At 44.5% G+C, this 144,179-nt stretch overlaps 1 protein-coding gene across 1 annotated transcript; it reads right to left on the reverse strand.

The window, feature by feature from the left end:
• Positions 1-14,300: 14,300 nt before the first annotated feature.
• On the reverse strand, positions 14,301-102,116 carry LOC122928840 (nicotinamide N-methyltransferase-like). The gene is made up of 3 exons (XM_044282107.1): positions 101,960-102,116; positions 24,612-24,819; positions 14,301-14,778 (listed from the first exon to the last, which is right to left on the reverse strand). Exons 1-3 carry the CDS (start codon positions 102,108-102,110, stop codon positions 14,355-14,357), a joined length of 783 nt encoding a protein of 260 aa, XP_044138042.1. The 5' UTR covers positions 102,111-102,116; the 3' UTR covers positions 14,301-14,354.
• Between the last annotated feature and the right edge of the window lie 42,063 nt (positions 102,117-144,179).

Raw genomic sequence — 144,179 nt, forward strand, 5'->3', positions numbered from 1 at the left:
GTTCCAGGGTGTACTGACAATCCGTTATAAATCATGATATAAGTTATACAGATTTTCATATTATACTGGTCAGATGCTAGTCAAGGAACATGCACACACCAAATTTAGGCATTCCTATTAGAAAAAATATCGTAATGTGGCGCAAGAGCAATGTGTCCACCTTCCCAATCAGGGGTATGAGAATTATATCCAACTCCCAGCGGACAGACGATTTGCTGTAAGCCAATAGCCGCATATCCTATCAAAATGGCCATAGTTGACGAGGTAAGTAACTTACTTTGAAAAAGTCGGTTACACTAAAAACCAACAATGAGTATGCATCATTTTACAAATCCACAACAAAAAGGGAGATTTCTCTCACATTTAGTGGATACATTGGTGGCTCAGGCGATCCTGTCGAAAGGCAACCCCCTTATGTGTGAAGAAAACCTGCAACTTCCAAAATTGCATCACACACTTGGAGTAAGGCAAGGTCTACACGACGACATTTGTGGCAAGCCATTTTGTAGCACCAATGTTGCGCATCAATTTTTAGAATGGCAGTCAAGGGTGTCGCACTGCAACATGCGACATGCTGCGATTGCAACGCCACAGTCGCCTAAAATCCATTGTCGATGGATTTTTCAGCAACAGACACATCGCAGTCGTCAAATGTCGCATGCTAGAGTGCGACAACAAAAACTGCCTTTTTAAAAGTTGTCGCACAAGATTAGGGCATCAAAATGTTGCCCCACAACTGTTGCATCCTATCTGTTGCTCGACTTTTTGATGCGCACCAAATGTCGTCGTGTTGACCTAGCCTAAAGGTATAACACATATACAGACGTGGACAAAATTGTTGGTACCCTTTGGTCAATGAAAGAAAAAGTCACAATGGTCACAGAAATAACTTTAATCTGACAAAAGTAATAATAAATTAAAATTCTATAAATGTTAACCAATGAAAGTCAGACATTGTTTTTCAACCATGCTTCAACAGAATTATGTAAAAAAATAAACTCATGAAACAGGCATGGACAAAAATGATGGTACCCCTAACTTAATATTTTGTTGCGCAACCTTTTGAGGCAATCACTGCAATCAAACGCTTCCTGTAACTGTCAATGAGACATCTGCACCTCTCAGCAGGTATTTTGGCCCACTCCTCATGAGCAAACTGCTCCAGTTGTGTCCGGTTTGAAGGGTGCCTTTTCCAGACTGCATGTTTCAGCTCCTTCCAAAGATGCTCAATAGGATTGAGGTCAGGGCTCATAGAAGGCCACTTTAGAATAGTCCAATTTTTTCCTCTTAGCCATTCTTGGGTGTTTTTAGCGGTGTGTTTTGGGTCATTGTCCTGTTGCAAGACCCATGACCTGCGACTGAGACCAAGCTTTCTGACACTGGCTAGTACATTTCTCTCTAGAATTCCTTGATAGTCTTGAGATTTCATTGTACCCTGCACAGATTCAAGACACCCTGTGCCAGACGCAGCAAAGCAGCCCCAGAACATAACAGAGCCTCCTCCATGTTTCACAGTAGGGACAGTGTTCTTTTCTTGATATGCTTCATTTTTTCGTCTGTGAACATACAGCTGATGTGCCTTGGCAAAAACTTCGATTTTTGTCTCATCTGTCCACAGGACATTCTCCCAGAAGCTTTGTGGCTTGTCAACATGTAGTTTGGCATATTCCAGTCTTGCTTTTTTATGATTCGTTTTCAACAATGGTGTCCTCCTTGGTCGTCTCCCATGTAGTCCACTTTGGCTCAAACAACGACGGATGGTGCGATCTGACACTGATGTTCCTTGAGCATGAAGTTCACCTTGAATCTCTTTAGAAGTCTTTCTAGGCTCTTTTGTTACCATTCGGATTATCCGTCTCTTAGATTTGTCATCAATTTTCCTCCTGCGGCCACGTCCAGGGAGGTTGGCTACAGTCCCATGGATCTTAAACTTATGAATAATATGTGCAACTGTACTCACAGGAACATCTAGTTGCTTGGAGATGGTCTTATAGCCTTTACCTTTAACATGCTTGTCTATAATTTTCTTTCTGATCTCTTGAGACAGCTCTTTCCTTTGCTTCCTCTGGTCCATGTCGAGTGTGGTACACACCATATCACCAAACAACACAGTGATTACCTGGAGCCATATATATAGGCCCAATGGCTGATTACAAGGTTGTAGACACCTGTGATGCTAATTAGTGGACACACCTTGAATTAACATGTCCCTTTGGTCACATTATGTTCTGTGTTTTCTAGGGGTACCATCATTTTTGTCCATGCCTGTTTCATGAGTTTATTTTTTTACATAATTCTGTTGAAGCATGGTTGAAAAACAATGTCTGACTTTCATTGGTTAACATTTATAGAATTTTAATTTATTATTACTTTTGTCAGATTAAAGTTATTTCTGTGACCATTGTGACTTTTTCTTTCATTGACCAAAGGGTACCAACAATTTTGTCCACGTCTGTATGTTTGCATGGTGTGTTCGGACATGAATTGAATAAAAATGTTTTTTTGACGGTAACCAAAAAAACTTACGGCCTCAACTCCATCACCGGACGAAGGAAGCTAAGCTGCTGTGTATAGATGTAGGGCCTTTTTCTGGATGTCCCTTCTCCGCTGCGGCCCTTTTCATTGAGCTCCCTCCGGAACTGGTCCCTGCAGCTGTTCCAGCGGACCTTGACATTTTTCACTGTCAAAACAAACATCCAAGGTTGATTAAACTGAGAATTCCTCAAATTTGGAATTCAAAAAAGAAAAGCGCGTTGAATTTTTGGAATGAATACAATTAAATAAATGCACTTCTCCACTTGTGGGTGAAAGAGAATGGTAGACAATTTCATGAATGGCGAAAATATGGGGAGATTGGCTTTTCTAAAGACTATTTCATGTAACTGCCAATAGAGAGAAGATTAAAGATACTGTTCAACATGGCACATGTGTTCAAACTTGCCCAAAAAAGCCACAGAATACATTACAACGGTGGGCAGAAGGTAAGGTGGGAACAGACATTAAAACAGGAAGGGGGGCGTAAAATAATACTGGAAAAGTAGTACAAACATACACAGTGGCGTAAAGATGAATGACCGGCCACAATGACAAATGTTAAAGATGGCCCCCCTACCACAGTAATTTGTTTGCAACACCTTCCTTACAAGCCGCCTCAAGTCCAGTGGCTAGTAATGAACACTCTCTTTTCTCAGGACGCAGTTTCTAGCTTTTTTACATTACCTATACTGTTCCTGTATATCTAACTGTGCAGACACTGTGGAGGGGTCCATGACAAAGTATTTTAATCTACTACCCCCTCTTCCCGGATAGGGCATTTCAAACTCATGGACACAATGTAGCTGCTTCACCTGCTTCGCCTCCAGCTGGGCCCCTACATGTACAGGGTGTCCCTTCCGCTGTTGCAAAATGACAACTCCCAGCAGGCCTTTAGGTACAGCAGGGCCTAGTGGGAGGTGTTGTTTAACAACAGCTGGAGGGCCACATGTTGAGCATCCCTGCAATACACAATTAAGCCAGGCCTCCAAAGGGACATGATTGTGAATTCTCTGAAGTAATTTACTTTTTCTTAAGGGACTACACAAATACCAAACCTCATTGCGACATTGCTTGCACGTACCTAGTTCTGCACGACCACGGTTATCCTCTTTATCCCACTCGCGTGGCTTGAGGCGACGGGCCACTTTCTCCCATGATATCTCCTTCCGTACACGGTCCTGATACGCGGAGGAGCGAGTGTCCCATAGCTCGGGCCTTTCTTGAACTAATGTGATCAACTTGTCCAAATTCCATTTTGGCATTTTGTCAATTGGACAGTGAACTTGCCCCAAACTTCCTGCTGACAATTATTGTCTGAGGTAAATTTCCTCAGAAACAAGGCTTGCCAATCGTCTACTTTCAACTTCCTGTGTCCCTTTTTTTTTTTTTGGGCAAAATGACTTGGAGACAGGTTTCCAGGCAACCAATCCGCAGAAAAAACGGACGCGGATGACACACGGAAGGCTTATAAGGTGCATCCGCGTTTTTTCACGGACCCATTGACTTGAATGGGTCCGCAAACCGTGATCAGTGAAAAAAATAGGACAGGTCATATTTTTTTGACGGACACGATACACGGATCACGGTCACGGCTGAAAAACGGTGCATTTTCCGTTTTTTCAACGGACCCATTGAAAGTCAATGGGTCCGCGAAAAAAAACGGAAAACGGCACAACGGCCACGGATGCACACAACGGTCGTGTGCATGAGGCCTTACACTGAGAACAGTGTTATCGGCACTGGCCATGTTGTTGGAGTACTTGAAACAGCGCAACAAGGAACACAGGTCTCACATGGAGGCCCAGTCAGTGGTGGTGAAGTGGTGCTGTTCCTCAGAGCGACTCACCCGTGCATGCTGGAGCTGAAACTCCACTATCGCCTGCTGCTGCTCGCACAATCTGGCCAGCATGTGCAAGGTGGAGTTCCACCTTGTGGGCACGTCGCATATGAGGCGGTGAGCGGGACGGCTGAAGTTATGCTGCAGCTCTGACAGATGAGCAGCAGCAGGGTGAGAACGCAGAAAGCAAGCACAGATGGCCTGCACTTTATGCAGAAGCTCTGAAATATCGCTGTAATTTTTAGGGAACCTCTGCACCACAAAATTCAGCACATGTGCCAGGCAAGGGATGTGCATCAAACCGGCTAGTCCCAGAGCTTCTACGAGATTTCGCCCATTGTCGCACACCACCAGGCCGGGCTTGAGGCAACCACTCACTGGTCTGTTGTTCCATGCCCATCCACAGCTCCTGCGTGGTGTGGGGTTCGTCCCCCAAACAGATACATTTTAAAACTGCCTGCTGAAGTTGGTGGTGAAGGTGTTACGCTGAACGGATGAGGAGCCAGTAGAGGATGAGGAAGCGGAGTAGGAGGAGGAAGCAACAGGAGGCAAACTGAAGCGCCCTGCAATCCTCGGTGGTGGAAGGACATGCGCCAAACTACTCTCCTCCTCTGGCCCTGCCGCCACTGCATTTACACAGTGTGCTGTTATGGAGATATAACGTCCCTGACCGTGCTTACTGGTCCACGTATCCGTAGATAGGTGGACTTTGCCACAGATGGCGTTGCGCAGTGCACATCTGATTTTGTCCCCCACTTGGTTGTGCAGGGAAGGGATGGCTTGCCTGGAAAAGTAGTGGCGGCTGGGTACGACGTACTGTGGGACAGCCACCACCATAAGACTTTTAAAACTCTCTGTCTCCACCAGACGGAATGACAGCTTTTTAAAGGCCAGTAATTTTGAAATGCTGGCATTCAGGTCAAGGGATCGTGGGTGGGTAGGGGGGTACTTCCTCTTCCACTCCAGTGTTTGGTAGATGGAGAGCTGAACGCTTCCGTTGGACATTGTGAAGATGCTTGGTGACCCAGGTGGTGGCGTTGCTGGCAGATTCTCTTTGCGGGGTGGCAGGTGCCACTGTCACCAGAAGAGGAAGTAGGAGGAGCCAGAGACCTTTCTTGGTTTATGATGTGTCTACTCCACTGCAGGTTGTTCTCAGGTTGAGAACGTTTATGCCTCGCTTCAGGCTTTGATTGCACGGCATGTGCAAACCACTCATGTCTTGTCGTCAGCCTCTGATTGCACGGCATGTGTAAAAAACTTGTGTCTTGTCGTCAGCATATTGTCTGAAGAACTGCCACGCCAGAAGCAGTTCTTCAGACCAGCCTATGAACTCCTTGGAGCTACCTTTGGTGTGCTCGGTCCCTTGTTGCATTGGGCAGTAGCACGCGTACTGTCTAGGGGATGGCCGCTCCGCTTTTCTACCCTGCTCCCTCTTTTGCTGTGCTGGTGTCTCTGTGCGACCACCGCCTCTTCCTCTGAACTACACAGTTTACTCGCATGACCTTGATTCTATGTGGGGTCAAGGACCTCATCGTCCTCCTCATCATCTTCCACCCAGTCTTCAGCCCTGCCCTCCCTGCTTGTCTGCACACTTTCGAAAGCCACAGCAATTGGCATCTGTGTTTCGTCATCATCCGAGAAGTGCTGCTGTGGTCCTCCCATCTTGAAACATAAGTGGTTGGGTATCAGTGCACTCAATCTCTTCCACTTCTGGGGCAGGGCTATGTGGATGGCCCTGGGAAACCCTGCTAGCAGAGTCATCAATAAGCAGACATGCAACAGAGACTGCTGCATGTCTTGGGGCTCAGACTGCTTGGACTATTTGCAAGGGGGTGAGGTGAAAGACTGATGGACGTCGGCTGCAGGTGTTAACTCTGATCTTTCAGCAGGAGACTGGGTGGGAGACAATGTGAAGGAACTGTAGGCACTGTCAGCCACCCAATCTACTATCGCCTGTACTTGTTCTGGCCTCACCATTCATAGAGCCGCATTAGGCCCGACCAAATAACGCTGAAGGCACCAGCAGCACGACCTGGGCCACATCCCTTATTCGACACTCTCCTCATTCTCCGCAAATTTAGTATCTAACGCGTGTATTTCACACTGACAGATGCAGCAAAGGCTGTAAAATTTGCCCAAAAAGTATTTTGCCCAAAAAGGGTGTTTTTTAAAACCCAGAAAATTATTGCAGTATTTCAAGCTTGTTTTTCACAATGACAAATGCTGCAAAGGCCCCAGATGTAGAGTCTTGCAAAAAATGGTTGATTTTTTTAAACCCGGAAAATTATTGAAGTATTGCAAGCTTGTATTTCACACTGACAAATGCTGCAAAGGCCCCAGATGTAGGATATTGCCAAAAATGTATATTTTTTTAAACCCAGATTTTTATTGCAGTATTTCAAGCTTGTATTTGAATGTCACAAAAGCACATATGCTGTGCTGGTGCACTGAGCTTGCATAAAATGGCCGCTGCCACCTAACTAACAGACGGATAAAAGTTATTTTTCTGTGTCACTGGGCTTTAAGGCAGGGTAAAAAGATTGTGCACTGCACCCACGAAACTAAATCTAGGTAGATCGCTGAGTTAACAAGCACTTCTGATTAAAGACTCTTTCCTATTCTCTCACTCACAGCAGCAGCATCCTTTCCGTACACTAATCAGAGCAGAGTGACGTGCAGCGCTACGTTACTCCCGCGTATATAGAGGCTGGGTCACATTCTGCACTGGCCAATGACATTAGTAGGTATGACTGTGAAGGCTTTTAAGGGCACAGAAGTAAAACGCTTGTTGATTGGCTGCTCTGCAGCCTTTCAAAAAGCGCCATTAAATCACTGAACACCGAACTCGAACCCAAACTTTTACTGAAAAGTTCGGGTTCGAGTCCGGGGTCCAAAAATCCTAAAGTTTGGTAGGAAATTTACAGTTCGTGTTCACTCAACCCTATCCGTCACTGGTCTAGAAGAAGCTGAAAGAAGGCTGCAGCACTAGTGAGAGCGCCAATGTCTTTTTAAACAGCTAATCGGTAGGGGTCCCGGGTGTTGGACCCCCACCAAACAGATAATGATGACCTATCCAGATGATAGTGTTGTTTAATATAATTGCTACAAAACTGTTAGTTACACTGTTACAAAACTGTTAGTTACACTGTGTGCAATTAAGTGCTATTTTGCCTCCCAGCTCTGTTTTCAGCCATTCGCATGGATCTAAGGCCGGAGGCGCAGACAGGCGAGCACCGCTGAGTCCTCCAGGACAGTGTAAATTCGTGCTGGGGCTGCCGACCGACCGGCCGTTCAGTGAAAGGACTAAACCTTGCAGGGGGATTCTGGCATACACCGAGGTGGCTGTGGGGGGGCAGGGGTTTCGTGGGGTTTTGGCGCACGAGCGGAGACCGGCCGCAGGACCAAAGCTTGGGGAACCATTTTCGGCTGAAAAGTCTGTGCGGTCGGTCAGGACTTCAGGGACCCGTAACTCCCGAACCTTTGGACCGACGGAGCCGGATTTTGGATATGTTGTTCCCCTACACCAGGACTGTCTGAGGATACCGAATGTAAATATGTACCCCCTGGTTTTGGGGTACATCCAGAACTTGGGTAACACTGTGTGTGGGTTAATTATGTTAAAGGATTATCTGAGGGGAGGAGACGTGGGGGTTGTACCAGACATGTAATTGTGTATTGTGGTAATCATGTAAATGTAGCCCTTTCCAGGGCAGAATTGCATAAAAGGAGACCCCGGTCAATAAACATCTCTCTTGCTTAACCTTCAAAGCGCAACCTCGACTCGTTTGTGGAGGGGGGAAGGATTATCCTAGCTGAAAGATCGTTACCAGGATTGTTCTACATTTACAGGATCCTTCTGGATATCGCGACGAAGCGGCTCCTCTCTCTCTCCCTAAACCGAGATCCAGACTATCCAAGCGGTCCAGCTTCCAGCTAGCCGGGGTGTAACCGTAACAATAATACATATATATATATATATATATATATATACTGTATTTACACACAGTTTACATACAGATATTTACTTACAGGATGCAGGTTCTCCGTTCTCCTTCTCCTCTGATCTCTCTTGGAGGCTAAAGTACCCTTGGAATGCAGAAATAGCAGGCTAATGGCCCTACGATCATGTGACATGATGACATTGTCAAAGATCCTTTAGCCTACCATTAGGCCCATTTCACACGAGTGTGACGGATTAGGTCCAGATGCGTTCAGTGAAACTTGCACCATTTTGCAAGCAATTTCAGTCAGTTATGTCTGTAATTGCGTTCAGTTGTTCAGTTTTTTCCATATGAGTGCAATGCGTTTTGATGCGTTATAAAATGCGCGTTATAAAAAACTGAAGGTTTACAAACATCTCCTAGCAACCATCAGTGAAAAACACATTGCATCCGCTCTTGTTTCTGGATGCAATGCGTTTTTCACTGAAGCGCCATTCACTTCTATGGGGCGAGGGCGTTTTTCACGCATAATATAGAACATGCTGCGTTTTTCACACAACACAGAACTGATGCGTGAAAAAAATCGCTCATGTACACAGACATATTGAAATGAATGGGTCAGGATTCATTGCGGGTGCTATGCGTTCACTTCACGCATTGCACCCGCTCGGAAAACTCGCTTGTGTTCAAGGGGCCTTACTGGATTTTAAAGGTCCTGCATACTGGTGTGTATACCTTTTCTAGTACATTTCAGGCCCGGCTAGGCCCCTTAAGATACAGTCACACTGGGGGCCTGCCTGCCCTAAATAGTACTAGAAAAGATACTGCTCCCAGCCCCCTTCTCCACTCGGGATCCAAAGCAGCTTCTTTCCCTGTAGTTCCGCCACTGAGTACTGTGAAAATGCAAATGACGCATACTATTTCATATATAAACCCAGAATGTTGCAAAGGCTCATGAAATTTCATGCTTAGGGCTCATGCACACAGCCATAGCCGTTTTTGTGGTGAGCAAATTGCAGATCTACAAAACATGCATACCGCCCATGTTCATTCTGCATTTTGCAGAACAGAACATCCAACCCTCTATAGAACTTTCTTATCCTTGTCCCTAATATGACATTGAAGTAAATGCTTAAGAGTCAGATCCGCAAAAAAAAAAACCACGGTTGTGTGTATGAGCCCCAAAAAGTAAGAAAGGAACAAGAAAAGCACACAGTTTAATGCTACATAATTCCCTTTATTGCAATATTTATATAATGCAAGTGGCCTTATAATATCCCATAATGCACCATGTGATCAAACCAGGTCGTGAAACTATTAACAGTGCAAAGAAAACCTTAAAACTAAAATGAGTGAAAAAGCAATTAATCTAATTAATCTTAACCAATTAATTGAATATGTCATAGTAAACATATATGCTTCAGTGACCAAAGTCATTCTGTGCACATTAAGAACTGTAAGGAGCAGGAAATTTCCAATCTTGCACCATTCTGTTTTCTATATTCTTATCAGGTCCATAATTCTATACTGATTGCATTTTTAGCTATGGATTTTAGTGGCACAATTTGTACAACTATCATAGAATTCAATAACATAATCTGAGCTCTTAAGCTCCCTCTAGTGGTGGCTGCAGAGGGTTGAAGCTCTGAATGAGAAAATGAAGAATCCACTTTTCTTATAAATGTAATTATAAACTATTAGGCCTCTTTCACACGGGTGTCATATTTTTGGCCCGGATAAGAGGCGGGTGCGTTGCGGGAACACGCACGATTTTTCCGCGCGAGTGTACCCAAACCCGAACTTCTTCACAGAAGTTCGGGCTTGGGATTGATGTTCTGTAGATTGTATTATTTTCCCTTATAACATGGTTATAAGGGAAAATAATAGCATTCTGAATACAGAATGCATAGTATAAGAGTGCTGGAGGGGTAAAAAAAAAAAGACCTGTGGTGACGTCAGATCACATGATCCAATCACATGGTCCATCACCGCCACCGCGGTGATGGAGCATGTGATCTGACATCACCACAGGTCCTTTAGCCCACAGCTCATCATTAAAGAAGTAAAAAAGAGACCGTGAACTACGCAATCAAGAGAAGAAGGTGATTATTATTTTTTTAACCCCTCCAGCAGTATTATACCATGTTATAAGGAAAAATAATACAGTGAATAGACTGTCACCTAGAAACCATGCGTGAAAATCGCACTGCATCCGCACTTGCTTGCGGATGCTTGCGATTTTCATGCAACCTCATTCATTTCTATGGGGCCTGCGTTACGTGAAAAACGCAGAATATAGAACATGCTGCGATTTTCACGCAATGCATAAGTGATGCGTGAAAATCACCGCTCATGTGAACAGCCCCATAGAAATGAATGGGTCGGGATTCAGTGCGGGTGCAATGCATTCAACTCACGCATCGCACCTGCGCGGAATACTCGCCCGTGTAAAAAGGGGCCCTAGGCCTCTTTCACACGGCCATTGCGGAAACATGTGCGGGTGCGTTGCGGGAACATCCGCGATTTTTCTGCGCGAGTGCAAAACATTGTCATGCGTTTTGCACTCGCGTGAGAAAAATCGTGCATGTTTGGTACCCAAACCTGAACTTCTTCACAGAAGTTCAAGCTTGGGATCTGTATTTTGTAGATTGTATTATTTTCCCTTATAACATGGTTATAAGGGGAAATAATAGCATTCTGAATACAGAATGCATAGTAAAATAGCGCTGGAGGGGTTAAAAAAATTAAATAAATTAATTTGCCTTAGTCCACTTGCTCGCGTAGCCCGGCATCTCATTCTGTCGTCATCTTAGCTTTGTGTAGCAACAAGGACCTTTGGTGACGTCACAGTCGTCACATGATCCATCACCATGGTAAAAGATCATGTGATGGATCATGTGATGACTGTGACGTCACCAAAGGTCCTTGTTGCTACACAAAGCTAAGATGAAGACAGAAGGAGATGCCGGCTGTGCGAGTAAAATTATTTTTATTTATTTTTAACCCCTCCAGCGCTATTGTACTATGCATTCTGTATTCAGAATGCTATTATTTTCCCTTATAACCATGTTATAAGGGAAAATAATAAGGATCGGGTCTCCATCCCGATCGTCTCCTAGCAACCATGCGTGAAAATCGCACCGCATCCGCACTTGCTTGCGGATGCTTGCGATTTTCACGCAACCCCATTCATTTCTATGGGGCCTGCGTTACGTCAAAAACGCAGAATATAGAGCATGCTGCGATTTTCACGCAACGCACAAGTGATGCGTGAAAATCACCGCTCATGTGAACAGCCCCATAGAAATGAATGGGTCGGTATTCAGTGCGGGTGCAATGCGTTCAACTCGCGCATAGCATCCGCGTGTAATACTCGCCCGTGTGAAAGGGGCCTCAGGGTGCCTTCACACATGGCAAAGAATTCTACAAATGAAAATCAGTCCGATTCACCTTAATGGGGCTTTCAGAAATCTATGCCATTGCTGCCCCATTCAAATGCATGGAACTAATTTTCAATTGCAGAATTTTTTGCCACAAAATCTGCAGAGCACCTTTATGACTTAGGGCTCATGCACATCACCGTGTGCCGGCCAGGCCCATATTGTGGCCAGCATACAGCAGGTCAGCAATATACGGGCCCCAGCCATTTTTAAACCGCATCATGGATGCAAACCCATTCACTTGAATAGGTCCGCAATTTGGAAGGTCCAGTGCGGAATGGAGGCATGGAACCCCACAGAAGCACTATGGAGTGCTATCGAGTGGTTTCTCTCTGTGCTTCCACACCACAAAAAGTAGGGCATGCGCTACATTTTTGCGGTACAAATGGACCACAGACCCTTTCGAGTTGAATGAGTCTGGATCCACCTGCAGATGTTGGCTGTGCATTGGAGACTACAAATTGCGGTCCCCAATGCATGGAATGGCTGAGCAACGGCCATGTGCATGAGGCCTTATTCACACAGCGTTCAGTTAGTGATTTACATCAGTGATTTTAGACCCAAAACTAAGTGCGGCTCTGAACACAGAACAGGTGCAGATCTTTCCCTTGTAGCTTATGTCTGTGGAGGCTCCAATCCTGGTTTTAGGTCACATCTTCTTTTGTAAATCACTGACCAAAACACTGATGTGTGAATGAGGCCTTACTCGTAGCTGCTGTTGAGGAATTCAAAGCCAACTGAATTTACTTTAAATCTAATTTCCGGACAAATTCAATTTGCTGCGAAGCTGAATTTCCTCGCACTTTATGGTAAAGAATCTATTTCTCCAGAAATGGTGGTAAAAAAAAAACATGCTCACCTCACCTCATCCAATCCATTTGTCTGCATAGAGGCTGCGGCAATATTGATTGAGGATATAGCTCAAATCTTGTGCGAGGTGACATTACCACACCAGCGTGCTGGCCAGGTGCGGCGGCGTCATCACGGTGTCTCCAATCAAGATGGCTGCGACGGCCTCTCTGCAAGCAAATGGATGAGGTCTCAATTGTGGCATAAGATGCCACAATCAATGATGAATGCGACATCTGAGGGGTTCACTGACAGAGGGGTGGGGTGATTGCCGTTCCTCATTATTGTGCCCGTAGTAGAATATGCTTAGTGGCAAATCAAATTTATTTGTGAAATTCAGCAAAGCAGCCGAATCAATCTCTCATCAGTAATCATAACTCCCAGTAGCACCATCTGAGGATTTTAAAGGCAAAGTTCCAATGAAATACAACTTCTGGGATCTATAGTAACTAGACTGTGAGTGCAACAATGTTAAAAGTGCCTTATATTATATGTTGTTTCAGTATTAACTTCCTTTTAAAATTATATTCATCTGTCATCTTTAGCCTTGAGATAGTCTGCAGACTATCTAGTCATGATTCTGGGAAGCATGCCAGCTCTGGACCTGCAGCCAAAGAGTGAACAAGGAGACAACATAGTTTAGGATGAGGGGAGTACAAGGGATTGCCCCCCTTCTTTACCAATCAGTGTAAACGTTGAATGTCATGATTATGGTTTATGAAGGTTGGCATGTATCTGCCAACGTTATCTGTAAGTATTATGTCATTTTACACCCTGCTTCATTAAGGTGGAATCATCTTGTTGGACACATACTGATTATGCCTCAAGTGATTCTCCGAGCTCGTAACTCTACTAATTTGGATTTCACATAATAATCAGTGGAACCTGATTATGGTTCGATAACATAGACTCTGCTCAAGCAAAAGGTTTCTCTATAAATTATTTTGGTAAATAAGATTATAGAAGAAATCCTGGTTCTTTATTAAAGGGAATCTGTCACCTTGTTGCTATTTGGGAACAGCAAAAGCTGGTAAAATGTTTGGTCATTTAATTTGTTTAACCAAATCATTTTCTAAAAATTAAAAGAACCTCCATATGTGACAAATGCTGGAAACTGGATATTCTTCTGCTCTGTCCGGCCTCTCCCCTGCACACAATTGATTATTTTCAGCTTATCCACCGCCTGATTCTAAAGGTAAGGCAGTTTCCTTGAAGTCTTACATTTAAACAATTTTCTATGCCTAAACCAGGCGTAGAAAATGATAAATGAGACAGGCCGGCCTTCCTACCCACACCATGCCCACTTTTTAAGACCTGGCGTGAATGGGGAAGAAGTTGCAGATTCTGTCGCAGCAAGGCATGCAACAGAATCTGCACAAGATATACGCCACAAAAGTCGTTTATTTCAGTTCCTTATGGCTACGTCTACACGACGACATTTGTCGCGCGACATTATGTTGCACTAATGTTGCGCTCCAATTTTTATAATGGCAGTCTATGCTGTCGCACTGCAACATGCAACATTCGAGATGGATTCCTCAGCGACTGTTGCGTCGCAGACGCAGCATGTTGCATGTTGCAGTGCAACACTATAGCCTACCATTATAAAAATTGTCACGCAACATTGGTGCAACAAAATGTTGCGCTGCAAATGTTGCAGTGTAGTTACGCCCCTATCTGTCGCGTGACTTATTGTCGCGCGACAAATGTCGTTGTGTAGACGTAGCCTAAATTGTAAGTTTCTATTTAGCTCTACTGCTTCTTGTGAGCTACAATGAATATTATGCCCATATAGTTAGTAAGGCCACTAACAGCTGTTCTTTCCTTAACCTGACAACAATCAATAACAAAGCCTGCTCCCTCTACAGCCTCCCTGGCAAACCTCTCATTATAGTTGAATAAATGAAACCTGTCTTTCTTATTTGTGAAAAATGTTGCATCTACAACCCCAATTAATATGAGGTGTCCTTCAGGTTTTAGTAAACCTGAGAACTTCGAGAGATATCTGATGTAATCTTCTTTCTCTTTGCAGACAGCATCCAGGAGCCAAGCGCTGATGACACAATCTGCTGGTGGTAAGACTATCAGACCTGTGATATTTGGCTTCTCAAGGTCACATTTTACTATTTGATGAATTGCTGATTTCAATTTTTCATTCTTCTCTTGTAATTCATCACTGCAAAAAATGTGAGAAAGTAAGACATTTAATAGCCCAGGGCCTAAATTAATAGGACATAACTTAAGTAGTTAAATGGTTATTCCAATCTGTACATTTAGGGCATATGCACATGATATGCCATAAATGTCCAATATGTGCGGGTTCTTCCTTTTAAAACCACACCTATCACTAGAAAAGGACCTCGTGTACATTGCCCCAAATGGAGTCATAGCCGCTCTTGTATGTTTCTTTCTAACTGCTATGGAACTTCTCAAAATAGCTGGGTATGCTTACTCGGTTATATTTGGAAGTACTATAGTACTGAATGGAGAGCGCAATGTATGTGGTAGGGTCCTATTCTTGAGTAGTGATGAGCGGCAGGGGCACTATTCGAATTTGCGATATTTCGCAAATATTTGGTAGAATATTCGTCATATATTTGCAAATTTGAGATTATTTTCTTGATCGTGAAAATCGGTAATGCAATATTTGCGTAATGCATGCGAAATAAAGGCGTGGGTCACTATAGCTACATTTTTCAACCTGCTAGAAGTTTCCTGAAACTGGAGAAAATGGTTGGCACGGCTGAACATTACAACAGCTTGATATGCAGATAGAGTGTTCCAATATATTTGCAATTGCAAAATCGGCACTAATGATGCAAATATTTTGGTGCAATATGTGCAACTTCACATTTTAAAAGGTCTGACTACTTATTAGTGATTGGTGCACTAAGTATTGTTGTGAACTTGTGACATCACAGCACTATGTTAGCATGTATGTATGGACAGCAGAACCTATCAGCTACACTATATCACTATCTAACCTACACTGACTATCTCCTACTAACTATCTGTATCTCTGATATATATATATATATATATATATATATAAATGAGTTTCTGTCTGTCTGTCTATCTTCACCAAATTTGGCACACAGGTACATCAGGTGTCCGGGAAGGTTTTAGATCGGGTCTCAGCTCTCTAGGATGTACCGTTCCTATTCCCAAAAAATGAGCCCCCCCAATACAAGCCTGCAAGTCTTTCTCTTCAAATCCCGACTTAAAGGGGCGGGCACTGTGGAGGTCACTGTTATTAAATGGGCGGGCACTGTGGAGGTCACTGTCAAAGGGTCGGGCACTGTGGTGTTCCCTGTTAAAGGGGTGGGCACTGTGGAAGTCACTGTTAAAGGGGCAGCCACTATGAAGGTCACTGTTAAAGGGGTGGTCAATGTTAAAGGGGTGGGCACTGTGTTGGTCACTGTTAAAAAGGCAGGCACTATGGAGCTCACTGTTAAAGGGGCAGGCACTCTGTAGATCACTGTTAAAGATGCGGTCACTGTTAAAGAGGCATGCACTGTGGAGGTCACTGTTAAAGGAGCGGGCACTGTGAAGGTCACTGTTAAAAAGGCAGACACTGTGAAGGTCATTGTTAAAGGGGTGGTCACTGTGGATGTCACTGTTAAAGGGGCATGCACTCTGTAGGTCACTGTTAATGGAGCAGGCACTGTGGAGGTCACTGCTAAAAAGGCAGACACTGTGGAAGTCACTGTTTAAGGGGCGGGCACTCTGGAAGTCACTGTTAAAGGGGCTTGTACTGTGGAGGTCATTGTTAAAGAGTAAGCCACTATTAGGGTCACTGTAAAGGGGTGGTGAATGTTAAAGGGGCATGAACTGTGGAGGCCCCAGTTAAAGGGGAAGGTACTGTGGAGGTCACTGTTAAAGGGGAGGGCATTGTGGAGATCAATGTTAGAGGGGCAGCCACTGTGGCGGTCACTATTAAAGGGGTGGGCACTATTAAAGGGACGTGCAATCACTGTTAAAGGGGCTAGCACTGTGGAGGTCACTGTTAAAGGGGAGGTGACTGTTAAAGGGGCGGGCACTGGGGAGGTAACTGTTAAAAGGGCAGGCACTGTGAAAGTCACTGCAAAAGGGCGGGCACTGTGAACGTCACTGTAAATGGGTGGGCACTGTGGAGGTCACTGTTAAAGGGGTGGGCATTGTGGAGGTCACTGTTAGAGGGGCAGGCACTGTGTAGGTCACTATTAAAAGTGCGGGCAGTGTGGAGGTCACTGTTAAAGGAATGGGCATTATTAAAGGGACGTGCAATGAAGAGGTCACTGTTAAAGGGGCGGGCACTGTGGAGGTCACTGTAAAAGGGGCAGGCATTGTGGAGGTCACTGTAAAAAGGGCAGGCACTGTGGAGGTCACTGTTAAAGTGGCGGCCACTATGAATGTCACTGTTAAAGGGGCGGTCAAGGTTAAAGGGGTCGGCACTGTGCAGGTCATAGTTAAATGGTCGAGCATTATGGAGGTCATTGTTAAAGGGGCAGACACTGTGGAGGTCACTGTTAAAAGGGGCAGGCATTGTGGAGGTCACTGTTAAAGGGGCGGGTATTGTGGAGGTCATTTTTAAAGGGGCAGGCACTCTGTTGGTCACTGTTAAAGATGCGTTCACTCTTAAAGAGGCAGGCACTGTGGAGGTCACTGTTAAAGGAGCGAGCACTGTGAAGGTCACTGTTAAAGGGGCGGTCACTGTTAAAGGGGCAGGTACTGTTGAAGTCACTATTAAAGATGCGGTCATCGTTAAAAGGGGGTTTACTGTGGTCACTGTTAAAGGGGCGGGTACTGTAGAGGTAACTATTATTGGGTAAACAGTTGATATCTTTTTACGACACGGAATGCTCTTCATTCAGAATGCATTAGGATAAATGCCCAATACCGGAAAAGAAAAACGCTAGTGTGAACGTACTCTTAGGCCTCTTTCAGACGGGCGTCACGTTTTGGCTCCAGATGCGTCCCGGGTGCATTACGGCAAACCCGCAGGAGTAGGTACGTGTGGCGAAACCAACCTCACCACTGGGTTTTGGAGGGGCCTGGCTACTAGCCTCTTGCCCCAGGATTATGGGCCCTCTCATCAGCCAGGCCTCTTTTGTTCACAAAGGACTTGAACTAACTTAAACCCCTGGTCTAATTCGTGCCATTTTGGGATGTTAAATGTCTATGTGTATTGAAAAGGGTGGGACATTGTATACGTTGAGTAGGGAGGTCTGTTCCATTGTCTCTCTGTGTGTATTGGCGGTGTCCTTTGTCCTGAGAGATAATTGAATTACTTCTCCGTGGTCTCCAGGACAGAGGATATTGTGCATTCGCCTGCCTGTGATGATTGCATCAAGCCAGTTTGAAGTAATTCTATCACGGGCAGAGGGGAGGATTTTGTGTGGGAGTGTCTGAGTGTATTGTACGTGGTTATTGGCTGTTTTTACAAAACTCTGTGGGTGGTAACCTTGTTGGAAGATGTGTATAAAATGCTTGTGTGTTAAAATAAAGAGGCTGCTTTATACCTTCATGAAGTTTTGGCTCATGTTTGGGGATTGGGATAACTACACTCTTGGGGATTGCTATATCACAATACTCCCCTGAGTATAAGCTCTTGTAAGAGCTTGTTCATGGTTTCTGATCTCTGGATGTAGGAGAGGTTCATCCACTGGAAGCTGAAGCCCGGACTTGGGTCCAGCGTGGGTGGAGGACGGTGAGACCCCAACCAAGCTACGGCGGTTCGTGGTGTCTGCAGTGCGTACGGTGTCAAGTGGAGTGCTTGGAGTCCTCGGAAAGCACTAGGAGTATCTATCAACGGAGGTAACTGGTCGGGGTGCCTAGGAGATCCGTTACAGTACGCAATTGCAGTCAGTTTTTATTGCGCGGATGCAATGTGTTTTGCACGCGTGTGGTAAAAAACTGACTGTGTTACCCAGACCCGAACTTCTTCACTGAAGTTAAGGTTTGGGTTCATGGTTATAAGGGAAAATAATAGCATTCTTAATACAGAATGCTTAGTAAATTAGGGCTGGAGGGGTTAAAAAAAATACATTTTTTTTTTTAACTCAACCTTAATCCACTTGTTCGCGCAGCTCGGCTTCATCTGTGAGAAAATGGACCTGTGGTGACGTCACAGCGCTCATCACATGGTCCATCACATGGTCCATCACCGTGATTATTATTATTCATTCTGAATGCATTAGGATAAAACGGATCAGTTTTTTCCGGTATTGAGCCCCTGTGATGGAACCCAATACCGGAAAAGAAAACGCTTGTGTCAACGTACGCTTAGGCCTCTTTCAGACGGGCGTCACATTTTGGCTCCGGATGTGTCCCGGGTGAATTGCGGCAAACCGGCACGAGTAGGTACGTAAATGTAGTCAGTTTTTATCGCACGGATGCAATGTGTTCACAGTCCCATAGAAATTAATGGGTCCGGATTCAGTGCGGGTGCAATGCGTTCACCTCACGCATTGCACCCATGCGGAAATCTCGACCGTCTGAAAGACGCCTTAGAGATGAGAAAAGTTTTGAAAATTTTGATTCAGCTGATTCAATGAACTTCGACAAATTAATTTGGCACAAATCGCTTTTATCGATAAATCAGGTATAACCATGCCTAATCATATTCATCCCACTTAGTGGACCAATCTCAGTGTGAAGACTTGGAACTTAAATTGCAGAGACAGTGCAGGGATAATATATCGCCATCTGCATCAAGTTCTGGTGTACCCACATTCATAGTTAATTTGTTCTGTAGGTACTTTGCCATCAGTATCACTGGCAGGTGTTATTTATTGCTATCTACATCACTGTGCAGTGCACCAAAATTTATAGCTAATCCTTTATGTTTAACAAAAATAAAAAGCATGCCCCCTTCAGTAGAGCCAAAAACCCATGTGCGCCCCTGCAGGAGCTGTGTCCATGTTGTGGCAGTCCAAACACATGCTTTTAATCCCTTCGGTTAGCTGTAGATTTACTGTGCATCAGTATTACAGGTCAATGTTTGTGTCAGGTCTAATTTATTCCCCTGGACAAAGAGGGCAGGGTGACAGCAGCAGCAGTGTCAGTGACAATTGTGGCCCTATAAGAGAGTGGGGAGAGTGGAAGCAGCAGCAATGGCAGTAACAATGACAATAGTGGCCCCATAAAAGTGTGTGTGTGTGTGTGGGGGGGGGGGGGGGGGGGGCAATGGCAGTGAGGCTGTGTTCACATCACTGTTTATTTTTCAGTTCTTCAGATCTGTCAGGAGAACAGAAAATTGAAAAAAAGAATCCTATATTTTGAGCATCCATAAAGCCTCTTTCAGAAATTCACTATTTGAGAAGTAATTGTAGGCCAAGTGGGTCCAAAACAGAGATAAAATGTAATAGAAATGTTTGCATCTTGTGGCGAAACCAATCTCGCCACTGGCTTTTCGAGGGACCTGGCTATCAGCCTCTTGCCTCAGGATTATGGCCCATTAAAGGAGAAGACAGACCGGCTGCACAGCTTAAATCTGTCTTTGGAATTGTATTTTATGTTATGTGAGGGTACCCAGATAGCTAATTTTAGTGTATTCGTGTAGTCTGAGTGCCATTCACCTAATAATATGCACTCAGACTTGAGCTATCTGGGGATATGTTAAATGTCTGAGTTTACTGTAAGGGTTGTGACATTGTATGTTTAAATGGTGATTTCTGTCCTGTTGTCCCCACATGTGTATTGGCGATTTCCCTTTGTCCTGAGAGATAATTGAATTACTCCTCGGGTGTCTCCAGGGCAGAAAGGAGGAAACCATGATGCATTGTGGGGATGTATTGTGTCTGTGTGTCCTGAATTGCTGCATATCTGTCCTGTGTCACAGTCTTACATCTGGTCCCCTAGGGGCGTGTCCACCAGATGGGGGCCTGCATAAATACGGGCGGGTAGCCCTCAATAAAGGGTTTTATCCTTCATCATGTTGAGACTGGTGTTTGGGTAACTGATCAACACTGGGGGATTGCTATACGCTGAAGATTTGCTATACTCCCCTGGCATAACTACTAGCTCTTGTAAGAGCTGTTCCTGCTCTCTGGATGTAGGAGAGGTTCACCCACTGAAAGCTGGGTGGAGGACGGTGAGACCCCAACCAAGCTGCGGCGGTTCGTGGGGTCTGCAGTGCGTACGGTGTCAAGTGGAGTGCTTGGAGTCCTCGGAAAGCACTAGGAGCATCTATCGACGGAGGTACCCGGTCGGGCTGCCAGGAGATCTGTTACACATCTCTTCTGTGTTTTGGACCCACTCCTGCTTTTGGTTAGCAAATACTGATCAAATAGTGTTGTAAAATATTGATCATGTGAAAGAGGCCTTATGCTGAATTTGTATCAGCTTTGACCATTTATGTCTGAAATGCATGCAGGACTTTAATGGCCTCTTTCAAATGGTTGCTATTTAGTCAGTATTTTGCATCAGTATTTTTAAGCCAAAAACAAATGTAATGGAAATATTTGCATCTCATCTGTGTCTTGAACCCACTCCTGCTTTTGGCCTGTAAAATTCTGATCAAATACTGATACAAAATACTGACTGTGTGAAAGAGGAAGTACAGATGCTCAAAATGCAGGATCCTTTCATTAATTATTTTTTTTCTGCTCTTCTGACAGATAAGGCTACTTTCACAGTAGCATTTTAGTTTTCCGGTATTGAGATCCATCATAGGGGGTCGATACCGGAAAAAAAGTGCTTCAGTTTTGTCTCCATCTATTGTAAATGGGGACAAAACTGAACCGAACAGAATGAAATGCACCAAAATGCATTCCGTTCCGTTTAGTTGCTTTCCCATAACGGATAGCAAACCGCAACATGTTGTAGTTCCTGGGATGTGGAGCAAGACGAATCCGGCATGACCCCCAATGCAAGTCAATCGGGACAGATCCGTTTTCTCTGCCACAATCTCCCACAATAGAAAACGGATCTGTCCTCCATTGACTTTTAATTAGGTTCATTAAAATGTTAAAGATAATACAACTGGATCTATTCATAACAGATGCAGATGGTTGTATTATCAGTAACGGAAGTGTTTTTGCAGAACACTGCCAGATCCAGTAAAGCAGTGGCAGTAACCGGGACAAAAGTGGCCCCATAACAGAGTGGGGATGAGGGCCAAAAGTAGTGGCAGTAACCTGGACAATAGTGGCCCCATAACAGAGTGGGGATAAGGGCCAACAGCAGTGGCAGGTACAGGGACAATAGTGGCCCCATAACAGAGTGGGGATAAGGGCCAACAGCAGTGGCAGTAACTGGGACAATAGTGCCCCCATAACAGAGTGGGGATAGGGGATGAGGGCCAACAGCAGTGGCAGGTACAGGGGCAATAGCGGCCACATAACAGAGTGGGGATAGGGATCAACAGCAGTGGCAGTAACAGGGACAATAGCGGCCCCATAACCGATTAGGGTTGGGGGCCAACAGCAGTGGCGGTAACAGGAACAATAGTGGCCCCATAACAGATTGGGGAGGAGGGGCAGCAGCAGTAGCATACAGCACAAGATGGTGGCAGATCACTGTAGTAGCAAAACCCCCAAAAAAGTTGTGAGATAACAAGGCCCATTGGCATGCTTATCCTTTTAAAAAAAGTAACGTACATATTAGGAGGCCAAGAAGCCCAATTGTAAGAGTGGCAGTAGAGGTATCAGGTGGGTAGTATCAGGCGGGTGGAAGCTTCAGAATAGTGGCTGCAGGATGTGGTCAGTAGCGATGGCCCATTTTGCAGACTATAACAGTGTGGCAGCACACTACAGTATGATCATTAGTCATCAAAGAATGATTTATGCTGTTGCATCAGGCACCGGCGTCTGGAAATCCTGGTGGATCCACGCCTGATTCATCCCCCTGCAGCACTGAACACCTGCTCTGATGCCACGCTACTGGCCAGGCAGGAAAGCATGCCCATAGCAATCTTGGCCACCTGCTGGCTGAGGATCTGCCGCATCTCCTGTTGCTGCTGGGAGGTTTCTTCAGTAGGTGGATGAAGAAAATGTCAGACTGAAGTCGCTGCGTATGGAGCTGGTACGGCTCCTGCCCCCCCACCCCCAGTCATGACATTGGAGTATGAGCGCAGAGGGTCCCTCCAGTTAGACCTTCATGAGGACAGGTTATGGTGCTTGTAGGCATTAGTAATGAGCGGCATAGGCAATATTATAAATTCGCAAATTCTAGAATTCCAGTCATTATTTTCGCCATTGCGCAAATCGGCACTATTGATGCGCAATACATGCAACTTCACATTTTATCAGGTCTAAGTAGATATTACTGATTGGTACACTAAGTATTGTTGAGACATCACAGCACTATGTCTGTAGCATGTATATATGGACAGCAGAGAAACAGTAATTCCTATCACATTACCTAACACCCTGCACTATCAGCTACACTATATCACTATCTAACCTGCACTGACTATCTCCCACTAACTATCTGCATTATATGTATGAGCTAACTAACTAACTATCTAATGTAATTAGATAAGGAATATGAGCCAGATGAAAGCACAGAGCACAGTAAAGACACTGCTGTCTCTCTCAGAACTGCAAAAAAACAGCAAAAAATCGCTGCTGGGGAGTTTCTTATAAAGTAAAGGGGCAGGCAACTTTCTTATTGGTTGCTAGGGATGTTGCTAAGTTCTGACAAAGATATTGCAGCCTTCTCATTGGCCCACAAGCAAGAAGGGAGGTTACTAATGGAAAAAAAAAATCTAGAATATTCGCGATTACAAAGATATGGCACTATATTCTACATTTTCGCCAATTCTCAAAGTGCTGATATTCGCAATAAAAATTCACGATTAGAATATTCGCGATCAAAATTAGTAGGCATCAACTAACTGACTATATAGCATTTCTATATAGTAGTCCATTTTTGCATCCCTCTTAGAAGGTCTAAATGCCCCCATTTTTTACCAGTAGCGAGGGTCTAGCAATGTGGACAGCCAGTAGTCCTCCCTCAGCCGAGTCCTGACAATGTGGATGTCACTACATAAACATGAAAGCATCCATCTGGCCAGGGGCTTAAATACTATAGTGACAGACCAGGAGACTGCTATGGGGCCCGGGGCAAGAGTCGTAGTTGGGATTATCTCCTCTTCTACTGGAGGTGAAAACTTGGTCAGGGCTCTACCCTCTAGAGGAACAACTTTTAGCAAATGATGGAAAAATGGCTCAAGGGTCATTGAAAACAGTTTAGGCAGAAACCCTTCGGTCCAGTGTGGGGGCCTGGTTTAATCCTTGCTATGGGGCCCTTACTTCTCTATGTACGCCATTGCATCTGGCCATTTGTGAGAGAGATTCGCAGGGCCTCCCTGCCTCCATCTTTACTGCATACTGCCAAGGTCTCTTAAGGTCATCTGTGTCATTTTCATTATCACCCTTCAGCTCCTCATGCTCCTCCTGCTCCCCTCCTGTTGTTTGGGCAGATAAACCACCTAGTTGTGTGTAAAATTCCTACATGTGTTGACGCAGGACCGTAAGGCCAACAGTAGCATCCTGGCCGCAGCCACCATTTTAGAAAAAAAAAATATTTATTACCACGAAGCAAGAGGAAATATGGATTCATGGCAAATCAAATTTTTCCTAAACTTCGGATAGAATTCCACTTCAGATGCTTTGATTCACTCAACACTAGTTATATTGCTTACCTTCAGCAGAACCCATTGTTATGTTGGTACCTATGGGTGAGAATACTGGGGGATATTTATCAAAGTGGTGTAAAGCAGAACAGGCTTAGTAGCCAATAGCAACCAATTAGATTCCACCTTTCATTTTCCAAAGGAGCTATGAAAAATGAAAGGAAGAATCTGATTGGTTGCTATGGGCAACTAAGCCAAGTCTACTTTACACCACTTTGATAAATCTTCCCCACTGACTAAATTTGAACTGAAACAGAGTAGCAGTGCAAGAATAAAGTAGATAAAGATATACTGCCTAAACATTTTCTAAATCTGCTTCATATCTTTTGTACACTAGAAATTACGAGAATGACAGTAGGTTTCCCCCAATATGTGGACACATCCTTTACCTGTTTCCTTCTGTGTCTACATGAAGTTTTGCTGCATGGCTCCAATCAAATGCTCCTGTATGTGCGTTCACCCATCTTTTCAGCTCCATGATGCATCGGTCACTGGCCTTGAGCACTATGATGTCTTTGAAAAACTCACAGCATGAATACAGATGATGAGGTATAGAACCAATGCTGAGGTCAATCAAGATCTCTCCGTTAATATGACCTGCAAACAAAAATAAAAAATCTAAATATTGACATATCTGGAAAAACCTGAAACATATTGTGGATAAAGAGTGACTTACTGTCTATGTGTCTACATTACATCTATATTCCAGAAAAATATACAAACATGAATTTCCAAATGTCCCAAAATAAGGACAGCAGCAAAATGTTCTTGTAGATTTGGTGGTATTATTATTATTATTTTATTTTAAATTATATTTATTTATCATTTTCTTCTTCTCATTAAACATGACATAAATGGGGATTAGCCATTACAGAAATACATATATATACCGTCATAAGTTACAGAAATGTATCATAACAGTACAGATATACACCATTATAAACTACCAAGTCATGTCATAACAGTTTGTCCCCTTCATTTTACTTTTACAAAAACCCTCATAAAAAAAAGAACTCCCCCCCCCCCTCCCGTCCCCGACCCTACCCTCACCTCCTCCCTCCCCTCCACCCTTTTTGGTTGTCTTGGGAGTATCCTATTTGCCTTTCCTTTCAGTGACCTCTTTTCAAAACCTTGTAATTCCCCCTTTTTACTCTTTATATGCTCATTGGCTTCACCTGTCTAGCTTTCTCGTAACTTGTCACCCTTTTGCATAAAATTTTCCAGTCTACCACGTTTGGCGGGCTATCCGCTCCCCATCCTCTAGCCAAGACTACACGTGCCAGCATCAAACCTTTTTCCCATTTTCTTTCACTTTCTCTGTCTATCCCAATTCTTCTAGTGTCTCCCAGGACTGCAATACTAATCTCAAAAGGAGCAGATTTCCTTGTCTCTCTCTCTCGAGGTTCTGGAAAACTTGAGACCAGTACCCCTGTACAGTCGGGCAAGACCAAATCAAATGGACAAAACCGGCCCTCTCCTCTCGACACTTCCAGCATTTTGCATCACCTGTTTTATACATCTTACTCATGACCCTTGGGGTAACATAGGTCTGGTGAAGGATAAAGAACTGCGTCAATCGGAAGCCACTGGAGATTGTACTCCTTTTAACATTTTTGTATATATTTCTCCAGTCCAAGGTTAAGGGTGCCACCTCTTGTGCCCATTTCTTTTCACTGTTAAATCTAATCACCCCTCCCAAACCCTTCTTTATCCTTTTATAAATCTGTGAGATTGAAACTTTACTCCCTATTCCCTGATTGCAAAAGTCAGCAAATTCTGAGTGCTTTGTATTAAAATATTCTTTATTCTTCGTTTTATCAAAAGCGTGTTTCAGTCTACTATATCTAAACCATGTGAGATAGTCTTTATCTATACTTAAACCCATTTCCTCTGGTGTCTTCAACTTTCCTTCCGCAACTATCTGGGGCACAAATCTAATGCCCTTTTTATCCCAAAACAAATAATCCTCAAACTTCAAAAATTCTTTTAAGTTAATATTTCCCTAAATGGGTGAAAACTTTAGTGAGTGATTTATTCCCAATAATTTTTTGATATTAACCCAAACTAAGTGTACCATCTTACTGATTGGGCACTGCCTCCCTTTTATTTTTAACATTCCTGCTTCCAATGTACTAATAATGTTATATTGGAGAGCTCCCAACTCCCCTTCCAGGAATCGACGCAGTCTGTCATCCTCCATCATTAACCACTGAAGCTGGGATGCAAAATAGTAGCCTCTAAAGCATGGGATGGACAGGCTGCCATCTTCCTCGCCTAACCATAGATATTTTTGTTTCAGCCTGACCCTTTTTCTCCCCCAGATAAGATCGTTTATCACTCCTTCCAATGCATTGAAAAAGTGGTCCCCTATCCAAATTGGGCACGAGGAGATAACATACAAGATCTGTGGTAGTAGAACCATCTTTATTATTGCCATTCGGTCCACTTGTCGGATCGATAGCTTTTGCCAAACACTTGTTTTTTCCCTAACCCTTTTTAACAGAGGGTCAATATTGAGTTCTAAATACTCCTGAATCCTCGAACTAACTTTTATTCCCAGATATTCAAACGATTCCGTAGGTTTCAAGATTTTGATGTTAATTTCCTCCGGCCCAATTTCCTGACCAATTGGGAGCAGTACCGACTTTGTCCAGTTCACCTTAAAGCCAGAGACAAGGCCAAACTGTTTAACTACCTCCATCAGATGCTGTACCATTGGTACTCCTCCGTCCACAAAAAACAGAATATCATCAGCGTACAGGCATATCTTGTCCGATGCACCGTTTCCCCCAAATCCCCTTATTTTTCCGTCTGCTCGGACCTTACAAGCTAATGGCTCAACAAATATAGCGAACAGTAGTGGGGAGAGTGGGCACCCCTGACGGGTTCCCCTCTGCAGAGGTATTGACTCTGATATTACTCCATTAATCCTAACCCTAACGTTCGAGTTATTGTATAAAAGCTGTACCCATTTAATAAATTTCTCCCCCAAATTAAATTTGTGCATAGTCTTCCAGAGGTATGCCCACTCCACCCTGTCAAACGCCTTCTCAGCGTCCAAAGACAGGATGGAATGGGCACCCTCACCAACCATCTGCATATTCAACAATGTCCGTCTAATATTCGTCTGCGCCTGTCGTTTGGGTACAAACCCAGTTTGGTCCGGATGTATTAATATCTCAATAACTTTTCTCAGGCGGTTTGCAAGCAACTTAGCGCATATTTTAAAGTCGGTGTTGAGAAGAGAGATGGGGCGATACGACTCCACCTTACTCTCGTCCTTCCCCTTTTTGCCTATCAAACTTATTACCGCCTCGGAGAGGGAGGACGGGAGTTCGCCACTATCCATTGATTCGTTTAAGACCTGTACTAACACTGGGAGAATGACATCTCCATACCTTCTATATATCTCAAAGGGTAGGCCATCCAGCCCAGGACTGGTGTTACCCTGAATAGTTTTCAGTGTCTCTCGTAGTTCTTCAACTTCAATAGGGCCATTCAACCAGTCCCTCTCCTCATCCGAGAGTCTGGGAATCGAAGCTCCCTCCATGAAAATTCTAATTTCTTCAGGCCCCCCCCCCCCCCTCCGAGGAGTAGAGGCCCCCATAATATTCCATAAATTCACGCTCTATCTCTCCTTGGCTGGATACCATCCCCCCAGCTCTCCCCTCAACACCATCAATCCTATTACCCCCCCTTTGATTCCGTATAAGTGTGGACAGCAGTTTTCCCGACTTCCCAGATTCTCTAAAGTATCTTTCCCCCTCAAAAAACACTTTTTTGTTGTGCCTTATCACTCAGATAATTCCTCAGTGTACTTTTGGCCTGCTCCAGCTGGCTTATCAATTCAGGGATTTTTTTAGTCATGAATTCTGCTTCTATTTTTTTTATCCTATCTGTCAGCTTTCTCTCCTGTTCTACAAATCCCCTTTTCAGACCCTTAATTTTACTTATCAAGATGCCGCGTAGAAATGCCTTAAAGGCATCCCAAACATACCCTGGGCCTGCTGAACCTAAATTATATTTCCAGAACTCCTCTATATTCACCCTGATATCATCTTCCTCCTTAATTAAATTCAGCCAATGAGGATTCAGGCGAAACTCACGAGTTGTTCGTCTTAGGTTTGTTTTAAACCGCAGACAAACAGGGGAATGATCCGAGATACTATTCACTTCGTACTTCATACTGGAAATTTTATGTACTAATTCTGAGCTAACCAGTGCCAAGTCTATCCTGGACATTATTTTATTTCCCCGACTGAAACAGGAGAACCCTGGCTTGTCATCGTAGAGGTATCTCCACACATCTATTAAGGATAATTCCTGCGATATTTTCCACAGCACTGATTGTCGCCCTGTCCTCTGTTTATCCTTTGGGATCACCGAGTATCTGTCTAACTCGTCATTCATAACGTTATTTAGATCTCCCATAATTACTATGGGGTATTTACCTCTTGAATCTGCATACTCCACTAATCTATGGATAACCATTAGGGAAAATGGGGGAGGTATATACACAAAGGCCAAAATACATACAATACCGTTCCATTGACAATGAAGAAATACATATCTACCCCTATCATCTATTTTCTCGTCAATTGGACGGAAATCTACTTTATAATGAACATATACACTAACTCCAGATGAGTATGTGAAGAAACATGAATGGTATTGATACCGGGCCCATTTCTTCTTTAACAGGTTTATTTTATCCTTTGCACTATGTGTCTCCATTAATCCTACTATAGCCGGAAGATGTTTAGAAACAGTGTCAAAAACCATTACCCTTTTGACCCTGTCTCCTAGGCCCCGTACATTCCATGTCATAATACTACTCATACTACTCATTCAAATCGGTCACTTACTTTTTCTTAACCTTAGACCCTATTAGACCTCCCAAGACAACCATTCCCACCCCACTCCTTCCCACCCTACTCCCTCTCCCCCCCACATCCCTCCCTCTCCCCCCCCCCCCACTATCTGGTCGGCAGAAATCAAAAATTTCCCCCACCTCTTACACACGACCCCTTCCTACCCCCTACCCACCCCCCCCATGAGTCAGTCTGGCGCCTTTCATGTTCCTATTCCTTTAGCGTCCAGCCACTCCGCCACCTCCTCCGGAGAACCAAAAAACCTAACCTGTTCACGATATATTATACGTAACTTAGTGGGATACAGCAGGGAATATTGTATCTGGGCATCGGCTAGTCTCTTCTTCACTTCTTTAAACTCACGCCTCTTAATCTGAGTGGCTCTTGAGTAATCAGGGTAAATCGCTATATTATTTCCATTAAACTCTAATATCTGCAACATTCTTTTCGTTCTCATTATTGTATCCCTGTCTTTAACATTTTGTATTTTTGCTAGGATTGCCCTCGGGGGAGCCCCTTTTATAGGGGTTCTCCCTGGTATTCTATGGGCTCTTTCCACTGAGAAAAGACTAGTTAGACCCTTATCTTTAAAGCTGTCCTGCAGCCACTGTTGTATAAACCCTGCTGTATCCTCACCTTCCGCCCCCTCAGGGAATCCGACTATTCTAATATTTGATCTCCTGGACATATCTTCCAAAAGAGTTTTCTTTTCCTCTTCCATTCCTTCCACTCTTTTCTTTAAACCCTCTATATCAGTTTTCATACTTCCAGATGTTATCTGTAACTCCTTTACCTTCTCCCTGACTTTATTCATATCCTCCTTTATGAAGGAAAGATCAACCTGTACCGAGGCTATCTTAGTTGTCAAATCCTCCAAGCTATGGTTAGTTTTTTGCACTGCGCCCAGGATTTCCAACAACTTATTGTCTACCAGGTTGATTCTTTCCTCCATCCCTTCTCCGTAACCCTTCCCCATCCTCACGTGTTCCTCCAGGGCAGCCGCTTCACTACTATCCTTTTGTATTTCCTTATTCCCTCGCAAAGAGCTCTTAATTTTGGGGGGGGGGGGGATCTAAGATATTTCTCCAGGCTAGTTGTGGTAGTGCTGCCCTTCCCTCCCCCTGGCGAAGAGGAGCCAGCCGTGCCAACGGATCGTCGATTTACACCCTTTGGAGGCATAAGTGTAGGCCCCACAACCACAACCACCAAAGACCAAAAAGTAAATAAACAATTACAGGGGGGAGGATAAGACAAGTAAGAAAAAAAAAGGATGAGGATATATCAATAAACAACAATTGGCTAGTAATTAGATATCCATTACTAAAGGGGGGAGCCGTTACTTGATCTCTCCCAGGTATAATCTGCCAATATATATACCAGGTCCAGGATTCCTCCACAGAGGGAGATAAATAACTTATATGTCCAGAAAAACAGGCCCCTCATTCCTTCCTTCATCCGATTACATGTATATCTCTAACATGTACAAGAGCATATGTTCAACAGTTCGTCCACTCAGATAACACCGGGAAGAGCGATTTGGAAGCGGGAACAACTCCTCTGATTACAAACATATATGTCCAGTGAAAAAAAATAGGAAAGGAGAAAAAAAGGAATATTTGCTGTAGTTCAGCTAGTAGGCTGTACCAAAGGAGTAATGCTTTCAACCACAGGAGAAATATCAACCAAGTTTTTTTTTTTTTTTTCTTTCCTCCCCTCTCTCCTTCTCCCCTTCCTTCCTTCTTCACCCCTTCACTCTTTCCCCTTGGCACTCAGCTCCCAGATCTTACAGATGGAATCCACGGTTGCCAGGTCTCAGGCATCCTTTATACCCCGAAAATCCACTTTTCCTCTCTCTGACCGGTTTGACCTGATTTACAAGTAGTCAGCGCACCAGCGCACCAGCTCACACAGAGAAAAAAAAACCCGGTACCTTCTTTCTTCTCGTCACCAGGAAATTCGGATCTGGAGTAGAGAGGACCACACCAAGCTACTCCTAGGTAAGGTAAAAGGGAGCTTGCCTCTTCCTGCGTCCGACTCCATTTTCCTCTGCGATAATCCACTGCTATACCCGGGGGACCCCTGCTGGAACGATGCCTAGGCACCCAATCAGTCTCACAGGAGCCGTGGAAGAGGAGGCGGTCTCGTTCCCCTGCTGCAGCGGCAACTCCGAAGCGCTCAGGCGACCATCAGAGACGCACCGCAGGTCATCCGGTAGCAGGCAGCGGGTGTTCAGGCACTCAGCGTTCACACACGCATTCAGGCGCCGCCGCGACCCATGAGACGGGGGGAGGGAGCAGGAGCACGGCACGTCCTACGTCATGCCGTTGCGTCCTCAGTCTCAGATATTTTATTATTATTATTATTATCATTACTACTAACGTTGTTTTTCCACATTTGGCCCCCTTGAAAAATACACAGATCATAAAGTTACCTTTTGCGGGGACACTTAACTATCATCTATAATCTCTTTGGAACTCGAAAAGCACATCCACACTTTAAGGTTTCCTAAAGCAGTTTAGGAAGCCATATTAAAGAGTGGACAAGTGGACCATCACAGAAGAGAAAGAAAGATACTAAGCTGTATAATACACCTAGCAAGCGATGCTGTACTCCTTGCTCTTAAGCCTGTACTGTATCATCCCTGCACCGTACTGTTACTGCGCTGAGTGTTAACCCTTTCCGGACCTTTGCTGTAGATATATGGCAGAAGTCCTGTCTTTATAGGCATTGATTCACTATTTATTTGTCACTTCACCTCTCAAAAAAATGTCATACACACTCCAAAATTAAAAGAAAATGACAGATCATCCTGCAAACAAAAAGTCCTCACACAACTCCACAGAATTAACCATAAAACATTTTGGGAGTCAGAATATGGCGGTGAAAATAAAAATAAATTCCAAAAGCTTTTTTTTTTTCTATATTAAAACACAAGAAAAAACTAGTTAAATGTGGTATTGCTGTAATTTTACTGACCCAAAGATTGAAGAGAACTGGTCAGTTTTACCCCATAGGGATCGCCACAAAAACCAAACCCATGAAACTGTAGCATTTTTATTTTTTTTCCTAATTTCACCCCATTTGAAATTTTAGTAACAGAAAAGTTATGGCTTTGTGAATGCAGGGAAAGAGAAACAAAAACATAAAAACATAAAATCGCAAAAATCGCAGGGTCCTGAAGGGGTTAACTACCTACTCTCCAAAGTCACTTACTTGATAACTTCGGATTAATACTGTACTGAGATCTGTCGGAACTGAAGCTAAGTTCAGTTTCAAGTTTCAAAGTGGTTTTCCACATTAAAATCAATTACCGAAGTTATTCAACAAAGTCAAGCGCAACTTCACAAATAACTAACTTCAGCTCATCGGAGTCCAAATATTCTAATACTGTACAGAGATGGATCTATGTGCAGTATTAATCTGAAGTAGAGTTGAGCAAACACCTGGATGTTCGGGTTCGAGAAGTTCGGCCGAACTTCCCGGAAATGTTTGGGTTCGGGATCCGAACCCGATCCGAACTTCGTCCCGAACCCAAACCCCATTAAAGTCAATGGGGACCCAAACTTTTCGGCACTAAAAAGGCTGTAAAACAGCCCAGGAAAGGGTTAGAGGGCTGCAAAAGGCAGCAACATGTAGGTAAATCCCATGCAAACAAATGTGGATAGGGAAATGAATTAAAATAAAAATAAAATAAATAAAAATTAACCAATATCAATTAGAGAGAGGTCCCATAGCAGAGAATCTGGCTTCACGTCACCCACCACTGGAACAGTCCATTCTCAGATATTTAGGCCCCGGCACCCAGGCAGAGGAGAGAGGTCCCGTAACAGAGAATCTGGCTTCATGTCAGCAGAGAATCAGTCTGCATGTCATAGCAGAGAATCAGGCTTCACGTCAGCCACCACTGGAACAGTCCATTGGCATATATTTAGGCCCAGCACCCAGGCAGAGGAGAGAGGTCCCGTAACAGAGGATCTGGCTTCATGTCCGCAAAGAATCAGTCTGCATGTCATAGCAGAGAATCAGGCTTCATGTCAGCCACCACTGCAACAGTCCATTGGCATATATTTAGGCCCAGCACCTAGGCAGAGAAGAGAGGTCCCGTAACAGAGGATCTGGCTTTATGTCAGCAGAGAATCAGTCTGCATGTCATAGCAGAGAATCAGGCTTCACGTCAGCCACCACTGCAACAGTCCATTGTCAGATATTTAGGCCCAGCACCCAGGCAGAGGAGAGAGGTCCCGTAACAGAGAATCTGTCTTCATGTCAGCAGAGAATCAGTCTGCATGTCATAGCAGAGAATCAGGCTTCACGTCACCCAACATTGGAACAGTCCATTGGCATATATTTAGGCCCAGGCACCCAGGCAGAGGAGAGAGGTCCCGTAACAGAGGATCTGGCTTCATGTCAGCAGAGAATCAGTCTGCATGTCATAGCAGAGAATCAGGCTTCACGTCAGCCACCACTGCAACAGTCCATTGTCAGATATTTAGGCCCAGCAACCAGGCAGAGGAGACAGGTCCCGTAACAGAGAATCTGTCTTCATGTCAGCAGAGAATCAGTCTGCATATCATAGCAGAGAATCAGGCTTCAAGTCACCCAACATTGGAACAGTCCATTGGCATATATTTAGGCCCAGGCACCCAGGCAGAGGAGAGAGGTCCCGTAACAGAGGATCTGGCTTCATGTCAGCAGAGAATCAGTCTGCATGTCATAGCAGAGAATCAGGCTTCACGTCAGCCACCACTGCAACAGTCCATTGTCAGATATTTAGGCCCAGCAACCAGGCAGAGGAGACAGGTCCCGTAACAGAGAATCTGTCTTCATGTCAGCAGAGAATCAGTCTGCATATCATAGCAGAGAATCAGGCTTCACGTCAGCCACCACTGCAACAGTCCATTGTCAGATATTTAGGCCCAGCACCCAGGCAGAGGAGAGAGGTCCCGTAACAGAGGATCTGGCTTCATGTCAGCAGAGAATTAGTCTGCATGTCATAGCAGAGAATCAGGCTTCACGTCACCCAACATTGGAACAGTCCATTGGCATATATTTAGGCCCCGGCACCCAGACAGAGGAGAGGTTCATTCAACTTTGGGTAGCCTCGCAATATAATGGTAAAATGAAAATAAAAATAGGATTGAATGAGGAAGTGCCCTGGAGTACAATAATATATGGTTAAGGGGAGGTAGTTAATGTCTAATCTGCACAAGGGATGGACAGGTCCTGTGGGATCCATGCCTGGTTCATTTTTATGAACGTCAGCTTGTCCACATTGGCTGTAGACAGGCGGCTGCGTTTGTCTGTAATGACGCCGCCTGCCGTGCTGAATACAGGTTCAGACAAAACGCTGGCCGCCGGGCAGGCCAGCACCTCCAAGGCATAAAAGGCTAGCTCTGGCCACGTGGACAATTTAGAGACCCAGAAGTTGAATGGGGCCGAACCATCAGTCAGTACGTGGAGGGGTGTGCACACGTACTGTTCCACCATGTTAGTGAAATGTTGCCTCCTGCTAACACGTTGCGTATCAGGTGGTGGTGCAGTTAGCTGTGGCGTGTTGACAAAACTTTTCCACATCTCTGCCATGCTAACCCTGCCCTCAGAGGAGCTGGCCGTGACACAGCTGCCTTGGCGACCTCTTGCTCCTCCTCTGCCTTGGCCTTGGGCTTCCACTTGTTCCCCTGTGACATTTGGGAATGCTCTCAGTAGCGCGTCTACCAACGTGCGCTTGTACTCGCGCATCTTCCTATCACGCTCCAGTGCAGGAAGTAAGGTGGGCACATTGTCTTTTTAGCGTGGATCCAGCAGGGTGTCAACCCAGTAGTCCGCACACGTTAAAATGTGGGCAACTCTGCTGTCGTTGCGCAGGCACTGCAGCATGTAGTCGCTCATGTGTGCCAGGCTGCCCAGGGGTAAGGACAAGCTGTCCTCTGTGGGAGGCGTATCGTCATCGTCCTGCCTTTCCCCCCAGCCACGCACCAGTGATGGACCCGAGCTGCGTTGGGTGCCACCCCGCTGTGACCATGCTTCATCCTCATCCTCCTCCACCTCCTCCTCATCCTCGTCCTCCTCGTCCTCCTCGTCCTCCAGTAGTGGGCCCTGGCTGGCCACATTTGTACCTGGCCTCTACTGTTGCCAAAAACCTCCCTCTGAGTCACTTCGAAGAGACTGGCCTGAAAGTGCTAAAAATGACCCCTCTTCCTCCTCCTCCTCCTCCTCCTCCTCCTGGGCCACCTCCTCTTCCATCATCGCCCTAAGTGTTTTATATTGTAACGCTGATAACGGCGTCATCGCCACTGGCCATGTTGGTGGAGTACTCGAAACAGCGCAACAGGGCACACAGGTCTCGCATGGAGGCCCAGTCATTGGTGGTGAAGTGGTGCTGTTCCGCAGTGCGACTAACCCGTGCGTGCTGCAGCTGAAACTCCACTATGGCCTGCTGCTGCTCGCACAGTCTGTCCAGCATGTGCAAGGTGGAGTTCCACCTGGTGGGCACGTCGCATATGAGGCGGTGAGCGGGAAGGCCGAAGTTACGCTGTAGCGCAGACAGGCGAGCAGCGGCAGGATGTGAACGCCGGAAGCGCGAACAGACGGCCCGCACTTTATGCAGCAGCTCTGACATGTCGGGGTAGTTGTGAATGAACTTCTGCACCACCAAATTCAGCACATGCGCCAGGCAAGGGATGTGCGTCAAACCGGCTAGTCCCAGAGCTGCAACGAGATTTCGCCCATTATCGCACACCACCAGGCCGGGCTTGAGGCTCACCGGCAGCAACCACTCGTCGGTCTGTTGTTCTATACCACGCCACAACTCCTGTGCGGTGTGGGGCCTGTCCCCCAAACATATGAGTTTTCAGAATGGCCTGCTGACGTTTACCCCGGGCTGTGCTAAAGTTGGTGGTGAAGGTGTGTGGCTGACTGGATGAGCAGGTGGAAGAAGAGGAGGAGGAAGCCGAGAAGGAGGAGGTGGCAACAGGAGGCAAAGAATGTTGCCCTGCGATCCTTGGCGGCGGAATGACGTGCGAAAAAAAGCTCTCCGCCAGGTGCCTGGTCATGCAGGTTGTGCTAAGGTTCAGAACGTTAATGCCTCGCTTCAGGCTCTGATGGCACAGCGTGCAAACCACTCGGGTCTTGTCGTCAGCACATTGTTTGAAGAAGTACCATGCCAGGGAACTCCTTGAAGCTGCCTTTGGGGTGCTCGGTCCCAGCGGCGGTCAGTAGAAGGCGGAGTTTCTTGGCGGCGGGTGTTCTGCTTTTGCCCACTGCTCCCTCTTTTGCTACGCTGTTGGCTCGGTCTCACCACTGCCTCTTCCTCCGAACTGTGAAAGTCAGTGGCACGACCTTCATTCCATGTGGGGTCTAGGACCTTATCGTCCCCTGCATCGTCTTCCAACCAGTCTTGATCCCTGACCTCCTGTTCAGTCTGCACACTGCAGAAAGACGCAGCAGTTGGCACCTGTGTTTCGTCATCATCAGAGACTTGCTGAGGTGGTATTCCCATGTCCTCATCATCAGGAAACATAAGTGGTTGTGCGTCAGTGCATTCTATGTCTTCCACCGCTGGGGAAGGGCTAGGTGGATGCCCTTGGGAAACCCTGCCAGCAGAGTCTTCAAACAGCATAAGAGACTGCTGCATAACTTGAGGCTCAGACAGTTTCCCTGATATGCATGGGGGTGATGTGACAGACTGATGGGGTTGGTTTTCAGGCGCCATCTGTGCGCTTTCTGCAGAAGACTGGGTGGGAGATAATGTGAACGTGCTGGATCCACTGTCGGCCACCCAATTGACTAATGCCTGTACCTGCTCAGGCCTTACTATCCTTAGAACGGCATTCGGCCCCACCATATATCGCTGTAAATTCTGGCGGCTACTGGGACCTGAGGTAGTTGGTACACTAGGACGTGTGGATGTGGCAGAACGGCCACGTCCTCTCCCAGCACCAGAGGGTCCACTAACACCACCACGACCATGTCCACGTCCGCGTCCCTTACTAGATGTTTTCCTCATTGTTATCGTTCACCACAACAACAAAAATATTATTTGGCCCAATGTATTGAATTCAAATTCAGGCCTTTTTTTACAGACACCTAGCACTATCTGGCTATCTATTTAGGTACCGTATTACACTAATACAGGCACAGCAGTAACCACAGATTTAGCTGACTATGAATTTGAGGCCTAGTATTTAGGCGCTGGGTGACAGGTATACGTTTTACGGACAGAATTAGACTGGGATATGCACAGTAGCGTGTGTGTGAAGTTATTGAGAATGACCCTATCAGCACCTTGATTCTGATATACTGTCATGGTCTTACCTTCTTACTGTTCTCCTTCGTTTGACATGTGCTGGCGGCCATCTTGGTTTCTGGGTTTCTTGTAGCCTCCCACACTGCGGCTTCTCCTTCCCACTGGGAGGAGCTGGATGCCCAGCTCATATATATAGGAGGTCTGTGGCTTCAGTTCCTTGCTTGGTCCTCCTGTGTTCACATGCTTCTAAGACTGCTGCTGCTTCTGGTTCCTGATCCTGGCCTCGTCTGACTACCCCGTTGGTTCCTGATCCTGGCTTCGTCTGACTACCCTGCTGGTTCCTGATCCAGGCTTCGTCTGACTACCCTTCTGGTTCCTGACCTCTGTCTACGCAAGACCCTGCTTCGGTTTAGCCATCCGTTTGGACTTTTGCTTACAGCTTGATTTTCAATAAAGCCCTCTTATTTCCACTTATCTCTTGTTGTACGTCTGGTTCATGGTTCCATGACATATACCCTTTTAGGGATGTATTTAAAGTAGGCCTGATACAGCAGAAACCACTAAATTAGGAAATTGCTAAATTGGGAATTGTATTTCAACCCAGAACAAAAAATGTGCTTTGACGGACACTAAACAACTTGCCCAGCCACAACAGTACAGCAGTAACGACAGATTTAGCTGGATATAAATTTGAGGCCTAGTATTTAGGCGCTGGGTGACAGGTATAGATTTACTGACAGAATTAGACTTGGAAATGCACAGTAGCGTGTGTGAAGTTATTCAGAATGACCCTATGTGCACCTTGAATCTGATATACCCTTTTAGGGATAAATTTAAAGTAGGCCTGATACAGCAGAAACCACTAAATTAGGAAATTGCTAAATTGGGAATTGTATTTCAACCCAGAACAAAAAATGTGCTTTGACGGACACTAAATAACTTGACCAGCCACAACAATACAGCAGTAACGACAGATTTAGCGGGATATAAATTTGAGGCCTAGTATTTAGGCGCTGGGTGACAGGTATAGGTTTACTGACAGAATTAGACTTGGAAATGCACAGTAGCGTGTGTGTAAAGTTATTCAGAATGACCCTATGTGCACCTTGAATATTATATACCCTTTTAGGGATAGATTTAAAATAGCTCTGATACAGCAGAAACCACTAAATTAGGAAATTGCTAAATTGGGAATTGTATTTCAACCCAGAACAAAAAATGTGCTTTGACGGACACTAAATAACTTGCCTAGCCACAACAGTACAGCAGTAACGACAGATTTAGCTGAATATAAATTTGAGGCCTAGTATTTAGGCGCTGGGTGACAGGTATAGGTTTACTGACAGAATTAGACTTGGAAATGCACAGTAGCGTGTGTGTGAAGTTATTCAGAATGACCCTATGTGCACCTTGAATATTATATACCCTTTTAGGGATATATTTCAAATAGCTCTGATACAGCAGAAACCACTAAATTAGGAAATTGCTAAATTGGGAATTGTATTTCAACCCACAACAAAAAATGTGCTTTGACGGACACTAAATAACTTGACCAGCCACAAAAGTACAGCAGTAACGACAGATTTAGCTGGATATAAATTTGAGGCCTAGTATTTAGGCGCTGGGTGACAGGTATAGGTTTACTGACAGAATTAGACTTGGAAATGCACAGTAGCGTGTGTGAAGTTATTCAGAATGACCCTATGTGCACCTTGAATCTGATATACCCTTTTAGGGATAGATTTAAAGTAGGCCTGATACAGCAGAAACCACTAAATTAGGAAATTGCTAAATTGGGAATTGTATTTCAACCCAGAACAAAAAATGTGCTTTGACGGACACTAAATAACTTGACCAGCCACAACAGTACAGCAGTAACGACAGATTTAGCTGGATATAAATTTGAGGCCTAGTATTTAGGCGCTGGGTGACAGGTATAGATTTACTGACAGAATTAGACTTGGAAATGCACAGTAGCGTGTGTGTGAAGTTATTCAGAATGACCCTATGTGCACCTTGAATCTGATATACCCTTTTAGGGATAGATTTAAAATAGCTCTGATACAGCAGAAACCACTAAATTAGGAAATTGCTAAATTCGGAATTGTATTTCAACCCAGAACAAAAACTGTGCTTTGACGGACACTAAATAACTTGGCCAGCCACACCAGTAACGACAGATTTAGCTGGATATAAACTTGAGGCCTAGTATTTAGGCGCTGGGTGACAGGTATACGTTTACTGACAGAATTAGACTGGGATATCGCCAAAAAATAACCACACTATTGATGGTTAAATGCACTTGGTGTGACAGCTTGACCAACCACACTACTGAGGGTTAAATGCACTTGGTGACAGGCGCAGCTTGCCCCTGATGTAGTATATGGCCAAAAAATAAACAGACTATTGCTGGTTAAATGCACTTGGTGTGACAGCTTGACCAACCACACTACTGAGGGTTAAATGCACTTGGTGACAGGCGCAGCTTGCCCCTGACCTAGTATGTGGCCAAAAAATAAACAGACTATTGCTGGTTAAATGCACTTGGTGTGACAGCTTGACCAACCACACTACTGAGGGTTAAATGCACTTGGTGACAGGCGCAGCTTGCCCCTGATGTAGTATATGGCCAAAAAATAAACAGACTATTGCTGGTTAAATGCACTTGGTGTGACAGCTTCGCCCTGATTTAGGATTTAGCCAAAAAAACAACCACACCATTGAGGGTTAAATGCACTTGGTGACAGCTTGCCCCTGATGTAGTATATGGCCAAAAAATAAACAGACTATTGCTGGTTAAATGCACTTGGTGTGACAGCTTGACCCTGATGTAGGCTTTAGCCAAAAAACAACCACACCATTGAGGGTTAAATGCACTTGGTGGCAGCTTGTGCTGGCGCAACACAAGACACAAAATGGCCGCCGATCACCCCAGAAAAAAGTGACTGAAAAACGCTCTGGGCAGCCTAAAAACTGTGAGCAATTCAATAGCAGCAGTTCAATCATCCACAGCTGCAGATCGATCAATGGATGGAGTCTTTTGGAGGAATTAATCAGCCTAATCTCGCCCTACTGTCGCAGCTGCAACCTCTTCCTACGCTAATCAGAGCAGAGTGACGGGCGGCGCTATGTGACTCCTGCTTAAATAGAGGCTGGGTCACATGGTGCTCTGGCCAATCACAGCCGTGCCAATAGAAGGCATGGCTGTGACGGCCTCTTGGGGCAAGTAGTATGACGCTTGTTGATTGGCTGCTTTGCAGCCTTTCAAAAAGCGCCAAGAAAGTGACGAACACCGAACCCGGACTTTTACGAAAATGTCCGGGTTTGGGTCCGTGTCACGGACACCCCAAAATTCGGTACGAACCCGAACTATACAGTTCGGGTTCGCTCATCCCTAATCTGAAGTTATGAACTAAGTGACTCCTGATGTAGCATCCGCTCATCACTAGTGTAAACTTTTAAAGTGCATCTGTCAGCAGATTTGGACCTATGACACTGACTGACCTGTTACATGTGCGCTTGGCAGCTGAAGGTCTCTGTGTTGGTCCCATGCTCATATTTGTCCGCATTGTTGAAAAAAAGTTATGTTTTAATACATGCAAATGAGACATTAGTTGCTATTACACCTAGAGGCTCTGCTCTCTCTGCAACTGCTGTGCCCTCTTCGCTTTAATTGATAGGGCCAGGCAGTGGAAATATCATCATGTCCGGCCCTAACTTCCCCTGAAGTCTCACACTGTGCTATGTACTTCAGTATCCAGCGCAGGTGTAGTATAGAAAAAAGGACCCTGGGCAAGAGGGAGAACACAATTGCCTCAGCCGCATTCATGGGTCCATACTTTATTAACTAAGTAGCAGGACATGTAGGGCATACATGGGGGTATCTCCTTGGACTTAATATTATTTCTGGGCACCGCTCTGTTGCGCCGCTGTGGCCACCTTTACATTATCCCATGCTGTATGCTAAGTAACAGCATCAGAACACCAGGGAGAAGACATCAGCTTTTCTCTGATGGCGTTCCTTCTCCCAGGGAGAAAAAAAAAACCTCACCTTCTCTCTGTGACGTTCTGCACTGCGATTGGACAGCGCTACAGCCAGAGAGAAGGAACACCCAGGGATGTCTCCTCCCTGGTTTTCCGATGCTGTTACTTAGCATACAGCACAGCAGAATGTAACGGGGGCCACAGCGGCGCAGCAACAAAGAGGTACCCAGAAATAATATTAAGTGCAGGGACATCCTCCAAGTATGCCCTACATGTTCTGCTACTTAGTTAATAAAGTATGGAATAGAGTTGAGCGGACACCTGGATGTTCGGGTTCGACGGGTTCAGCCAAACTTCACAAAAAAGTTTGAGTTCAGGACCCGAACTTGACCCTGAACCAGAACCCAATTGAAGTCAACGGGGACCCAAACTTTGGAGCACTAAAATGGCTCTAAAAAAGCAATGGAAAGGGCTAGCGGGCTGCAAATGGCAGCAAAATGTGGTTAAGAACATGGCAAGTGGATATGGAAATCACTTAAAAAAACATAAAATACATACAAATAAAAAAAATAATCTAGATCTTGGAGGACGAGGTCCATATGGAGTAGGAGGTTGAGGAGGCGGTGGATGTGGTTTTTGGTTTTATTTTTTTTGTTTAAATTAGGGTACACCCCAAAACATTACAAATATAACCTGTGATAACCACCTCCAGCCATACTATACATATGTTCAGACAATACACTGACTGCAGGGCAGGCCAGCATCTCCATGGTGTAAAGGGCAAGCTCAGGCCATGTGCCCAAATTGGAGACCCAGAAGTTGAAGGGGGCAGACCCATCAGTCAGTATGTGTAGGCGTGTGCACACATACTGCTTCACCGTGTTGACCCCGTGATGACCACGATCCAATTGGATATCTTCTCTATCAACTTTCGATGTTCTTTTCTGCGCCTACCATGTTGATCACGGTTAGCGGCGATTCAGGGCTCCACGCTGGACAGGGAGCGTGAGAAAGGGATACCACATCCAAGGGAGGTCAATGTATGAAATTAATTGTGATCGATCGGAAATTTGGGACAAATTATTGACGCTAAAGCTTCCAAGTAAAGGAGGGGGCACACGGCATTTACCCACTCCCGACTCAGGGAGGTAGTGACGATAAATAACAATACAGGACTCTTAAGATGCCCTGTTATTGGAATGATTAATTAAAAATTATAGAGAATGTCACTGGGGTATTTTGGATTTGGAAATGTTAGCCAGGAGAGGCACTACTGCCGCTTTGTTGACTCTAGATAACTTCTGCCTGATCGCACGTCCCTGTGATGTCCACGATACATTTGGATATCGTCTCTATCAACTTTTAATGTTCTTTTCTGCGCCTACCGCTTTGACCACGGTTATCAGGTTTCCATGCCGGAGAGGGAGCGTGAGAAAGAGTTACCACATCCAAAGGAGGTCAATGGCTGAAATGTGATCGAGCGGAAATGTGGGACAAGTTGTTAAAGTTGAAACTTTAAATGAAAGGATGGGGCACACGTCAATTAAAGACACATTTTTGAAAATTTATTCCCTGTCACCTATGCAGAGCAAGGGTTTTACATTGCCAAAAATGGGTTAATGTCACCTACCAATGGAACAGACAATTTTAAAAAATTTCGGTCCCTGTCAACTATGCAAAGCAGGGGTTTATTCATGGCAAAACTGGGTTCATGTCAACCACCAATTGAACAGACGATTTAAAAAAAAATTATGTCCCTGTCACCTATGCAGAGCAGGGGTTTATTCACGGCAAAAATAGTAAAATGTCACCCAAGAATGTAACAGACGTTTTTGCACCCTGCTCCTTCTTTTGCTGTGCTGGTGCCTCTGTGCAACCACCGCCTCTTCCTCCGAACTAGACAGGTTACTCGTCAAATATCTCATCATCCTTCATATCATCTTCCACCCACTCTTTACCCCTGCCCTCCTTGTCGGTCTGCATACTGCAGAAAGCTGCAGCAGTTGGCATCTGTGTTTTGTCATCATCAGACGTGCTGCAGTGGTCTTCCCATGTCCTCATCTTGAAACACAAGTGGTTGGGCATCAGTGCACTCAATCTCTTCCACTTCTGGTGCAGGGCTATGTGGATGGCCCTAGGAAACCCTGCTAGCAGAGTCATCAAAAAGCAGAAGAGACTGCTGCATGACTTGGAAATCAGACTGCTTGGCTGATTTGCAAGGGGGTGAGGTGAAAGACTGATGGACATCAGCTGCAGGTGCCAACTCTGATCTTTCAGCAGAGGACTGGGTCGGAGACAATGTGAAGGAACTGGAGGCACTGTCATATTCTGGAGATAATCCTATCACATGTGTCTCCTGTCTCTCTATTCATTCATTATGGAGGGGGTGAAGATGTCTGTTTGCATGTTGTTCATGGTTGACTGATTTTTATAACAGAATATATCAGCAGTATCTAACGCTTGTATTTCACACTGACAAATGCAGCAATGGCCGGTAATTTAGTATTTTGCCCCAAATGGGTGTTTTTTAAATAACTGAATATAACAGCAGTATCTAAAGCTTGTATTTCACACTGACGGATGCAGCAAAGGACACAGAAGTAGGGTATTGGCAAAAATTGGTGGTTTTTTAAACACAGAATATTATGGCAGTATTTCAAGCTTGTATTTCACACTGACAGATGCAGCAAAGGCAGCCAATTTAGTATTTTGCCCAAAATGGGTGCTTTTTTAAACTCAGAATATTATTGCAGTATTTCAAGCTTGCATTTAATGCTGACAAAGGCAGCAAAGGCCCCAGATGTAGGTTATTGCTATAAACGAGTGGTTTTTTAAACCCAAAATATTATTGCAGTATTTCAAGCTTGTATTTCACACTGACAGATGCAGCAAAGGCTGCAAATTTTGTATTTTGCCCAAAATGGGTGTTTTTTTAATAACAGAATATTATGGCAGTATTTAAAGCTTGTATTTCACATATACAAATGCAGCAAAGGCCCCAGATGTAGGGTATTGCCAGAAATGAGTGTTTTTTTAAACCCAGATATTATTGCAGTATTTCAAGTCTGTATTTCACACTGAAAAATGCAGTAAAGGCCCCAGATGTAGGGTATTGCCCAAAAATTTGTGTTTTCTTAAACCCAGAATATTATGGCAGTATTTCAAGCTTCTATTTCACACTGACAAATGCAGCAATGGCCCAAGTTGTAGGGTATTGCCAAAAATGGGTGACTTTTTAAACCCAGAATATAATTGCAGTACAAATTGGATTCCCAAAAAGTTGGGACACTATACAAATCGTGAATAAATACTGAATGCAATGATGTGGAGGTGCCAACTTCTAATATTTTATTCAGAATAGAACATAAATCACGGAACAAAAGTTTAAACTGAAAAAATGTACCATTTTAAGGGAAAAATATGTTGAATCAGAATTTCATGGTGTCAACAAATCCCCAAAAAGTTGGGACAAGGCCACTTTCACCACTGTGTGGCATCTCCCCTTCTTCTTACAACACTCAACAGACGTCTGGGGACCGAGGAGACCAGTTTCTCAAGTTTAGAAATAGGAATGCTCTCCCATTCTTGTCTAATACAGGCCTCTAACTGTTCAATCGTCTTGGGCCTTCTTTGTTGCACCTTCCTCTTTATGATGCGCCAAATGTTCTCTATAAGTGAAAGATCTGGACTGCAGACTGGCCATTTCAGTACCCGGATCCTTCTCCTACGCAGCCATGATGTTGTGATTGATGCAGAATGTGGTCTGGCATTATCTTGTTGAAAAATGCAGGGTTTTCCCTGAAAGAGATGACGTCTGGATGGGAGCATATGTTGTTCTAGAACCTGAATATATTTTTCTGCATTGATGGTGCCTTTCCAGACATGCAAGCTGCCCATGCCACACGCACTCATGCAACCCCATACCATCAGAGATGCAGGCTTCTGAACTGAGCGTTGATAACAACTTGGGTTGTCCTTGTCCTCTTTGGTCCGGATGACATGGCGTCCCAGATTTCCAAAAAGAACTTCAAATCATGACTCGTCTGACCACAGAACAGTCTTCCATTTTGCCACACTCCACTTTAAATGATCCCTGGCCCAGTGAAAACGCCTGAGCTTGTGGATCTTGCTTAGAAATGGCTTCTTCTTTGCACTGTAGAGTTTCAGCTGGCAACGGCAGATGGCATGGTGGATTGTGTTAACTGACAATGGTTTCTGGAAGTATTCCTGAGCCCATTCTGTGATTTCCTTTACAGTAGCATTCCTGTTTGTGGTGCAGTGTCGTTTAAGGTTCCGGAGATCACGGGCATCCAGTATGGTTTTACGGCCTTGACCCTTACGCACAGAGATTGTTCCAGATTCTCTGAATCTTCAGATGATGTTATGCACAGTTGATGATGATAGATGCAACGTCTTTGCAATTTTTCGCTGGGTAACACCTTTCCGATATTGCTCCACTATCTTTCTGCGCAACATTGTGGGAATTGGTGATCCTCTACCCATCTTGGCTTCTGAGAGACACTGCCACTCTGAGAAGCTCTTTTTATACCCAATCATGTTGCCAATTGACCTAATTAGTGTTAATTGGTCTTCCAGCTCTTCGTTATGCTCAAATTTACTTTTTCCAGCCTCTTATTGCTACTTGTCCCAACTTTTGGGGGATTTGTTGACACCGTGAAATTTGAATCAACATATTGATATTGGATTAAACGTTTGATCTGTCATCTACGTTCTATTACAAATAAAATATTGACATTTGCCATCTCCACATCATTGCATTCAGTTTTTATTCACGATTTGTATAGTGTCCCAACTTTTTTGGAATCCGGTTTGTATTTCAAGCTTGTATTTGACTGTCAGAAAAGCACATATGCTGTGCTGGTGCACTGAACTTGCATAAAATGGCCCCCAACGCCCACCTAACTTACCAACGGATAAATGTTTTTTCAGTATCACTGGGTTTAGGGCAGGGTAAAAATATTGTGCACTGCACCCACAAAACAAAATCGCTTTAGATCGATGAGTTAAACAAGCACTTCTGATAAAAGATTATTTTCTATTCTCTCCCTCACAGCAGCAGCATCCTAGCCCTACACTAATCAGAGAAGAGTAACGTGCAGCGCTACTTGACTCCAGCTTATACAGAGGCTGGGACACATGCTGCACTGGCCAATTACAGCCATGCCATTAGTAGGCATGGCTGTGATGGCTTCTAAGGGCACACAAGTTAAACGCTTGTTGATTGGCTGCTCTGCAGCCTATTAAAAAGTGCCATTAACTCACCGAACATCAAACCCGAACCCAAACTTTTATTGAAAAGTTTAGGTCCTGTGGTCCAAAAATCCTAACGTTTGGTACAAACACAAACTTTACAGTTCAGGTTCGCTCAACCCTACTATGGACCCATGAAAGGTCCTCCAGTGGCCAGCGGGTCTCAAGAGGCAACTGCCTTGGGCCCCCCAGAACATCTGGGCCCAGGGTAGCTGTCACTTTTGCCCCGCTTTAAAGACGGCCCTGGCTGAAGTGCAGATGCCATGGAAACTGCAGAGTGAGCAGAGCCTCTAAATGTAACAGCAATGTCCCCATTGCTCCTAGTTCCTAGGCGAATTTCATAGGTACAAATCTACTGACAGACGCCCTTTAATAGCAAGTACACCAAAACTGTAACATATGTAGTAAGGCAAAGTTTTCTCCGAAAGTGAAAGGCATTGTCTCACTACAGCAAATGGCATTTATTATGTAGACAAAGTTAATACAAGGCACTCACTAATGTATTGTGATTGTTCATATTGCCTCCATTGCTGACTTTCGATTTCCATCACATAATGCACTGCTCGTGAGCAGATCATGCATGCCTATGCACTGCCATGGTCTCAGCCACTAGAGAGGCCAGCACTTTTTCTATAGTATGACAGCATGGCCTCAACTGCTGGATTGCAGCAGTAGCCGTGATACCTGGAAACGAGCGGTGTATAATGTGACAGAAAAAACAATCGAGCCAGTAAAGGAGGCAATATGGAAAATCCAAATACCGTACATTAGTAACTGCTTAGTATTTACTTTGTCTACATGATAAAATCAAGAGTGATGATGTTTCCACTGCCTGGCCTTGTCAACCAAAGTGGTCAGGGCATGGCAGTTGCAGACAAAGCAGAGCCTCTAGGTGCGTCAATGCCCCCCGTTGCTCCTAGAGGATCATTTGCATATATTAAAACTAGAGATGAGAAAACCACTCACTCATCACCTGGCCTAGTTGGACTCGGTCGAGTGACAACCATCAGGATGTTTGCTGTTTGATGTACTTTATTAACTGCTATCCTGTGTGGTTATTCTCGCTCAGGCCAATCAGCTCTAACACCGTATGGCTTGCCACATATCGAGAATCGCAAGGAGTGGCCCGCATTCTTCATCACAAGGTACTTCTACAGGGAGTGCAGAATTATTAGGCAAGTTGTATTTTTGAGGATTAATTTTATTATTGAACAACAACCATGTTCTCAATGAACCCAAAAGACTCATTAATATCAAAGCTGAATATTTTTGGAAGTAGTTTTTAGTTTGTTTTTAGTTTTAGCTATTTTAGGGGGATATCTGTGTGTGCAGGTGACTATTACTGTACATAATTATTAGGCAACTTAACAAAAAACAAATATATACCCATTTCAATTATTTATTTTTACCAGTGAAACCAATATAACATCTCAACATTCACAAATATACATTTCTGACATTCAAAAACAAAACAAAAACAAATCAGTGACCAATATAGCCACCTTTCTTTGCAAGGACACTCAAAAGCCTGCCATCCATGGATTCTGTCAGTGTTTTGATCTGTTCACCATCAACATTGCGTGCAGCAGCAACCACAGCCTCCCAGACACTGTTCAGAGAGGTGTCCTGTTTTCCCTCCTTGTAAATCTCACATTTGATGATGGACCACAGGTTCTCAATGGGGTTCAGATCAGGTGAACAAGGAGGCCATGTCATTAGATTTTCTTCTTTTATACCCTTTCTTGCCAGCCACGTTGTGGAGTACTTGGACGCGTGTGATGGAGCATTGTCCTGCATGAAAATCATGTTTTTCTTACCTTGCAGACTTCTTCCTGTACCACTGCTTGAAGAAGGTGTCTTCCAGAAACTGGCAGTAGGACTGGGAGTTGAGCTTGACTCCATCCTCAACCCAAAAAGGCCCCACAAGCTCATCTTTGATGATACCAGCCCAAACCAGTACTCCACCTCCACCTTGCTGGCGTCTGAGTCGGACTGGAGCTCTCTGCCCTTTACCAATCCAGCCATCTGGCCCATCAAGACTCACTCTTATTTCATCAGTCCATAAAACCTTAGAAAAATCAGTCTTGAGATATTTCTTGGCCCAGTCTTGACTTTTTAGCTTGTGTGTCTTGTTCAGTGTTGGTCGTCTTTCAGCCTTTCTTACCTTGGCCATGTCTCTGAGTATTGCACACCTTGTGCTTTTGGGCACTCCAGTGATGTTGCAGCTCTGAAATATGGCCAAACTGGTGGCAAGTGGCATCTTGGCAGCTGCACGCTTGACTTTTCTCAGTTCATGGGCAGTTATTTTGCGCATTGGTTTTTCCACACTCTTCTTGCGACCCTGTTGACTATTTTGAATGAAACGCTTGATTGTTCGATGATCACGCTTCAGAAGCTTTGCAATTTTAAGAGTGCTGCATCCCTCTGCAAGATATCTCACTATTTTTGACTTTTCTGAGCCTGTCAAGTCCTTCTTTTGACCCATTTTGCCAAAGGAAAGGAAGTTGCCTAATAATTATGCACACCTGATATAGGGTGTTGATGTCATTAGACCACACCCCTTCTCATTACAGAGATGCACATCACCTAATATGCTTAATTGGTAGTAGGCTTTCGAGCCTATACAGCTTGGAGTAAGACAACATGCATAAAGAGGATGATGTGGTCAAAATACTCATTTGCCTAATAATTCTGCACGTAGTGTAAATGGTACAGCAACTACTGCACTGCCAAAAACATGACCAGGTGGGGATTCAGCTTGTAGACATTGCTGGTGGAGAAAAGTTATTTCATGGCCAAACATTCTGTTATACTGTAGATGTCTCATGATGGATCAGAGAACAAGAAGGAGCCTTAGCAGGAAAAGAATAAAGTGATGATGACACACAATTGTCATCCAAGTCCTCACCCTCCTTGCCACTTTTATCATAATGTAAAATATCATGGTGGGCTCCTGGGTTCCCTTCCTTGCTCTGCATTTGCCCCGACTGCCACTGTCAATGCCTCCACTGCTAATGCTGTATATACCTACAGGTTCCATTATTACCACCACCATCAGCAGAGCTATGCATGTGGTCCCCAGCCTTCTCCTGAACCTCCTTCTCAGGGCAGCTCAAATGGTGACTGCTCTCACACAAGTCATTAATAGTTAGACTCGCTTTAGGGCCTGCTGTAGGATGTAGTGGGGTTTTCTTTCCACCTTTTAGTAAAAAGGAAGGCACCAAAATAAGAATGGGAAGTAAATAATGAGAGAACTTCATTAAAAGCCTCTGGGGCTTCAAGGAGGAGAAGGAGGAGAAGCAGGAGGAACACTGCAACCCTTGGCTTCAACACATGGTGTCACCTCCATATCATCCTGCTGTGACTGAAAGGGTGGACTGGCAATCCAATCCACAATCTCATCCTCTTTCTCCTCAGAAATAATATTGCGCCTTTCCTAAGCTTGAGACAACTGCATCCTACTACTACTTCTTCTGGCCGGATAGCTGGTGCTGAAACTACCCACATCCTGGCTCTGAATCTTTCGTTTTGAACCCTTCCAAAGCCCTGACATACCAATACATGGAGATGCAATATAATGTCCTTCCCTTTCCACAAACACACTAAAGACACTACTACCGTTTAGAGTTGAGCGGACACCTGGGTGTTCGGGTTCGAGAAGTTCGGCCGAACTTCCCGAAAATGTTCGGGTTCGGGATCCGAACCCGATCCGAACTTCGTCCCGAACCCGAACCCCATTGAAGTCAATGGGGACCCGAACTTTTCGGCACTAAAAAGGCTGTAAAACAGCCCAGGAAAGGGCTAGAGGGCTGCAAAAGGCAGCAACATGTAGGTAAATCCCATGCAAACAAATTTGGATAGGGAAATAAATTTAAAAAAAAATTAAATAAATAAAAATTAACCAAAATCAATTGGACAGAGGTCCCATAGCAGAGAATCTGGCTTCACGTCACCCACCACTGGAACAGTCCATTCTCAGATATTTAGGCCCCGGCACCCAGGCAGAGGAGAGAGGTCCCGTAACAGAGAATCTGTCTTCATGTCAGCAGAGAATCAGTCTGCATGTCATAGCAGAGAATCAGGCTTCACGTCAGCCACCACTGCAACAGTCCATTGTCATAAATTTAGGCCCAGCACCCAGGCAGAGGAGAGAGGTCCCGTAACAGACAATCTGGCTTCATGTCAGCAGAGAATTAGTCTGCATGTCATAGCAGAGAATCAGGCTTCACGTCAGCCACCAATGCAACAGTCCATTGTCAGATATTTAGGCCCAGCACCCAGGCAAAGGAGAGAGGTCCCGTAACAGAGGATCTGGCTTCATGTCAGCAGAGAATCAGTCTGCATGTCATAGCAGAAAATCAGGCTTCACGTCAGCCACCACTGCAACAGTCCATTGTCAGATATTTAGGCCCAGCACCCAGGCAGAGGAGAGAGGTCCCGTAACAGAGGATCTGGCTTCATGTCAGCAGAGAATCAGTCTGCATGTCATAGCAGAAAATCAGGCTTCACGTCAGCCACCACTGCAACAGTCCATTGTCAGATATTTAGGCCCAGCACACAGGCAGAGGAGAGAGGTCCCGTAACAGAGGATCTGGCTTCATGTCAGCAGAGAATCAGTCTGCATGTCATAGCAGAAAATCAGGCTTCACGTCAGCCACCACTGCAACAGTCCATTGTCAGATATTTAGGCCCAGCACCCAGGCAGAGGAGAGAGGTCCCGTAACAGAGGATCTGGCTTCATGTCAGCAGAGAATCAGTCTGCATGTCATAGCAGAAAATCAGGCTTCACGTCACCCACCACTGTAAGAGTCCATTTTCATAAATTTAGGCCCAGCACCCAGGCAGAGGAGAGAGGTCCCGTAACAGACAATCTGGCTTCATGTGAGCAGAGAATCAGTCTTCATATCATAGCAGAGAATCAGGCTTCACGTCACCCACCACTGTAAGAGTCCATTTTCATAAATTTAGGCCCAGCACCCAGGCAGAGGAGAGAGGTCCCGTAACAGACAATCTGGCTTCATGTCAGCAGAGAATCAGTCTTCATGTCATAGCAGAGAATCAGTCTTCATGTCATAGCAGAGAATCAGGCTTCACGTCACCCACCACTGTAAGAGTCCATTTTCATAAATTTAGGTCCAGCACCCAGGCAGAGGAGAGAGGTCCCGTAACAGACAATCTGGCTTCATGTCAGCAGAGAATCAATCTTCATGTCATAGCAGAGAATCAGTCTTCATGTCATAGCAGAGAATCAGGCTTCACGTCACCCACCACTGTAAGAGTCCATTTTCATAAATTTAGGCCCAGCACCCAGGCAGAGGAGAGAGGTCCCGTAACAGACAATCTGGCTTCATGTCAGCAGAGAATTAGTCTGCATGTCATAGCAGAGAATGAGGGTTCACGTCAGCCACCACTGCAACAGTCCATTGGCATATATTTAGGCCCAGCACACAGGCAGAGGAGAGAGGTCCCGTAACAGAGGATCTGGCTTCATGTCAGCAGAGAATCAGTCTGCATGTCATAGCAGAAAATCAGGCTATACGTCAGCCACCACTGCAACAGTCCATTGTCAGATATTTAGGCCCAGCACCCAGGCAGAGGAGAGAGGTCCCGTAACAGAGGATCTGGCTTCATGTCAGCAGAGAATCAGTCTGCATGTCATAGCAGAGAATCAGGCTTCACGTCAGCCACCACTGCAACAGTCCATTGTCAGATATTTAGGCCCAGCACCCAGGCAGAGGAGAGAGGTCCCGTAACAGAGGATCTGGCTTCATGTCAGCAGAGAATTAGTCTGCATGTCATAGCAGAGAATCAGGCTTCACGTCACCCAACATTGGAACAGTCCATTGGCATATATTTAGGCCCCGGCACCCAGACAGAGGAGAGGTTCATTCAACTTTGGGTAGCCTCGCAATATAATGGTAAAATGAAAATAAAAATAGAATTGAATGAGGAAGTGCCCTGGAGTCCAATAATATATGGTTAAGGGGAGGTAGTTAATGTCTAATCTGGACAAGGGACGGACAGGTCCTGTGGGATCCATGCCTGGTTCATTTTTATGAACGAGCAAAGGAGAGAGGAAAGAATACGGCGGCACTGCCCCCACTGGTATCGCCGCTCTCGGCAGGTTGCATGTGGAGTAGAAAGTCCGTATAGCGGTGCTCAGCAACAAATGGGTAACATCAAGTTAAGGTAAATCTTTGAAGGAGAAGAAATGAATAGCGTTGCGGCACTCACCAGGGTGAAAAACGGTTGCTTTTATTGTAGCTTCCTTAGAAGAGGATACATATGGGTCCAGGAGCGGATACACTGTTGCAGGCCGCCTGCAACAGTGTATCCGCCCCTGGACCCATATGTATCATTTTTATGAACGTCAGCTTGTCCACATTGGCTGTAGACAGGCGGCTGAGTTTGTCTGTAATGACGCCCCCTGCCGTGCTGAATACACGTTCAGACAAAACGCTGGCCGCCGGGCAGGCCAGCACCTCCAAGGCATATTATTCTGAATGACCCTATGTGCACCTTGAATATTATATACCCTTTTAGAGATAGATTTCAAATAGCTCTGATATAGCAGAAACCACTAAATTATGAAATTGCTAAATTGGGAATTGTATTTCAACCCAGAACAAAAAATGTGCTTTGACGGACACTAAATAACTTGCCCAGCCACAACAGTACAGCGGTAACGACACATTTAGCAGGATATAAATTTAAGGCCTAGTATTTAGGCGCTGGGTGACCGGTATGGATTTAGTGACAGAATTAGACTTGGAAATGCACAGTAGCGTGTGTGTGAAGTTATTCTGAATGACCCTATGTGCACCTTGAATATTATATACCCTTTTAGGGATAGATTTCAAATAGCTCTGATATAGCAGAAACCACTAAATTATGAAATTGCTAAATTGGGAATTGTATTTCAACCCTGAACAAAAAATGTGCTTTGACGGACACTAAATAACTTGCCCAGCCACAACAGTACAGCGGTAATGACAGATTTAGCGGGATATAAATTTGAGGCCTAGTATTTAGGCGCTGGGTGACCGGTATGGATTTACTGACAGAATTAGACTGGGATATGGCCAAAAAATAACCACACTATTGCTGGTTAAATGCACTTGGTGTGACAGCTTGTCCAACCACACTACTGAGGGTTAAATGCACTTGGTGACGGGCGCAGCTTGCCCCTGATGTAGTATATGGCCAAAAAATGAACAGACTGTTGCTGGTTAAATGCACTTGGTGTGACAGCTTGACCAACCACACTACTGAGGGTTAAATGCACTTGGTCACGGGCGCAGCTTGCCCCTGATGTAGTATATGGCCAAAAAATGAACAGACTATTGCTGGTTAAATGCACTTGGTGTGACAGCTTGACCAACCACACTACTGAGGGTTAAATGCACTTGGTGACGGGCGCAGCTTGCCCCTGATGTAGTATATGGGCAAAAAATTAACAGACTCTTGCTGGTTAAATGCACTTGTTGTGACAGCTTGACCAACCACACTACTGAGGGTTAAATGCACTTGGTGACGGGCGCAGCTTGCCCCTGATGTAGTATATGACCAAAAAATTAACAGACTATTGCTGGTTAAATGCACTTGGTGTGACAGCTTCACCCTGATGTAAGCTTTAGCCAAAAAACAACCACACCATTGAGGGTTAAATGCACTTGGTGACAGGCGCAGCTTGCCCCTGATGTAGTATATGGCCAAAAAATAAACAGACTATTGCTGGTTAAATGCTCTTGGTGTGACAGCTTCACCCTGATGTAGGCTTTAGCCAAAAAACAACCACACCATTGAGGGTTAAATGCACTTGGTCGCAGCTTGTGCTGGCGCACCACAAGACACAAAATGGCCGCCGATCACCCCAGAAAAAAGTGACTGACAAACGGTCTGGGCAGCCTAAAAACAGTGAGCAATTGAATTTCAGCAGCTCAATGATGCACAGCTGCAGATCGATCGATTAATCAAGTCCTTTGGAGGAGTTAATCTGCCTAATCTCGCCCTACTGTCGCAGCCGCAACCTCTCCCTACGCTAATCAGAGCAGAGTGACGGGCGGCGCTATGTGACTCCAGCTTAAATAGAGGCTGGGTCACATGGTGCTCTGGCCAATCACAGCCATGCCAATAGTAGGCATGGCTGTGGCGGCCTCTTGGGGCAAGTAGTATGACGCTTGTTGATTGGCTGCTTTGCAGCCTTTCAAAAAGCGCCAAGAAAGCGTTACAAAAGCGCCAAGAAAGCGACGAACACCGAACCCGAACCCGGACTTTTACGAAAATGTCCGGGTTCGGGTCCGTGTCACGGACACCCCAAAATTCGGTACGAACCCGAACTATACAGTTCGAGTTCGCTCATCCCTACTACCGTTCACTTTGGAAATATTGCAGTATCAGCGCCACTAACAGATTTGTGCCCAATGCCTTTTACTCGTTAAAATATTCTAAAGAAAAAATCTCCAGTGTAAAACACAAGTTGACAAATTAATATGAACCCCCCTCCCCACCACCACCACACCAACACTGGAAGTGCCTGGAGATGAAAATACATGGATTTAGGCCTAATATCACGTTATCACTCAGATAATGTTGTGAGCTTCACTGCATATTGTTAGACACGTAATTACATCTATGCTGTTTTTCATAAATTCAACAACCCCAAAATACTCAAAATTTGAACTATGTGGAGATAAAACGGATAAACGGATTTAGTCCTAAATCCCGTTATCACACTATCCTGCGTATTTTAAGACACATGTATGCTTTAAAAAATAAATAAATAACTGCATTATGTGTAGATGTCCTGACATAGGGTTTGGACTAGTATTTCAGATGTTTTTACTGAGATTTTAATTGCTACATCGATGTTAAAACACAAGCTCTACATTTTTGCGCTTATTCTACCGCCCCCAATAAAATGTATTTCTACGAAAATTGGGAAAAAAATTTAAGAAATATCCTTTCAGGTAGCTTCTTTAGAGGTTTGCAGCAGTTGAAGTTGTGCTAGGAGGCACAGCTAGCCTCAGCTCCTCTCTTCTCACTCCCTGGCTGACAGCTTTCCCGGCCAGTCCCTATTCTACACACACATTTAATTCTTCTTTATAATTGTAGCCTTTTCCTTAAATATCCCTTTACTGTCACTGACTCCCTAAGATTGTTTTTATGACAGACACTGCAAGACTCATCTACCCTCATTCATGGCCTAGCATAGAATGACGTTCTGCCAGGGCACCTCCCTGCCTGCTGCAGCACTGATTGGCTCATCTAGGCTGTCTGTCGGCCTAATAGCCAATCAGGACAAACTCTCCCCCCACTTCCTCTCAGGGTAATGTGAGCACCCTTCTTCTTCCCTAGGGCTTTTTCCCTCCAAAATGTACTGGATTTGTCCATGTACTGTAATGTATTGTGATTGTCCATATTGCTTACTTTGCTGGTTTAATTAATTTTTCCATCACATTATACACTGCTCATTTCCATTCGTATGACCACACTGCAATCCATCAGCGGTGGTCGTGCTTGCACACTATAGGAAAAAGCACCAGCCTATGTGAGCCATGGTCCCGGCCACCAGAGAGGCAGGCACTAATTCCTATAGTGTACAAGCACGGCCAGCGCTGATGGATTGCAGGGTGGTTGTAACCATGGAAACGAGCAGTGTATAATGTGATGGAAAAAGAATCAAGACAGCAAAGGAAGCAATATGGATAATAACAATACATTGGTAAGTGGCTTGTATTAACTTTTTTAACATGATAAATGCCACTTGCTGAAGTGACACAACCACTTTACGGGGCTAAAACTGACCAAATAACTCAAGTGTGAAGTTATTATTATAGGTCAATGTTAGCGTTAGGTATTAAGAACCGTGCAGTGGCCCAAGATTGTACTATAGAGTGAAAAGGTGCACTCCTTTTACACTTTCATCAGCTGATTCCACATATATTTCTACAGAACCTGTTCTGTTACACGGTGATACAAGTATTGCCTCCATGACAGAGTGGAGAGGGTGTCAGCAGTAAGTTTGTGTTGACGTCACTGTTTATTTTGCCCTTCTTCTGATCCGTCATAAGAACAACACCAAAAAGACGGATTCTGTCTTTTGAGCATCCACCTTTACACAGTCAGCATTTGGTCAGTAATACATCAGTATTGCTAAGGCCCCCAAAAAAAGGAGTGGATCCAAAACAGAGATAACACGTGATTGGAATATTTGCATGTTTTCTGTGTTTTGTACACACTCCTACTTTTGGCTTTACGGCTGCTCCAAAGACAGGATCTATTATGTTTTTCATTTTTCATCCTTCTGACAGATCAAAAGAAGGGTAAAATAAATAGTGGCCCTGTGACAGAGTGGGGATGGCGGTAATTGCATGAGGAGTCAACATAGTAGCCAAGTCTCAGAGTAGGGAGGGTGGCAACCTCATGAGGAGTCAACACAATGGCCCAGTCACAGAGTGGGGATGATGGCAACCACAAAAGAAGTCAACATAGTGTCCCAGTAACAGAGTGGGAAGGGTGGCAACCGTATGAGGAGTCAACACATGTAGCCCAGTTACAGAGTGGGGAGAGAGGCAACCGCATGAAAAGTCAACATAGGGGCACACAGAGGGGTGAGGATGGCAAATGCATGAGTAATTAACAGAGTGGGGGTCAACAGCAGTGGCAGTAATAGCATAAGATGGTGGTTGGTAGAGATTAGTAAATTTCTCAAAAAATAGATCATACCAGTGTATTACTGTATTGCGGCGGCAGCAGGGAGCGCACGGTGTCATAGCAACCAATGACGCCGTGCGCTCCTGCTCTCAGGAGGGATCCAGGCCGCGGTTCCACGGCCCGCACACGGCTGTGAAACACGGCCGTGTGCATGGGGCCTAATGGTTATAATACATCATTCACTACTCAAGCAACTGAGCATGCATCTGGCCATTTGCGCAATGAACTCGGGGGTACTCCCTGCCTCCATCTCCACTACATACAGCCACGGTGTGTCAGGGTCATCTGCTTGGTCTTCCTCTTCACTCTTTATCTTTTCCTGCTCCTACATTTCTGTATACATTGCTTGTGCGTGAATGTCCTCCTCCTCCGCAAGTTCAGCCTCCACAGGGCTCAGATATTGATGAGACGTAGATGCCACATATTTTGTCCACTGGCCAGCCAGATTTATCAGCATCTGCTCCAGGACATGAAGGAATGGAATGCACAGTTCTTAAGTGCATGCACAGTTTCCTGGCCATTTTCAGGATGTCTTGCAGTTGGGTGGAAGACTTCAGAGACCATTTACAACCAGATTAAAGATGTTCGACAGGCAGGGAGCATGGGTCAGCCCTCTTCATGCAGTGCTGACACGATGTTCTTCCCATTGTCGGTGACCATGATTCCAATTTACAGTTGGCGAGGAAGAAGCCAGAATTCAATTTTTTCTTGAATGACACAGAGCAGTTCATCCCCAGTGCGACTCAGGCACAGGCCCAGTCACACCAAGTGCAGAACATGACACCACCGTGTTCTGCATAGGTGGTATCCTAGAGGAGCTCTCTGAATTGTGCCTGCAGTAGAGGCTGAGGAAAAGGTTGAGGATAAGGAGGCAGAGGAAGAAATTGGGGCAGGACTTACACCTTAAGAACGTGGAGGCGGCAGTACCATCACCTGGCAAGGTTGCTGGTGTGGCTGAGCAGGAACCACATTTACCCAGTTGTCCGTAAAGGACATATATTGTCCTTGACCGTAGTTAGAGATACACATGTCGGCGCTGCTATGAACTTTAGCAGACACAGACAGACTCAATGACTGGTCCACCTTCTGTTCAACATATTTGTGCAGTGCTGGTACAGCCGTATTTGAGAAGTAATGACGGCTTGGGACTCTCCACCTTGGCTCGGCACAAGCCATCAGGTCTCTGAAAGGTGCAGAGTTTATCACATAGAAAGGGAGGGACTGCAGTACCAGGAACTTGGCCAGGAGCACGTTCAGCTTCTGCACCATTGGATAAATACACACATTCTGTGGTCTTTTTGCAAACAATTGCTGGTGGAACATGTGACGAGGAGTTGGAGTAGCATCAGGACCAGTAGATGATGGGAAGGAAACACAGCTCAGTTCTGCTGAAGTGGTGGAGCCTTGACTGCTGGAGAAGTGGTGAAGCTGCATGTATTGACACAGGGCCGTGTTGCTAACATTGGCGCCCTGGCAATGCTTTACCTTCTGCCAAAAGATTCTATAAATGACTGCGCTGACTATCGGCACTTCGAGAATTCGCAAATATTTTGAATATAGTGATGTATAGTCGTAATTTCGAATATTCTAGATTCTTTCTTTCATCAGTAACCTCCCTTCTTGCTTGTGGGCCAATGAGAAGACTGTAATGTCTTTGTCTGAGCCTAGCAACATCCCTAGCAACCAATAAGAAAGTTGCCTACCCCTTCAGTATATAAGAACCTCCCCAACAGTGCTTGTATTTAGCAGATCTGAGAGAGACAGAAGTGTTATTGCTGTGCTCTCTGCTTTCCTGTGTCATTACATAAGACAGTTAGTTAGTTAGTTAGTTAGTTAGCTTATATATGTGAGACAGTGACAGGTCTCACTCAGGTTAGAGGCAAGGAAGGGGTGGATAGTTCGGTCCACACCCCTGTTCCACCACAGGTGAGAGAAGCTGGAGGTAATCAGCCTAGCACAAAGCACCTCCCAGAGTGTCAGAAAGGGGGAAGTGTGGTACCTGTGGACAGAGGCCTGGAGGCTCTGTCTGTGTGGTCTCAGCTGGGCAAGGCTGAGGGACCACAAAGCTGGGCGATAGCCTGGAGTTGGGGGACGCAGCGACGGCTGGGAGGGTTGCAGGGCCATAGTCAGGCAGACTACTGAGCCCCAATCCCCCCACAAGAAATACTGAACTGGAGACAGTGGGCGTACTGTGCTCTGTATAGCCAGGAGGCTGTGGGACATTGGCTGACAAAGCCGCACGAGTTCACAGGGTGTGAACTGGGACCTAGGTGAGTCAGGAAACTTTATGTTTAGTTAGAGCCTGGACGGGCGAGTGTTTATTATTTTGTCATTTTATTGTTGCTGGTGTTGAACAATAAATACACTGTTTGGACCTGAAACTTGGTGTCCTAAAGGCGTATCTGTGAGAATGACCCCCAAATAAGAGGCGATCCCTTACAATATATATACATAATACAGATAGTTAGTGGGAGATAGTCAGTGTAGGTTAGATAGTGATATAGTGTAGATGATAGGTTCTGCTGTCCATACATACATGCTACATACATAGTGCTGTATGCATGTATGCTACATACGGTACATACAAACATAGTGCTGTGTTGTCACAAGTTCACACACCATTCACTAATAAGTAGTCAGACCTGTTAAAATGCAAAGCTGCACGTATTGCGCCAAAATATTTGCATCATCATGCCAATTTCGCAATTGCAAATATATTAGAGCACTCTATCTGCATATAAAGCTATTTTCTCCAGTCTCAGGAAACTTTTAGCAGCTTGAAAAATGTAGCCATAGTGACCCATGCCTGTATTTAGCACATTACTGAAATATTACATTGTTGATTTTTCGCGATCAAGAAAATAATCTCGAATTCGTGAATATTTGATGAATATTCCACAAAATATTCACAAAATATCGCAAATTTGAATATTGCTCCTGCCGCTCATCACTAACGCTAATATCCTCTGGCAGCTTGATGAAATAATCCCACACCGCCGAGTATGGCATGTCGCCCCACCCCTCTACACTGCCTGCCTGCTTCCTCTATAAACCCATGCACTGCTATTTCGTTCCAGACAGTTAGGCTCCTGAGTAGCAGACTCAGCCACTGCTTCACTTACAAGCTGCCACCCTCACCTTCTGACGATGATGAAGCCCACTCTTAACCCTGCTCCCACGTGCGATCAGCTACATCATCATCTGCTACTGTCTGCGCATCACTGATGTTATCCTCATCAGTCTCAGGGCCACGTGCCTGACTGCTCACAACACCTACTCCCTTGAAACTCTCATCGTCGCTACTTTCCCGCCTACCAGAGAAAGGAGCGGATCTGTCTTCCACATCTTGGCTGGGCAATAGCTGCTGACTGTCCTCAATAAGCTTGTCTTTGCTGAAAAGCAGAGCAGACGGCAGACAATACTTCTCGAGCAGAAGAAACCGAAAATGAAAGAGGTAGATTCAGGACAGGTAGGGCACAGAGCTTGTTGCTGGGCCATGCCAACTAAGTGTGGTGTCAGAGGAACCCAACCCACATACTGCTGGCTGTGGGTGTCTGATGTCACTTGAGATGATGTTGAGAAGACTAAGTCAACCATTCAAGGACAGTTGGGTTGCTGGTTGAAACACAACCGCTGGATGACACTGTTAGCTCTGGCCTGTCACTGCGACACCCCAAAATTTGTAATATCAAGCTGCAATTTCACCCCAGAAACAAAGATGGATAGATGTACTTATATATAAAATAATATAAACACCCCAAAATTTGTATTATCAGGCCGCAATTTCACCCCAATTACACAATTAAGGATTACCAGATTTACTTATGTATAAAAGAACATAAACGCCCTAAAATCTGTACTATCGGGTCGCAATTTAACACCAGAATCAAGGATGTATGGATGTACTTATATATAAAAGAATGTGAGCACCCTAAAATCTGTAGTATCAGGCCGCAATTTCATCCCAATTGTACAATTAGGGATTAAAGCATTGAATTATGTAAAAAAGAACATGAACACCTTAAAATTTATAGTATCATGCCACAATTTCACCCCACAATCCAGGATGAATGGATGTGCTTATATTTAAAGTATGTAAGCAACCCAAACTTATTAGTATCAGGCTGCAATTTCACCCCAATTACACTATTAGGGATTAAAGGATTGAATTATGTTTTAAAGAATGCAAACCAACCAAAATTTGTAGTATCAGAAGGTTTGTACACAAACAGAAAAGAGAATTCTTTAGGGTAAGAGCATTGAGACCATGGAAATCTCTGCATGAGGAGTTGTTGACTTGAATTCACTAAAAGAGTTCAAGAGGGACCTGGATGTATTTCTGAAGTGTAATAATATTACAGGTTATACAGGGAGTGCAGAATTATTAGGCAAATGAGTATTTTGACCACATCATCCTCTTTATGCATGTTGTCTTACTCCAAGCTGTATAGGCTCGAAAGCCTACTACCAATTAAGCATATTAGGTGATGTGCATCTCTGTAATGAGAAGGGGTGTGGTCTAATGACATCAACACCCTATATCAGGTGTGCATAATTATTAGGCAACTTCCTTTCCTTTGGCAAAATGGGTCAAAAGAAGGACTTGACAGGCTCAGAAAAGTCAAAAATAGTGAGATATCTTGCAGAGGGATGCAGCACTCTTAAAATTGCAAAGCTTCTGAAGCGTGATCATCGAACAATCAAGCGTTTCATTCAAAATAGTCAACAGGGTCGCAAGAAGCGTGTGGAAAAACCAAGGCGCAAAATAACTGCCCATGAACTGAGAAAAGTCAAGCGTGCAGCTGCCAAGATGCCACTTGCCACCAGTTTGGCCATATTTCAGAGCTGCAACATCACTGGAGTGCCCAAAAGCACAAGGTGTGCAATACTCAGAGACATGGCCAAGGTAAGAAAGGCTGAAAGACGACCACCACTGAACAAGACACACAAGCTGAAACGTCAAGACTGGGCCATGAAATATCTCAAGACTGATTTTTCTATGGTTTTATGGACTGATGAAATGAGAGTGAGTCTTGATGGGCCAGATGGATGGGCCCGTGGCTGGATTGGTAAAGGGCAGAGAGCTCCAGTCCGACTCAGACGCCAGCAAGGTGGAGGTGGAGTACTGGTTTGGGCTGGTATCATCAAAGATGAGCTTGTGGGGCCTTTTCGGGTTGAGGATGAAGTCAAGCTCAACTCCCAGTCCTACTGCCAGTTTCAGGAAGACACCTTCTTCAAGCAGTGGTACAGGAAGAAGTCTGCATCCTTCAAGAAAAACATGATTTTCATGCAGGACAATGCTCCATCACACGCGTCCAAGTACTCCACAGCGTGGCTGGCAAGAAAGGGTATAAAAGAAGAAAATCTAATGACATGGCCTCCTTGTTCACCTGATCTGAACCCCATTGAGAACCTGTGGTCCATCATCAAATGTGAGATTTACAAGGAGGGAAAACAGTACACCTCTCTGAACAGTGTCTGGGAGGATGTGGTTGCTGCTGCACGCAATGTTGATGGTGAACAGATCAAAACACTGACAGAATCCATGGATGGCAGGCTTTTGAGTGTCCTTGCAAAGAAAGGTGGCTATATTGGTCACTGATTTGTTTTTGTTTTGTTTTTGAATGTCAGAAATGTATATTTGTGAATGTTGAGATGTTATATTGGTTTCACTGGTAAAAATAAATAATTGAAATGGGTATATATTTGTTTTTTGTTAAGTTGCCTAATAATTATGCACAGAAATAGTCACCTGCACACACAGATATCCCCCTAAAATAGCTAAAACTAAAAACAAACTAAAAACTACTTCCAAAAATATTCAGCTTTGATATTAATGAGTTTTTTGGGTTCATTGAGAACATGGTTGTTGTTCAATAATAAAATTAATCCTCAAAAATACAACTTGCCTAATAATTCTGCACTCCCTGTAGTTATTAGAAATCTAGAGAGGTCGCTGATCTAGGGAATTATTCTGACTGCCTGATTGGAGTCTGGAAGGATGTTTTCCCCCTAAAATGAGAAAAAGTGGCTTCTACCTCACAGGTGTTTTTTTTTTTTTTGCATTCCTCTGGATCAAGAAGTGACCCATTTTGGAAACTCAATGAATTTTTCAAGCAGTCTAGTGAGAATTTTGACCATAAAGACATGTCATGAAATTTAGAAACACTTGTCATAGAATTTAGACGCACTTGGCTGTGAAAATTAAAAATGACATAAAATACTGCTTTAGGCACATTTTTACAAAGGATAATTTTTTTTTTACCCATTTTCTCTTGAATATAGCAACACCCTTTATGTGTTTGTACACTTCTTTAAAGTTGTGTAGGTGCACCATAGGACTAATAAGGGAGGAAACGACATTTGAATTTAGAAGGCTACATGTTATGACCAGCAGGTGAGAACCAACTGTCCCATGTGACCAACTCCCTAATTGTTTACACAATACCTCTGATGGTGAGGAGAGACTTTCCCTAGGGGTGTACCGAGGAACCAGGACCTAAGTGTAAACTCACTGGACTGACCTCCAGGTGACACAATACACCCAGTGAATGCTGGGAGGTCAGAGGCTGATCATACAGAAGATAGTCAGGGTATGAAGGCAGAAGTCAGGGCATGTGGAAATCAGGAAAAGTCCGTAAAAGCACACCAGGGTCAGGGCAGACGACAATCAGGTCAGGGCAGGCGACAATCAGGTAAAGGCCATAAAGCCAAAGTCTGTTACACAGAATTACAAGAAACAGCAGAACACCTTAGCGCAAACAGGAAACTAGACTAGCTATGTAGGAACCTAATTACTCAGGCTCCTCCCAGTTGAAGGAGGTGCCTTTAAGTACACATTGCAGACTAGCCAGAAGCTGAGGAAGATAGAGGGTGTACGCATGCTCCCTCACAAAAGAAGGTGAGACACGTCTGTGCACGCCCTACAGGACTCTGAGCCGAAGCACAAGCTCCACTCAGAACTGGAAGGAGGATGCCAGAGACTACTTAGCTGCACCTGTGCAAGCAAGGAAGGATGCGCCGGTACAGGACATATACGATAATAATTTTTATTTACATAGTGCCACCGTATTCTGCAGGACTTTACAATTCAGAGGGTTCATTTAAAAACAAAATATATCACAAAGTTACTGGCTAATATACAACTGAAATACTAGGAGTGAGGTCTCTGCTCGCAAGAGCTTACAATCTATAAGTTAGTGGGAGTGACACAAAAGGTAGTTGATTGTTATATGCATGGGTGATATCAGGGGATGAAGTGTACAGCGGGATGCGAAAGTTTGGGCAACCTTGTTAATCGTCATGATTTTCCTCTATAAATCGTTGGTTGTTACGATAAAAAATGTCAGTTAAATATATCATATAGGAGACACACACAGTGATATTTAAGAAGTGAAATGAAGTTTATTGGATTTACAGAAAGTGTGCTATAATTGTTTAAACAAAATTAGGCAGGTGCATAAATTTGGGCACCACAAAAAAGAAATGAAATCAATATTTAGTAGATCCTCCTTTTGCAGAAATTACAGCCTCTAAACGCTTCCTGTAGGTTCCAATGAGAGTCTGGATTCTGGTTGAAGGTATTTTGGACCATTCGCTTTACAAAACATCTTTAGTTAATTTAGTTAATTCAGGTTTGATGGCTTCCGAGCATGGACAGCTCTCTTTAAGTCACACCACAGATTTTCAATTATATTCAGGTCTGGGGACTGAGATGGCCATTCCAGAACGTTGTACTTGTTCCTCTGCATAGATGCCTTAGAGGATTTTGAGCAGTGTTTAGGGTCGTTGTCTTGTTGAAAGATCCAGCCCCGGCGCAGCTTCAGCTTTGTCACTTTGTCACTGATTCCTGGACATTGATCTCCAGAATCTGCTGATACTGAGTGGAATCCATGCGTCCCTCAACTTTGACAAGATTCCCAGTCCCTGCACTGGCCACACAGCCCCACAGCATGATGGAACCACCACCACAGTTTACTGTAGGTAGCAGGTGTTTTCTTGGAATGCTGTGTTCTTTTTCCTCCATGCATAACGCCCCTTGTTATGGCCAAATAACTCAATTTTAGTTTCATCAGTCCACAGCACCTTATTCCAAAATAAAGCTGTCTTGTCCAAATGTTCTTTAGCCCACCTCAAGTGGCACTTTTTGTGCTGTGGGCAGAGAAAAGGCTTCCTCTGCATCACTCTTGCATACAGCATCTCCTTGTGTAAAGTGTGCCGAATGGTTAAACGATGCACAGTGACTCCATCTGCAGCAAGATGATGTTGTAGGTCTTTGGTGCTGGTCTGTGGGTTGACTCTGACTGTTCTCACCATTCGTCGTTTCTGTCTATTCGAGATTTTTCTTGGTCTGACAATTCGAGCCTTAACTTGAACTGAACCTGTGGTCTTCCATTTCCTCAATATGTTCCTAACTGTGGAAACAGACAGCTAAAATCTCTTAGACAGCTTTCTGTATCCTTCCCCTAAACCATGACGGTGAACAATCTCTTTCTTCAGGTCATTTGAGAGTTGTTTTGAGACCCCCATGTTGCTACTCTTCAGAGAAAATTAAAAGAGGAGGGAAACTTACAATTGACCCCCTTAAATACTTTTTCTCATAATTGGATTCAACTGTGTATGTAGGTCAGGGGTCACTGAGCTTACCAAGCCAATTTGAGTTCCAAAAATTAGTTCTAAAGGTTTTGGAATCAATAAAATGACAACAGTGCCCAAATTTATGCACCTGCCTAATTTTGTTTAAACAATTATAGCACACATTCTGTAAATCCAATAAACTTCATTTCACTTCTCAAATATCACTGTGTGTGTCTCCTATATGATATATTTAACTGACATTTTTTATCATAACAACCAACGATTTATACAGGAAAATCATGACGATTAACAAGGTTGCCCAAACTTTCGCATCCCACTGTATATGTGGGTGTCGTAGGCACTGAAAGCCAAATCTACTGATAATCTGTCTGATGGGGGCTGTGTAGAGAGAAAAGAGTAGAGGAACTCAACATCAAGAGGAAGAGGAGAAGTAGTAGAGCCAGTGAAAGATACACTAAAGGAGCGGCCAAAGAGATAGAAAGAGTACCAGAAGAGAGCAGTGTACTTAAGGCCATTTGACTGGATTATGGTGAGGAGGAGTTTGTGGACTACCGTATCAAACGCTGTAGAGAGATCCAGTAGAATCAGTAGAGAATAGTGCAAAAGATTATCATGCTGGGCAAGCGCATTGACAGAATCAGTGATGACTAGGGATGAGCGAACTCGAACTGTATAGTTCGGGTTCGTACCGAATTTTGGGGTGTCCGTGACACGGACCCGAACCCGGACATTTTCGTAAAAGTCTGGGTTCGGGATCGGTGTTCGTCGCTTTCTTGGTGCTTTTTGACGCTTTTTTGGCGCTTTTTGAAAGGCTGCAAAGCAGCCAATCAACAAGCGTCATACTACTTGCCCCAAGAGGCCATCACAGCCATGCCTACTATTGGCATAGCTGTGATTGGCCAGAGCACCATGTGACCCAGCCTCTATTCAAGCTGGAGTCACATAGCGCCGCCCGTCACTCTGCTCTGATTAGCGTAGGGAGAGGTTGCGGCTGCGACAGTAGGGCGAGATTAGGCAGATTAACTCCTCCAAAGGACTTGATTATTGATCGATCTGCAGCAGTGGGTCATTGAGCTGCTGATATTCAATTGCTCACTGTTTTTAGGCTGCCCAGACCGTTTGTCAGTCACTTTTTTCTGGGGTGATCGGCGGCCATTTTGTGTCTTGTGGTGCGCCAGCACAAGCTGCGACCAAGTGCATTTAACCCTCAATGGTGTGGTTGTTTTTTAGCTAAAGCCTACATCAGGGTAAAGCTGTCACACCAAGTGCATTTAACCAGCAATAGTCTGTTTATTTTTTGGCCATATACTACATCAGGGGCAAGCTGCGCCTGTCACCAAGTGCATTTAACCCTCAATGGTGTGGTTGTTTTTTGGCTAAAGCCTACATCAGGGTGAAGCTGTCACACCAAGTGCATTTAACCAGCAATAGTCTGTTTATTTTTTGGCCATATACTACATCAGGGGCAAGCTGCGCCTGGTCACCAAGTGCATTTAACCCTCAATGGTGTGGTTGTTTTTTGGCCATATACCAATCTAATTCTGTCAGTAAATCTATACCTGTCACCCAGCGCCTAAATACTAGGCCTTAAATTTATATCCCGCTAAATCTGTTGTTACCGCTGTACTGTTCTGGCTGGGCAAGTTATTTAGTGTCCGTCAAAGCACATTTTTTGTTCTGGGTTGAAATACAATTCCCAATTTAGCAATTTCCTAATTTAGTGGTTTCTGCTGTATCAGAGCTATTTGAAATCTATCCCTAAAAGGGTATATAATATTCAAGGTGCACATAGGGTCATTCAGAATAACTTCACACACACGCTACTGTGCATTTCCAAGTCTAATTCTGTCAGTAAATCTATACCTGTCACCCAGCGCCTAAATACTAGGCCTCAAATTTATATCCCGCTAAATCTGTCGTTACTAGTGTACTGTTCTGGCTGGGCAAGTTATTTAGTGTCCGTCAAAGCACATTTTTTGTTCTGGGTTGAAATACAATTCCCAATTTAGCAATTTCCTAATTTAGTGGTTTCTGCTGTATCAGGCCTACTTTAAATACATCCCTAAAAGGGTATATCAGAATCAAGGTGCTGATAGGGTCATTCTAAATAACTTCACACACACACGCTACTGTGCATTTCCAAGTCTAATTCCGTCAGTAAATCTATACCTGTCACCCAGCGCCTAAATACTAGGCCTCAAATTTATATCCTGCTTAATCTGTCGCTACTGCTATACTGTTCTGGCTGGGCAAGTTATTTAGTGTCCGTCAAAGCACATTTTTTGTTCTGGGTTGAAATACAATTCCCAATTTAGCAATTTCCTAATTTAGTGGTTTCTGCTGTATCAGAGCTATTTTAAATCTATCCCTAAAAGGGTATATAAAATTCAAGGTGCACATAGGGTCATTCAGAAAAACTTCACACACACGCTACTGTGCATTTCCAAGTCTAATTCCGTCAGTAAATCTATACCTGTCACCCAGCGCCTAAATACTAGGCCTCAAATTTATATTCAGCTGAATTTGAATACAATACATTGGGCCAAATAATATTTTTGTTGTTGTGGTGAACGATAACAATGAGGAAAACATCTAGTAAGGGACGCGGACGTGGACATGGTCGTGGTGGTGTTAGTGGACCCTCTGGTGCTGGGAGAGGACGTGGCCGTTCTGCCACATCCACACGTCCTAGTGTACCAACTACCTCAGGTCCCAGTAGCCGCCAGAATTTACAGCGATATATGGTGGGGCCCAATGCCGTTCTAAGGATGGTAAGGCCTGAGCAGGTACAGGCATTAGTCAATTGGGTGGCCGACAGTGGATCCAGCACGTTCACATTATCTCCCACCCAGTCTTCTGCAGAAAGCACACAGATGGCGCCTGAAAACCAACCCCATCAGTCTGTCACATCACCCCCATGCATACCAGGGAAACTGTCTCAGCCTCAAGTTATGCAGCAGTCTCTTATGCTGTTTGAAGACTCCGCTGGCAGGGTTTCCCAAGGGCATCCACCTAGCCCTTCCCCAGCGGTGAAAGACATAGAATGCACTGACGCACAACCACTTATGTTTCCTGATGATGAGGACATGGGAATACCACCTCAGCATGTCTCTGATGATGACGAAACACAGGTGCCAACTGCTGCGTCTTTCTGCAGTGTGCAGACTGAACAGGAGGTCAGGGATCAAGACTGGGTGGAAGACGATGCAGGGGACGATGAGGTCCTAGACCCCACATGGAATGAAGGTCGTGCCACTGACTTTCACAGTTCGGAGGAAGAGGCAGTGGTGAGACCGAGCCAACAGCGTAGCAAAAGAGGGAGCAGTGGGCAAAAGCAGAACACCCGCCGCCAAGAGACTCCGCCTGCTACTGACCGCCGCCATCTTGGACCGAGCACCTCAAAGGCAGCTTCAAGGAGTTCCCTGGCATGGCACTTCTTCAAACAATGTGCTGACGACAAGACCCGAGTGGTTTGCACGCTGTGCCATCAGAGCCTGAAGCGAGGCATTAACGTTCTGAACCTTAGCACAACCTGCATGACCAGGCACCTGCATGCAAAGCATGAACTGCAGTGGAGTAAACACCTTAAAAACAAGGAAGTCGCTCAGGCTCCCCCTGCTAACTCTACTGCTGCTGCCGCCTCGGCCTCTTCTGCTGCTGCCGCCTCGGCCTCTTCCTCCGCCTCTGGAGGAACGTTGGCACCTGCCGCCCAGCAAACAGGGGATGTACCACCACCACCTCCGTCACCAAGCGTCTCAACCATGTCACATGGCAGCGTTCAGCTCTCCATCTCACAAACATTTGAGAGAAAGTGTAAATTCCCACCTAGCCACCCTCGATCCCTGGCCCTGAATGCCAGCATTTCTAAACTACTGGCCTATGAAATGCTGTCATTTAGGCTGGTGGACACAGACAGCTTCAAACAGCTCATGTCGCTTGCTGTCCCACAGTATGTTGTTCCCAGCCGGCACTACTTCTCCAAGAGAGCCGTGCCTTCCCTGCACAACCAAGTATCCGATAAAATCAAGTGTGCACTGCGCAACGCCATCTGTAGCAAGGTCCACCTAACCACAGATACGTGGACCAGTAAGCACGGCCAGGGACGCTATATCTCCCTAACTGCACACTGGGTAAATGTAGTGGCAGCTGGGCCCCAGGCGGAGAGCTGTTTGGCGCACGTCCTTCCGCCGCCAAGGATCACAGGGCAACATTCTTTGCCTTCTGTTGCCACCTCCTCCTTCTCGGCTTCCTCCTCCTCTTCTTCCACCTGCTCATCCAGTCAGCCACACACCTTCACCACCAACTTCAGCACAGCCCGGGGTAAACGTCAGCAGGCCATTCTGAAACTCATATGTTTGGGGGACAGGCCCCACACCGCACAGGAGTTGTGGCGGGGTATAGAACAACAGACCGACGAGTGGTTGCTGCCGGTGAGCCTCAAACCCGGCCTGGTGGTGTGTGATAATGGGCGAAATCTCGTTGCAGCTCTGGAACTAGCCGGTTTGACGCACATCCCTTGCTTGGCGCATGTGCTGAATTTGGTGGTGCAGAAGTTCATTCACAACTACCCCGACATGTAAGAGCTGCTGCATAAAGTGCGGGCCGTCTGTTCGCGCTTCCGGCGTTCACATCCTGCCGCTGCTCGCCTGTCTGCGCTACAGCGTAACTTCGGCCTTCCCGCTCACCGCCTCATATGCGACGTGCCCACCAGGTGAAACTCCACCTTGCACATGCTGGACAGACTGTGCGAGCAGCAGCAGGCCATAGTGGAGTTTCAGCTGCAGCACGCACGGGTCAGTCCATTGCGGAACAGCACCACTTCACCACCAATGACTGGGCCCCCATGCGAGACCTGTGTGCCCTGTTGCGCTGTTTCGAGTACTCTACCAACATGGCCAGTGGCGATGACGCCGTTATCAGCGTTACAATACCACTTCTATGTCTCCTTGAGAAAACACTTAGGGCGAAGATGGAAGAGGAGGTGGCCCAGGAGCAGGAGGAGGAGGAGGAGGAGGAGGAGGAGGAGGAGGAAGAGGGGTCATTTTTAGCACTTTCAGGCCAGTCTCTTCGAAGTGACTCAGAGGGAGGTTTTTTGCAACAGCAGAGGCCAGGTACAAATGTGGCCAGCCAGGGCCCACTACTGGAGGACAAGGAGGACGAGGATGAGGAGGAGGTGGAGGAGGATGAGGATGAAGCATGGTCACAGCGGGGTGGCACCCAACGCAGCTCGGGCCCATCACTGGTGCGTGGCTGGGGGGAAAGGCAGGACGATGACGATACCCCTCCCACAGAGGACAGCTTGTCCTTACCCCTGGGCAGCCTGGCACACATGAGCGACTACATGCTGCAGTGCCTGCACAACGACAGCAGAGTTGCCCACATTTTAATGTGTGCGGACTACTGGGTTGCCACCCTGCTGGATCCACGCTACAAAGACAATGTGCCCACCTTACTTCCTGCACTGGAGCGTGATAGGAAGATGCGCGAGTACAAGCGCACGTTGGTAGACGCGCTACTTAGAGCATTCCCAAATGTCACAGGGGAACAAGTGGAAGCCCAAGGCCAAGGCAGAGGAGGAGCAAGAGGTCGCCAAGGCAGCTGTGTCACGGCCAGCTCCTCTGAGGGCAGGGTTAGCATGGCAGAGATGTGGAAAAGTTTTGTCAACACGCCACAGCTAACTGCACCACCACCTGATACGCAACGTGTTAGCAGGAGGCAACATTTCACTAACATGGTGGAACAGTACGTGTGCACACCCCTCCACGTACTGACTGATGGTTCGGACCCATTCAACTTCTGGGTCTCTAAATTGTCCACGTGGCCAGAGCTAGCCTTTTATGCCTTGGAGGTGCTGGCCTGCCCGGCGGCCAGCGTTTTGTCTGAACATGTATTCAGCACAGCAGGGGGCGTCATTACAGACAAACGCAGCCGCCTGTCTACAGCCAATGTGGACAAGCTGACGTTCATAAAAATGAACCAGGCATGGATCCCACAGGACCTGTCCGTCCCTTGTCCAGATTAGACATTAACTACCTCCCCTTAACCATATATTATTGTACTCCAGGGCACTTCCTCATTCAATCCTTTTTTTATTTTCATTTTACCATTATATTGCGAGGCTACCCAAAGTTGAATGAACCTCTCCTCTGTCTGGGTGCCGGGGCCTAAATATATGCCAATGGACTGTTCCAATGTAGGGTGACGTGAAGCCTGATTCTCTGCTATGACATGCAGACTAATTCTCTGCTGACATGAAGCCAGATCCTCTGTTACGGGACCTCTCTCCTCTGCCTGGGTGCTGGGCCTAAATATCTGTGTCACGACCCTGGGTCTTGGTCGTGACTCCTTGGGAGCCGCATGCAGTTACCCGCGGTTTTGGTGTTGTGACAACCGCAGCTGGGGGCACTTAGTGGTTTGCCTCAGGTGCGGTTGCCGCGGATAACACGCATGCGTGCGGTTGCCCTTGGCAACGTCTTTTATGTGCACTCCCTTTGTGTGTTTGTTGTGCACGAGGTTGTGTTGGTTGTATGCACTTGGACACCTCCCTTCACCTGCGGTGGTCCGCGGCAACGTCTGGTGTTGTGGGCATGTGGTGGCAGGGTCTCGGCCTGCTGGTTGTTCTTCAGGACACGGCTGCCACGCATGCCGTTGCCAGCGGTAACCGGTGAGTAAGTGTGTGTGCTATTTCCCTTTAAGTTGGTGTTTTCCCTTCTCTTCTGTGGTGTAGGAAGGGTTAACTCCCTTCCCAGTGTGTGTGAGTCACTGGGTGTGTCTGGCCGTTTGGGTGTGGCCACTTGGCCTATAAAGCCTCAGTCCCTGGCTGGGTTCAGTAGGTTGCTCTCAGCCATGCTGGCTGGAGCAGCCTCCTGTCTCCTCCATCTGCCTGGTGGGGACCATCCTTCTGGTCATAAACCTTTGTTACCTTGTCTGATGTTATGTTTATGTGTATGTGGTTTCTGGTTTGTTGCACCTTATGGTTCCCTGGTTCCCCGTGTGATGTATGGTGTGTGCTGTTGTCTTTTCTGTTGTTGTAGACAGACAGCACTTTTTGCATGGGTTCTGGGCTGTGTGTTTGTGGCAGGTAGGTGAGGTTGTAGTTCCACATACCTGCCACTGCCATAAGTTGTATTGGATTCCCCTTATTACCAGCTTGGCCTTTCTAGGCTCCTGTTCCTCCGTGTTCTGGAGGAACAGGTAGTCTATCCAGCTCCTAGCCTAGGGACCTGCAGAGGGATAGTAGGGACCCGAGGTTCCGGCGTATGAGTCCTCCTACCTCCAAGGTCGGCTCATACAGATAGGAGACAGGGTCAGCGTTAGGGACGCAATAGGAGGTGACCTGCTCCCTAACTCTGTGGTCCCGGCCAAGGGGTAACCCTACCATCTCCTGGCATCGCACGGCTGGGGGTTTCCCCCACCGCCAGCCGTGACAGTATGACCAGAACTGGCACCTCACCTGGTGTCTCCTTCGTAAGAGGGTGAAGCATGCATCCATTGACCGTTGGCGTACATGCGCGTTCTCCGGAGGGAGAGCGTTACAGGGTTCACCGTTAACGGCGCGGTTGGTGGCTTTTCCCCGCCACCTTGCTAACCGTGTCCGTGTTGGTGACCCGTCGTCCCTCTCAGGGTTCCTATCTCTGGTCGTCTGCTGGCAGCATTCCTTTGGTGTTCCGGCAGGTGTGCTTGTTGGGGAGTGTCTGCTGGCAGCGACCTGGAGTAGGAACGTTTTCCCTGAGTTGGATGCGGTTTCCTGTTTTCCTCCTCCAGACTGCTTTGTTGGCTGGCGACCTGGGACTGTTGTGTACGGTCCAGGTCTGTTGGCGGCAGTTCTGGGGGGAGATACGGGCATCTGTCGGGTGTCCTGTGCTCCTCCTCCGGACTGCTTTGTTGGCTGGCGACCTGGGACTGTTGTGTACGGTCCAGGTCTGTTGGCGGCAGTCCTGGGGGGAGATACGGGCATCTGTCTGGCAGTGCCTCCAGTTGTTCTCCCTTCCAGTCTGCTTTGTTTGGCTGGCAACCTGGGACTGTTGTGTACGGTCCAGGTTTGTTGGCGGCAGCACTGGAGGGAGACACTGGTGATTAGCAGGCATTGCCCCTCCCCCCCTCCCTGTTGTTTGGTCCCACCAGCCTCCCTTTTCGGTTGGGGGGGGCTTTGAGGGGAGGGAGTGTCACGACCCTGGGTCTTGGTCGTGACTCCTTGGGAGCCGCATGCAGTTACCCGCGGTTTTGGTGTTGTGACAACCGCAGCTGGGGGCACTTAGTGGTTTGCCTCAGGTGCGGTTGCCGCGGATAACACGCATGTGTGCGGTTGCCCTTGGCAACGTGTTTTATGTGCACTCCCTTTGTGTGTTTGTTGTGCACGAGGTTGTGTTGGTTGTATGCACTTGGACACCTCCCTTCACCTGCGGTGGTCCGCGGCAACGTCTGGTGTTGTGGGCATGTGGTGGCAGGGTCTCGGCCTGCTGGTTGTTCTTCAGGACACGGCTGCCACGCATGCCGTTGCCAGCGGTAACAGGTGAGTGAGTGTGTGTGCTATTTCCCTTTAAGTTGGTGTTTTCCCTTCTCTTCTGTGGTGTAGGAAGGGTTAACTCCCTTCCCAGTGTGTGTGAGTCACTGGGTGTGTCTGGCCGTTTGGGTGTGGCCACTTGGCCTATAAAGCCTCAGTCCCTGGCTGGGTTCAGTAGGTTGCTCTCAGCCATGCTGGCTGGAGCAGCCTCCTGTCTCCTCCATCTGCCTGGTGGGGACCATCCTTCTGGTCATAAACCTTTGTTACCTTGTCTGATGTTATGTTTATGTGTATGTGGTTTCTGGTTTGTTGCACCTTATGGTTCCCTGGTTCCCCGTGTGATGTATGGTGTGTGCTGTTGTCTTTTCTGTTGTTGTAGACAGACAGCACTTTTTGCATGGGTTCCGGGCTGTGTGTTTGTGGCAGGTAGGTGAGGTTGTAGTTCCACATACCTGCCACTGCCATAAGTTGTATTGGATTCCCCTTATTACCAGCTTGGCCTTTCTAGGCTCCTGTTCCTCCGTGTTCTGGAGGAACAGGTAGTCTATCCAGCTCCTAGCCTAGGGACCTGCGGAGGGATAGTAGTGACCCGAGGTTCCTGCGCATGGGTCCTCCTACCTTAAAGGTCGGCCCATGCAGGTTAGGAGTTAGGGTCAGATCAGGGAGACTTTAGGAGGTGACCTGCTCCCTGATCCTGTGGTCCTGGCCTTGCAGCGACCAGACATCTTCGGGTACCGCACGGCTGGGGGTTTCCCCCACCACCAGCCGTGACAATCTGACAATGGACTGTTGCAGTGGTGGCTGACGTGAAGCCTGATTTTCTGCTATGACATGCAGACTAATTCTCTGCTGACATGAAGCCAGATTGTCTGTTACGGGACCTCTCTCCTCTGCCTGGGTGCTGGGCCTAAATTTATGAAAATGGACTGTTGCATTGGTGGCTGACGTGAAGCCTGATTCTCTGCTATGATATGAAGACTGATTCTTTGCTGACATGAAGCCAGATTCTCTGTTACGGGACCTCTCTCCTCTGCCTGGGTGCCGGGGCCTAAATATCTGAGAATGGACTGTTCCAGTGGTGGGTGACGTGAAGCCAGATTCTCTGCTATGGGACCTCTCTCCAATTGATTTTGGTTAATTTTTATTTATTTAATTTTTATTTTAATTCATTTCCCTATCCACATTTGTTTGCAGGGGATTTACCTACATATTGCTGCCTTTTGCAGCCCTCTAGCCCTTTCCTGGGCTGTTTTACACCCTTTTTAGTGCCGAAAAGTTCGGGTCTTCATTGACTTCAATGTGGTTCGGGTTCGGGACGAAGTTCGGATCGGGTTCGGATCCCGAACCCGAACATTTTCGGGAAGTTCGGCCGAACTTCTCGAACCCGAACATCCAGGTGTCCGCTCAACTCTAGTGATGACGACTTGGAGCTGGTGTTACTATTAACCGTGGTCAGTACAGGAACATTCCTCTAGTCCTTGCACTTAACCACCACCATGTTCTCATTTAGGAGAGTCCTGCTGTCGTGTTTTGAGTGGTTGCCCATACAGGAATCTAAGGAGGCCTCTCTGATTTTTGAATACTGTCCCAGAATACTGTGCCAGTTAGGGACATAAACAGTGGAATACTTGTGCAATATTTATCCACATAGAGGTTGAAACCCTGTCCCTCCCTTTGCAAACCCAGAACCTGCGAGTGTTCTCAGAGATACTCTTGCATATCTTATATATTTTAATCCTATATCTTGCCTACCTGCTGAGTAGGAACTGGTGGAGTTTTACCCACCCTTTAAAATGTCAATACAAATGTTTTTTTCAGGTGTATACACTAGTGATAACCGGCATAGGCAACATTCGAATTCGCTAATTTTTGGCCACATATTCGCCATAAGTTAGCAAATTTGAGAAATCGTGATTGTAAAAATCAGTAATGTAATATGCACATATTACACCTGCAATTTCATTACCTATAACATATAAAAAAAGAGACAATTACACAAAGGCTGTATGCCAAAACCCAGGTATGTGATAACCAATAACCTATCCATAAGACAGGTACAGTCAGTATACCTTACAATGGCAGCCTTGTGCACTATCAGACATTGAAATCCAGCTCTCATCTGACTGAGAGCCAGTAAGCCTCAAAGTTGCATGATTAAAGATGGATGGCTTGGGGGGACCTGTGCAACTATATCATTATCAGTAGGGTGACAAAAATAGTAAATTATTTTTTTTGAATGCCAGCTAACTCTTCACTCACTGCTTAGAGGTCTGCATAAACATTTTCAGTTTTTAGTGTCCTAATCAGGGGCACAGCTAATGGCTCATGGGCACTGGTGCAAGAGTTCAGCTTGGGGCCCCCCTTCCCTCAGTGCTTGTGGCCAGGGGCAGGTAGCACAAGGCCTTCGTGCTGCCCGAGGCAAAAATTGAAACGGCACCCCCTTGAGCTAGATGTGTAACATGCACTTTCTATAATAATAGTGTCTTCTTATGCATCACAAGGGTCTTTGGGCCCCCTCAGGCTCCTGGGCCCGGTAGCGACTGCTACCTATGCACCCCTTATAGCTACGCCCCTGGTCCTAATATTATATTCACTAACCTTTCTATACTGTTTTTTCATGTAAACTTATTTACATACGGAATATGAATATGGGAAAGACATGCACATTAGCAGAATCTGCCTTGATTTTCAGCTGAAACACTATTGCACTGGCAACTAAGCCAATATTCCTTTACATCAGTTTTGATAAATGCCCCCCACTGTCCTGTGTGTCTCATTGCTTTGTCTGTGAAAGGCATGTCCTATCAGAAGCTGAGAATAGAGTCTCTGCTTGGGACGTTACATAATGCTTAATAGACAAGTCAATATTCTCCCTCCTGATTGGCTGTGAAGCTGCAAGGCATTATGAGCAAGCCTGACGGCCATTGCCCCGCCCAGGGTCATATTATCCTTCATCTTTATCTGCCCTTCCCTGTTTTCCTCACTAGTGTGTTGAATTTGATATATAAAATAGTGGTTGGTGTATTGTGCAAATCATCCAAATCAAATCACTGAAATTTACGCATTTATTTAGAAGTAGGGTTGAGCGAACCTGAACTATAAAGTTTGGGTTTGTACCGAACTTTAGGATTTTGCGTGTTTGCGACGAACTTTGCGTGTTTGCGATTTGCCGAACACGCAAACATATGGAGATATTCGCGCCCGCCATATTATTTTACATTGTGAAGAACTTTAACCCATGACACATCCATCAAGTGGTACAGGAGGACAGCCAATTGAGACAGTTCAGCACATGGACATACCCCCTACCTTATAAATAAACCTGATCTGGCCGCCATTTTACATTCAGTGTTTTTGCCAGTGTAGGGAGAGGTTGCTGTGTGGAGCAGGGACAGGCTGTTAGGGACACCAAACACCAGCTAATAGGGCCACAAAAGTCATTTTAAGGACTGGTATAGGTGTGCTATCGATAGGTGTGATACACAGAGGGGTGCGATATACTTATAATATACTTTTATAATGAGTCAAAAACACATAGATCTATATAGTGATCACCTGGAAGTCAAGGGCCTAGGGGCTGGGGCTTACTAGGGCCATTTTTATATAGAGTAAGGTTCCGGACGGGGTCACTCTTATCAGGGCTGGTGGCCTGTGGTTAGGCTATCAGGGCCAGAATAGCACCCCCTGTAGGGCAATATCAGGGACAGTTCTTTGCCCACCCTGTCCTTCAATACCACATCATTATCTAGCCCAGGGATAGATGTTTTTTGCTTTCCCTCCGGGATTCATGGATGTGCACTGGAACCCCCCGGATTGTGGTAGTGCCGAGCACCTGATTTAGTGCCGCCGAGCACTTTTTATTACCTACCACAGCTATGCTTTTTGCTTAAGTTTAATCATTTAATTTATTTTCATTTTGAGGGATATCTTTTAAATGCACACGTCCGCAAAATGGGTCTGCATCCGTTCCGCAATTTTGCGGACCGGGTGCAGACCCATTCATTTTCAATGGGGCCGGAATGTGTTGTCCGCATCCGAATTTGCGGATCCGCATTTCTGCATCCATGCTTCCGTTTCCGCCCAAAAATAGAACATGTCCTATTCTTGTCTGCAATTGCAGACAAGATTAGGCATTTTCTACTATAATGCCGGCAATGTGCGGTCTGCAAATTGCCGAATGCACATTGCCGGTGTCCGTGTTTTGCGGATCCGCAAAACACAGACGTGCAAATGGACCCTCATAGTAACATTATTAAAGGTTATGTTTTATCTTTATGTATATTCTAATGGATTGCCTTCCTTGTGCAATGTTATAATATACTTTCTATGTTAGAACGTATATTATAGTGCATTTGTATTGTGCGGCAGTTGTGTGCAGTTCTGCTGCGATACTGCAGGTATATAGAGAGACAAGCGTTATTGGAACAAATAATTTCTACTGGTGTGATTTACAAGTCTCCCCCCCCAAAAAACTTTCTTTATAGTGCATTTGGGTACTGTATAGTGCATTTGCGCATTCACGTACGCGAAAATGATATTGCCGATATTTCGCATTGAAAAAAATTATGAATAGAGATCGCAAATTCAAATAATACATCTGGTATGTCACTGTCCATGTTGTGGGACTATTTGTGCACTTCTGGTAATTATTTCTTGGCTGCAAATATGAGCTGAAAGTTTTTCAGGTTTGCCTGCCATTAAAATGAATGGGACTCGCTGCAAACTTGTGGTTCGCGAACATTTGATCGCATTCGCGCGATTGCGTTCGAGAACTGTCCGGGCAGATGTTCGTCCATCACTATTAATGGCGCTTTTTGAAAGGCTGCAGAGCAGCCAATCAACAAGTGTTTAACTCGTGTGCCTTTTGAAGCCATCACAGCCATGCCTACTAATGACATGGCTGTGATTGGCCAGTGCAGCATGTGACCCAGCCTCTACATAAGCTGGAGTCACGTAGCGCTGCATGTCACTCTGCTCTGATTAGTGTAGGGATAGGATGCTGCTGCTGTGAGGGAGAGAATAGGACAGAATCTTTAATCTGAAGTGCTTGTTAACTCAGCGATCTACCTAGATTTTGCTTTGTGGGTGCAGTGCACAAACTTTTTACCCTGCCCTGAGCCCAGTGACCCATAAAAATAACTTTTATCGGTCTGTTAGTTAGGTGGGCGGCGGCAGCCATTTTATGCAAGTTCTGTGCACCAGCACAGCATATGTGCATTTGTGACAGTAAAATAAAAGCTTGAAATACTGCAATTATATTCTGGGTTTTAAAAAACACCCATTTTTGGCAATACCCTCCATGTGGGGCCTATGCCGCATTAGTCAGTGTGCAATTTAAGCTTTAAATAGAGCAAAAAAACATTTTGGGCAAAATACTAAATTTTTCAGCCCTTGCTGCATCTGTCAGTGAGAAATTCATGCGTTATATACTGCTGTCATATTCTGTTATTATAAAAACACCCATTTAGGGCAAAATCTTATTTTTTTGGTGTTTGCTGCATTTGTCATTGTTAAATACAAGCTTGAAATACTTCAACAATTTTCTTGGTTTTAAAAAACATCCATTTTTGGCAATACCCTCCATCTGGTGCCTATGCCGCATTAGTCCGTGTGCAATTTAAGCTTGAAATACAGCAATAATTTTCTGGGTTTTAAAAAAAAAAATACCCTTTTTGAGGAAAATACTAAATTTTACAGCCCTTGCTGCATCCGTCAGTGAGAAATTCAAGCATTATATACTGCTGTCATATTCTGCTATAAAAAAACAAAACAAAAAAAACCACCCATTTATGGCAAAATTCTAATTTTTTGCCGTTTTCTGCATCTGTCATTGTTAAATACACGCTTGAAATACAGCAATCATTTTCACGGTTTAAAAAAGCACCCCTTTTGGGCAATACCCTCCATCTGGGGCCTATGCAGATTTTGTCAGTGTGCAATATAAGCTTGAAATACTAATTTTCTGGGTTTAAAAAAGCACCCATTTTTGGCAATACACTCCATCTAGGGCCTATGTAGCATTAGTCAGTGTGAAGTTTAAGCTTGAAATACTGCAATAATTTTCTGGGTTTTAAAAAACACTCTTTTTGGGCAAAATACTACATTTTACAGCCCTTGTTGCATCTTTCAGTGTGAAATACAAGCGTTAGATACTGCTGTCAAATTTGCGGCCTTGGCTGCATCTGTCAGTTTGAGAAACGCATTAGAAACTGCTGTTCTATTCTGTTATTTAAAAAAACACCCATTTTGGGCAAAATACTAAATTTGCAGGCTTGGCTGCATCTGCCAGTATGAGATACACACGTTAGAAAGTGGTGTTCTATTCTGTTCTAAAAAAAAAAAACACCCATTTTGGGCAAGATCCTAAATTTGAGAAACATGAGGAGAGAGTCAAATAAGGGACGTGGTCCCGGTCGTTGTGCTGCTGGTGGAGCTCCTGTTGCAGGGAGAGGACGTGGTACATGCACAAGTGAAACACCTTCCTCAGGTGCTAGTAGACAAGAGAACCTTCAGCGGTATTTGTTTGGCCTAATGAGGCTCTACGAATCTTGAGGCCAGAACAAGTACAGGCGATAGTAGATTGGGTTGCTGACAGTGCCTACAGTTCCTTCACATTGTCTCCCACCCAGTCTCCTGCTTAAAGATCAGAGTTGGCACCTGCAGCCAATGTCCATCAGTCTTTCACCTCATCCCCTTGCAAATCAGCAAAGCAGTCTTAACCCCAAGTCGTGCAGCAGTCTCTTCTGCTTTTTAATGACTCGGCTAGCAGGCTTTCCCAGGCCCATCCACCTAGCCCTACCCTAGAAGTGGAAGAGATTGAGTGCACCGATGCCCAACCACTTATGTTTCAAGATGAGTACATAGGAGGACCACTGCAGCATATCTCGGATGATGACGAAACATAGGTGCTAACTGCTGTGGCTTTCTGCAGTGTGCAGACTGACAAGGAGGGCAGGGGTGAAGACTGGGTGGAAGATGATGTGGAGGACGATGAGGTACTCGACCCCACATGAAATCAAGGTCAGGTGAGTGACCTGTGTAGTTCGGAAGAAGAGGCGGGGGTAGCACCAATTTTTGGCTGTCATATACCCCTGCTCTACCTAGTAGACAGGTAAAAAAAAAATCACTAATTTGTCTGTTACATATTCGGTTGAAATTCACCAATTTTGGGCTGTGATATACCCCTGTTATACCTAGTAGACAGGTAAAAACATTTCACAAATTTGTCTGTTACATTCTTGGTTGACATATGACCATTTTGCCGTGATTAAACACCTGCTCTGCATAGATGATGGGGACATAAATTTAAAAAAAAAATCTGTTACATTGTCATGTAAAATTTTACCAATTTTGCCATATACAAACCCCTGCTCTGCATAGGTGGCAGGGAATTAAATTTAATTGATGTGCGCCCCATCCTTTGAGTCAATGCTTAAACTTTAACAACTTGTCCCACATTTGTGCTTCAATAATTTGTTCAACTTTTCCGATCGATCATATTTAATTTCAAACAATTAACCTCCCTTGGTTATGGTCTCCCTTTCTCACACTCCCTCTCTGGTGTGGAACCCTGCTTCGCCGCTAACCGGGATCAACATGGTAGGCGCAGAATAGAAAATCGAAAGTTGATAGAGCAGATATATAATTGGATCATGAACATCACGGGGACGTGCAACATAATGGAGCAGTATGTGTGCACACGCCTACACGTACTGACTGATGGGTCTGCCCCCTTCAACTTCTGGGTCTCCAAATTAGGCACATGAGATTGCCCTTTACGCCTTGGAGATGCTGGCCTGCCCTTCAGCCAGTGTATTGTCTAAATGTTTGTTTAGCACGGCTGGAGGGGGTTATCACAGGTTATATTTCCAAATGTTTTGGGGTGTACCCTAATTTAAAAAATAAATAAAAAATAAAACCAAAAAGCAGTGTAGGCTACCTCCTCCTCCACCGCCGATTCCACCTACACCGCCACATCCACTGCCTCCTCAACCTCCTACTCGGTATGGACCTCGTCCTCCTAGGTCAAGATTATTATTTTTTATTTTTACATATTTTATGTTATTTTAAGTCATTTCCCTATCCACATTTGTTTGCAGACCACTTGCCATGCTTTTAACCACATTTTGCTGGCATTTGCAGCCCTCTAGCCCTTTCCATGACATTTTTAGAGCCATTTTAGTGCTCCAAAGTTCGGGTCCCCGTTGACTTCAATGGTGTTCGGGGTCAAGTTTGGGTCCCGAACTCGAACTTTTTTGTGAAGTTCGGCCGAACCCGTCGAACCTGAACATCCAGGTGTCCGCTCAACTCTATTTACAAGTAGAAGTTTTTTGAAAATTCATAATGAAGTTCATTTCTTTATATTGACATATCTTTTAGTTACCTGTTGCGAAACACCTGTTACTACAGCTTTAGGCCCCATGCACACGGCCGTGTTTCACAGCAGTGTGCGGGCCGTGGAACTGCGGCCTGGATCCCTCCTGAGAGCAGGAGCGCACGGCGTCACTGGTTGCTATGACGCCGTGCGCTCCCTGCTGCCGCCACAGTACAGTATTACACTGGTATAGACCATACCAGTGTATCACTGTATTGCGGCGGCAGCAGGGAGCGCACGGCGTCATAACAACCAGTGACGCCGTGCGCTCCTGCTCTCAGGAGGGATCCAGGCCGCGGTTCCACGGCCCGCACACGGCTGTGAAACACGGCCGTGTGCATGGGGCCTTAGGACTCATGCACATGACTGCATCTATTTTGCTGTCCACAAAATACGGATGAAATCCATGTGGATTCCTTATTTTGCGGAACGGAACAGTTGGCCCCTAATAGAACAGTCCTATCCTTGTCCGTTAGAGCTCATGCAAAGGACCGCATGTATTTTGCAGTCTGCAAAATTCAGATCCACAAAATATACGGATGACATCTGTGTGCATTCCTTATTTTGCAGAACGGAATAACTGGCCCTAATAGAACAGTACAAGTCTTATGTAGCCAATAATAGGACATGTTCAATTTTTTTGCAGAACGGACATGCGAACATACGGAAAGAAAATATGGTTGTACATAAGCCCTTAGGCTACTTTCACACTTGCGTTTGGAGCGGATCCGTCTGGTATTTGTACAGACGGATCCGCTCCTATAATGCAAACGATGGTATCCATTCAGACGGAACTGTTTGCATTATATTTTGCTAAAAAGTCTAAGTACAATTTGTATTCAGACGGATCCGTTCGGGTGTCCGCCTGCTGACTGGAGGACAGACGGTGCCAGACTGATGCATTCTGAGCGGATTCGCATCCACTCAGAATGCATATGGGCCGGACAGATCCGTTCGGGCCGCTTGTGAGAGTCTTCAAACGGAACTCGCAAGTGGAGCCCAGAACGCTAATGTGAAAGTATCCTTAGTTGGGGCACTCATGGAATCTCATTTTGATGCTGTTTACTAGCACAAATACATACTGTGCCCTCTGTGTGATCTTTATTTCTGAATTTTTCCCCTTTCAGCATTTCAGTTCTTATGATGACTCGATGCAACACTATGGCAACATTCTCAAGATTTCAAACACTTATACCTCTTCAATAGCTGTCAGCAATGCATTTTCAGTAGGGAGGAAGATTGCTATAGCTTATAGAGTATTGAGCTTTACAATTCAAAGTGCTTGATCCTTTTCTGCCCCAACTTAATATGTTAGGGGAAAGTCAAGAGCTCCCCATAAACTTTAGACAGTTGATCAGCCCCATAAAAGATGGCAGATTCAACTGGCTATGGTATAATTTTTATAAGTGGCCTTTAGACATACAGTCATGGCCAAATGTTTTGAGAATGACACAAATATTAGTTTTCACAAAGTTAGCTGCTAAACTGCTTTTAGATCTTTGTTTCAGTTGTTTCTGTGATGTAGTGAAATATAATTACAAGCACTTCATACGTTTCAAAGGCTTTTATCGACAATTACATGACATTTATGCAAAGAGTCAGTATTTGCAGTGTTGGCCCTTCTTTTTCAAGACCTCTGCAATTCAAATGGGCATGCTCTCAATCAACTTATGGGCCAATTCCTGACTGATAGCAACCCATTCTTTCATAATCACTTCTTGGAGTTTGTCAGAATTAGTGGGTTTTTGTTTGTCCACCCGCCTCTTGAGGATTGACCACAAGTTCCCAATGGGATTAAGATCTGGGGAGTTTCTAGGCCATGGACCCAAAATGTCAATGTTTTGGTCCCCGAGCCACTTAGTTATCACTTTTGCCTTATGGCACGGTGCTCCATTGTGCTGGAAAATGCATTGTTCTTCACCAAACTGTTGTTGGAAGAAGTTGCTGTTGGAGGGTGTTTTGGTACCATTCTTTATTCATTGCTGTGTTTTGGGGCAAAATTGTGAGTGAGCCCACTCCCTTGGATGAGAAGCAACCCCACACATGAATGGTCTCAGGATGCTTTACTGTTGGCATGACACAGGACTAATGGTAACACTCACTTTTTCTTCTCCGGAAAAGCCTTTTTCCTAATGCCCCAAACAATCGGAAAGAGACTTCATCGGAGAATATGACTTTGCCCCAGTCCTCAGCAGTCCATTCACCATATTTTCTGCAGAAGATCAATCTGTCCCTGATGTTTTTTTTGGAGAGAAGTGGCTTCTTTGCTGCCCTTCTTGACACCAGGCCCTCTTCCAAAAGTCTTCGCCTCACTGTGTGTGCAGATGCGCTCACACCTGCCTACTGCCATTCCTGAGCAAGCTCTGCACAGGTGGCACTCCGATCCCGCAGCTGAATCCTCTTTAGGAGATGATTCTGGCACTTGCTGGACTTTCTTGGATGCCCTGAAGCCTTCTTAACAAGAATTGAACTTCTTTCCTTGAAGTTCTTGATGATCCTATAAATTGTTGATTGAGGTGCAATCTTAGTAGCCACAATATCCTTGCCTGTGAAGCCATTTTTATGCAACGCAATGATGGCTGCACGCGTTTCATTGCAGGTCACCATGGTTAACAATGGAAGAACAATGATTTCAAGCATCACCCTCCTTTTAACAGGTCAAGTCATTGCCATTTTAACCCAATCAGCCTGACATAATGATCTCCAGCCTTGTGCTCGTCAACATTCTCACCTGAGTTAACAAGACGATTACTGAAATGATCTCAACAGGTCCTTTAATGACAACAATGAAATGCAGTGGAAAGTTTTTTGGGGGATTAAGTTAATTTTCATGGCAAAGAAGGACTATGCAATTCATCTGATCACTCTTCATAACATTCTGGAGTATATGCAAATTGCTATTATAAAAACTTAAGCAGCAACTTTTCCAATTTCAAATATTTATGTAATTCTCAAAACTTTTGGCCACGACTGTATGTGTTCAGTTGTAAAATATTAATATACAGTACTTGTCATTAGTGGTAACCAGAGTGTAAAGTAATTGTTGGCTCATTTTGAAAGAACAGATGTCTTTCAGTGAACAGTAGATGCTGGAAAATAAGTTCTTGTTTATCAAATGCAGTGCTTGTAAAATCAGGATCCTCTATTATTTAATTTATTTATTAATGATATCGAAGACAGGATTAATAGCACCATATCTATTTTTGCAGATGACACTAAGCTGTGTAGTACTGTGCAGTCTATGAAAGATGTCCATAAGCGACTTTAACACTCTGAGTGATTGGGCATAGACTTGGCAAAGGAGGTTCAGTGTGGATAATAGTGTTGAGCTCGAATATTCGAATATATTCGATATAGTGCAATATACTATTTTTTTACAATATTCATAATATTCTAAAACAAGAATATATAGCAATAAAGTGAATATTCTGAAGAAAAAAGAGCAATTTAACTAATATAGTGCTATAATCTTCTTTCTTTAATAGTTTAAAAAAAACATTCTCATCTGAAGTTCAGATTGGAAAAAAATTACAACTATTAAAAAATAGATTATAGCTCTATATTAGCTATATTGCTCTATATATATATATTTTTTTATATTCCTCTTTTTTTTTCCATTTGAAGTCTTGAGTCCTCCTTGCTTAAGTTACTTAAGCAGGGAGAAATCATGACTTCAGATGGGAAAAAAAAGAGGAATATAAAAAATATTTGTGAAATATCGCAAATTTGAATATGACCCCTGACGCTCATCACTAGTGGATAAATATAACGTTATGCATCTTGGTAGTAATAATCTCCGTACATCATATGTCCTAGTGGATGTAACACTGGGAGAGTTACTTATAGAGAAGGATTTGGGTGTCCTTGTAGAAGGTTCATTAAATAACAGCATACAATGTCAATCAGCTGCTTCTAGTGTAAGGCTACCAGGATATTGTCATGCATTAAACAAGGCATGGACTCGCGGGGCAGGGATGTAATATTACCACTTTACAAAGCATTGGTGCGGCCTCATCTGGAATATGCAGTTCAGTTCTGGGCACCAATCCATAGAAAGGATGCACTGCAGCTGGAAAAAGTATAGAGGAGAGCGACTAAACTGATAAAGAGCATGGAGGATCTTAGTTATGAAGAAAGATTAAAAGAATTACATTTATTTAGTCTTGAGAAGAGACATCTAAGGGGAACATGATTAGCTTATACAAATATATAAATGGGCTATACAAAAAATGCAGTGAAAAACTGTCGCCCTCAAAAGACAAGGGGGCACTGCCTCCGACTGGAGAAGAAAAAGTTCAGTTTCCAAAAGGGTCAAAACTTCTTTACTATAAGAACTGTGAATCTGGGAAATAGACTTCCTCAGGATGTGGTCACAGCAGGAACAGTGGACAGTTTTTAACCCCTTAAGGACACGGCCATATTTCACCTTAAGGACCAGGCCATTTTTTGAAAATCTGACCAGTGTCACTATATGTCAGAATAACTTTAAAACGCTTTTACTTATCCAGGCCATTCTGAGACTGTTTTTTCGTCACATATTGTACTTCATGACACTGGTAAAATAGAGTAAAAAAAAACAAAAACTTTTAATTATAAAAAAATACAAACTTTACCAACAATTTGGAAAAACTAGCAAATTTCCAAGTTTCAATTTCTCTTTTTCTATAATACATAGTAATACCTCCAAAAATAGTTATTACTTTACATTATCTATATATTCACTTTATGTTTGGATCATTTTGGGAATGCCATTTTATTTTTTGGGGACGTTACAAGGCTTAGAAGTTTAGAAGCAAATCTTTGAAATTTTTCAGAAAATTTCTAAAACCCACTTTTTCAAGACCAGTTCAGGTCTGACGTCACTTTGTGAGGCTTACATAATGGAAACCACCCCAAAATGACCCCATTCTAGAAACTATACCCCTTTTACAAACTTTGTTAACTCTTTAGGTGTTCCTCAAGAATTAATGGAAAATAGAGATAACATTTCAAAATTTCACCATTTGAAGGCCCTGATGCACCCCTAGAGTAGAAACTCCAAAAAGTGACCCCATTTTGGAAGCTAGAGGATAGAGTGGCAGTTTTGTTGGTACTACTTTAGGGTACATATGATTTTTGTTTGCTCTATATTACACTTTTTGTGAGGCAAGCTAAAAAGAAATAGCTGTTTTGGCACTGTTTTTTATTTTTTGCTATTTACAACATTCATCTGCCAGGTTAGATCATGTGGTATTTTTATAGAGCAGGTTATTATGGATGCGGTGATACTTAATATGTCTGCTTTTTTTATTTATGTACGTTTTACACAATGATTTTATTTTTGAAACAAAAAAAATCATGTTTTAGTGTCTCCATAGTCCGAGAGCGATAGTTTTTTCAGTTTGTGGGCGATTATCTTGGGTAGGGTATAATTTTTGCGGGATAAGATGACGGTTTGATTGGCACTATTTTGGGGTGCGTATGACTTTTTGATCGCTTGCTATTACGCTTTTTGTGATGTAAGGTAAAAAAAAAGGCTTTTTTACACAGTTTTTATTATTTTTTATGGTATTCACCTCAGGGGTTAGGTCATGTGATATTTTTATAGAGCAGGTTATTACAGACGCGACAATACCTAATATGTCTACTTTTTTAATTTATGTAAGTTTTACACAATTATTTCATTTTTGAAACAAAAAAAATCATGTTTTAGTGTCTACAATAGTCCGAGAGCCATTGTTTTTTCAGTTTTTGGGCGATTATCTTGGGTGGAGTATGATTTTAGCAGGATGAGATGATGGTTTGATGGGCACTATTTTGGGGTGAGTATGACTTTTTGATTCCTTTTATTACACTTTTTGTGATGTAAGGTGACAAAAAAATGGCTTTTTATACACTTTTTTTTAATGCTATTCAACTGAGGGGTTAGGCGATGTGATATTTTTATAGAGCAGGTTATTATGGATGCGGTGATACGTGTAGTGCATCTTTTTATTTTTATTTTAATCAGTGATAAATGTTTTTTTTTTACTTTTTTCACTTTTGTTTTTATTTTTTTTGACCCAGACCCACTTGGTTCTTGATGATCCAGTGGGTCTGATGTCTGTATAATACAGTACAGTACACTATATAGTGTACTGTACTGTATTTTCACTTTACTTAGTCTGATCAGACTTTTGCTTTTAGCAGAAATCTGATCAGCACCACGGACAGCTGGAAGCCTGTGAAGGCGTCCAGTTGCCATGGTAACCATCACTCGCTGCCACAACAGAGCAGCGGGTGATGGGGAGTGAGGGGGGCCCACTCCCTCTATGATCCCATCAAGAACGGGGGCTGAAACGGCATAGCAGCCCCCGATGTTAGAGGGAGCTCCCTCCCTGTTAACCTCTTCCATACAGCGGTCCCTACAGACCATGGCATGGAAGGGGTTAAAAGGATGACATCACAGCACAGATGTCAGCCGTTTCAAGGAGAGCATCAGCAATGTGCTGACACTCTGCTTGCTAACCGCTCGGCCATCCTGGAAATGAGAGGGGGCTGGCGGGATGATCGCCCCCCTCCCCCCAGCACCGCCCACACATCCCTCCCTGCACAGCCCACCGGCAGATAATGAGGGCTGCAGGGGGAGGTTAAAAATGAAAATTTAGGTAATTTTGACATTTCTGATCAGACCGCGGGGATCATAAACTTCCGACAGTGCTGCAAACCGCAGGTCTGAATTGACCTGCGGTTTGTTGCGATCGCTGATATTGGGGGGGGGGGGATTGATTTCAGCAGGCACCCAGTTCCGGTCACCGCATGCCGCATGGCGGTGATTGGAAATACAAAATGGCATACCGGTACGTCATGTGTCCCTAACAGGTTAAAATGGCTTAGATGAATTCTTAAAAGTAAATGACATTAATGCTTATGCAGCACGCTATGGGTGAGACAAGTCGGCCAGAGGGTCCCTTTAAGATGTTATAATGGTTAAAAGTTTGTTGTGATGCCAGTTCCATTTTAGCAAAGAGGGACTAGGTCCTCCTAAGTAGATGGTAGTGGTGGTACCCAGATGTAGGAATGCCAGGGTGGTGTAAGGGTTGCCTAAAATGTCCTTTTAGGTGTTGGCCTGAACTTGTCACAATGCTCGTACATGGATATCCATGTTCCAGGCGTTGTCTTCCACAGCAGTGCAACTAAGATGGATAGGTGATGAAGATGAGGGTGAAATAACTTGAGTCCAGACTTGTATTAACGTTGAACATGGCTTTACTTGAATAAACTTTTATCAAGGAACAACCTTCCAACTTTATCTTGGCTATCAGCAGGTTTTGGCATGAATTCTGTCAGGCAAACACATTCAGCTCTTCTACATCTGTACTCTGACTCTATCTTTATCTCTGTCTTTGTATCCCCAGCTTTCTCTTTCTCTTTGTCTTTATCCAGGGAACCTTTCCTCCTGGCTCTGAAGCTTGTAGCATGGGCCTCTGTGCCCAGCAGAGCTTAGGAGTGCTCTGCTGGTTAGGGCACACCCTTCCCCTTACAGGGGATCCTCTGAACTCACTTCTGTAGGCTCACCCAGCAGGGATGAGGGCCTGTTACTTCCCCCAGGAGGAGATCCTCTAGACTGACCTTCACTAGATAAACTCCTCCTTCTCTAGAGACGGCTAGAATGGATAGAAAGTTTCACTCTAAGCAAACTAGCTCTGCCACGATAGCCTCCATCTGCTGGTAAGCCAGTCACACTACACTTAAACAGTCATTTGCAAGGAAAATACAAGCATACATTGTGCAGGACATGGAAGTAAATAGACATGATGACACAAGATCAACCATTAAAGATAGTTAAGGGGCATAAAAGGTGGTAATGCCCCCTAGCGGGGCATTACACTTATGAAAATGTGTAGAAATCTGAGTCTCACTTCCTTCTGGGATTTGCGTCCTCACCTATTCCTTGGTTGAACTAGATGGACTTATGTCCTTTTTTCAATTAAATCGTATTAACTATGTAACTATGCAACATAGCAGCAAACCACTAATTGCTAGATAATAGAAGATTTAAAAGTAACATCTCCTAAATTTGATAGGCCTAGTTTAATCCTTTATTGTCCTACACAAGTTTTCCAAGTTTCTGAAGATTACAGAGTAGGAAAAATAACTCTAGTAAAAGATATTCTTCATCACATACTAGGACCAAGGTTTTGACTTGTTCCCTTTAGTTGATATGGCTGAACTGTAGTATTTTCCCCCCAATTATATTCCATACTTCTAAAAAAGTTTGTTTAGTTATCTACTATTTTTTTTAAATAAATTAATTTATATGGTCACTACTCACCGACCTTTCACATAATTGTGCAAAATCAATAGAACCACAGCACAGACTGTACCAGAAACCGTTTAACACAACTCATCAGTTAAAAAATGCTGCTTTCACCAATTAACAGGCTCCCCCCACTCACTTCCTAAATTATCATTTTCTCTGAATTCTTTGCTAAATCCATCACAGATGCATAAAAAAACAAAAAAAAAACAAACTATGGACAGTAGAGGTGGATAAGTAATGAATATCTTTTTATTTTTGTTTATTTTTTATTTTTAAATATTACATTTTATCACCAATATAATATAATTTCCCCATATCCCATTGTCCACCCACCCTATAAGGATCTTAATATTAAGTACTCACATCCTTCGGGAGGGGAGGTGCAATGCCCCTACCAACACTATCTTTTAGTCATACCTACTATTCTTTCATAAGAATTAATATTCTCAATTAAGGCATTCCACTCAGAGATACTAGGAGTATTATCTGAGCTCCAACATTTAACTATCAAGATTTTGCCACCGAAAAACTTTTTAAACAGATCTGTATAAGATGTGGAGCTAAATTGGCGGGGTAGGAATCGCCCAATATTGTTTGGACAAAATTAGCCTCCATTTTACAATTATAGCATCTGCATAATTCTTCGTAGATCCGACCCCAAAAATTCCGAACATTTGGACACAGCCATAATATATGGCTTAAGTCAGCATTCTCCCTATGGCATTTCCATCACTCACTCATTTTGTCTTTATATATTTTAGCAAGAAAGGTGGGGGATTAATTTAGGCAGAGAACTATTTTAAACTGAATAAGCCTGTATTTCTGAGAAATTGATGCCCTCTTAATATTTTTATATATTTTACTCTAATCCAGTATAGTTTCATCACCCATTTCCTCTTCCCACCTTATCTCGCGCTTATATTTTGTTATTTTACCAAGGGAATCCCACAGCATGTGGTATATTTGGGAGAGAGTGACCTTAACTCCTTTAAATTTAAAACAAAAATTCAAAAAGGGACTTTCCTTAATATTCAAAAGTCATTTATCCTGAGTGTGATTATAAGCATGCCTAATTTGTGCGTATCTAAATCTATCTATGAAAGTGCATTTGGTGCCTTTATTTAAGCTGTCTAAAGGAATAATATTACTGTGTGATGAGATGTTTATTAAACGATTAATTCCTTGTGAATTCCAATAATCTTGTTTAGGGATAGACATAAATTCTATTAAATTTATATTGTGCCAAAGAGGGGTAAAATAAATGGAGTGAGTGATGCACAACATATTTTTAAGCACTCTCTCCCTTTTATACCCATATATCCTGTCTCTAAAATAGAAAAAATATCCCTATATGAGCCACGAAAATCCCTAAGAAGAAATGCAAGATAATGGTCCTCCCCCTCGCCCATACACCACCGAGACTGTGCCGTCATATAATACCCCTGGAAGAAGGGAAAGCCCACTTTCTCTTTCTGCAAGCCAGAGGACTTTTTGTTTAATTCATACCCTCCCCCAAATCAAATAATGCATTAATCTTTCTAAAAGTCTAAAAAAAGTTATCAATCCATACTGGACAGGCAGTTAAAGAATATAGATAAATAGGTGGTTGGCTCTCACCTAGTGGCTATGACGGGTGCTACTAACTCACGAATTGGGTGCCTGACTCCAAGATAAATATTGTAGTAGTTAAAAAAGAGGAGTGAGCACTCCCAACACTTGGACCATAGAATATAAGGAATATATTTAAATATTAGTGTAATAGAACCTACTATGTCCAATAAATGAATTACATACAGTCACACATAGTTCATAAATCACACAGTATAAAAAGTACAATAAAAATGCAATTGGTATTAATGACTTGAAAATAAAAAGTACTAGTATCGGTGTGCTATCCCTATTGCCACAGTCTTTAGATTATTTGGTGCTCCAAAAAGTCTCTTTTGGGCAACTGATTTGTTGCAATGGATGGTCCCTATTAGTGTTTTCGGTACCACAAACCGCAGATCAATAGGAGCGTCATGTGGGTTCCTATAGCAGGTCATCAGTTCTGACACGCAGCACAAAAGTCCCTCCAAAGTTGTCTTAACTCTTCCAGCTACTAAATGTAACCGCCCAGGCAGATAAATTTTAAATCACTCCGTATTTAGAATGATAATTCAGGTTCCTATCTGGTTCCTGGTGTAGCGTCCCGCTGTAACGGTGCCGGCTGCTTAGGAGTCTCGCGTCGCACGTCTCGGGCCGATGACGTCACAGTATCGCGGGATTCAGCAGGCAGGAGTAATGCCTTGTCAGCAGCGTCCGTTGCTATACGCCGGATCAATAGTTTAGCTAGAAGTCTTTATCGCATGGCCATGCAATATTTAATGGAGGTCCAGTAGGTTAGGTGGGCGCTTTTTCCTTCTTTCACCAGAAGCGTTTCGGGGCGTCTACACCCTTTCCTCAGTGGTCAAAGCGCCAGTCATACCTCTCCACCTTTTATAGTCCATTTGGTAATCCAGAAATTCTGGATTATATGGATATTATTTCTTTAATGCGGTTTTAATGCGGTATGATTGCGTTTTTTTCGACTTTGTTGCGTTTTTTCTGAAAATGCATCTAACACATTGCGGGATTATACCCTACTGAATTGCTTAAGTTAAAATAATACTTTAATAGGTATAAAATATGTGAGAATCACAATATACACGTGCTAAAAATATAAAATAAATAAAGATACATCTGTATCATACTTTCATATAAATCAACCCGTTTCAAAATTCCCTATAGTCAGTAGGCTGAAAAACCTTTAATCTGTTGGGGGACATTGTTAACATAATTGCAGACTACATGGGGAGGGTCAAGATTCTGTCAATAAATGGAAGTGAATGGAAATCATGACAATAGATTGAGGTTCTGCCAGTAGAGTAGATAATGGGGTTCAGAGGTTAGGGGTGGTGGTCCCTACTCCGAGGGGGGGTCCCAGTGCAGATAAACGGTCAAACATGGGACCCTCCATCAGAGACGGGACCTGCACCCTACAGAAAACCGAAGCTCTCCAGATCCGAATTTAGGCCTGCTGGTAATAGACAGCCAAATTCATAAATGTGTTTGGATTCAGCTCTGGACATCCTCTTGATATAATCACCCCCTCTCCAGTTTTGATTAATTTTTTCCAGGGCCACAAAGAACAATTTGGATGGATCCCTATTATGCACCTCATCATAATGTTTGGAGAGTGAATGTTTTGTGTAACCCTTTTTAATATTTGAAACATGTTCACTGATTCTAATTTTTTATAGTCTTTTCGTTCTGCCAATATACTGGTGTTTACATGGACACTGTATAAAATAAATAACTCCAGATGAGTTACATGTGAGGCAATCATTGATCTCCCAAACAAAGGAATTATGTGCTGAGTGTACTGTAGCTGTTTTCCTTTCTTGTAGGCTCACTCTGCACCCCATGCATCTCCCACATTTAAAGAACCCTTTTAAATTCATAAAGGATCCTAAATTTGTTTTTGTGGGTCTTTTCTCTTTTACTGATGGGGCTACTTTGAGTTTCAGGCTTGAAGCCTTTGTATATACTATCTTGGGTGTATTAGGCAGTTGTGGGCCAATTACCTTGTCACTCAATATATGATACCAATGCTTGGTTATGATGTTCTTGATCTTTTTATAATTACTATTAAAGGGCAAGATTATCTGAACCCCATTATCTACTATTCTGGCAGAACCTCAATCTATTGTCATGATTTCCATTCACTTCCATTTATTGACAGAATCTTGACCCTCCCCATGTAGTCTGCAATTATGTTAACAATGTCCCCCAACAGATTAAAGGTTTTTCAGCCTACTGACTATAGGGAATTTTGAAACGGGTTGATTTATATGAAAGTATGATACAGATGTATCTTTATTTATTTATATTTTTAGCACGTGTATATTGTGATTCTCAAATATTTTATACTTTTATACCTATTAAAGTATTATTTTAACTTAATCAATTCAGTAGGGTATAATCCCGCAATGTGTTAGATGCATTTTCAGAAAAAATGAAACGAAGTAAAAAAAAAAAACGCAATCATACCGCATTAAAAACGCATTGAAGAAATAATATCCATATAATCCAGAATTTCTGGATTACCAAATGGACTATAAAAGGTGGAGAGGTATGACTGGCGCTTTGACCACTGAGGAAGGGGTGTAGACGCCCCGAAACGCGTCTGGTGAAAGAAGGAAAAAGCGCCCACCTAACCTACTGGACCTCCATTAAATATTGCATGGCCATGCGATAAAGACTTTTAGTTAAACTATTGATCCAGCGTATAGCAACGGACGCCGCTGACAAGGCATTACTCCTGCCTGCTGAATCCCGCGATACTGTGACGTCATTGGCCCAAGACGTGCGACGCGAGACGCCTAAGCAGCCGGCACCGCTCGCCTCTCGTGGAAGGACCGCAAGACACGTTACAGCACCAGGAACCAGGTAGGAACCTGAATTATCATTTAAAATGTATCTGCCTTGGCCATTACATTAAATAGCTGGAAGAGTTAAGACAACTTTGGAGGGACTTTTGTGCTGCAGTGTCGGAACTGATTACTATCTGTATGCACCAGAGATAAGTCACTGCCATAAGTGACCTGCTATAGGAACCCACAGGACGCTCCTATTGATCTGAGGTTTGCGGTACCGAAAGCACTAATAGGGACCATCTATTGCAACAAATCAGTTGCCCAAAAGAGACTTTTTGGAACACCAAATAATCCAAAGACTGTGGCAATAGGGATACCACCCCAATACTAGTACTTTTTATTTTCAAGTCATTGGTACCAATTGCATTTTTATTGTACTTTTTATACTGTGTGATTTATGAACTATGTGTGACTGTATGTAATTCATTTATTGGACATAGTAGGTCCTATTACACTAATAATACATATATTCCTTATATTCTATGGTCCAAGTGTTGGGAGTGCTCACTCCTCTTTTTTAACTACTACAGTTAAAGAATATAGTACGATAGGGAGGGCCACCATCTTCACCAGTGCAATCCTTTCAGATTGCTACAAAGACAATTTCTGCCAAGTGCAAATTTTATCCTTCACCTTATTAATCATAGGAACAATATTTAAAGAGTTATATCTGGTTTACCTTTTTCGTAAAAATCCTTCTGCCCTGCGAAGAAAGTCCTATGCTGCTCGTTTTCATATAAACATTTTTGATACTCCTTCTTAGCCTCCATAACTGTTGAATGCTGTCCTTCTTCTGTTTACCTAGTTCTAATTCCAATCCCTTAACCCTTTCAGCAAGGCCCTTCCCGTCACTGATAAAATTTGCCATCTTTCTACTAATTCTCATAGACTAAATCCCTCATAACATTGCTTTAAAAGGGCATCCCATAAAAAATGTATATGGGTGGACCCAAAATGTTGGGCCCAAAACTCTAAGCTCTCACTACCGATGGCTTCTTGCTCCCCAATAACCTGAATTCAGTGCGAATTTAATTTAAACAATTTCCCACATCTGTATTTCTCTGGATTTGTTATCATAAGCAACACTGGAGAGTGACCAGAAATGCTGTGTGGTTTATATTTAATTTTTTGGATCTTATCTAAAATCTCTGAGTTGACAAGAGCAAGATCTATCCTAGATATAGCGCTACAGGACCTGCTGTAACAGGAGAAGGATATTTTATCCCCATACAGGGAACGGCAAACATCTGTTAATACCATCTTCCGGATTCATATACATATTCAGCCAATTTCATCATGACTTCCGAAGAAAGCGGTGGCGGGATATATACGAACACAAGCACGCATACCAATCCCTTCCATCAGCCAAATAGGAATATAAATCTTCCTTTTTTTTATCAATCCATTGATCGAATGGTTCATAATCAACTTTCTTGTGTATATAAACAGTTACCCACATAAATAGGCCGATAGGCAAGAGTGGTACTCATACTACATCCACATTGTTTCTCATATAGTGAATTTTTTTAAAAGTTTAATGGGTTTCAAGTAAGCCTATAATCACAGGTAGATGTTTAGCAATAGTGTCAAAAACTACTCTCCTCTTATATTTACTCTCCTCTTATATTTATCCACCAGCCCGCGGACATTCCATGACATTATATATGACATTTTTTTCAGAAAGTAAAATGATCCTAAGCAGTGCCCCTCCCACCCCAATTCCATTTGATCCAGCTACAGTGAATTTTCCCTCCCCCCCTACATCGGCTCCTATATTCCAACCAAGAGGATGCCTCCCCAGTATTGGAAAAAAAGGTGACTGACCCATTATGAACTATTCTTAGTTTAGCAGGATAAACCATTGAATATGTAATATTGGTATGGATAAGACTTTCTTTATATCCCGGAATTTTCTTCTTTTTTGGAAAGTAGTTTTGGAAAAATCTGTATAGATTTCAATTTTATTGCCATTATAGGCCAAATCATGAAGTTCTCTCTTACGCCTTTAGAATATTATCTTGGTCGCTATTACCGAGGATTTTAGCGAGAAAGGCACGAGGGGGGCCGCCAACAGGCAGCTTTTTATTGGGGATTCTGTGAGCACGTTCCACCATAAATGAACTGAACGTTTCAGTGCCCATAGAGTCCAGTATCCATTTCTGGATAAACCCCATTGGGTCATTTGTTTCACTCCCTTCAGGAAAGCCAATTAAACAAACGTTTCCTCTCCATGATCTATCCTCCAAATCAGTGAGCTTATCTTTGAGGGACTTATGATCATATTCAATTGCATCGATTCTTCTCCCCAACTTCATTTTTAGTCTCAATCAATGATGTTTCCGTTTCATGAACCCTTGAATGTACTTTGTTTATGTCATCTCTAATAAGGGAGATGTCTGATTGCAATGAGGACACAGTAATAGTCAAAGCCCCCATAGCCTGATTAGTTGTTTTTAATGTCTCCAAAATGGCCTCTGAATATCTATTATGTGGAACACAGTCACACTTCAGCAGCTATTGATTTTCTCTACTGCTTAAGAATTAATTCTCTATAATGTTTTCCATGTGCCTCTGCTTCTTTGCATAATAAAGATAATAAAAGTGAAGCAGAATTTCATCTGGCTTCTGTGGGCTGTGATTGAGAGACCTTATGGCAGCTAGTCTCCACAAATTATCTCAGGAAGACCTGAGAATTAGGAAAGGGTGGAGTGCAAGAAAGAGGTGAAAACTGTTACACATGCAGGATACAGGTAATATAATTAGAGATGAGCAATTTTTTTTAAAAATTGAATCTGCCGGTACGCCAATAAAAAAAAAAAATGCTATTACCTGGCTGCAGAGAGCCTTTATGGTGGTGTAGAACAATGTGCCTTGCAGTAACATGCATAGGGAGTCTGCTGTGGTAGTGAAATTATACTGTGAGTCAGTATGACAGGCAGATGACAGGCGTTGCTCTTAGAATCACTGCACACTTCACTTATTTGGGCAGTCACGGTGCCAAAACTGACCAAATAACTCAAGTATGAACTCAGGCTTACAGGTTGATGTTAGCGGCAAGAAGAAGTGCACTCCTTTTACACCATCGTAAGCTTATTCCACAAAGATGCCTACAGAACCTGTTCTATTAAACGCTCATACAAGTAGAGCCCCCTAGAGCTTTAGAACATATAACTGCACCGCTGACAGGCAAATATATTTTTTCTTTTTCCACTAATACACGAGAAAAAGGGCTTTAGAACATAGAGCTGCACTGCTGACCAGCAAATATATATATTCTTTTTCCACTAATACACACCACAAAACGTTTTAGGACATATAACTGCACCGCTGACCAGAAAATATATTTTTTTTCTTTTTCCACTAATACACAACAAAAAGGGCTTTAGAACATATAACTGCACTGATGACCAGCAAATATATTTTTTCTTTTTCCACAAATACGCCCCACAAAAGGCTTTAGAACAAGTAACTGCACTGCTGACGGGATATTTTTTTTCCCTTTAATACACAAGAAAAAGGGCTTTAGAATATATCACTGCACCACTGACCGGCAAATACAGTGGGATGCGAAAGTTTGGGCAACCTTGTTAATCGTCATGATTTTCCTGTATAAATCGTTGGTTGTTATGATAAAAAATGTCAGTTAAACATATCATATAGGAGACACACAGTGATATTTGAGAAATTAAATGAAGTTTATTGGATTTACAGAAAGTGTGCTATAATTGTTTAAACAAAATTAGGCAGGTGCATAACTTTGGGCACCACAAAAAAGAAATGAAATCAATATTTAGCAAATCCTCCTTTTGCAGAAATTACAGCCTCTAAACACTTCCTGTAGGTTCCAATGAGAGTCTGGATTCTGGTTGAAGGTATTTTGGACTATTCCTCTTTACAAAACATTTTTAGTTCATTCAGGTTTGATGGCTTCCGAGCATGGACAGCTCTATTTAAGTCCCACCACAGATTTTCAATTATATTCAGGTTTGGGGACTGAGATGGCCATTCCAGAACGTTGTACTTGTTCCTTTGCATAAATGCCTTAGTGGATTTTGAGCAGTGTTTAGGGTCGTTGTCTTGTTGAAAGATCCAGCCCTGGCGCGGCTTCAGCTTTGTCACTGATTCCTGGACATTGATCTCCAGAATCTGCTGATACTGAGTGGAATCCATGCGTCCCTCAACTTTGACAAGATTCCCAGTCCCTGCACTAGCCACACGCCCCCACAGCATGATGGAACCACCACCATAGTTTACTGTAGGTAGCAAGTGTTTTTGTGGAATGCTGTGATCTTTTTCCTCCATGCATAACGCCCCTTGTTATGGCCAAATGACTCAATTTTAGCTTCATCAGTCCACACGACCTTATTCAAAAATGAAGCTGGCTTGTCCAAATGTGCTTTAGCCCACCTCAAGTGGCACTTTTTGTGCTGTGGGCGGAGAAAAGGCTTCCTCTGCATCACTCTCGCATACAGCATCTCCTTGTGTAAAGTGCGCCGAATGGTTGAATGATGCACAGTGACTCCATCTGCAGCAAGATGATGTTGTAGGTCTTTGGTGCTGGTCTGTGGGTTGACTCTGACTGTTCTTACCATTTGTCGCTTCTGTCTATCCGAGATTTTTCTTGGTCTGCCACTTCAAGCCTTAACTTGAACTGAGCCTGTGGTCTTCCATTTCCTCAATATGTTCCTAACTGGGGAAACAGACAGCTGAAATCTCTGAGACAGCTTTCTGTATCCTTCCCCTAAACCATGATGGTGAACAATCTTTGTCTTCAGGTCATTTGAGAGTTGTTTTGAGACCCCCATGTTGCTACTCTTCAGAGAAAATTAAAAGAGGAGGGAAACTTACAATTGACCCCCTTAAATACTTTTTCTCATAATTGGATTCACCTGTGTATGTAGGTCAGGGGTCACTGAGATTACCAAGCCAATTTGAGTTCCAATAATCAGTTCTAAAGGTTTTGCAATCAATAAAATGACAACAGTGCCCAAATTTATGCACCTGTCTAATTTTGTTTAAACAATTATAGCACACTTTCTGTAAATCCAATAAAATTCATTTCACTTCTCAAATATCACTGTGTGTGTCTCCCATATGATAGCTTTAACTGACATTTTATATCGTAACAACCAACGATTTATACAGGAAAATCATGATGATTAACAAGGTTGCCCAAACTTTCGCATCCCACTGTATATTTTACTTTTACCACTAATACACAACAAAAAGGGCTGTCATTTTAGCACTTCACCACACAACGGCTAATAAGCCCTTTTTTCCCACTAATACAATACAAAAAATGCTTTAGAACATATATCTGCACCGCACAAGGGCAAATAAGGGTACTTTCACACTTGCGGCAGAGGATCCATCAAAACGTATGCAAACTTATGGCATTTGTCAGACAGAACTCTCCGGTGTCATTCGTAAAAAAGGATTCGGCATTTTGTTTTTACATTTTTTGCGGTCTGAGCAAAACACTCGGGGACAGATCCGGCATTAATGCATTTCAATGGGAAAAAATTCCAGCAAGTGTTCCGGAATTTTGGATGGAGATAAAACCGTAGCATGCTGCGGTATTATCTTCGTCCTGAAAAGGCAAAAAGACTGATCTGAAGACATCCTGATGAATCCTGAACGGATTGCTCTCCATTCAGAATGCATTAGGATAAAACTGATCAGTTCTTTTCCGGTATTGAGCCCCTAGGACGGAACTCAATGCCGGAAAAGAATAATGCTAGTGTGAAAGTACGAATATTCGAAAAAACTAAGTTATAGCAATATAGCGAATATTCCCAAAAAATCGAATATAGAGCAATTTAGCTAATATAGTGCTATAATCTTCTTTGTCTAAAAGTTGTAAGTTGAAAAATTTGCAATAAAAATATTCGCAGAATATTCTAAAAAATATTTGCGAAATATCGCAAATTCGAATATGACCCCTGCCGCTCATCACTACTGTGGAATGATTGCTCACTATCCTTTACCTACACCTTAAATAATATTTCCCTGCACATGCAAATCATTTTTTCTTTTAGCACAATGACATTTTTTCTAACACTGTCCCTAGCGCCTGCTGACATCTCTCCCTGCACTAAGTACACTGGAAAATGGCAGAATCAAAGATGGCTGAGGCTATTTATAGGGCTGTGACATCACAGGGCTGGCTGGCTGCTGATTGGCTGCATGCATGACATTATTAGTGATCCTGCTTTTCTAGAGTTACTTGCTCCATGTCCTTACACATGCAGCAGCCATCTTAGGACATACAGTATATCATATTCTTAAAATTCCTCTGAAGCTGTAGGTACATGTCTCTTCATGGACAGTAGGGTGCTGGGTTAATATTAATAGGGAGATACTGCGTGGTAGCGATGAACACTGTTCTATAGTAAAAGTATAGCAACAAATACCAAAAAGACACAAAAAATACATACCCGATGCAAAAGTTTTTCTAAGACTTTCAATAGGAAATAACAAGGTATCATCGCGAAAGACTATTTCATCTTCATCTGAGAAGTAAACCTCCAGAAGTTCTCTGGAGTCAAAGCTGTCTTTGTGATAGAGCTTGTGGGTACTGGAATCCATTGTCAACTCTTGTGTCACAGATGGTGACTCTCTCCACAGTGGTGGTGTTTATAAAGTCTTTATATAATATATTTACTTATCAGATCATGAGTTGTTTTCTCCATGAGGCAGTCATGCGACTGTGTAACCTGAAAATTTGCATGAATTGCTAATGATTAGTGTTGATCAAGCACCATAGTGCTCGGGGGCTTGGGTCGAACACATTATGATATTTGGGTGCTCGACCGAGTACCCGAGTATAATAGAAGTAAATGGGAGAACCTGAGCATTAAACAAGGTACCCCCTGCTCTGAAGAGGGGAGGTTGCCTGGTTCATAAGAAAATGTCAGAAATAGTTGGTAACACCACCAAAATGGTTCTGTAACAGCATGGGGAGGATGTATGGATGCATCTTGGACTTGCTGGTCACTGCTGGGAACTATGTTAACCGAATAGTACGCCACTTTTATATAATGACAATAATGCGCACAAAACCAAGGGGGAAAAAATTGATTTTAGAGGAAAAATTGATAGAAAACATTCTTTCCTGAATATTTACTTGTATATAAAGTGCAAGTGCTGCCAAAAATTGCAAGGAAGAGGGACTCCAATACACCCTTTGTTACACATAAAGGAGGGCATCATACACACCCTTGAAAAATTATGATTGATGGCCTACTGGAGACCCTCAAAAACATTAGGAGCAAGGGTCTGCTGATCTGACCATCTAAAACATTATGGGAGGTGCCCTGCTGCTCCTTTGGGGACTCTAGTTAACTGGATGCCGATGGCATGTCCCCGTGACGGCGATGATCCATTTGGATGTCTGGCCTATCAACTTTCGATGTAATTGTCAGCTCAAAACAATTGCAAACGATAGGCAATGGGGAATCAGTGTTCGATTCCGGAGAGCCCCTTCACCACAACAAGGTAACGATCATGAAGGGAAATTGACACATGTTTATGCCTTTTTGTTTGTTTGGTTTTTGAAGCCACAGTGCAGCACCAGAGGCCAGAAAAATTTGCCATGTACACATGCCTGAAAAATTCGGAATTGTTGCATGCCAGAAAAATTTATGTTTCCCATTCAGAAAGTGCCCTTAAACACTGAGGCTTGAACTCTAGTTGGTGGCGGATAAGTCACGCAAGTCATCCGGCATTCAGAGATAAAATACAGCAGCGTGTGGACCATTTTTAGCCCAAGGCAGCTCATCTCAGTCATCAGGCCATTTTTAGTCAAATGTATCGCCCACTGTCAGGATCCATCCCTCATTCATCTTAATAAAGGTGAGGTAATCTAGACTTTTTTTACCTAGGCGACTTCTCTTCTCAGTGACAATACCTCCTGCTGCACTGAAGGTCCTTTCTGACAGGACACTTGAAGCGGGGCAGGCCAGAAGTTCTATCACAAATTGGGACAGCTCAGGCCACAGGTCAAGCCTGCACACCCAGCAGTCAAGGGGTTCATCGCTCCTCAGAGTGTCGATATCTGCAGTTAAGGCGACGTAGTCTGCTACCTGTCGGTCGAGTCGTTCTCTGACGGTGGACCCCGAAGGGCTATGGCGATGCGTAGGACTTAAAAAGCTCTGCATGTCCTCCATCAACAACACGTCTGTAAAGCGTCCTGTCCTTGCCGGCATGGTCGTGGTAGGAGGAGGATTACTTTCACCTCTTCCCCTGTTAGATTCCCGTTGTGCTGTGACATTACCCTTATACGCTGTGTAAAGCATACTTTTTATTTTTTTTGGAACTGCTGCATCCTTTCTGACTTCCGGTAATTCGGTAACATTTCAGGCACTTTCTGCTTATACCAGGGGTCTAGTAGCGTGGCCACCCAGTACAGGTCGTTCTCCTTCAGCCTTTTTATAAGAGGGTCCCTCAACAGGCACGACAGCATGAAAGACCCCATTTGCACAAGGTTGGATGCCGAGCTCCTCATGTCCCGTTCCTCTTCCTCACTGATCTCACTGAAGGTCTGTTCTTCCCCCCAGCCACGTACAACACCATGGGTACCAGATAGGTGACAAGGAGCACCCTGGAATGCCTGCTGTGGTTGGTCTTCCTCCTCCTAAAAGCCACATTCCTCCTCTGACTCCTCTTCCTCAGACTCCTCTTCCAGCGTTGCGGCAGGTCCAGCAAGCGATGCTGATAAGGCTGTTTCTGGTGGGGATGATGGTGACCACAACTCTTCCTCTTCACGCTCATCTACAGCCTGATCCACTCTTCGCAGGGCATGCTCCAGGAAGAAAACAAATGGGATGATGTCGCTGATGGTGCCTTCAGTGTGACTGACTAGGGTTGTCACCTCCTCGAAAGGACGCATGAGCCTACAGGCATTGCGCATGAGCGTCCAGTAACGTGGCAAAAAAATTCCCAGCTCCGCAGAGACTGTCCTAGCACTCCGGTCATACAAATACTCGTTGACGGCTTTTTCTTGTTGGAGCAGGTGGTCGAACATTAGGAGTGTTGAATTCCAACGTGTCGCAAATCAAGCGCCTCACTGGCATGCTATTTCGGCACTGAATGTTTGAAAAGTGTGCCATGGCCGTGTAGGAAGGAATGCCTGAAATGGCCACACAACTTCCTGGCCTGCTTGAGGATGTCCTGTAAGCCTGGGTACTTATGCACAAAGCGTTGTATGATCAGATTACACACATGTGCCATGCACGGCACATGTGTCAACTTGCCCAAATTCAATGCCGCCAGCAAATTGCTTCCGTTGTCACACACCACTTTGCCGATCTCCAGTTGGTGCGGAGTCAGCCACTGATCCACCTGTGTGTTCAGGGCGGACAGGAGTGCTGGTCCCGTGTGACTCTCTGCTTTCAGGCAAGTCAACCACAAGACAGCGTGACACTGTCATATCCGGGATGTGGAATAGCCTCTGGGGAGCTGGGGGGGGGTGCCGGGTTCCGCAGCAGCAGATGAGGACTCAGCCGAGGAGGTTATGGAAGAGGATGGAGTAGGAGCAGTAGAGGAGGTGGCAGTAGGCCTGCCTGCAAGTCGTGGTGGTGTCACCAACTCCTCTGCAGAGCCACGCATTCCATGCTTGGCAGCCGTGCGCTGGTTTACCCAATGCGCAGTGTAGGTGATATACCTGCCCTGACCGTGCTTTGCAGACCAGGTATCAGTGGTCAGATAGACCCTTGCCCTAACACTGTGTGCCAGACATGCCATGACTTCCTTTTTCACAATAGAGTACAGGTTGGGGATTGCCTTTTGTGCAAAGAAATTTCGTCCGGGTACCTTCCACTGCGGTGTCCCAATAGCTACAAAGTTTTTGAAGGCCTCAGACTCCACCAGCTTGTATGGTAAAAGCTGGCGGGTAAAAGTTCAGACAAGCCAGCTGTCAGACACCTGGCAAGGGGTTGACTTTGTGACATTGGCTTCTTACGCTTAAACATGTCCTTGACAGACACCTGACTGTAGGCAGATGAGCAGGAACTGCGAGAGGCGAGAGGGGGAGTGGCGGGTGGTTGAGAGGGGGCAAGGAGGACAGCAGTGGTTGACGTAGCTAAATATGCTGGACCAGGAGGAGGATGGTGGCTTTCAGTTTGTGTGCTGCTTTTACTCATGTGTTGATCCCATAGGCGTTTCTGATGTGAGATCATGTGCCTTCGCAAAGCAGTTGTACCTAGGTGGGTGTTGGACTTCCCACGACTCAGTTTCTTTTGGCACAGGTTGCAAATGGCATCGCTGTTATCAGAGGCAGACACACAAAAAAAATGCCACACTGCTGAGCTTTGCAATGACGGCATTCTGGTGGTGGCAGCAGCATGCGTTGATTGGCGTGATATCTTGCTGACCCCGGGTGCAGATACATGCTGTCTGACTGTGCCACTAGCTCCTTGCGACGACCTCACCCTGCTTCCAACTCGTCTCCTCCTCCTCTCTGTCTTTCCATCTGAACTTTCCCCCTGTTCTTATTCTCCTCGAGCGGGCACCCACATGACATCCACAGACACATCGTCATCATCAACCGCTTCACTTGGATCTGACAACTCAGCAAAGGAAGCAGCAGCGGGTACAACATCATCATCACCACACCTTACGTCCATCTGTGTAATGCTGCCTGACTGAGACATATCCCTGTTATGTACATCCTCTTGCAATAATGGTTGCGCATCACTAATTTCTTCCAACTGATGTGTAAATAACTCCTCTGACAGATCAAGTGAAGCAGCTGTGGTGCTAGTGTTGGTGGTGGCGGCAGGCGGGCGAGTGGTAACTTGAGAGGTGCCCGAAGCTGAGCTGGAGGAGGATGGTGTGTCAATGTTCCGAGCGAAAGCTATAGAAGATTGGGTGTCCTGTGTTAGCCAGTCAACTATGTCCTCAGAACTTTTCGAGTTCAGGGTGGCCTCTGAACACTGGGCATTATTCTAGGGCCAAAGGGAATCACAGCACCATGACCACGATGGCCCCTGCGGGGTGGCCTGCCTCTGCCTGTCATTTTTTTTAGATAAGTTAAGTTGTACTTTGCGTGCAAGCTACTGTGACACCAGATAGGAGTTGCGCTGAAGTGACACAATGGACTTGCAGCTGGGCCTTTAACACACAAACACGTGTGTGCAACTGACTGCTATTTATTCAGTCAAAATTGTTGTTTTTCTTTAAATGGAATCGAATGTGACACCAGATAAGAATGGCGCTGAAGTGACACTATGCACTGGCACTGGGCCTTAGACACACAAACATGTGTGTGCAACTGACTGCTAGTTATTCAGTCAAAATTGTTGTTTTTCCTTAAATATGATCAAATGTGACACCAGATATGAATGGCGCTGAAGTGACACTATGCACTGGCACTGGGCCTTAAACATGCAAACACGTGTGTGCAACTGACTGCTAGTTATTTACATTCGAAATTGTTGTTTTTCTTTAAATGGAATCGAATGTGACACCAGATATGAATGGCACTGAAGTGAGACTATGCACTTGCAGCTGGGCCTTTAACACACAAACACGTGTGCAACTGACTGCTATTTATTCAGTCAAAATTGTTGTTTTTCTTTAAATGAAATCGAATGTGACACCAGATATGAGTTGCGCTGAACTGACACTATGCGCTTGCAGCTGGGCCTTTAACACACAAACACGTGTGTGCAACTGACTGCTAGTTATTCAGTCAAAATTGTTGTTTTTCTTTAAATGGAATAGAATGTGACACCAGATATGAGTTGCGCTGGTGACACTATGCACTAGCAGGGCTGTGAGCCTGACACACACGCTGGCAGGCAGGCAGGCAGGCAACTGCAATTTGATTACACAGAAAAAAAAAGCAGGCTGTTTTTCTAGCCCTAAAAGGGCTTTTTGGGGTGCTGTCCTTACAGCAGAGATCAGATGAGTCTTTCAGGACTGTAGTGGACACTGAATACACTAGCCTAGCTATCGAATTCCCTATTAAATCAGCAGCAGCTACACTGTCCCTCCTCTCAATAAGAATGCAGCTTCCGAATGAATCTAAAATGGATGCTGTCCAGGAGTTGGGAGGGTCTGGGAGGAAGGGTCTGCTGCTGATTGGCTGGAATGTGTCTGCTGACTGTGAGGTACAGGGTCAAAGTTTATTCAATGATGATGTATAGGGGCGGACCGAACAAACTGTGTTCGCCGGGAACTGTTCGCCGGCGAATAGTTCGGGACATCTCTAGTAATAAAACATTTTGGGGAATGTCACTGCGGTATTTTGCATGAGGAAATGTTATACAGGAGAGGCCCTGCTGCCACTTTGTTGACTCTAGATAACTTCTGCCTGATCGCACGTCCCCATGACATCCACAATCCATTTTTATATCTTCCCATCAATTTTCGATGTTCTTTTATGCGCCTAACATTTCGGAGAGGGAGCCTGATAAATGGCTACGGCTACTACATCAAAGCAAGGCAGCATGAGTTGTGGGCCTACAGCTGAGCTGACACTGTAAAAGATTTGAGTTGCAGGCCTGCTGATGAGCTGACCCTATATAACATTATATGCGAGTGCCTGTGGGTGAGCTGACCCTGTAAAACATTATATGCGAGGGCCTGCAGCTGAGCTGATTCCCTAATAATTTTATGCGAGGGTCTGCATGTGAGCTAACCCTGTAAAAGATTTGAATTGCGGGCCTGCAGGTGAGCTGACCCAGTAAAAGATTTCATGTACGGGCCTGCTGATGAGATGAGGTGGAACCAACAAACCCAACTTGATTTTGATGGCTGCATTATTCTGCAGGTGACCGTCATACAGCTATACAGATTTGTTTCCATCTGCATATTTCTAAACAATCTGTGGCCTCAGTCTTTTATCCAAACTCTGTCATTGTGCCACTATGTGGCCTCCTCATGCTGCCATCTCCACACCATGTCACCTTGCCACTAATTTTTATCACATGCTGCTGCTGCTGCTTAAAAGGCCTTAAACTGATCTCCAGATTCACAATCTAATTAAGGTTTTACGCACAAAAGCAAAGTAAAAAAAATTGATTTTATAGCAAAAATTGATTGAAAACATTCTTTCCTGTATCTTTGCTTGTATATAAAGTGCTGCCAAAAATTACAAGGAAGAGGCACTACGATACAAACTGTATATCACATAAAGAAGGATCTCATTCGCATTGAGTTACGGGCCTGCAGGTGAGCTTATCCTGTAAAAAAATTGATTTGCGTGCTTGCAAGTGAGCTGACCCTGTAAAATATTTGAGTTGCGGGCCTGTAGGTGAGCTGACCCTGTAAAAGATTTAAAGTTTGGGCCTGTAGGTGAGCTGACCCTGTAAAAGATTTGAGTTCCGGGCCTGCAGGTGATCTGACCCTGTAAAAGATGTGAGTTGCTGGCCTGCAGTTGAGCGGACCATCTTAAAAATTATATGTGAGGGCCTGCTGGTGAGCGGACCCTGTTAAAAATTTGATGTGAGGGCCTGTTGGTGAGCGGCCCCTGTAAAAAATTTGATGTGAGGGCCTGCTGCTGAGCGGACCCTGTAAAAAATTAGATGTTAGGACCTACTGGTGAGCGGACCCTCTAAAAAAATGTATGTGAGGGCCATATATGCGAGGGCATTATATGTGACGAATAAGCAATGCATGTTGATATGATGGGAGAAGAGGAGGAGGATGAGAAAAGGAAGATTCAACCATATACCCTTGTTTGTGGTGGAAGGGGTGCATTGGAATACAAAATAGTCTATTAACTACATTAAAAACACCACATGTAAAGTGAATTTATGTTCATCAGCATTCCTCTGGTGAAGTCGAGAAGTCATGGTCAATCCAGGCCTTGTTCATTTTTATATCAGTCAACCTGTCAGCATTTTCAGGTGACAGGCAGATACGCTTATCTGTTATATTGCCACCAGCAGCACTAAATACACGCTCAGAAAAAACGCTGGTGGCAGGGCAGGCCAGCACCTCCAAAGCGTAGAGCACCAGTTTGTGCCACGTGTCCAGCTTGGACACCCTGCAGTTGTAAAGCACTGAGGGATCATTGAGGACACTGAAACGGTCTGCTATGTACTCCTTAACCATCTTCCAAAAATGTTCTCTTCTTGTGGCAGTAGACCACACATCAGGGTGAAGGTGTTGGCAGGGTGTCATGAAACTGTCCCAGGCTTTGGAGAGTGTTGCCCTGCCTCTGTTAAAACTGCTGTAAGTTCCCCTTGTCTCCCCTCCTCAGTTGGCCAAGAATGTACGGACTCTGCCGCCAGTGTTGTCAGATGGAATATTTTGGAGCAATTCTCCAACAAGGATCTTCTGGTATTGCACCATTTTGCTCCTCCTCTCAACCAGAGGAATGAGAGATGAGAAGTTCTCTTTGTATCGGGGGTCGAGAAGGGTGAACAACCAGTAATCCGTGTTGTTTAAAATGCATATAACACACAAGTCGCGGGAAAGGCAGCCTAACATGAAGTAGAGTATACTTGGAAAAAGAGAAAAAAAGTGGGCCCAGCCAGACTCAAGGGCGCCAACCCTCTAACGTAGTATATGAATAAAACTAAATAGGAGAATATAGTATTATCTAATAAGAATCCAAATACATAGTGGGTATCAGATAACACCTTAAAACATATCAAAAGATAAAAACAAGGTAAAAACAAGAAAATCTGTGTTATGACTCACTTCACGAGGGGAGATAGTCTATGGGATAAACTCAAGACAGCCATAGGCTTAACTCCCCTGCCAGGATCACATGTATAATCACAGGAAGAGGCAGCAGTCACTAAGTAGGTACGTCAGGAAACTTCCCTTTTATTGGAATCGAGGCTCAAAGCGTTTCAAGGGCTATACAGTGCACCCCCTTCTTCAGGAGCAATAACATAGGACAAACATAAAGGGTATACATACATTCAGGTATTTATAGTAGTCCATGGTTTGAGTCTTGCACATGGTGGGGAGGGACTGAATGGTGATGTCACTTCCTACGGGTGTTCACCAAAAATGTTCAAAGATGATCAAAATATGGAGGAATATCATTACAAACAATGTATATTAAATACAGGTTATGGTTATGGTCAATAATATCGAAAATAAAGTTTCTATAATCTTCAAAATAGACATGTTGCCGTCCACTTCCTGCAAGTGGAACGCACATGGAGTGCAAAGGTCAAGGGTACTACATCCGGTTCGGTTTTAATCAAGATCGTCGATAGTGGAAATGAAATAGAAAGCCCTGATATAGCTGGCTGGATAGTGTACTGGGGGGAGCACCCTTTCAGCTCTCCATCTCCCAAACACTGTAGCGGAATAAGAAGTACCCCCTACCCTCCCGCGATCCCTGGCCCTGAATGCCAGCATTTCAAAATTACTGGCGTTTGAAATGCTGGCATTCCGTCTGGTGTAGAAGGAGAGTTTTAAAAGCCTTATGGTGGTGGCTGTCCCACAGTACGTCGTGTCCAGCCGCCACAATTTTCCAGGCGTGCCTTCCCTTCACTGCAAAACCAAGTGGAGGACAAAATCAGATGTGCACTGCGCAACACCATCTGTGGCAAGGTGCACCTCACTACGGATACGTGGACCAGTAAGCACAGTCAGGGACGCTATATCTCCATAACAGCACACTGGGTAAATGCAGTGGAGGCTGGGCCTGAGGCGGAGAGACATTTGCCACATGTCCTTCCACCACCGAGGATTGCAGGGCACTTCAGATTGCCTCCTGTTGCTTCCTCCTCCTACTCCGCTTCCTCATCCTCTACCGGCTCCTCATCCGGTCAGCGTAACACCTTCACCACCAACTTCAGCACAGCCAGGGGTAAACAACAGCAGGCAGTTTGAAAACTTATCTGTTTGGGGGACAAACCCCACACTGCACAGGAGCTGTGGACAGGCCTTGAACAACAGACCGATCAGTGGTTGGTGCCAGTGAGCCTCAAGCCCGGCCTGGTGGTGTGCGATAATGGGCAAAATCTCGTAGCAGCTCTGGGACTAGCCGGTTTGCGCACATCCCTTGCCTGGCGCATGTGCTAAATTGAGTGGTGCAAAGATTCCTTTAAAATTACCCCAATATGTCAGAACTGCTGCATAAAGTGCGGGCCGTCAGTGCGTGCTTTTGGCGTTCTCACCCTGCTGCTGCTCGTCTGTCAACGCTGCAGCGTAACTTGGCCTTCCCGCTCACCGCCTCATATGCGACATGCCCACAAGGTGGAACTCCACCTTGCACATGCTGGCCAGACTTTGCGAGCAGCAACAGGTGATAGTAGAGTTTCTGCTGCAGCACGTACAGGTCAGTCGCTCTGCGGAACAGCACCACTTCCCCACCAATGACTGGGCCTCCATACGAGACCTGTGTTCCTTGTTGCGCTGCTTTGAGTACTCCACCAACACCATATCCCACTTCTATGCCTCCTTGAAAAAACGCTGCTGGCAATGATGGAAGAGGATGTGGCACAGGATGATGAAGAGGGATCATTTCATAGGGTTACCGGCCAGTCATTCACAAGTGGCTCTGAGGGTGGGTTCCTGCATCCACAAATGCCGGGTACATAATTGTCCAGCCAGGGCAAGGTTCTGGAGGATGACGAGGTGGAGGATGAGGAGGAGGAGATGAAGGAAGAGGAACCATGTTCACAGCAGGGTGTCAGCCAGACCAGCTCATGGTCATCACTGGTGCGAGGCTGGAAGGATACAGAGGACACAGATGATACACCTCCCACAGAGGACAGCTTTTTGTTGCCTCTGGGCAGCCTGGCACACATGAGCCATTACATGCTGCAATGTCTCCGCAACGACCGCCGAGTTGCCCACATTCTAACTTGTGCTGATTACTGGGTGGCCACGCTGCTGGATCCCCGTTACAAGGACAACGTACCATCCTTAATTCCCTCACTGGAGCGTGATCGTAAGATGCGCGAGTACAAGCGCACGCTGGTAGACGTGCTGCTGGTGGCGTTCCCAGCTGACAGCAGGGGCACAGTGTAAGCACAAGGCGAAGGCAAAGGAGGAGGAAGAGGTCGCCAATGCAGCTGGGGCACCACCAGCACCTCAGAAGGCAGGGTTAGCATGGCCGAAATGTGGAAAAGCTTTGTCAGCATGCCACAACAGCCAGCACCACCAGCTGTTATGGAGCATCTTAGCAGGAGGCAGCATTTCATCAACATGGTGGAGCAGTATGTGTGCACACGCCTACACATACTGAAAGATGGGTCTGCCCCCTTCAACTTCTTGGTCTCCAAATTGGGCACATGGCCTGAGCTTGCCCTTTACGTCTTAGAGGTGCTGGCCTGCCCTGCAGCAAGTGTATTATGTGAACGTGTGTTTAGCACGGCAGGGGCATTATCACAGACAAGCGCAGCCGCCTGTCCACAGCCAATGTGGACAAGCTCACGTTCATTAAAATGAACCAGGCATGGATCCCACAGGACTTGTCCGTACCTTGTGCAGAATAGACATGTATACCGGCCTTACCCAGCCATTATTATACTACAGCGCAATTGCTCATTGTTGTATTTTTGATATTTCCCAAAAGTTAAAACCAAAAAACAGTGTTGGCTACCTCGTCCTCCTCCATTGCGCTTCCACCTACACCGCTACATCCACCGCCTCCTCAAACTCCTACTCCATATGGACCTCCACCTCAAAAATCTAGTTTTTTGTGGTATTTTTTGTACGTATTTTATTTTATGTCATTTCATTAATTGTTCTGTTACATTTTCGTGTGAAATTCACCAATTTTTGGGTGTGAAATATCACTGCTATACCTAGTAGAAAGGTAAAAAAAAAAAATCACTAATCTGCCTGTTCCATATTAGGGTGAAATTCAACAATTTTTGGGTGTGATATACCACTGCTATGCCTAGTATTCAGGTTAAAAAACTTCACTAATTTGTCTGTAACACTTTCGGGTTAAATTCACCAATTTTTGGGTGTGATATACCACTGCTATACCTAGTAGCCAGGTAAAAAAAATCACTAATTTGTCTGTTACATTTTTTGGGTGAAATTTACCAATTTTCGGCTGTGATATACCCCTGCCATACCTAGTTGATAGCTTTATAAATTTCACTAACTTTTCTTTTACATTTTCGGGTGACATTCAACAATTTTTGGCTGTGATAGACCCCTGCTCTACCTAGTAGACAGTTTAATAAATTTCACTAATTTTTCTGTTACATTCTTGGGTTGACATTTTACAATTTTTGAAGTGAATAAACCCCTGCTCTGACTAGGTGACAGGGACCTAAATTTTAAAAAATAATCTGTTCCATTGGTGGGTGACATTAACCCTTTTCTGGCTATGAAAAAACCCTACTCTTCATAGGTGACAGGGTCTTAAATTTCTAAAATTCGTCTTTAATTGGCCTTTTCCTTCGATCCTTCTGCTTTAATAACTTTTTCCATATTTCCGCTCAATCAAAATTAAATGTAATCCATTTATCTCCCTTGGATGTGGTCTCTCTTTCTCACGCTCCCTCTCTGGCGTGGAACCCTGATTCACCGATAACAGTGATCACCATGGTAGGCACAGAAAAGAAAATCGAAAGTTGATAGAGAAGATATCCAAATGGATCATTGACGTCACTATGACGTGCGATCAGGCAGAAGTTGTCTAGAGTCAACAAAGCGGCAGCTTTGCTTAAACTTTAACAACTTGTCCCACATTTCTGCTCGATCACATTGCAGCCATTTTCTCACGCTCCCTCTCTGGCATGGAACCCTGATTCGCCGATAACCGTGATTAACATGGTAGGCGCAGAAAAGAGCATCAAAAGTTAATAGAGCAGATATGCAATTGGATCGTGAACATCACAGGTACGTGCGACATGGTGGGGCAGTATGTTTGCACACACCTACATGAACTGACTGATGGGTCTGCCCCCTGCAACTTCTGGGTCTCAAAATTGGGGACATGGCCTGAGCTTGCCCTTTTCGCCTTGGAGGTGCTGGCCTGCCCTGCAATCAGTGTATTGTCTGAAAGTATGTTTAACACGACTGGAGGGTTATCACAGGTTATATTTCCAAATGTTTTTAGGTGTACCCTAATTTTAAAAAATAAAAATAAATTTAAAACCTAAAAGCAGTGTTGGCTACTTCCTCCTCCTCCACCGCCACTTGCACCTACACCACCACATCCACCGCCTCCTCATCCTCCTACTCCATATGGACCACGCCCTCTTAGATCAAGATTATTATTTTTTTCTTTACGTATTTTATTTAATTTAAAGTAATTTCCCTATCCGCATTTGCTTGCAGAGAACTTGCCATGCTCTTAACCACATTTTGATGCCATTTGCAGCCCTCTAGCCCATGTCATTTTTACAGCCATTTAAGTGCTCAAAAGTTCAGGTCCCCATTGACTTCAATGGGGTTCGGTGTCAAGTTCGTGTCCCGAACTTGAACTTTTTTGTGAAGTTCGCCGAACCGGAACATCCAGGTGTCCGATCAAGCCTAATATTTGGATATTTGGCTTGTGGGTGAAATTTTAGGATTATGGTGAACTTAACGTGACCTTCTCTAAACTTTTGAATAGTGATGGACGAACATCGGCCGGGACTGTTCGCAAACGTGATCAAATGTTCGCGAAACGCAAGTTTGCGGCGCGCCCCATTTACTTTAATGACAGGCAAACCTGAAAAACCTTCAGCTCATATTTGCAGCCACCAAATACTTAGTAGAAGTGCACAAATAGTCCCACAACATGGACAGTAGTGTTAAGCACGAATATTAAAAAATCAAATTTTTAGCTCGAATATCGCAACTTCAAGAATTCGCAAATTTTTAGAATATAGTGCTATACAGGTCCTTCTCAAAAAATTAGCATATTGTGATAAAGTTCATTATTTTCTGTAATGTACTGATAAACATTAGACTTTCATATATTTTAGATTCATTACACACCAACTGAAGTAGTTCAAGCCTTTTATTGTTTTAATATTGATGATTTTGGCATACAGCTCATGAAAACACAAAATTCCTATCTAAAAAAATTAGCATATTTCATCCGACCAATAAAAGAAAAGTGTTTTTAATACAAAAAAAGTCAACCTTCAAATAATTATGTTCAGTTCTGCACTCAATACTTGGTCAGGAATCCTTTTGCAGAAATGACTGCTTCAATGCGGCGTGGCATGGAGGCAATCAGCCTGTGGCACTGCTGAGGTGTTATGGAGGCCCAGGATGCTTCGATAGCGGCCTTAAGCTCATCCAGAGTGTTGGGTCTTGCGTCTCTCAACTTTCTCTTCCCAATATCCCACAGATTCTCTATGGGGTTCAGGTCAGGAGAGTTGGCAGGCCAATTGAGCACAGTAATACCATGGTCAGTAAACCATTTACCAGTGGTTTTGGCACTGCGAGCAGGTGCCAAGTCGTGCTGAAAAATGAAATCTTCATCTACATAAAGCTTTTCAGCAGATGGAAGCATAAAGTGCTCCAAAATCTCCTGATAGCGGCTGCATTGACCCTGCCCTTGATAAAACACAGTGGACCAACACCAGCAGCTGACATGGCACCCCAGACCATCACTGACTGTGGGTATTTGACACTGGACTTCAGGCATTTTGGCATTTCCCTCTCCCCAGTCTTCCTCCAGACTCTGGCACCTTGATTTCCGAATGACATGCAACAGTCCAGTGCTGCTTCTCTGTAGCCCAGGTCGGGAGCTTCTGCTGCTGTTTCTGGTTCAAAAGTGGCTTGACCTGGGGAATGCGGCACCTGTAGCCCATTTCCTGCACACGCCTGTACACGGGGGCTCTGGATGTTTCTACTCCAGACTCAGTCCACTGCTTCCGCAGGTCCCCCAAGGTCTGGAATCGGTCCTTCTCCACAATCTTCCTCAGGGTCCGGTCACCTCTTCTCGTTGTGCAGCGTTTTCTGCCACACTTTTTCCTTCCCACAGACTTCCCACTGAGGTGCCTTGATACAGCGCTCTGGGAACAGCCTATTCGTTCAGAAATTTCTTTCTGTGTCTTACCCTCTTGCTTGAGGGTGTCAATGATGGCCTTCTGGACAGCAGTCAGGTCGGCAGTCTTACCCATGATTGCGGTTTTGAGTAATGAACCAGGCTGGGAGTTTTTAAAAGCCTCAGGAATCTTTTGCAGGTGTTTAGAGTTAATTAGTTGATTCAGATGATTAGGTTAATAGCTCGTTTAGAGAACCTTTTCATGATATGCTAATTTTTTGAGATAGGAATTTTGTGTTTTCATGAGCTGTATGCCAAAATCATCAACATTAAAACAATAAAAGGCTTGAAATACTTCAGTTGGTGTGTAATGAATCTAAAATATATGAAAGTCTAATGTTTATCAGTACATTACAGAAAATAATGAACTTTATGAGAATATGCTAATTTTTTGAGAAGGACCTGTATATTCGTTTTTAGAATATTTGTCATTTTTTCATCTGAACACATGATTCCTCCTTGCTTCTTGCTTGTGGGCCAATTAGTCATTGGCCCAAAAGCAATTTAGGCAGGGAGGAATCATGACTACAGATGGAAAAATATGATGAATATTCTAAAAAACAAATATATAGCACTATATTCAATATAGTGCTATATATTTTTTTTTTTTATATTTGTCATTTTTTCCATGAAGTGAACACTGAACACTGTTCACTTCAGATGGAAAAAATTATGAATATTCTAAAAAATGAATATATTCTATAAAAGAATATTCTAAAAACAAATATATAGCACTATATTCTATAGTGTTATATATTAGTTTTTGACCCACGCCTGTATTGATCGCGTAATATTTGCATATTACACGATCATTACCTTGCTGATTTTCAAGCAAAAAAAATAAAGAATGTAGAATATAACGAATATTCTAATTCGCGAATATTCGACTAATATTCTTCAAAATATTCACAAAATATTACGAATTGGAATATTACCCCTGCTGCTCATCACTAAGAAAGTGACATACTAGTGAGGGATCAATGACAAAAATTCCAACAAAAAATATGTATTTTAATCAGGGGACATTTTTATGTGTCTTAAAGGGAAATTTTCTGAAATGTGACCTGTTGGAGCCACGGGAGTACGGGCCTTAAAAATTAGATCAAGTGATTATGTGGCCGGAGGAATATTACACAGTCAATGGATATCAATTTTACTGCAGGCCAGTACAAATACAGGTCAAAAACATATGTTTAAAAGAACTAAAAATATAAAATTGGATTAAAAACATGGCTAACAAAATCCACCCTCTTGAAAAAAAAAATAATGATAATAGTTGAAATTCGATAACATGTGGTCATCACTGGTGTTGAATTCCTCCAAGGCCCCAACAATTATGCATTTAGCAGAAAGAAAAGAACAAGTAAGTATGTGGCTGGAGGTTGATTACACGGTCATTATTTATCAATTTTACAGCAGGCCAGTGGACTACAGGCCCCAAAAATTATGCATTTAGTGGACAGAAAGAACAAGTAACTATGAGGCTGGAGGTAGATTACACTTTTCATTGGAAATCAATTTTAAAGCAGGACAGTGGACTACAGGCCCCAAAAAGTATGCATTCAGCATACAGAAAAGATCAAGTAAGTATGTGGCTGGAGGTCTATTAGAAGGTCAATGGATATAATTTTTACTGAAAGGCAGTACAAATACAGGTCAAATACATATATTTAAAAGAACTAAAAATATAAAATTGAATTAAAAACATAGCTAACGAAATCCCCCTATTGAAAAAAAAAAACTAATGATAATAGTTGAAAAACGTGGTCGTCACAGGTGTTGAATTTCTCCAAGGCCCAAAACATTAGGCATTTAACGAACAGAAAAGGCCTTTTATGCCGCTGTATTTACCTAAGGCCTCATGCACATGACAGTTGTATGCATCCATGGCCGTTGTGCCATTTTTTTTTATGGACAACGGCTCACGGACCCATTCAAGTCAATGGGTCAGTGAAAGAACACGGATGCACACAAGATTGGCATCCGTGTCCGTGGCCGTAGGTTACTTTCATACAGACGGATCCGAAGATCCGTCTGCATAAAAGCTTTTTCATAGCTGAGTTTTCACTTCGACAGTATATTCTAACACAGAGGCGTTCCCATAGTGATGGGGACGCTTCTAGTTAGAATATACAACGAACTGTGTACATGACTGCCCCCTGCTGCCTGGCAGCACCCGATCTCTTACAGGGGGCCGTGATCTGTATAATTAACCCCTCAGGTGCTGCACCTGAAGGGGTTAATTGTGCTATCATAGCCCCCTGTAAGAGATCCGGGCTGCCAGGCAGCAGGGGGCAGACCCCCCCTCCCTCCCCAGTTTAAATTTCATTGGTGGCCAGTGCGCCCCCCCTCCCTCCCTCTATTGTATTAATAACATTGGTGGCACAGTGTGCGCCCCCCTGCCCCCCCTCCCTCCCTCTATTGTAATAATAGCATTGGTGGCACAGTGTGCGGCCCCCCTCCCTCCCTCTATTGCATTAACATTGGTAGCAGTGTGCGCCCCCGCCCCTTCCTCCCTCTATTGTTTTAATACATTGGTGGCAGTGTGCGGCCTCCCCTCTCCCCCCCCCCCCCCAGATCATTGGTGGCAGCGGAGTTCCGATCGGAGTCCCAGTTTAATCGCTGGGGCTCCGATCGGTAACCATGGCAACGAGGACGCTACTGCAGTCCTGGTTACCATGGTTACTTAGCCTTAGCAATAGTAGAAGCATCATACTTACCTGCTGGCTGCTGCGATGTCTGCGTCCGGCCGGGAGCTCCTCCTACTGGTAAGTGACAGCAATGCGCCGCACAGACCTGTCACTTACCAGTAGGAGGAGCTCCCGGCCGGACACAGAGATCGCAGCAGCCAGCAGCCAGGTAAGTATGATGCTTCTACTCCGCTGCCACCAATGATCAGGGGGGGGGGGGAGAGGGGAGGCCTCACACTGCCACCAATGTATTAAAACAAAAGAGGGAGGAAGGGGAGGGGCGGGGGGGGCGCACACTGCCACCAATGCTATTATTACAATAGAGGGGGGGCGCACACTGCCACCAATGCTATTATTACAATAGAGGGAGGGGGGCGGGGGGTGCGCACACTGCCACCAATGCTATTATTACAATAGAGGGAGGGAGGGGGGCGCACACTGGCCACCAACGAGTTAACTACAGGGGAGGGGGGCCCACTGGCCATCAATGAGTTAAAAACAGGGGGGGGTCTGCCCCCTGCTGCCTGGCAGCAGGGGGCAGTCATGTACACAGTTTTTTAGTATATCCTAACCTGAAGCGTCCCATCACCATGGGAACGCCTCTGTGTTAGAATATACTGTCGGATCTGAGTTTCACGATGTAGCTCATATCCGACAGTATATTCTAGCATAGAGGCATTCCCATGGTGATGGGGACGCTTCAAGTTAAAATGTTCGGGTGTCCGCTTGTGAGCTCCGTTTGAAGGCTCTCACAAGCGGCCCCGAACGCATCCGTCCAGCCCTAATGCATTCTGAGTGGATGCGGATCCGCTCAGAATGCATCAGTCTGGCAGCATTCAGCCTCCGCTCCGCTCAGCAGGCGGACACCTGAACGCTGCTTGCAGCGTTCGGGTGTCCGCCTGGCCGTGCGGAGGTAAGCGGATCCGTCCAGGCTTACAATGTAAGTCAATGGGGACGGATCCGTTTGAAGATTACACACTGTGGCTCAATTTTCAAACGGATCCCCATTGACTTGCATTGTAATTCAGGGCGGATCCGTTTGGCTCCGCACGGCCAGGCGGACACCAAAACAACTTTTTTTTCATGTCCGTGGGTCCTCAAAAAATCAAGGAAGACCCACGGACGAAAAAACGGTCACGGATCACGGACCTACGGACCCCGTTTTTGCGGACCGTGAAAAAATACTGTCGTGTGCATGAGGCCTAAGACTGGGACCATTATTTGTTCTGGGTGATGGCGGATATTTGTGGGCTGTCATGAGGAAATTCAATTAAACATGGTCATCAAATGTGTTGAATTCCTCCGAGATCCATACCTCATTCATTTTTAGAAATGTAAGGTAGTCATTACTGTTATGAGCTAGGCGAGAGCACTTATCGGTCACAATCCCCCCTGCTGCGCCAGTCCAGGGGTTCCTCGCTTCTCAGAGCATCCACATCGGCTGTTAACCCTATGTAGTAGGACACCTGTTGGTCCAGGCGTTCCCTGAGGCTGGATACGGATGGCGGCTGTCGATGGGTTGGCTGCAAAACTGATCTCATATCCGAAGTGACCAACACATCTTCTTCTTTTTTTTCTTTTTTTTTATTAAATTTTTTTCTTTTCAATTGAAGAAAACAATACATGGTACATATTTGTGAAGCGAGGCATCTAACATGACGCACTCATAGGTGCACATACAATACATAGTAAATGCAATAAGGTTCCTAGTACATGGCAATATAACTAGGAATTCCACGTATAGAAGCGTGTGAGGTTGAGTACTTCTCAGTACTCCCAAGAGTACTCCCAAGATCTCCCAAAACATACACAGTAAGGCCAAGAAGTGAGAAAGAATGTGTTTGGTCCTGACCTAGTCGGACATTGGGTTATAGAATAGGAGACTGACCACCAGTGAATCTGAATTCCCTCCACCTCCGCCATTGTTTAACAAATTTCTGATGATTCCCAGCCTCCCATGCTAAAAGTTCCTCAAAGCTATAAAGTTGATCTACTTTTAGTTTCCACTGTTCAATAGATGGAAGAGTAGTTGAAAACCAGTATTTTGGGACCAATAGACGAGCTGCAATAAGCAATTGTCTAAATAGAAGGGGGGAGGATGGGAGTCACTTGACTCTTTCGAATCATAGAAGCTAAGTAGTGCTTTGAGAGGTGACATAGGCACGGAGGTTTGACATATTAGGTTGCTTAGGCGAAATATTTCCTTCCACCATTCCTTCACTAAGGGGCATTCCCACCAAATATGAAAAAAGGTACCTCTATCACTTAGACATCTCCAACATCTATCTGATGATGAGTCAGAAAAAAGGCTGATGGTGTCTGGAGTTTTATACCATCTGGTTAATAGTTTATATCCGTTTTCTTGAATGCGGACACATCTGGATGCGGTATGGGGACTAAAAAGATGTCTGGTAAGCTAACGGAAGAAAGATTCGTCCCAAGTCCCTTTCCCAATGGCAAATGTGAGCGGGCTTGACAAGTAAAGGAGGTGAGTTAAGTCTGTGAAATAGTTGGGAGATAAGCTTTTTTGTCGGATTGGGTTTTTTGATGAGGGCTTTAACCCAAACCAATGGTCGGAGAAAATCACCACTAGAGGTGTGTTGGGACATATATGAGTGGAGATACGATATTGGAGACATGTGCTGGTGATGGGGAGTGAGCAATTTTCGGAGCTCTGAGAAGGGTAGTACCTGTCCCTCCGAGTTGAAGAGAGAGGAGATTGGTATGTCTGAGTCTCTCAGAGATCTAGGGGTACACTCAGATACCGTAGAGAGAGCTGTGCCCAAAATGTCTCTCAAAGAAAGAAGGGGAGACAGGAAGTGAACTGAGCAGTGGGTAGTTTGGAACCATTTCTATGCCTTCAGAGCGGCCTGGATAATAGGGTATGGTGAAGAAGGCATATTGATATGGCAAGAGTTACCCAATAATATGGATCGTAGCGGTTTTCCTAAAAGCTCCTGCTCCATAGCTACCCATGGTTTAGGGTTTGTGGTCCAAAGCCGTTCTACTACCCTGGACATTAGGACAGCCTTTCCATAGAGTTCTGGTCGGGAAGAGCCATCCCTCCGGATTGTTTGGGGCGGGATAGTGTGTCATATGGAATTCTGGGTTTTCTTTCGTGCCAAAGAAACTTACGGAACAATTTCCTAAGGGAAGTGTAATATGTTTTGGGTACATGTATGGGTAGGACTTGCTGCGAGTACGTGAGGCGTGGGATAACTAAGGACATAAGGAGGTTTTTCCTACCAAACCATGATAAAATATGGGTATTTAAGCTATCTAAACTTGAGGAGATGGATTGCAAAAGAGGTAGGTAATTTAGGGCGAAAAGATCGGCTGTATTGGGGCTTATCTTAATTCCTAAGTATGTGAGGAAAGGGGATGACCAATCAAAAGCTGAGTTAACTTTTAAGTGAGTTTGCGTTTTTTGGGGGATACTAAAGCATATGATAAGCGATTTTTTTTTATTGATTAAAAAATTGGACAGTGCGCTATAGTTGTCTAAATGATGTTGGATCGCTGACAGGGATATTTCCGGGTTTGTAGTCATAATCATGATGTCATCTGCGAAAGCAGCAAGTTTATGCTCTCACCCCCCCAAGACTATTTCCCTTATAAATGGGTCTGCTCTCAGACAGGTTAAAAGAGGTTTGAGGGCTAAAACAAAAAGTAAGGGTAATAGAGGGCATCCTTGGCGGGTACCATTCCGTATGCTAAAGGGGTCTGATAGGTCTCCATTTACTAGGATCGAGGCTGAGGCCTGGTAATACATTGCAAAGGTGGCTTGTACAAAGGGACCAGGTAAGCCAAATCCCCTCAGGAATAGGTTCAGGTAGGACCAGTTAATCCTGTCAAATGCTTTTTCCGCATCTGTACTGAGTAAGAGTAGAGGTTTGGAACGGAGGGCAGCATAATATACAATATTCAGAACTCTAGAAGTATTATCTCTGCCCTCCCTTCCTCGGACAAAGCCCACCTGGTCCCCCTGCACCAATGACGGAAGAACCGCAGCCAGGCGATTTGCCAACATCTTTGCCAGTAGTTTAAGATCAATGTTAAGAAGTGAAATGGGTCTATAATTAGCACATTGGTTGGGGTTTTTCCCTTCTTTTGGGATTAACGTTATGTGAGCTATTGTCATATCTTTTGAAAGCTGGTTCCCTTGTAAGGTCGAATTACAAACTGAGAGTAAGTGGGCGAGTAAGAGATGTTGGTATGTTTTGTAGTATGAGACAGTTAATCCGCCTGGGCCTGGTCTTTTATTAGATGGTGCTTGCTTTAGCGCTGTTGATAGTTCTACCAAAGTAAATGGGGAGGATAATTGCTGTTGGATATCTGGCGAAAGAGATGGAAGATCAAGAGTATTTAAAAAAGAAGCAGTTAGTGTAGAATGAGAGTCTGGAGTAAGTGAGGGGGGTATATTATATAGAGATTCGTAAAATTCCTTAAAGCGGGAAGCAATTAACTTAGAGGAATAAAGTGGAGTGCCCTGGGGGGAGTCTATTTGGTGGAAATAGTTTGCTGCTTTCCTTTTTTTTATCCTATGCATCATGAATTTTGAAGCTTTGTCTCCATGGCCAAAAAATGTATGCTGTGAGTTCAAAAAGTAATTAGTGGTTGAGTGGTGAAGGGGTGATTTCATTTCTGCTCTATGGTTAGATATTTCCTGTATGTGGGTATCTGACATAGAGCGTTTGTGTCGGGATTCTAATGTTTTAATTTTTTGACATAAGACGTCTCATTTTTTACCCCTCTCTTTTTTAAGGAAAGAGCCTAGGCTAATAAAGTGCCCTCTAATACATGGTTTGTGGGAATCCCATAAAGATTGATCCGATGTTTCTGGATTAGTATTGAAAGTAAAATATTCTTTTAACAATTCTGATATTTTTTCACTGGATGATTTGTCCCCCAATAAAGATTCATTCAGACACCATCTAAATTTATTTGTGGTTGGAACTGGAGCAGAAATTTTCAGGAAAATAGGGGCATGGTCAGATAGGTGAATAGAACCCATTGTTGCTTCTTGGCATAGTTGCAGGTGTGTCTTGGATATAAATAAGCAGTCCAATCTTTGATAAGACCCGTGGACATGGGAATAAAAACTATAATCCCTTAGATTGGGATGGAGCGTGCGCCATTCGTCAATAAGGTGTAGGTTTCATAAGCCCTCCCTTATTCCGCGTAAAGCATTGGTAGATAAAGCAGATCTCTGGGTGGATGAGTCAATTTGTGGGGTTAAAGCAGCATTTAAGTCTCCCCCCAGTACCACTATGCCCTCTGCAAATTTCTCAATAATTGGGAAGATTGCAGAAAACATCTGTACTGACCGGTATTAGGTGCATAAAGGTTTATAATGGTGTATATTTAAGGGCCTATACTACTCTTAACCATGATATATCTCCCCTCAGCATCTTGCATGTGTGAAATGAACTTAAACGGGACATTCCTCTGGAATCCAATGCTCACTCCCCCGGACGCAGATGAATTACCGCCACAATGAAACCACTGGGAAAAGTGAGCGAAGGATAAATTGGGATAATGGTTGAATTTGAAGTGTGTCTCCTGTAGGAGAAGGACACTGGCCCCTGATTTGCATAACAATGTAAAGATCTGACTCCTCTTAGAGGGGGAGTTGAAGCCCCTTACATTGTAAGATGCAAAGGATAGGTCAGCCATATTGTCTAAGACAAAGAGGGTTACTTAGCTGGGGAGTATCCCACTCCCAGGGAGACACACTTCGTCCATGTGGAGTCTGGCCTTTCAGGCTGAGCAAATTGGATGGCAGAGGAACCCCCGGAATTCTTCGCTTCTTGAATGAATATGGAATATGTACCTTGAACAGAACAAAAACAGTAGAGTGTAAAACACTAGTATGAACATTTAACAAAGTGGACCCGCCGAAGAGGGTAGAAACATTGAGTATAATGAGGGTCGTAAGGGGGGAAATGGTTAATCAACCCAGTTACGATCCCCACAGCAACAGCCTAGGCCTCTGAGGAGAGGCTGTCATAAAGAGGAGAGAGGTCAGATAAACCGTAGGAGAGCGAGCCTTTTAGGTTTATATAAAGAACAGACAGAGGAATGAGGTTGAGAGAGAGGAAGGGGACTGAGGTAAGAAATGAGGGGAAGGGAGTGAGATTGAGAAAGTGAGTTTAGAGGTAGACCAGCTCTAATAAACTTCATGACATTGCATGGTGGCAAAGAAAATCGCTGAGTCAGATCTTATGGGGAAACTGAATGTTCCTTTGTTTAGCCTTCTGCGATTTTGGAGTGCGCTGCTGTTCAAATGGAACGATCAAGGGCAGGTCTGGAAGATCCAGGATATCCTGGTAAAGCTCCCAATTCTCCATCTCCATAGGCGGAATTTGCAGATGAGCGAACACGCCAGCAAGGTCGGCGTATGTAGAATTAGAGAGCCGGCGACCTGCATGCGAAAAGGTAAGTCCGAATGGAAATGTCCACCGGTATAGGATCTTGTTCGACCGGAGACAGTCGGTCAGGGGCTTTAGGGATCGCCGTTTTCTAAGTTTAGAAGGTGCTAAGTTCTGGAAAACAGAGACTGGCGAATCTTCACACGTTACATTTTCCTGGTTCCTGGCAGCCTCCAGTACTACTGTTTTATCCTGGAAATTTAGAAATCAGCATATTATGTCTCTGGGTGGTTCAGAGGGTTTGGGTTTAGGCCGCAGGGGCCTGTGGGCATGTTCAATGACAATATTAGCCTGTCGATCTGGGCCCAGAAGTGATTTGCACAGAGCTTGTACAGTAGCTGGGATTTCCATTGCCTGGACTGATTCAGGTATCCCTCTGAACCTTAGATTATTTCTGCGTCCTCGGTTCTCCTGATCCTCCATATTATTCTGGAGGTCATTAAGGTGAGTGTGGCATTTCTGCAGAGAGGACGCAGTAGCAGTTTGGTGAGCTGTAATCGCAGTTTGATGCGTCTCGAGTGTGACCACTCTGTCACCCACATGTAGTATGTCATGGCGGAGCGCTGACAGTTCACTCAGGATCGGCTCCATGGCTCTGCTGAGAGTTTGTTTCAGGAATCGGCGGGTGATCGGGAGAGCCGACTTGCTGAGAGTTTCCTCATTATCCGACTCTCCTTTAGAGAGATCAGTGGCGTGCTCACAGACCTTAGGCGCGGGTGTCGGCGTCATCTTGGGTTCCCGTGCCGCAACAGTGGCGGCTGCTCTCCGGATAAATGTATCCATTTCTCCTCCCAAATTAGCAGTTCTGTTGGAGCTGGAGGACTCACCCGACCTAGGTTGTCCTATCTTGACCAGTTGTTAGTGTAGTGTCCCACTAGGTAAAGGTGGGCACTACACAAAAGGGTTAATGTGTTTACTGCCTTACTGTTATGTGTATGCATTTCCCTGTGTTAGCTGGGTATCAGGCCTAGTTGGGTGTAATTTAACATTCCAGACACTAGAGGGAGATAGTGAGCCCCTAGTATAAATGTTCAGGCCCAGACAGGGGAGGGGTAGTGTATTCCAGGGGACTAGAGGAGTCACCTAGTCAGCCTGAAGCTCCTGAGGCTAAGGATAGCTCAGTTGAGATACCCCAGTAGTAGGAGAGCACCTCCTGGGAGAAACCTGCAGTCACCTTGCCAATCCAGCAGTGAAGACAGCTAGGAAAGAAGGTATTGTAACCTTAAGCAAGTGCCAATACTGGAGGAAGGATTTTATACCAAGGATTTAAGCCAGTAATTAGGCATCCGGGCCTTGGGATCCAGCCAGCTAGCATAGCTGTGGGGATAGAGCAGCATTGTACTGCAAAGCATTAACTATATACCCTCCAAGTATCTTGCAAGATTGAAACCTGCTGTGACATAAACCTGCTGTGCATTTTGAACTGTAAAGGACTGTATTATCATCTACTGTAACTACATGTACAAAGTTGGACTGTTTCATCAAGTAAAGCAACGTTTGGTTCACCAACTATGTACTCATTTAATCCTCCTGCAAACCGGTGTGCCACCGTTACAGGCACTGGCGTCACGATCCTTAAAGGGACCTTACCTAAGGCACTCAAAACACCTACAACATCCAGGGCACCTCACATACCATCAGGCCTGGTCCCTATCTACAGAGTGTGCCCCAGAGGAACTAGTGTCTGCCTCTCTTTCACTGTCGCATGCCTGCCCGGGGTTCTCCTCAGAAAAGTGAGTAACCCTCGATTGCCCATACCGTGACCTCACTGTCGCTAATACCCTGCATAACCTGGCGTGCTGCATAAATTGGCGTCACGAACAGGATACAATCATTCCTGCGCCATTTCGGATACAAAAACTGTGTGCTGTTATTTGCCTTAAAGTGACCAAGCCCTAAATGCTTTATTGAAAATCGCTGGGCCAAAGTGAACTGTAATAATTTGTGGTGTTAAGATTATATTTTCTGGACTGTTTGCTGCTTATTTAAGCCACCGCTTGCTGTCAGTGAATCGACAGCGATTTTGCCCACTTAACCTGAATTGGATTACAAGTGCGCCTTGTGGAACCGTTTGGCGCGAAAAAGAGGACTTTGGCATGAAAAAGAACAAGGTGGAGTCATCGCCCAGCCAACAAGGAGGAAGAACGCCGCCCTGGAAGAAAAGGTGCCACCTACCTGACTCCCGGAGCTACGAGAGACCGCGCCCACATGCTGGCGCTGTACGCAGGACGCTCGGCGCCCGTAGCCACGCATCTCGCGAGATCTGGAGCGAGCATCACCGGAGTTAGTACAGACTTTAAACTTTTGCCGGCTCTTCCGATTACCTTACCGGAACATTCCCGACCCCTGTCAGGGCACCGGAGAGGATCCCCTTAGTGACCAAAGACTTTACTTAGAAAAAGCTATTACCATTGCCGCTCCGCTACATTTAAAGGGCCATACCCACATATTAACGCCATGTCCGCACCTGAGGAAATCGGGCAGGCGGCCCCAGTCGTGCCTTCTGAAGTACCTACAGCCAACTCTAGGGCCCCTGCCGCCGCGGCACCGCCAAGCCTGATGCCGCTAACCATGCCGTATTATTTTGGGGCCCCCTGGTTCCCACGTTATTCAGGGGAAGCCCACAAGGTAAAGGACTTTAGGGAGCAGATACTTGCCTTGTTCCGGCTTTATCCCATAACTGCCGAACAACAAATGGAGATCCTCCTAGCTCAGTTAGAAGGGGCTGCCCGCAGGGAAGTCATGTCATGGCCCCGCTCTGAGAAGAGTAGCCTGGAACAGATTTTTGATCGCTTGGGCACCACATTTGAGGCCAGAACGGTGTCAGAAGTTAAAATGCGTTTCTTCAGCAGAAAGCAGCAGCCTGGAGAGTCGCTCCGCGATTTTGCCCTGTCCTTACAAGAGACACTGAGAGCTGTAGTCCAAGTGGATCCTTAAGAAATTGAGGACCAGGACTGGACTCTTAGAGAGCAATTCATTGCGGGCATAAGTACTGAGCATTTAAAGGGCCAGCTACGGATGTTGTCAGCTCAACACCCCCACTGTACATTTTTGGATTTTAAGGAATTGGCCATCAGTATACTAGGCCAGAACCCTGCTCCAAGGCCAGCAGCCTTCCCTGAACCTCAGGCTTGTCAGCCAAAGACTGTTAATGTGGGGCCTGCAGGAGTCAGTCAGGCCACCCAGGCTCCAGTCACAGATGTAGTGGCAGCACTAATGGAGCAAGTGAACCATCTTAGAGAAGGTGTGTAAGAAAATCGAGGAGTGGGAGAGACCATTGTTACTGGAAGGCCCTTTTCCTCCAAGGCTCCCACCTGCCTATAGGGATGTATATCCAAAAGAACCTGATGGGCGACCAAGTTACCAGCCCAGAAGTAGAAAACAGCCTGTCTGCCACCATTGTAAGAAATATGGACATACCGAATCAATGTGCTGGCAGTTACAACGGGCAACCCCTGAGGCAGAGGATCGCCCCTCAGGAGGTAGAACAGTAGGTCCAAAGGATCCAAGCTGGATGCCTAAGTATCTAGGATCCCGTCCAAAAATTAATATATGTATCAACAAGATACCCTTTGAAGCCCTGGTGGACACTGGGTCACAGGTCACCACCATTCAACGACCTGCCTTTGACAAGTTCTGAGATCCAAGTCTCCTCACCCAGCCACCAGAGTCCTGGCTAGATATCATTGCCAGCAACGGTAAGCCAGTGAAAGTGCATGGGTATTGGGAACCTACCCTTCAGGTGGGAGAAGCCACCCTGCCACAGCAAGGCGTAATTGTGGTACAAGCAGGAGATAAAGGAGGACACCCTGTGATCTTAGGGACTAACGTTCATAAAAATTGTTACTCCGCAGTGCTTGACGCCTTAAATCAAACTATATCTTCAGCCTCACCTGCTTCCAGAAGAGTTATTCAAAAGACTATTAGTGTGCTGTGTGCTCAACAAAGGTTCGCCGGGGCGTGGCCTGGACGTCTTCAGGAATGGCCGCGTGAAGGCTGAGCTCCGCCGCCATTAGCTGCTAGAGGAGATTCTCCGGCCGTTCCAGCGCAGCACATGGGGAAAAAATTATCGGGCAAACCCTCCAGCTTATCCCGATCGTCCGCCTGGGTGAATACAACGCTCGATTCATACCTGAGCCGTCCTCTCCACGCGGTCCCGTCTGGCAGCGGCCTGCTTCCACCTCAGGCCTCAGGCGCGTGCAGGAGTGAGGAGACGAGCGCACGGCCGTCACCAGGTACAAGCTGCACTTCGGCCAAACGGCTTCCTACCTCCACCCTGTCCCCATTAGCAAAAGCTTTCTTACCTGGCAGCGCTGAGGGGTTACAGCTGAATCCCACAGAGGTGACAGAGGGGTCTTACTCAGCGGGAGACGCTACCGCCATTATGCCGCCAAAATCGGCAGTTAAGCAGGCCAAGCATGTGGCCACTCCGTCCCAGAAGCGGCGGGACTGGGCCGAATCCTCTGATGATATCCCCAGCCAACTGTCTCAGAAGAGGGGAGAGGGAGGAGAAGCTGCCACTTGGGGAGTGATTGTGTGGATGAGGGAGAAGAAGATTTTCTGCAACCTACCCAGGGCTCTGCAATATTGCAGCAAACTTTACAACACTTGCCTACCAAGGAAGATTTTAAAATGCTGGTCACAGAAGTTAGAAATGCCTGCAAATCTGAAATCTCATCTTTGAGGCAGGATTTAAAGCATTTAGCAGATCGCATGGACACTATTGAAATAGACCATGATGACACCCGTAGAAGTGTGGCACATTTACAGTCCGTTATTGCATCTCAATCTCAAGTCATCAGGGACAATGCGCGTCATCTTGAAGACCTGGATAACAGAGGGCGCAGAAATAACATTCGTGTACGGGGTTTGCCTGAAGCCTCTGCAGAAGAAAATCTGCAGGAAATATTATCTGAGCTTTTCAATGCTTTATTAGGCACTCAACCACCCCAGCTTATCAAATTGGATAGGGCTCACAGAGCACTGCGACCTAAGTCCTCTTCCTTGCAGCCCAGAGATGTCATTTGCTGTGTGCATGATTTTCAGACAAAGGAGAACATTATGTCCAAAATTACGCTCCATTGACTTTCATGGCGCTTCTGTTCATTTGTACCAGGATTTGTCTTGGTGGACGCTGCAGAAAAGAAGAGTCTTACAACCCTTATTGCAACTGTTAAAAGAAAAGAAGACACCCTATAGATGGGGCTTCCCGTTTGCGTTAATAGTCACGAAAAATGGCAGATCCTCCATCCTACGTCAGCATGCAGACCTCCCTGGTTTTTGTGCTGCTTTGGGTATTGAGACTCCATCCATTACAGATTGGGAACTGCCGGATCCGCAGCCTGCTCTGGGTCCAATTTGGCAACCTGCCAGACAAAAGAGGAGAAGATCGTCCCCTGCTGGAGGGACCCCCGCACGTGAGCCACAAGATGATCCCCAATGATTGCTGTATGGATATCATTTGCTCAATTTATATCTCCTAATGTTTTTACTCACTAGGAGGCAACAGCCTTATGGTTCCTTGTTTAAGGTCGTATGATTGTAGAATTGGTTTATTGTTCAATTCTTTGGTTCTTTCAAGTTTTCATCGGCTTTGTAATCTGGCCCATCCTGTGCCAGTCCAGTCATGCTTCCACTAAGCAGACCGGTAGTTTCGCCCTCTCCCCCCAGCTTTTGTTAGTTGAGATGGAGGGATGGCAGCTTGCTGATGTTATTATTATTGGTTGCTACTTACCGATCTGTATCTGGGTGACAGCACCCAATGTTCTGATACTGTATGGTATATCTTTAATGTTTGTATGGTCTTGTGTCTCCTCCCCTCTTGTGTCTTTTTTTTAATGTTTTTTATATTCAGGTTTCTGGATTCTAATCCGCAAATGTCTGAACGCATTGAAGTGTCTTCATCTCTGACGTTGTCCCTGAAGGAGATCTATGGCAGTCGCATAGCAAGTACATTTATCCCATGTTTTGAAAATGGTTAAATATGTATCACTTAATGTAAAAGGCCTTAACTCTAATGTGAAGAGACGCTTGGCACTTACTGAGTGCAAGTCTCAAAAAGCTGACATAGTTTTTCTCCAGGAGACCCACTTCGATCACCAGGGCTCTTTCAAGTTTGCGCAATATTTATTCCCTCGTATATATTCTGCTACCTCTGGGAGGAAGACGGCAGGTGTTGCCATTCTCATGTCTGCTGATTGCCCTTTGCAGGTGGAGGACACCATTATCGATCCTGCTGGCAGATATATTATACTAAAAGCCACACTCAATGGTGACCCACATGTATTGTGCAATCTTTACACTCCAAATACTGCCCAAATCCCCTTTCTTAATAAGGTGTTTTTGAAATTATCTAAGTTGCTCCCAGCTGCATTACTGATAGGGGGAGATTTTAATCTCTCCTTTTCCGAACGCCTAGATAGATTATCACCTCAGAACAGACCGCCCACTAGGGAACAATGTCGGAGCTCACGTCTTTTTGTAGTGTCCCACTAGGTAGGGGTGGGCACTACACAAGGGTCAATTGGTGTGCGCGTTACTCCTACTCACAAGGAACAGAAATGTCATGTTTAATTGTGCATTTAATGTATGTTTTAATGTGTTGTTATATGCAATGTACCCCTGTATGATGCAACAGCAGGCCTAGTTAGGTGTAGTTAGACATCCCAGACACTAGAGGGAGATAGGGAGCCCCTAGTATAAATGTCCAGGCTTAGACAGGGAGAGTTAGTGCAGAGTCAGGAGTCTGAGAAGACAGAGGTTAAAAAGCCTGCTCCTGACATGCAGCTGGATAGCCCTGGCTGCTAGTGATGTCCAGGAGGCTAGTGAGAAGCTCCAGCCTGCCTGAGAACAAGAGAGCCTTAGTTAGCTCTAAAGACACCCCAGTCGCAGGACCCAACCTCCTGGGAGTAACCCACAGTTATCCACCTTACAGGAGAAGGAGATCCAGGGTAAGCTATGTAACCCTGATGGGCAGATTACACTAGAAAGTGCAGCAAGAATCTAATACCTGAGGAAGAAAGTAACCAAGGATTTAAGCCACCCTTTTAGGCATCCGGGCCTTGGGATATAAAGCCAGAGCAGGAGTTCTAGAAAGGACAGTGTACATTGATTCTGAGGAAAGGTACAACCTGCTGCTGAGTGCTTGTGAATTTACCCTCTGCGTATCTTGCATGACTATTACCTGCCAATTTGTGAATAAGCCTACTTGTGGAACTGTGATTGAAAGACTGTACTACTACCTGCTGTGCAAAGTTGGATTGTTCAGTAAAGTTACGTTTGGTTCACTATTCTACTTGTGTACCTCCATCATTCCAACCACCAACCGGCGTGCCACCGTCCAAAGGCACTGGCGTCACGAATACCACAGGGACCTTGCCCCAGGCACACAAAATACCTGTAACATCCAGGGCACATCATCCACCATCAGACCTGGTCCCTATCTACAGAGCGTGCCACAGAGGAACCGTGTCTACCTCTCCTTCACTGCCACGCGCCTGCCCAGGGTTCTTCAAATATAGTGAGTACCCTCGATTGCCCATAACCGTGACCTCACTTCGTCATACCCTGCAGGTCTGGTGTGTTGCATTTTTAGGCGTCTTATTAGAAAGTTTGAATTATATAACCTGTGGAGAATTAACTATCCCACTGCAAAAGTATTCTCTTTCTTCTCACACCCGCATAATACGCACTCCCGTATAGTCTACTTTTTTGGTAATGTCCCAATTCTAAGGATGCTTGCAGATGCCGACATAGGGCCTATATCTTGGTCCGACCACGCCCCGGTTACAATTGATATTAAAACCTCAGGTTACCACTCTAGACTTTGCCATTGGCGGCTAAATGAGTCCTTTTTGCATCAACTGCCTCTTAGACAGGAGTTGCGGGAAGGCCTCACAGAATACTTTACCTTAAACCAGTCCTCTGGTCCTCCTATATCTACAATATGGGAAGCCCACAAGGCAGTCTTTAGGGGCACATGTATAGCCATGGGGTCTCGATTAAAAAAAGATTGTACTATGCAACAGCATACCATCACCTCACAGCTGAAGGATTTAGAGAGAATGCTAGAATCCCGGTGTTCGCGACCCTTGCTTAGACGCATTATTATTTTACGTGCCAGATTGAGGGAATTAATGTTTTATAAAACTGAGAAAAAATTACTTTACTCGCGACAAAGATTTTATATGTGGGGGAACAAACCGCATACCCTCTTGGCTCGACAGCTTCGAGAGTCTAGCATTATAAGCACTCCGACTGATATGAGGCGGCATGATGGTGCAATAGTATATGATCCAGAGGTCATTTCCAACTTATTTCAGGAATATTACAAGAAGCTTTACTCTATCCCACAGCAGCTTCCATCTGATCCGGGGCGTGGTCGGCTCCTCCTAGATTCCTTTCTTTCTAAATGTAACCTCCCTCAGCTGACTGGAGAAGCTCTGACCTCATTGAATGCTCCTATTACTGTAGAGGAATTGCAGGAGGTACTGAAACAACTGCTCAATAATAAAGCCCCGGGGCCAGATGGTCTACCATACATTTATTATGCAACATTTTCCGACATTCTTCTGCCGCATATGACACTCATGTTCAACTCCTTTTTACAAGGGTCCCCAATACCCACCTCAATGTCACATTCCTATATAACATTAATTCCTAAGCCGGGTAAAGACCCCCTAGAATGTGGAAATTATAGGCCCATTGCGCTTCTTAATTCAGATTTGAAAATTTTCACGAAAACTTTGGCTAACCGACTTTCAGATTGGCTGCCCCAACTGATACATAAGGATCAAGTGGGCTTTGTCCGAGACCGACAGGGCGGAGATAATACAAGGCGGACCATTGATCTAATTGACATCATGAATAGACGCGGAGATTCAGCTTTGTTGCTAAGTCTGGACGCGGAGAAAGCGTTTGATCGCTTAGGTTGGCCTTTTATGTTCTCAGTCATGGAGGCTTTTGGTTTGAGAGGCCCCTTCCTTACAGCCGTTCGTGTTCTATATGCCCAACCTACAGCGACGGTGAAAATGAAACATGCTCACTCTTTGCCCTTTCCTATAAAAAATGGTACGCGTCAAGGGTGTCCATTATCACCTTTGCTTTTTGTTCTGTGCATAGAACCCCTGGCGGCGGCCATACAGTCTCACCCTGATATACATGGGATTACGGTGAATACAGTTGAATTCAAACTTTCACTATTCGCTGATGATATTTTGCTAACATTGACGTGCATACTTCGCTCCCCAACCTTTTTAAATTATTGAAGACTTATGGTGGGATATCGGGTTTTAAAATTAATGCCACAAAAACGGAAGCTCTCCCTCTTAACCTATCTCCTGATAGTTTGGTCACTTTAAAGTCTAACTTTCACTTTCAATGGGTGGAGACGTCCCTGAGATATTTGGGGGTAAATTTGACCCCTACCTATTCTTCGCTGTACGCTCAAAATTTCCCATCTATGTTCCGAGAACTTAAAGCCTCGCTGATTAAATGGATGCCTTTTCCCATTTCCTTGCTGGGCCGTATAGCGTCAGTCAAGATGAATATTTTGCCTAAATTGCTGTATTTGTTTGAAACTCTCCCAATTCCTGTTCCTGAGAAGGAGCTACGTGATTTTCAATCATGTATACTCAGGTTCATCTGGAATGGAAATGTCACCTAAAACTCAGGGAGGACTGGCGGTTCCGGATATCAAAAAGTATTACTGGGCTACACATCTTAGAAGACTTCCGGCTTGGTCCAACTTATATGCATACTCCAGATGGATGGAAATAGAAAAGTTGTGGATAGCCCCGGTACATCCGAACTCGCTCATTTGGTGCTCCTTACAACCTTCACTTAGACCTGAGCTACTGGGTCCCATGTCCTTTACCTATAACATATGGTTGAGATGTAATAGACTGTTTTTTTTTATTTATTTATTTATATTTTTATTGTAAGTTATACAATATAACAGGGTAAACAGGGTATCAAGGTACAGGCTCGCAGGCCTCGCCAGTAAGTACATATCAATACAGAGTTAGGATCCATATATAGCAAAGTATACCATAGGGAAACATCAATCTCTATTGACTTTAATAGTAAGTCGCAATAAGTGTTATGTCTATAAGGCCAAGGGGATGGTACCTAGAGAAAGTGACAAGGTCAGACGGGAGACATTTATAGACCGTTGTTTGGGTTGTAGATTATTGGGTTAGTGCTTAGAACGCGGAACAAAGTTGTGTACAGTAATTAGCAAATTAACGAGTTTCATCTGTTAATTTCAGTTCCAAGGAGGGAATCAAATTAGGGGGATCTGTATTTAGCCCACAGTGACCATTTTTTGAGGAAAGCCAAATGTGTACGGGATTCCCATGAGGAGAGTTCCTCAAATCTGTAGATCTGGTCAATTTTTTGCTTCCACTGGTCTAGGGATGGTACAGTGGTCTGGAGCCAGAATTTGGGGAGTTGAAGGCGGGCCGCCAAGATCATTTGTGTAAACATAAAGGGTGGTTTATCCTTCCCCTTCTCTTGGGAAAATGAGAGGAGGGCAATTTGTGGCGAAGGCTGAAGCTTAGTGCCACAGACACTATTTGCCACTGAAAAGATTTCACCCCACCATTTCTGGATGGGGGGGCAAGACCACCATACATGGAGAAAGGTACCTTTCTCCCCAAGGCACCTCCAGCAAACGTCAGAAGCTTGTCCCGCGTATCTTGATATCTTATCAGGCGTATTATACCACCTTGTGAGAATTTTGTAGCTATTTTCACGGATCCTGACACAGCGAGAGACACCGTGGGGGGAGTCAAGGAGCTTAGGCAGGGACTCGAAGGGAAATGTGATACTTAAATCCGTTTCCCATTGCTTGATAAAAGAGGGCTTGGCTAACATAGGGGGTAACCGTAGTCTGCTGTATAACCGCAAAGTAAGTTTCCTAGGTAATGGTTGCGAGGTGGCCAGGGCTTCTAGCCAGACTAAGGGGCGTGAGAGGTCTCCCACTCTAATGTGTTGTTTTAGATAAGCCCTAAGATAAGCAACTGAGAGAAAGTCTCGTGGATGAGGGTTGAGGAGGGCGTTAGTGTCACTAGTGTCCATCCATTCTCCAGTTGGCAGAGCGAGGGAAGTTAGAGGAGTTGAAGAGGACAGTAAATTTGTCGAAGTAGCGTCTCTCAATGTGAAGGGAGCCGTATTCAGTACATCTGCTACAGTCAGAGTGGGCGAGGGAAATGGTATGGAGCAATGTGTGGAAGATAGCCACCTCCAAGCTTCCAATGTGGCCCCAATAATTGGATATGAGGACATATGGTCAAAGAGAGCTGTCTCCTGTCCCAGAAGAAGCGCCCTGGCTGATCTATTCAATATTTCTAATTCAATCTGAGCCACCGGGGAAGACGGAGACAGGCTTAGCCAGATCAATGCACAGGAGAGAAGAATAGCTTTCCCATATAATTCAGGACTCGATAAGCCTATCCCGCCTGCATGCCTAGGCTTAATAAGGAGGGCGGAAGAGAGTCTCGCCTTCTTCCCGTTCCAAATGAAGGATCTAAACTTTTCCATAATGGAAGTGTAGTAGTGTTTGGGGACGGGAATAGGTAGGACTTGTTGTAGATATGTGAGTCTGGGAAGTATTAAGGAGGAGAGAAGGTTTTTTCTACCGAACCAGGACAGTGTCGGATTGGTTCTAGCTAAGTTGTCAATGGAGTCAATAATATACTTTTTTAAAGGGATATAGTTAAGAGAGAAAAGCTCCGTTATGTCTGGACTAATTTTAACCCCTAAGTACGTAATGTTAGGAGAAGACCAATTAAATGGGGAGTCCTTCATAAGAAGGAGTCTGGTTGTCTGGGGGATACCTAAACAAAGAACTAGAGATTTATTGGTATTAATTTTAAAGTCTGACATCATACTGTACGTATTAATGTGGGATTGGAGTCTAGGTAGGGATGATTTTGGATTAATTGTCATTACCAGGACGTCATCCGCAAAAGCGGCAATTTTCTGTTCCCTGCCTCCCAAACATAGACCCCTTATCTCCCGATCCAACCTTATATTCGCTAAGAGGGGCTCCAGAGCCAGAATAAATAAAAGGGGTGATAAGGGGCAGCCCTGGCGGGTCCCATTTCTAATAGGGAAGGAAGATGATATATTGCCATTAACCAGAACCGAGGCTGTAGCTTGTTCGTACATCGAGAAAACTGCTTTAATATAGGAGTCAGGTAGGCCGAATCCCGCTAATGCTTGTTTTAGGTATGCCCAGTTGACTCTGTCAAATGCTTTTTCAGCATCTGTGCTGAGTAAAAGCAGGGGAGAGGAGAGTCGCTTGGCATGACAGAGGGTGTTAATAACCCTTGTGGTGTTGTCTTTTCCTTCCCTGTTTTGGACGAAGCCTACCTGATCTCCATGAACCAGGTGGGGGAGGAGGGCAGCTAGTCTGTTGGCTAGCATTTTGGCCAGGAGCTTGAGGTCTATGTTTAGGAGGGAAATGGGTCTGTAGTTGGAGCATAATCTTGCGTCTTTCCCTTCCTTGGGGATGAGAGTAATGTGTGCCGCTGTCATATCTCTCGAAAGTGGGATCCCTTTAAGAGTCTGATTGCAGACTTCCAGGAGGTGGGGTAAGAGGACATCCTGGAACGTTTTATAATAGGCTAGTGGCAGGCCGTCTGGACCAGGACTCTTCCCTGTCGGCATTTGGTTCATTGCCTCTTTTAGTTCATTTAGGGAAAAAGGGGCTATAAGGCCCAACTTCTGGTCTGGGTCAATGTTAGGGAGGTCAGCCGCTTCCAGAAAGGAAGATATATCAGAGGCGCGTGTTTCTATATCTGCGTTTGGAGAAAGGTTATATAGATCGTTATAAAAGGAGCGGAATTGGGCGGCAATCTGCGTAACTGAGAAAGTAGGGGTCCCGTCCTGTGACAATAGTTGGTGGACAAAATTTGTGGACCTTCTCCCCTTAATTCTGCTCATTACAAATTTGGTGGCCTTATCTCCATGGGCGAAAAATTTGTGTTGGGAGCTCATGTGGTATTTAGCTGCTCTATTGGCTAACAGAGATCTAAATTTGGCCCTGTATTCTGAAAGTTTTGGGAGATGGTCGTCAGTAGGTGAGGCTTTGTGTTGCGACTCTAAAATTTGGATATTTTTCAATGTATCATCTATTTCTTTTTCCCTCACTTTCTTAAGGTGAGTGCCATGGCTGATAAAATGTCCCCTGACAACGGTCTTATGTGCGTCCCAGAGAGTATTAACTGTTATGTCAGGGCTTTTGTTAAGGGAAAAATATTCAGAAAGATGTCTGGAGATCCGTTCAACCGAGTCCTGATATCCTAGCAGAGTTTCGTTTAGGCGCCAATTAAAACATGAAGGCGTTATACTAGGAGCCGAAACTGAGAGATATATTGGGGAGTGGTCAGAGACATGTATAGCACCAATAGATGCCTCCCTACATAGGTGAATATGTTCCTTAGATATAAACAAATAGTCTATTCTATGATAAGTTTTGTGTGCCGGGGAGAAGAATGTATAATCTAAGGAACTCGGATGTAGAGACCGCCAAACATCTATCAAATGTAGATCCCAGAGGGTATTTCTAACACTTTTTAGGAAACCTTTTGAGTGAAAAGATTTACGTGAGGAGATATCAAGTTGAGGGTAAAGAGCAACATTCAGGTCCCCTCCCACAATTATTATTCCCTTCTTAAAAGCTTCTATAATAGGAAAGATGTCAGAGAACCATCGGGTTTGGTTAGTATTGGGTGCATACAGGTTAACCAGAGTATATATTTGCGGTCCTATGGTGCCCTTGAGAAGGATATATCTGCCCTCTGGGTCTAGCCTCTGACAGGCGAATTTTAAAGGGACCCTCCTCTGAAACCCTATACTGACCCCACAGGAAGCTGATGAGTTGCTCCCACAGTGGTACCAGTTGGAGAAATGTGAGAACCTCATGTCTAGGTAGTGGTTGAAGCGGAAATGTGTCTCCTGGAGGAACACCACCCCAGCTCAGGCTTTTCTTAAAATGGCAAAGATTTGGCTCCGTTTAGAGGGGGAGTGAAAGCCTTTGACATTGTAAGAGGCCACTGAGATGTCAGCCATGATTCAAAATGTGTGTGGAATTACCTCGGCGCTGTTGTGGTCTCCACCAAGGAGGCACCCCGGTCCTAATGTAGTCATCTGTCTCGTGTGTCATTGAGAATGTGCATTCATCAGGGACGATCCAATAAGGTATAACAGGCGAGTACCTTGAGATGGGGGTAAATAGAGGGGGTGAAACAAAACTAGGGATGAGCGAACTCGAACTGTATAGTTCGGGTTCGTACCGAATTTTGGGGTGTCCGTGACACGGACCCGAACCCGGACATTTTCGTAAAAGTCCGGGTTCGGGTTCGGTGTTCGTCGCTTTCTTCGCGCTTTTGTGACGCTTTCTTGGCGCTTTTTGAAAGGCTGCAAAGCAGCCAATCAACAAGCGTCATACTACTTGCCCCAAGAGGCCATCACAGCCATGCCTACTATTGGCATGGCTGTGATTGGCCAGAGCACCATGTGACCCAGCCTCTATTTAAGCTGGAGTCACATAGCGCCGCCCGTCACTCTGCTCTGATTAGCGTAGGGAGAGGTTGCGGCTGCGACAGTAGGGCGAGATTAGGCAGATTAACTCCTCCAAAGGACTTGATTAACTGATCGATCTGCAGCTGTGGATCATTGAGCTGCTGATCCTCAATTGCTCACTGTTTTTAGGCTGCACAGACCGTTTGTCAGTCTCATTTTTCTGGGGTGATCGGCGGCCATTTTGTGTCTTGTGGTGCGCCAGCACAAGCTGCGACCAAGTGCATTTAACCCTCAATGGTGTGGTTGTTTTTTGGCTAAAGCCTACATCAGGGTGAAGCTGTCACACCAAGTGCATTTAACCAGCAATAGTCTGTTCATTTTTTGGCCATATACAAAATCAGGGGCAAGCTGCGCCTGTCACCAAGTGCATTTAACCCTCAATGGTGTGGTTGTTTTTTGGCTAAAGCCTACATCAGGGTGAAGCTGTCACACCAAGTGCATTTAACCAGCAATAGTCTGTTCATTTTTTGGCCATATACAAAATCAGGGGCAAGCTGCGCCTGTCACCAAGTGCATTTAACCCTCAATGGTGTGGTTGTTTTTTGGCTAAAGCCTACATCAGGGTGAAGCTGTCACACCAAGTGCATTTAACCAGCAATAGTCTGTTCATTTTTTGGCCATATACAAAATCAGGGGCAAGCTGCGCCTGTCACCAAGTGCATTTAACCCTCAATGGTGTGGTTGTTTTTTGGCTAAAGCCTACATCAGGGTGAAGCTGTCACACCAAGTGCATTTAACCAGCAATAGTCTGTTCATTTTTTGGCCATATCCCAGTCTAATTCTGTCACTAAATCCATACCGGTCACCCAGCGCCTAAATACTAGGCCTCAAATTTATATCCAGCTAAATCTGTCCCTAGTGCTGTAGCTGGGCGAGTTATTTAGTGTCCGTTCAAGCACATTTCTTGTTCTGGGTTGAAATACAATTCCCAATTTAGCAATTTCATAATTTAGTGGTTCCTGCTATATCAGAGCTATTTGAAATCTATCCCAAAAAGGGTATATAATATTGAAGGTGCACATTGGGTCATTCAGAATAACTTCACACACACCCGCTACTGTGTATTTCCAAGTCTAATTCTGTCACTAAACCCATACCTGTCACCCAGCGCCTAAATACTAGGCCTCAAATTTAAATCCCTCTAAATCTCTCGTTACCCACCGCTGTACTGTTGTTGCTGGGCAAGATATTTAGTGTCCGTCAAAGCACATTTTTTGTTCTGGGTTGAAGTACAATTCCCAATTTAGCAATTTCATAATTTAGTGGTTTCTGCTATATCAGAGCTATTTGAAATCTATCCCTAAAAGGGTATATAATATTGAAGGTGCACATAGGGTCATTCAGAATAACTTCACACACACGCTTCTGTGCATTTCCAAGTCTAATTCTGTCACTAAATCCATACCGGTGACCCAGCGCCTAAATACTAGGCCTCAAATTTAAATCCCTCTAAATCTCTCGTTACCCACCACTGTACTGTTGTTGCTGGGCAAGATATTTAGTGTCCGTCAAAGCACATTTTTTGTTCTGGGTTGAAGTACAATTCCCAATTTAGCAATTTCATAATTTAGTGGTTTCTGCTATATCAGAGCTATTTGAAATCTATCCCTAAAAGGGTATATAATATTGAAGGTGCACATAGGGTCATTCAGAATAACTTCACACACACGCTTCTGTGCATTTCCAAGTCTAATTCTGTCACTAAATCCATACCGGTGACCCAGCGCCTAAATACTAGGCCTCAAATTTAAATCCCTCTAAATCTCTCGTTACCCACCGCTGTACTGTTGTTGCTGGGCAAGATATTTAGTGTCCGTCAAAGCACATTTTTTGTTCTGGGTTGAAGTACAATTCCCAATTTAGCAATTTCATAATTTAGTGGTTTCTGCTATATCAGAGCTATTTGAAATCTATCCCTAAAAGGGTATATAATATTGAAGGTGCACATTGGGTCATTCAGAATAACTTCACACACACCCGCTACTGTGTATTTCCAAGTCTAATTCTGTCACTAAACCCATACCTGTCACCCAGCGCCTAAATACTAGGCCTCAAATTTAAATCCCTCTAAATCTCTCGTTACCCACCGCTGTACTGTTGTTGCTGGGCAAGATATTTAGTGTCCGTCAAAGCACATTTTTTGTTCTGGGTTGAAGTACAATTCCCAATTTAGCAATTTCATAATTTAGTGGTTTCTGCTATATCAGAGCTATTTGAAATCTATCCCTAAAAGGGTATATAATATTGAAGGTGCACATAGGGTCATTCAGAATAACTTCACACACACGCTTCTGTGCATTTCCAAGTCTAATTCTGTCACTAAATCCATACCGGTGACCCAGCGCCTAAATACTAGGCCTCAAATTTAAATCCCTCTAAATCTCTCGTTACCCACCGCTGTACTGTTGTTGCTGGGCAAGATATTTAGTGTCCGTCAAAGCACATTTTTTGTTCTGGGTTGAAGTACAATTCCCAATTTAGCAATTTCATAATTTAGTGGTTTCTGCTATATCAGAGCTATTTGAAATCTATCCCTAAAAGGGTATATAATATTGAAGGTGCACATAGGGTCATTCAGAATAACTTCACACACACGCTTCTGTGCATTTCCAAGTCTAATTCTGTCACTAAATCCATACCGGTGACCCAGCGCCTAAATACTAGGCCTCAAATTTAAATCCCTCTAAATCTCTCGTTACCCACCACTGTACTGTTGTTGCTGGGCAAGATATTTAGTGTCCGTCAAAGCACATTTTTTGTTCTGGGTTGAAGTACAATTCCCAATTTAGCAATTTCATAATTTAGTGGTTCCTGCTATATCAGAGCTATTTGAAATCTATCCCTAAAAGGGTATATAATATTGAAGGTGCACATTGGGTCATTCAGAATAACTTCACACACACCCGCTACTGTGTATTTCCAAGTCTAATTCTGTCACTAAACCCATACCTGTCACCCAGCGCCTAAATACTAGGCCTCAAATTTAAATCCCTCTAAATCTCTCGTTACCCACCGCTGTACTGTTGTTGCTGGGCAAGATATTTAGTGTCCGTCAAAGCACATTTTTTGTTCTGGGTTGAAGTACAATTCCCAATTTAGCAATTTCATAATTTAGTGGTTTCTGCTATATCAGAGCTATTTGAAATCTATCCCTAAAAGGGTATATAATATTGAAGGTGCACATAGGGTCATTCAGAATAACTTCACACACACGCTTCTGTGCATTTCCAAGTCTAATTCTGTCACTAAATCCATACCGGTGACCCAGCGCCTAAATACTAGGCCTCAAATTTAAATCCCTCTAAATCTCTCGTTACCCACCGCTGTACTGTTGTTGCTGGGCAAGATATTTAGTGTCCGTCAAAGCACATTTTTTGTTCTGGGTTGAAGTACAATTCCCAATTTAGCAATTTCATAATTTAGTGGTTTCCTGCTATATCAGAGCTATTTGAAATCTATCCCTAAAAGGGTATATAATATTGAAGGTGCACATTGGGTCATTCAGAATAACTTCACACACACCCGCTACTGTGTATTTCCAAGTCTAATTCTGTCACTAAACCCATACCTGTCACCCAGCGCCTAAATACTAGGCCTCAAATTTATATCCCTCTAAATCTCTCGTTACCGCTGTACTGTTGTAGCTGGGAAGTTATTTAGTGCCCGTCAAAGCACATTTTTGTTCTGGGTTGAAGTACAATTCCCAATTTAGCAATTTCATAATTTAGTGGTTCCTGCTATATCAGAGCTATTTGAAATCTATCCCTAAAAAGGGTATATAATATTCAAGGTGCACATTGGGTCATTCAGAATAACTTCACACACACGCTTCTGTGCATTTCCAAGTCTAATTCTGTCACTAAATCCATACCGGTCACCCAGCGCCTAAATACTAGGCCTCAAATTTATATCCCGCTGAATTTGAATACAATACATTGGGCCAAATAATATATTTGTTGTTGTGGTGAACCATAACAATGAGAAAAACATCTAGTAAGGGACGCGGACGTGGACATGGTCGTGG

The sequence above is a fragment of the Bufo gargarizans genome, chromosome 2, assembly GCF_014858855.1.
Source record: "Bufo gargarizans isolate SCDJY-AF-19 chromosome 2, ASM1485885v1, whole genome shotgun sequence".
NCBI lineage: Eukaryota > Metazoa > Chordata > Amphibia > Anura > Bufonidae > Bufo > Bufo gargarizans.

Coding starts and splice junctions, on each gene's coding strand:
- LOC122928840 (XM_044282107.1), bottom strand. CDS start 102,110: ATGGATTCCAGTACCCACAAGCTCTATCACAAAGACAGCTTTGACTCC. Junction 24,820..101,959: donor TAGAAAAACTTTTGCATCGG/GTATGTATTTTT, acceptor TTTTGTTTGCAG/GTCATATTAACGGAGAGATC. Junction 14,779..24,611: donor GTAGACACAGAAGGAAACAG/GTAAAGGATGTG, acceptor CATTTTTTGCAG/TGATGAATTACAAGAGAAGA.